We start from the raw sequence: 144,179 nt of genomic DNA, 5'->3' as shown, positions 1-144,179 counted from the left end.
TTTATGCTCCTTTATATAAAATTCTAGAAGCATCACTGGCAACCATTTGACTTGTTTTCCTCAGTGCAACTCTAAACGGCCACTAAGAAAACCAATACTCTTCAGATAGGAGGATGAGAGTGGCTTCCAGCTAGCTGGCAGTCTTCACTACTCTTTTACGATGTTTTTTTTTTTAATTTTTTATTAACTTGAGTATTTCTTATATACATTTCGAGTGTTATTCCCTTTCCCAGTTTCCGGGCAAACATCCCCCTCTCCCCTCCCCTTCCTTATGGGTGTTCCCCTCCCAACCCTCCCCCCATTGCTACCCTTCCCCCACCAGTCTAGTTCACTTGGGGTTCAGTCTTAGCAGGACCCAGGGCTTCCCCTTCCACTGGTGCTCTTACTAGGATATTCATTGCTACCTATGGGGTCAGAGTCCAGGGTCAGTCCATGTATAGTATTTAGGTAGTGGCTTAGTCCCTGGAAGCTCTGGTTGCTTGGCATTGTTGTACTTTTGGGGTCTCGAGCCCCTTCAAGCTCTTCCAGTTCTTTCTCTGATTCCTTCAACAGGGGACCTATTCCCAGTTCAGTGGTTTGCTGCTGGCATTCGCCTCTGTGTTTGCTGTATTCTGGCTGTGTCTCTCAGGAGAGATCTACATCCGGCTCCTGTCGGTCTGTACTTCTTTGCTTCATCCATCTTGTCTAATTGGGTGGCTATATATGTATGGGCCACATGTGGGGCAGGCTCTGAATGGGTGTTCCTTCAGTCTCTGTTTTAATCTTTGCCTCTCTCTTCCCTGCCAAGGGTATTCTTTTTCCTCATTTAAAGAAGGAGTGAAGCATTCAAATTTTGATCATCCGTCTTGAGTTTCGTTTGTTCTAGGGATCTAGGGTAATTCAAGCATTTGGGCTAATAGCCACTTATCAATGAGTGCATACCATGTATGTCTTTCTGTGATTGGGTTAGCTCACTCAGGATGATATTTTCCAGTTCCAACCATTTGCCTACGAATTTCATAAACTCGTTGTTTTTGATAGCTGAGTAATATTCCATTGTGTAGATGTACCATATTTTCTGTATCCATTCCTCTGTTGAAGGGCATCTGGGTTCTTTCCAGCTTCTGGCTATTATAAATAAGGCTGCGATGAACATAGTGGAGCACGTGTCTCTTTTATATGTTGAGGCATCTTTTGGGTATATGCCCAAGAGAGGTATAGCTGGATCCTCAGGCAGTTCAATGTCCAATTTTCTGAGGAACCTCCAGACTGATTTCCAGAATGGTTTTACCAGTCTGCAATCCCACCAACAATGGAGGAGTGTTCCTCTTTCTCCACATCCTCGCCAGCATCTGCTGTCACCTGAGTTTTTGATCTTAGCCATTCTCACTGGTGTGAGGTGAAATCTCAGGGTTGTTTTGATTTGCATTTCCCTTATGACTAAAGATGTTGAACATTTCTTTAGTTGTTTCTCAGCCATTCGGCATTCCTCAGCTGTGAATTCTTTGTTTAGCTCTGAACCCCATTTTTTAATAGGGTTATTTGTTTCCCTGCGGTCTAACTTCTTGAGTTCTTTGTATATTTTGGATATAAGGCCTCTATCTGTTGTAGGATTGGTAAAGATCTTTTCCCAATCTGTTGGTTGCCGTTTTGTCCTAACCACCGTGTCCTTTGCCTTACAGAAGCTTTGCAGTTTTATGAGATCCCATTTGTCGATTCTTGATCTTAGAGCATAAGCCATTGGTGTTTTGTTCAGGAAATTTTTTCCAGTGCCCATGTGTTCCAGATGCTTCCCTAGTTTTTCTTCTATTAGTTTGAGTGTGTCTGGTTTGATGTGGAGGTCCTTGATCCACTTGGACTTAAGCTTTGTACAGGGTGATAAGCATGGATCGATCTGCATTCTTCTACATGTTGCCCTCCAGTTGAACCAGCACCATTTCCTGAAAATGCTATCTTTTTTCCATTGGATGGTTTTGGCTCCTTTGTCAAAAATCAAGTGACCATAGGTGTGTGGGTTCATTTCTGGGTCTTCAATTCTATTCCATTGGTCTATCTGTCTGTCTCTGTACCAATACCATGCAGTTTTTATCACTATTGCTCTGTAATACTGCTTGAGTTCAGGGATAGTGATTCCCACTGAAGTCCTTTTATTGTTGAGGATAGCTTTAGCTATCCTGGGTTGTTTGTTATTCCAGATGAATTTGCAAATTGTTCTGTCTAACTCTTTGAAGAATTGGATTGGTATTTTGATGGGGATTGCATTGAATCTGTAGATTGCTTTTGGTAAAATGGCCATTTTTACTATATTAATCCTGCCAATCCATGAGCATGGGAGATCTTTCCATATTCTGAGGTCTTCTTCAATTTCTTTCCTCAGTGTCTTGAAGTTCTTATTGTACAGATCTTTTACTTGCTTGGTTAAAGTCACACCGAGGTACTTTATATTATTTGGGTCTATTATGAAGGGTGTCGTTTCCCTAATTTCTTTCTCGGCTTGTTTCTCTTTTGTATAGAGGAAGGCAACTGATTTATTTCAGTTAATTTTATACCCAGCCACTTTGCTGAAGTTGTTTATCAGCTTTAGTAGTTCTCTGGTGGAACTTTTGGGATCACTTAAATATACTATCATGTCATCTGCAAATAGTGATATTTTGACCTCTTCTTTTCCGATCTGTATCCCCTTGATCTCCTTTTGTTGTCTGATTGCTCTGGCTAGAATTTCAAGAACTATATTGAATAAGTAGGGAGAGAGTGGGCAGCCTTGTCTAGTCCCTGATTTTAGTGGGATTGCTTCAAGTTTCTCTCCATTTAGTTTAATGTTAGCAACTGGTTTGCTGTATATGGCTTTTACTATGTTTAGGTATGGGCCTTGAATTCCTATTCTTTCCAGGACTTTTATCATGAAGGGGTGTTGAATTTTGTCAAATACTTTCTCAGCATCTAATGAAATGATCATGTGGTTTTGTTCTTTCAGTTTGTTTATATAATGGATCACGTTGATGGTTTTCCATATATTAAACCATCCCTGCATGCCTGGGATGAAGCCTACTTGATCATGGTGGATGATTGTTTTGATGTGCTCTTGAATTCGGTTTGCCAGAATTTTATTGAGTATTTTTGCGTCGATATTCATAAGGGAAATTGGTCTGAAGTTCCCTTTCTTTGTTGTGTCTTTGTGTGGTTTAGGTATAAGAGTAATTGTGGCTTCGTAGAAGGAATTCGGTAGTGCTCCATCTGTTTCAATTTTGTGGAATAGTTTGGATATTATTGGTATGAGGTCTTCTATGAAGGTTTGATAGAATTCTGCACTAAACCCGTCTGGACCTGGGCTCTTTTTGGTTGGGAGACCTTTAATGACTGCTTCTATTTCCTTAGGAGTTATGGGGTTGTTTAACTGGTTTATCTGTTCCTGATTTAACTTCGATACCTGGTATCTGTCTAGGAAATTGTCCATTTCCTGAAGATTTTCAAGTTTTGTTGAATATAGGTTTTTATAGTAAGATCTGATGATTTTTTGAATTTCCTCTGAATCTGTAGTTATGTCTCCCTTTTCATTTCTGATTTTGTTAATTTGGACGCACTCTCTGTGTCCTCTCGTTAGTCTGGCTAAGGGTTTATCTATCTTGTTGATTTTCTCAAAGAACCAACTTTTGGTTCTGTTGATTCTTTCTATGGTCCTTTTTGTTTCTACTTGGTTGATTTCAGCTCTGAGTTTGATTATTTCCTGACTTCTACTCCTCCTGGGTGTATTTGCTTCTTTTTGTTCTAGAGCTTTTAGGTGTGCTGTCAAGCTGCTGACATATGCTCTTTCCTGTTTCTTTCTGCAGGCACTCAGCGCTATGAGTTTTCCTCTTAGCACAGCTTTCATTGTGTCCCATAAGTTTGGGTATGTTGTATCTTCATTTTCATTAAATTCTAAAAAGTTTTTAATTTCTTTCTTTATTTCTTCCTTGACCAGGTTATCATTGAGTAGAGCATTGTTCAATTTCCACGTATATGTGGGCATTCTTCCCTTATTGTTATTGAAGACCAGTTTTAGGCCGTGGTGGTCCGATAGCACGCATGGGATTATTTCTATCTTTCTGTACCTGTTGAGACCCGTTTTTTGACCAATTATATGGTCAATTTTGGAGAAAGTACCATGAGGAGCTGAGAAGAAGGTATATCCTTTTGCTTTAGGATAGAATGTTCTATAAATATCCATTAAGTCCATTTGGCTCATGACTTCTCTTAGTCTGTCGACATCACTGTTTAATTTCTGTTTCCATGATCTGTCCATTGATGAGAGTGGTGTGTTGAAATCTCCCACTATTATTGTGTGAGGTGCAATGTGTGTTTTGAGCTTTAGTAAGGTTTCTTTTACGTATGTAGGTGCCCTTGTATTTGGGGCATAGATATTTAGGATTGAGAGTTCATCTTGGTGGATTTTTCCTTTGATGAATATGAAGTGTCCTTCCTTATCTTTTTTGATGACTTTTAGTTGGAAATTGATTTTATTTGATATTAGAATGGCTACTCCAGCTTGCTTCTTCTGACCATTTGCTTGGAAAGTTGTTTTCCAGCCTTTCACTCTGAGGTAGTGTCTGTCTTTGTCTCTGAGGTGTGTTTCCTGTAGGCAGCAGAATGCAGGGTCCTCGTTGCATATCCAGTTTGTTAATCTATGTCTTTTTATTGGGGAGTTGAGGCCATTGATGTTGAGAGATATTAAGGAATAGTGGTTATTGCTTCCCGTTATATTCATATTTGGATGTGAGGTTATGTTTGTGTGCTTTCATTCTCTTTGTTTTGTTGCCAAGACGATTAGTTTCTTGCTTCTTCTAGGGTATAGCTTGCCTCCTTATGTTGGGGTTTACCATTTATTATCCTTTTTAGTGCTGGATTTATAGAAAGATATTGTGTAAATTTGGTTTTGTCATGGAATATCTTGGTTTCTCCATCAATGTTAATTGAGAGTTTTGCTGGATACAGTAACCTGGGCTGGCATTTGTGTTCTCTTAGCGTCTGTATGACATCAGTCGAGGATCTTCTGGCCTTCATAGTTTCTGGCGAGAAGTCTGGTGTGATTCTGATAGGTCTCCCTTTATATGTTACTTGACCTTTTTCCCTTACTGCTTTTAATATTCTTTCTTTATTTTTTGCGTTTGGTGTTTTGACAATTATGTGACAGGAGGTGTTTCTTTTCTGGTCCAATCTATTTGGAGTTCTGTAGGCTTCTTGTATGTCTATGGGTATCTCTTTTTTTAGGTTAGGGAAGTTTTCTTCTATGATTTTGTTGAAGATATTTAGTGGTCCTTTGAGCTGGGAGTCTTCTCTCTCTTCTATACCTATTATCCTTAGGTTTGATCTTCTCATTGAGTCCTGGATTTCCTGTATGTTTTGGACCAGTAGCTTTTTCCGCTTTACATTATCTTTGACAGTTGAGTCAATGATTTCTATGGAATCTTCTGCTCCTGAGATTCTCTCTTCCATCTCTTGTATTCTGTTGGTGAAGCTTGTATCTACAGCTCCTTGTCTCTTCTTTTGGTTTTCTATATCCAGGGTTGTTTCCATGTGTTCTTTCTTGATTGCTTCTATTTCCATTTTTAATTCCTTCAACTGTTTGATTGTGTTTTCCTGGAATTCTTTCAGGGATTTTTGTGTCTCCTCTCTATGGGCTTCTACTTGTTTATTTATGTTTTCCTGGAATTCTTTCAGGGATTTTTGTGTCTCCTCTCTATGGGCTTCTACTTGTTTATTTATGTTTTCCTGGAATTCTTTCAGGGATTTTTGCGATTCTTTCAGGCATTTTTGCGATTCCTCTCTGTAGGCTTCTACTTGTTCTCTAAGGGAGTTCTTCATGTCTTTCTTGAAGTCCTCCAGCATCATGATCAAATATGATTTTGAAACTAGATCTTGCTTTTCTGGTGTGTTTGGATATTCCATGTTTGTTTTGATGGGAGAATTGGGCTCCGATGGTGCCATGTAGTCTTGGTTTCTGTTGCTTGGGTTCCTGCGCTTGCCTCTCGCCATCAGATTATCTCTAGTGTTACTTTGTTCTGCTATTTCTGACAGTGGCTAGACTGTCCTATAAGCCTGTGTGTCAGGAGTGCTGTAGACCTGTTTTCCTCTCTTTCAGTCAGTTATGGGGACAGAGTGTTCTGCTTTCGGGCATGTAGTTTTTCCTCTCTACAGGTCTTCAGCTGTTCCTGTGGGCCTGTGTCTTGAGTTCACCAGGCAGCTTTCTTGCAGCAGAAAAGTTGGTCTTACCTGTGGTCCTGAGGCTCAAGTTCGCTCGTGGGGTGCTGCCCAGGGGCTCTCTGCAGCGGCAGCAACCAGGAAGACCTGTGCCGCCCCTTCCGGGAGCTTCAGTGCACCAGGGTTCCAGATGGTCTTTGGCTTTTTCCTCTGGCGTCCGAGATGTGTGTGCAGGGAGCAGTCTCTTCTGGTTTCCCAGGCTTGTCTGCCTCTCTGAAGGTTTAGCTCTCCCTCCCACGGGATTTGGGTGCAGAGAAGTGTTTATCCGGTCTGTTTCTTTCAGGTTCCAGCGGTGTCTCAGGCAGGGGTCCTGCCGCTCCTGGGCCCTCCCCCACGGGAGCCCAGAGGCCTTATACAGTTTCCTCTTGGGCCAGGGATGTGGGCAGGGGTGAGCAGAGTTGGTGGTCTCTTCTGCTCTGCAGCCTCAGGAGTGCCCACCTGACCAGGCGGTTGGGTCTCTCTCTCACCGGGTCTGGGAGCAGAGAGCTGCTGCTACGATGTGTTTCCTTAGACTTCACTCTTCACTCACCAGCCTGTCATTTAATTCTGCCCCCTAGAGTTAAGCTCTGTTCCTAAGGGACAGATTATCTTCCTTTCTTGTAGAGGTCTCAAGGGATAGTTTTCATCTCCTATCTGAACCTTGTATTCTTTCTACTGGGCCATTGAGATATGCCCATACCCTTGATCATTCATGTTATCTTAAGATGTAATCTGAAATACTCACAAGATATGTCCTTCCATTTACACTGGACTCCCATCCTATTTATTACTGCAAGCCTCGGCCTCATGGGGGCTACTTGTATGCTCCACAAGACTAGCTAGCACGAGCCTTCAAGTTGACAGCTTCTATAGAAGAGTTTTTCTTCTCATTCACCACTTCTCATCATTAAGATTCTTTGGTGTTATCCCCCAGCAGAACAGAGCATAGGAGAAAAAAGACAGTAAAGCACCGATCAGAAAAGCCCTATGAACCGTACAAGATAAGGAAACTTTGAGAAGCCCTCTGGACTTTGTGCATCAAGAATATTTTGTGAGGAACTCAACAGAGTCTTGTAAAATGCACTTCATATAAAGAATAAGTTGAAAAGGGCAAAACAAGCTGTGTGTGTGACAAGAAGAAAAGAGGAAAAAGGTGTATAGTGAAATATTGAGACTAAAAATTCTACTGGACATTTGTGACCTTTGTGCCTCCCTAAACAGAAAGAAATGTCTCCTTCTTTTGTTTCAGTGTTTGTCCTGTGTGAATGATTATGTGCTAAGGATGCTGCTGAAATGCCTCACATATAACAATGGGGCTCACACAGCATTTCTCCACAGAAGACGCATGCTGTTGTAAAGGACAGTGTGGGGCCTGGTAATGAAGAAAAGTATAGAAGGAAATACAGAGACTGGCAGGCTAACCACTACCCATCTGGAGCTGGCCATCTTCTTCACTGTGATGATCACTGTCTTTAAACTTTCCCAGACACAATTCCAGGACACAAGGAATCCTGCTCTCATTGGTTTTGATCAGTCCTGATGTGTATCCCATCTTCGGAGCCTTCAGGCCCCTCATCCCCACTTTCTTTTCTTCCCCATTGCTTAAAATCTATTTTCAATTCTACCTCATGTCTAGTCCCTCTCTATCTATAAAGAAGCCCCTCTTTCTTCTAAATTCTATAACACAAAATCTATGTCTATGTCATATACCAATTCCATTGTAAGCAACTCAAAAGTCAAAAAGACCTGCCTTTTTATACAAAATGTAGTAGCTGACATCTAGCTCACACTAGTTTATACTTGAGTTGAATGTGGGACTCAACTGGACCCTTCATTACTTACTTCCTCTCCTATACATGATTCTATCCCCAATAGTTAGAAGTTTCTTGAAGCCAAGAATCCTGGCAAAGTCTACATGGTACAAACCAACAGCAGATGATATTCAATTGCTTGACAGATTTTAGTGACAGGAAGGAGCTCAAAGCTTTCACTGAAGTCATGATGCAGTAGCAGATGCTGTTTCCCTTAAATGGTAAACATCACCTCATGCCTGCAACACTGTTCAGGCTCGGAACAGACTAGAGCTGCTCAATTCAGCTATTTCTCTAAGCCCCAGGGAAGAGCCCCAAGTTTGCCTGAGGGACTGTCAAGTTCCACCTCAAAATGATTGACTGGCATGAGGGTGGGCAGCCACACTGCAGTTGACACCTCAGATCTCCCTGTACTTTATCCTCGAGCAGGGAAGGGTATATCACACTTCATCAGTTCATGTGTCAGAGACGGTTTGATTTTGTAAATGCCTTTGCTCTGGGTTCCGCCTGGGATTTGGGATTTGCAAATCCATATGAGACCTTGATGAGCACCCCATTGGTAGATAGAGGACTATAGCATGAGCCTGGCCTGTCAAAGGAAAATGAGGCAGGGTGTCAGCCTGCTCTTCTGCAATTCTTGCCCCACCCCTCAAATCTTCCTAGTAGATGGAGGAGAAAACGGTGACAATAAGCAGATATTTTTGTAGGTCTGGAGTAAGAATGCACATGGAGGAAGAAAAAATATCATTGGGATGTTTTCCTGTCTGCAATCATTGCTCTAAGGCCATAAACTTTAAATGGTAAGTTTTTGAAAACTACAAAAAGAAGATACAATTTTGTATAAGCAAATTATTTATATGTAAAAAATTTTATATTTCTTTATGTACAAACAGTATTTTCACATGAAAATCTGGAAATTGGGCAGCAGATGGATTTCAATGCATTTTGCAAATACACATAGGAAGGAAAACTGGTATAGAATCATGGAATTCTGGAGAGGGTAGATGGCAGGCAGCACCACACGTGACTACCGCTGGATGACTTGGTCACTCTGAGCTTCTGTAATTCTAGTAAGAGGCAGAGTGGATGAACGATGGAAGGAAAGGTCATTCTCAAGCCATTTACTGGCTATTTGACCAGTAGAACTGCCCTTCCCATCAACTAAGCTTATTTTAGCCTCAGACTTGCACTGCAAGCTGGCACATCAAGGCAGCACAGAAGAAACAGTCCAACATGGTGCTGGCTGAGTGCACGTTGAAAAGGGCAACTCAGTCACATTGGATGATTGAAGGAAATGCTATAAAGTGTCTTTACAAAGGAGTGCCAAGGGATTCAAAATGGCAAGGGACCGGTGATGAACTTGCCAGAACTGAATGGGTACTGAAGTGTATTTGCCTCCAGACCCTAGAGACCAGCCATACAAAGAGGGCCACAAGCCTTGAGTCAACATTTTGATGGACAGAGGGAGCAGACCCATCAGAATCTCCAGGAGAAAATTAAAATACTCCAAACTTAACTTGATTTTCTTTCCTTCTGTTGTCTGAGGAGAGTCTCACATTGATTGAATCCAATGGAAGACAGAGTCAAAGGCATCTTTAAAGTCTAGGTTGCTCAAACACCCTGGCACAGGAATTAGAATATATCAGGATAGATAAACCTGTCCAGGTGCCCTGAAGTTTACAGAAAGTTTAGTTTAATATACATTTCATTATTTCTGGGTCATGGTATTCCAAAGTTTGTGTTACATCATACCATATCTTGTATAGTGCTTACACCTAAGCCACATGGGAAACTTTCTTGACTAAGAGCAGTTGTTTTCAACATATAGAAATCATTAAGCCTCCAATAATATTAAATTATAGATCTAACCTGGATAAGGATACAGACACTGTCAAATAAGAACTAGTTGATTATTTTCAAACCATTATCCATGGAATATAAACAATACAAACATGGACCTCTTTAATTCTTTATGTTCTACATGCCATGTTTTCTAACTCCTTCTGCTTCTCAGTCATCATTTAAAATAACTACCGTTCTATATTTTACACTCAATTGTCCAGTAGTAATAGAATAGGAAGCTGCCTTTAGCTCATTGTTATATAAACATGTGGTGGGTGGAGTCTGAAGAAAGGCCCAGCCACTCACCTCACCAAGATCATTTTCACTCTGGCTTTCTTGAGTTCCACTTGCTTCCAAGCTCCCTGGAGTCTCTCCCACTTGCTATCACTTTTGGTCCCAGGAATAGTACACAAAACATGTGGACAGCTTAAGGCAAATGACTGGACCCCATCCCTAAGCAACAGGGACCTTCTGGATACCAGCCAAGCCCTGTACTGGAATCCTGAGAGTGATAGTTCATCTTGATTGCCGGTGTGACTAAACTGAAAGATGTGTACATTTCTGGGTATGTCTGTGAGAAAGTACCCAGGGATGACTGACATGTGGAATAGTAAATAAGGTAAGAGGATCTGCCAAAAGTAGGGGTAGAACATCCAATAGACTAGGGAACTAGGCAGAATAAAAGAGAAGAAAACACCAGCCAGCCCACCTGTGCTTCTCTGTCCCTTAGCTATTACACCCATTACTTCTGTCATTACCTGGCGACATCAGACTTCATTTCTTCAGCCTTTCAATGAAGATGCAACAGTCACATTCTGCAGGTGTTTCTAGACACCGGCATTGATATGGGACTAAACCAATGGTGCCCCCACAAAAAAAATGTAGTAATAAAAATGTAAATAGTGCTAGGTTGGTTAATTATCTAGTAACATGCAAGTTCGGATAGCCAGAATGCACAGAACAGCTTCTGGGGGCAGAGCACTTTGGCAAAAGAATGAGGTGTCTCCAGACATTAGATCCCATCAAGCACAGAGTCTGTTGATAGGGCTGTGATTACTTTTACAGATTTTGAAATGGAAGGAAGGGGGTGTGGAAGAGAAGAAGAATACTGATAGCAAAGCAACCTTCTTGTCAGTAAAGACGCTGCATTAAGCCTATGGACAGTTGTTGGACACAGAGTAAGCAGAGTTGCCAGGAGATGATTTGATCCATAACCATAAGCTGTATAGTGCTGCCAAAATGTCAGGAAGATAATTGGCCTCTGGGTATTTAGAATGTGGTCTTTGTCCTTCCTTTTATAGATGATTCGGAACATCTTTATGAGTAATAAGCCAACTAGATCTAGGCGATGCCATCATTTAGAGATGTGTCCTAGGAGTTATAAAGACACATCAAAAATACCTATAAACACATGCCAGAGAGTGAGTGATAAAAAATACTTCCTGACCAATTAATCAAAGCCTCAAAATGCAACTTCAGTGCACTCTTCCCCTTGGGAAGTACAGTGGAGGAATACAGCTGATCTGAAACTAATCAAACTCCCATTTGCATCCTGGAATTTGGGGGAAAATTATTTTCTTGAATAACATTTGTACACCTTTATTGAGAAAGAGTCTCCTCTCTCAATTCCATTTTGACCTGATGAACTCATTCTTTGACTTAAATAGTAGTTCCTTTACTACTTACGAGACTTGGCCATACAGTCAATAGACTTTTGAGCAAACTGCATTTAAAGACAGATTTTGAGGAAAGTGACAGGTATTGGTATGTTGCTTATTTGGTTAGCATTGTTTAAGATAGTGAGAACTGTCTGTAACTGTGTTCATTTAGACATATGCAATAAATTATTCATCTTACATAATGCAACTTGACAGGATTTAGAATCACCTAGAAGATAAGCCTTTGGGTAATTCCATAAGGAATTATCTAGTTTAGATAATGTAGGAAGCACCACTTCCTGGGCTGGGGTCTCAGAATGAGTGAACAGGAAACGGCAGCTGGGTACTAACATTGATTTCCCCTCTACTCCCTGACTACAGATGCAATGTGACCAGCTGATACATGCTCCTTCTGCCGTGTCTTCTCCATGTGCTGGCCTGTCTTTCCTACTGTAACACAATGATTATCTCAAAGTGTGAGCCAAAATAAATCCTTCCTTCCTTAGGTGGTTTTTGTTACTCACTTTGTAATAGGAGCACATAAGGTAACTATTACATATTGCACCTGAAAGACATTGTCCTTCCACATAGAAACACAGACAGATTTAGGGCTGTAGTCTCTGTCTCCACTCCTTCCACACACCCAAAGAGTACCTACAATACTAACTTATTGAGATAAGCCCAAGAAATGGCCCTTCCATGTCTGTCCATGGAATACTCTAAATACTCTTGATAATTCCATTAGCCCAAATGCTTGAATTACCCTAGATCCCTAGAACAAACGAAACTCAAGACGGATGATCAAAATGTGAATGCTTCACTCCTTCTTTAAATGAGGAAAAAGAATACCCTTGGCAGGGAAGGGAGAGGCAAAGATTAAAACAGAGACTGAAGGAACACCCATTCAGAGCCTGCCCCACATGTGGCCCATACATATACAGCCACCCAATTAGACAAGATGGATGAAGCAAAGAAGTGCAGACCGACAGGAGCCGGATGTAGATCGCTCCTGAGAGACACAGCCAGAATACAGCAAATATAGAGGCGAATGCCAGCAGCAAACCACTGAACTGAGAATAGGTCCCCTATTGAAGGAATCAGAGAAAGAACTGGAAGAGCTTGAAGGGGCTCGAGACCCCAAAAGTACAACAATGCCAAGCAACCAGAGCTTCCAGGGACTAAGCCACTACCTAAAGACTATACATGGACTGACCCTGGACTCTGACCCCATAGGTAGCAATGAATATCCTAGTAAGAGCACCAGTGGAAGGGGAAGCCCTGGGTCCTGCTAAGACTGAACCCACAGTGAACTAGTCTATGGGGGGAGGGCGGCAATGGGGGGAGGGTTGGGAGGGGAACACCCATAAGGAAGGGGAGGGGGGAGGGGGATGTTTGCCCGGAAACCGGGAAAGGGAATAACACTCGAAATGTATATAAGAAATACTCAAGTTAATAAAAAAAAAAAAAAAAAAAAAAAAAAAAAAAAAAAAAACCAGTCTTGGTTCTTCCCTTGCCCTTGTGGTTCCTGACACAGATATATGCTATGGCTGTCCCTCTCACCATAGGGATACTGGTGAGGCTAGGTTGATAATTTAGAGATGCCCCCTGACTTGTTAATCTCTGTCCATGTATGACCCAATGACAACATTAGTTCCTTCCTATTATTCCTTCTGTCAACCTGGCATTTACCTGTCTGTTGGTCAGTCCATCCATTCTATTAGTTCTGTCTTTCTGGAAAACTCTGATGAATACAGACAGTATGACTATTAGTGCTATTTCTCTTGTCTACTGTCAGGAACTATATATAAAAACAGTTAGTAATATAAGGTAAGATTCAGTGAAGATGCTCTGTCAATATGATGGTCCCAAGCCTGCGTGGTATTGAATTCAAAATTTAATTTAAGATTCAATAAAATCTGAAACTAAGTACTTCAGTTGCCCTGGCCATGAAAAAAAAAGCAAACTAAAAACAGCTGGTAGAATATCTAAATACAATTAAATACCAAGCATATGGCCAGTGTTTATCATATTGGTCAGCACGGATATAGCATGATCCTGTCCTCCGAGAATATTTTGTGACAATACCACAAACTACCACCCCTCATGGCTCAGATTGTGTCCTCACTCATACAAATGGCAGTATATACTTTGCTTGCTATCTTTTCCCTTGACTGTGTCTCAAAAGATTCTCGTGCTTATGAGCAGCTGATGCTTTTGCATGCTGTGCTGTATAAAGTATGTTCTTAAATATTACCTTGGACACTAATTAGTGGGATTTGAGAGTGAACAGACGTTGGTGTTGTTAAGGTTAATGGCTTAATCCTTTAGCACAGGAGAATCCAACCTTGTAGGGCTTACTGAGAAGACGTTTATGGATGCTCAGAGAATGCACTGTTGCATTCTCCACAAGTACTGTCTGCTAGGGTGGGCCATCTGTATGTCCTTTGAGTGTCTGGTCTTTAGAAAATGCTTTCAGATGCTAGAATTTCTTACCAGGAAAGTAAACTGCTAATAAAACAGAAGATAATTTCTCAGATATTACCTAGACTTGATTTACATTCTCTTTATTTAAGATTAACAAGACATAAATAGTTAATTGTATGTTACAGAGATAGGATAGGTAAAAGAAATAGAAACACAATGAATTTTGGAGAAATTCTAGTTATTGTACCTACATTATTTAAGCATTTAAACACCTGATTCTGAAGAATAGAGATATAATGAAGAAGGTTGAAATAATTTTAGAACCAAAGAGTCATTTGGAGTTGCATTGCAATGGGTTCTCCAATTCCTTCCCTGTCAGAATCATACCTGCATCAAGAATATATATCGTGGGCTAGTTGATAAAAATTGCAGAAACATTTGAAGCCTAGTGGTATAGATGAACAAAACTATGTAAATTGCAGAAAGTAAAGACAGGTGAGAACAGTGGAGGAGTAGAAGGGAGATGTCTTCACCTAAGGGACATATATACAGCACAAGATACATTCACGAGCTGCCACCATGTGATGTCTAAAACTGTGCACTCACCAAGTAACAGCTGCCCATACTACTTGAGAGCAGATATTACCCCTTCTGTTTCTCCTCTCCTCCTCCTCCACCTCTCTCTCTCTCTTTCTCTCTCTCTCTCTCTCTCTCTCTCTCTCTCTCTCTCTCTCTCTCCCCATTGGATACATGTGTCTTGTATCGTCACATTTATGTGGGTGTATGCACTTTCAGGCGCACATGTATAAATACATATGTAGAGTTCAGAGATTGATATCAAGGGTGCTTACATCCGTCAGTGTCCAGCACATACCAAATGTTCAGAAAAGAGCACAACTAATCATTGTCTAACGTGTATGCAATACAGTGTCCCTATCTCTGAAGATATCCACTTTCTGAATCCCAGACCTATGATGTTATATTATGAGGCAAAGAGAAATTAAAAATAATATCTGAAGGGTGGCGAGAGGGTTCCTTGTGTAAAATGCTTCATCTGAAAGTATGTGAGAGCTAGAATTTGGATCCATAGCTCCCACATGAAAACTAGGGAAATAAAAAAGAAATAGGTCTATGGGAGAGGAGAATTTTGGAAGGAGGAAGGGAAAACGGAGATGAAATTTAAAAAATAAGAAAAAGAAAAAGGGAAAGATGGCTATGCATCTTTCCATTGTCCCAGATTTGAAGAAAGGAAGGAAGTAGAGGTAAGTTACAACCCGGCAGCAGAGCTCAATGACACAAGGTGGGAACTTCTTCATTTCATCCATCCATTGCTGACTTTAAAGACAGAACAAATGAGTTTTAGTCCGAGAATATAATGACCCCCAGAAAGTGTGAGGCAAAGAATTGATGCTACCCTCTTGAGTCTCTAAAAAGGCTCGGCCAATGCCCAATTTTTTTGTCTAATAACATCCCTGTTAGGCTTCTAATGTATTGCTCTGTGAGCTGATAAATTTGTTGTTTGCGACCACTAAATCTGTGATAATTTGTTGTAGCCAACATAGAAGATGAATGCAATTGAGATCTTTCTCTTTGATTCTTGAGAAAAGACACTATCAATTTATTATTCTAACTGCCCCTGACAACCATCAAATATTCAGTTGTCAACCCACAGCGCAAAGCTGATGCAAGTATGTGGCTAAAAAAAAAAAAGTGGAACATTGTTCAAAGGAAAAGCTGCTTCTGCAGATTCATTAACCCATACACACACACACACACAAACAGACACACACACACATACACATACACTACACATACAAACACACACACACTACACACATACACACACACTACACACACACTACACACACACACACTACACACATACACACACTACACACATACACACACACTACACACATACACACACACTACACACATACACACACACTACACACACACTACACACATACACACACACTACACACATACACACACACTACACACATACACACACACTACACACATACACACACACTACACACACACACACACACACACACACACACACACACACACCTAGACCTAACCCCTAAACTCTCTGCAGATGCCAAAAGATGACCTTCCATTTTGTAACAACCTCTCCCAGACAGCTTGAATCTGGTCCCTCTGCCTCAGGATTGGGATGGGTTAGCTCCATTATATTCTTAGCTTCTTTAGAGAACAGGAAACTAGAGAATTTAAAGAATACTGGCTAAGTGAAACAACAATTTTATAGACTCCAGGATTTGCAAAGATGGCTCAATGATTAAGAACACATCCTGTTCTCAAAGACCTGAATTTATTTCGCAGCAACTATGCTGGGTGGCTCACAACTGCCTGCCACTCCAACTCCAAGGGAACCAGACCATCCTCATGCAATTTCTCTCCTTGCAATAGCCACTAAAGATACCACACAGAGATACACGTAACTAAATATAAAATAAATATTTTAAAAGAATCTGATCATAAAATAGTACAAGGAAACTCAATTTTGAGGCATACATAGTCCTTCATAGTGGACTACATGTGTCTGATGATATCTAAAATCTCTTATAACAAGGAACATGTTAAGGAAACTACCAAATGGTCATCCCTGAAAACATACATGAACATACATATATGAACAGGTTATTTTTAGGAATGTATATGTATACATAGTGAACAAAAAAGCTATGAATTTGAAGGAGAACAAGGAAGGTTAGGAGTGAAGAGAAGTGTTGTAATTACATTATAATCACAAAAACAAAATAAATGTTTATTTGTGGCTTTGTTCCAATTTCTCTGCCTCTTATCAACCTGACATCCTCTTCTTTCCCATTCCTCTGCCCTTATACTACCATTTATCTGGTCCACATTTCTAAATACTGCCTCTACTTTGGATAAAAAGTACCAGGCACCTACCTAAGAGCTGCAAGCCTCCACCTATGTCCATGGGGTTCCACAGTGGCCGCCCAGACCTAACCAGCTCTGAAGGGGAGAGAGGCAAATGACTTGCTCCATAAAATCAGCTTCCAGTTGTAAAGCACAGGGCCAGAGAATAGCTAAGAGATTCAAGAAGATGGATGCTAAACACAGAGCAACCGGCACCAGTCTCCTATCAGGGCAACCAAAAATCACACATTTCTGCTCTTTTTTTTCTATTGAAACACTAACTCATCTTGATTACATCACCTCTGTACCTGCGGTATAATTTTCTTCAAAAATCACAAGGAGATAATCATGCTGCAGCTGTTCCCTCCTTTCCTTCTCTGTTTTCCTTCAAGTTATTATTAACTGCTTGTTTTCTCCAGGATTTCATTTACTTATTTATACATACATACATACATACATGCACACACGCACACACACGCATATACATACACAGTTTGTTCATTCATTTATATATTGAGCATGCATGCTACCTTTGTGCATGTGCCCCCACAGATCAGAAGAGAGCATCATCCTGGCACTGAACTTGCAAACAGCCGAAAGCTTCCCAACCTGGTACTCAGATCTGAACTCAGGTTCAGAGTGAATGAGTAACAAGCACTGTTACCCCCTGAGTCGGCACTCTAGTCCCCATCCTATAGTACCCAATGTTCTCATTTTTACTATGTAAATGAGGCTGACCTCTTTTTTCTTCTCTTTAGCACTTTCTCTTTTGTATATTTACCATCTCTCCAACATGGCTTCCAAGTGTACTTGGAAAATGTTCATTAGATGTTTTTATTTTCATTTCTCTTCCGAGCAATCCAAGACTAATTAAAGAAGGAGAGACTCTTGAGATAACAAGGGAAGTTATAGATTAAAAACAGATTCATTAATTTAATTAAGATTTTAAAGTTAATTTCCACTTTATTAAAAGAAACAAAAAAAGTCAGACAGAAGCAAGCTATACCCACATTTCCAAAAAAGCAATCAGACAAATTAGAGTATGAAGTGTTCTACAGGAAAACGCCTCACTTCTTAAAGCCAGTGTAGGGTTAAGGGGAGTAAAGGGATTCTGTTTTTAATATGACTTCAATGGATGTTTTCTAGAAGGAAAAATGGGAACTACTTTTGTCCCCTGACCTGTGCAGACCTTGTCTGCTGGGTCCAGAATCTGAGAACCTGAAAGAATGGGGCAAACTGCAGCCTGATGCTACAGACAGTCTTACTTCAGTTTGAGTATACTTTTAGACAGGAATGTAACGAAGAAAACAATCATCCCAGGAAGGCTGCTTGAGGTCAGAAAACCATGGCCAGAAAAACCATGAGCAGAGAAACATGTTCATAAACAAGCACATACTAAATACTGATGGCTCAGCCCTTTCCCGGAACTTTCTCTGGACTAACCAACTCAATCACAATTGTCTGGCACATTCTATAGATTATACCTGGGAATGCATGAAAGCAAGGTAGAAGCCCATATCCAGACTCATGGTACGCTGGCCAGATTGGGTTCTATGGCCATGATCGGACATCCAACAAGAATGAACATCTCTTATAAATTGAATGTAAATGTTTGATACAGGAGGCATGAAATCTGGTCCAAGAATGATTCAGGAAACAAAATGCACCTGTGGTAAAAGGCCTTCTGCCTTTTGTTCTGGAGCCTGTCTCATGTTTCCCCAAAGCATACTTCACCATGTGTCATTCTTTTGACCATGTTTGGACAACATTTTTAGTTCGAAGTCCAATACATCACTCCTGAAACTACACATCTCCAAATTCCACAGATGACATTTCAGCAAGTAGAATTGTTATATTCAATAAACCATTGTTTAAAAACAAGCTGCAGGAAGGGGAGGGGGGAGGGGGATGTTTGCCCGGAAACCGGGAAAGGGAATAACACTCGAAATGTATATAAGAAATACTCAAGTTAATAAAAAAAAAATAAAAAATAAAAACAAGCTGCAGACCAGTTGTGGGCAGTTGTTGATCCCTGCTGGAGAGTTAGGGATTAAGAGATATACAATGGGTACAAAATACAAAATAGACATTTTGAACTTAGAAGTTTTAAAGACAACAGAGAACTGGGGATGAGGTAGGAAGGGCAGCATGCTGTTTCAGGAGCAGGAAGTGGCCAACAGGAAGTAAGGTCATAACAGCACCATGTCAGAGGAGGAACTAACAAGGCACTTCCTCTTAGTTATATATTTTATTTCTGTGTCTTGAGGCCCTGGGTTTATACTGATTCTTCTAATACCTTACATTCTGGACTTCAAAACATTACTTACAACATAAAATTTTGGAACATTCATTGTGAATGTAGTGATTTGTCCAAAATGTTTCAAGGATTTTAACCACTCAACATGCCATGTCTCCAACTGCCCTCTCCCTGGGATGATGGGCGTGTCCTGAGATTAATGTCCTTAAAGTTCTCTCAATGCTACACTAATGAATTCTTAATGTCATTGAAAAAGCAATAAGACTCCCAAATTAACTCTTTGTAGAAGATTATGGGGCTCATAGTTTGACTGATAAGAATATGTACAGCTACTTCAAATGGCGGGATCTTCTTCATTTGTTCCTACATAGGATAGGGTATAACTTTTAATATGTCTCAACTTCGAGATATTTCAGTAACTATAAAGCAAGTGTGAGCCACATGTATTAAATACTTTTGGTAACTATAAAAATGAATATAATGTATTTAGATCACATCACCACCCACTCGCTCCTCCAACTTAGATGTTTCCCATTATTCTTACATTGTCTAAAATCTTTAACTTCTTAAAATTAATAAGAACTCATTTTAATAGTACTAGCTTGAAATTGTACTGTTAATATTAAGATTTCGTGAAATATTTCTGTGTGATAACTAAGGATACAAATTATCTAAATTACATAGAGAAAAATATGGCAGAAGGTATTAAATAAAATTCTGAGATCTATGAGTCATTACTTAGGAAAATTCACAATAAAAGATGAGATGAAAAGAGAAGTTGCTTCAAAACAGAAGGAAGATTGTTTGGTGACATCCAAGACAATAATTGAATACCATGAAGAACCAAGGAATGGAGAAAATGTCCTGAACAGAAACAGAAGCAGACTCAGGGGGAGAGAGAGAGAGAGAGAGAGAGAGAGAGAGAGAGAGAGAGAGAGAGAGAGAGAGAAAGAAACAGACAGAATATTCCAGCAAGGGAAATATGACTGAAACAAATGGAATAAAACACCACAACAATATGATTTCTGCTTAACACCTTATATATCAGGTCTGTCAGTTTTCATTCATCCCCATTTTATTATAATCAAACTTTATTTCATGTTTCTCCTGATTATGTTTTCAAGATATGTATTTTTATGATATCTCCACAGGTTCTAGACTGTTTGGAGGAAAGAGGCTATGCAAATCTAAGATATAAATGAATCTCATCAGTTACACCATCTGTGATTTTCAAAATTAGAAATATGCAATTCAGTATTGAATGAGTTTACCATTCTCACTAGGACACACAAGTATGATTCAGATACGCGAGGTCTATTCCTTCTTGCTTTCTGGGATGTGTTAGTTATATGCCCCTATGCACACACACTTCAACTAAATGAAAATGTATCACACTACTGGGTGCAGAGTAGGCTAGCACAGTTGATTTGCCTTTTGTTCTATCTCTGTTTCTTATCTATTTACTAAATCACAGCCTCTCTTATTTTCATTCCTATTTTCCCTGTTGCTTTGATTTCTCATTGTTCTGGGGGCTTCCAATGAGCTTAGCAGTAACTAGTCAGCTCTACTGTGTTAGAAGGTACCACGCAAAACCCTTTTCTTTCAAATCACCCAATTGTAATTGAATTCCCAGCATGAGAACATTTACTAAAGTCTCAGTGGAGAAGTTTCTGCCTTGTGCTAGTCAATGTGTTGTCGCTGTAACTAATCTGAGATGGGCAGAGGTTTATTCTGACTCATAGTTTAGCAAACCTCAACCCACTATCAGCTGGCTCCATCGCTTAGGGGCCTGTGGCAAGGCAGAAAGCTGAGACTGAAGACCACAGGACATGGTGAAGTCTATTCAGCTCACGAACAGGATGTAAAAACAAAGAATTGTTTAGAGCTCTACAATAGCCTTAGAGGGCAATCCCCAGTGGCCTAAAACTTCCCACAAAGCTCCTACTCTCTGAAGTTCCTACCAGAAGTTTCTGGTACATACCCTTAAGGGCCTATGGACCACTATCTTATAATTGAGGGCATTCATTTGCAGGTCACCTTTTAGAAAGGTCTTCTCTCTTTGCCCTTCAGGGGCAAGATAGTCCCAAAACTTCATCTATCTTCTCTCTTGGCCTGCTCTTACCTTATCAACAGCTTTGGTCTTTGGGAAATATAGATCCTACAATAAGTGAAGAGTTCAGAAGTAGTAAAGCAACTGATATCAAATATTCACAGCTGCAGAAGAAAGCTGTGAAGAGAAGGAAGGAGAATCTTCAAAGAGAGATGTTCATGGGAGGGGAAAGGAGAGGAGAGAATAGGAGGGTTACTATTAAAGCGCTTTTAATGCTTGTGTGAAAATGCCCCAGTGGAGCCCATTATTTTGTACAGTTACTCTATGTTGATACAAAATGAATGCAACAGGATGATAACGAAAGAAAAATAAATGACATCATAGCATATGAACAGTTACAGGCCTTTCTCAATTAGAAACATATTTGTCAGCCAGTTTTGCCTTGGTGAATAGTTAGCTGGTATTGCCTTTTGAAGACACAGGAAGAGACACAGAAACAGGTGGAGGAAGACGAGTAGAAAGAGAGGAAAGAAGAGGAGAAATAATCATATTCAACCACAACATAAATCAAAATGTCGAACGGGATGCCTAAAACCAAAGTCCTGCCGAAGAATCCTATAACATAGTAAAGGTGAGCCTGACTCAAAAACCCTTTCCTCGCTCACACTTACACATTAGCAGGGAGCGGCATGCACATGTACCACACACACACACACACACACACACACACACACACACACACAGAAGGGGAGGAAGGGGAAGGGAGGGAGAGGGAGAGACAGAGAGATAGAGAGATTGAGGGGAAAAGAAGGAAGGAAACTTGACATGGACAGATGTAGTGATATTACATAAAGGACATCAGCTAGGCCTGTTCTCATGCTGCACACAGCAAAATATTTGAATGGCTTATGTTCACCTTTACTCCTGTTTCCTTTGGGATGCACTACCATGCACTACAACCATACACACTAACTTTTATTGGCAAAGGCCGATGAAGAGCATATCCATAAGTAAGTGAGGTGATGTTTCAGGGATAACCGAAAGACCTGCTTGCCACTCATTTAAAAGCTTCTATTCTTCTGCTTACTGTAGGAGACCAAATCGACCCAAAGTGAAGACAAACCTTTTTTCTAGATGAACAGTGTTAACATATAACCTGAGTATTAAGGGCATTTGCATTCTCTAGCTGACTACATAATGAATGAAGAAATAGTAAATATGGAGGAGAGATCATAGGAAAAAATAGCCACTAGTAAAGTAGGCTCATATTTTTTATTATCACAAAACATAGTTTCTAACCTTGGGACAATGACAATTTTCTGTGGGGCTTATCAGGGTTCAGCATTGAGTTAACGAAGTTCCTGGCACTGTACTGACTGGAGGTAGAAGACAGTACCTGCCCTTTAGAAGTTCAAGGATGGTGGAGCTTTGAATCAAATACCATCCTAGATATAACCATCTTTAAAATGTTGTCTCACAGATGTGCTGGTTTGAATAGGTTTGGCCCCCAGACACTTGTGTGTTTGAATTCTCAGCCTATGGGGAGTAGTAGCACTATTAGGATGTGTGACCTTGTTGGAAGAAATATGTCATTGTAGGAATGGACTTTGAGGTCTCTATACTCAAACTCTACCCAGTGTGGAAAGAGAGTCCCCTCCTGACTGCTTACAGATGACAGTCTCCTTCTGGCCACCTTCGGATCCAGAAGCAGAACTCTCAACTCTTTCTTCAGCACCATGTCTGCCTACAGCCTGCCATGATAATGTACTGAACCTCTGAAGTTGTAAACCATACCCAGTTAAATGTTTACCTTTATATGAGTTACCTTGGTCATGCTGTCTCTTCACAGCAATGAATCCCTAAGAAAACAGATTTCTTCTTTTAAAAAAAAATGAAGAATTGTAACCAATAAGAACTAAAGTTGAATGGTTTCTTTGGCAGCACATAAACTAAAAAAGAATGAATGTTTCACATCATATAAAATTATTCATAGGCCAGAAAATTTCATAAGCCTGGTATAAGTGAGATGTGTTTGTTATCAAGTCAAGGAGCTCCAGAAACCAGACAAAAATCTTTAAGGAATAATTACATCATATGTGATTTCCTAAAGCTATAAAATAGTCATCAAGATTTTTAGAGTCAGATTTATATGGCTAAGGATTGAGGGCTTTACCTAACAAACAGTGAAACTGATTTCCAACAAGGTTGGTTCTAACATCTCCCCTCTCACTTCCTCCTCTTATAGGCAACAGCACCTTGAAATGAACTTTTCATTTTTCTCGCCTGTCAAACAAGTAGAATTAGAGTACTAAGAGATATTTTGAGAATTCAGTGAGATAGAGCCTGTGAAATACTTATTGTGATGTCCACCAAAGCATTCAATGAATGTTTTATCATTAATAAAAAAACTGAGGAATATTTGCCTAAAGACACAGATATTTATTTAGTTTGATAATGTTTTGAATGGAGTTCTTCAAGAAATAGATTCATAGACTGTGTATATGTACCAGTTTTATCAAGGATTATCCTCTGGATGGATGGATTGATGCTTGATTGATTAATTGATTAATTGAGAAAAGTAGAGGAGATATAAATTAGCAGAAATGAAAAGAGCATGAACAACAAAAACTGGCTCCAAAAGTGGAATTATTCTTCATGGGTGCATATTAACAATGAGTGGGTACAGACTATCCCCACATACAGGGTATGACTGTATAAGTTGTTGGGCTCCTTGGCTGAGACTTACCAGCTACTAATGCCACCAGCATCTTGGAAAACCAGTATCATAGGGCTTTAGAAAAGATCTGAAGAAACTAACACATTAACCATTACAGTATCCCACTGTACTGAATAGATTTGTGTCAGTGAATAAGATGTTCTTGAAACCGAGCTTCCCAGATAGTGGTTGATCTGTTCCTCAAAGGAATTTTATTAGAGAATGGTTTATGAAACTAAAACCAGTCATCACCTCCACATATAGTTTCACAATCTCCATTGATAGTCATCGATCTCTTGCCACTCATTCAAGAATGCCATTGCTCTAAGCTAGCACATTTTTATACTTAGGAGGCATACATGTTTCATTATCAGAGTACATCTCATAGGCTTTAGCTAAGGCAAGTATCTGTTTCCTACTGAGAATAAGACAAAGAGTGTAGAAACACATACACAACAATCTGATTGTCTATGTCTCTTTGTATAATGTACCTCCTGATAATGAGGGGCTTAGTGTGAAACTATTCATAGGGAGACATGAACAAACATCAAGTCACCTAGATAGGATAGAGATTCAATGAGAGGCCAAATTAATGATTTCACCATAATTCAACTCCAAGAAACAATGAATGTTACTGGGGTCACTTATAGGAATATGGATGAAGGGTTACTTACAGAAACAGAATATATACAAATACAACTAATTCACCAAAGTCCAGTCCAGAATTGCTGGATAGCCTGTGAAAACTGGAAACCCAGAATCCACTGCATAATCTGCAGTATTCTTTGAAAGCAGGTAGACTGGTCTGAGTTTCTTCAAGATAGCTCAGCTGGTCGCTGCTTCCAGGAAACTCAGCTCCTCTGAGCCTATTCTAAGCAGATCAGAAGAAATCTAAAGGCATCTCTCTGTTGTCATTTCTTCTTATATGTGCTTGGGGAGGAGGAAACTTGTAAATCTGGTCAGGTTCAGGGACTTCCTGATGCTACTGAATTACTTTGTAAGTTTAATGAATTCCCTGTAGGGTTGCATGTTTCACCTCTCTTGGGTCCTGATGAGCTTCGCCTATAGGTTATTCTGTGGTTTCTCTCTCTCTCTCTCTCTCTCTCTCTCTCTCTCTCTCTCTCTCTCTCTCTCTCTCACACACACACACACACACACACACACACACACACACACATACAGAGAGAGACAGAGACAGAGAGAGACTTTTAGCATTCTATGCCTTAACAATTTTTCATCCAAGACAGAAGGAAATGACTCAACAGCACAAGGCAGTTACTCTTCCCTTATTGCTGGTCTCCACTTGGGAAGATCTTAAAGTGGCCAAAGATCAATTGCAGCTTAGCTCTTTCAGGGATCCCTGCAGTATGCAACTCCCCCACCCCATGAAATGTTCCTTTTCTTGGAAAGAGGAACTTTAAAGTCATAGAGGAAAGAGTTCCAAGAACTAAAAATATAAATGAGTCACTAAGAATGATAAACAGAGCCATGTTTCTCCCCATTGTTGTCTGGGGTGACACAATTTATACATTGATGACACAGAATGATATAAGGCCATGGTTTAGAAGTCCCTGGTCATTCTTCACACCAGAGACTATATATGTTCTTGGACAGCCAAAGGAAACAGTGGCTAGATAAAGTTCAGTAAGTGGGAACTATGATCACGGCATGGTCACTAGTATTGTGACTAGGTCTGATAACAGATATGCTCTCTATGTCAGAGTGATACTAGATCCATGCAATATGGTTGAATCTGACAGAACTGAGGGCACAAGAGCAACTCTGGCTACCTAGGATCCTTGGTATCTTTCAATGAGGCATTCTGCTTCTTCCAGAAACCTATAATATGTCAACACTTGTTTAGGGGAGACATTAATTCTCCACTGCCGAAGTCATGGCATTGCTCTAAAACCCTAGAAGACTGGGTTATAATTCTCCCTTTTAAGATTGTCATCAACTTTACCCATACCTTTTTGCCCCAGAGAGAACATAGGACAATATATGACTCACTTGACTCTCATGGGCCATATAGTGTCATAGTCCAAAGAACAGTGCTATGAAGCTGGAGTTCAGAGCCCTTTCCCACTGTGAACCCCAGTCAAACTAAAAGTCTTTCCTAACACTCAGAATGGTGTATGGAATGAGTTTACTCCAAACTCTTAAGAGGTCTGTCTGCTATTGTTCTAATTTCTGAATTGTGGGAAAGAATTTTGTAATTTGTCCTTCATTTTTGATGGCTACAGAGAGTTGGCCCCCTGCAGCAATGCAACATTGCTTTCTTGGTGACCAAAGAGGTTTTGTTTTTCAGTCTCCAGGGCTCATGTGTCTAACCAAGTTATTTACATTTTCATACTGATATGGATGTATTAATATGAGTACAATGTGCCAACGCAATGTTCCAGATATTATCCACAGGGACTGGTCCTTGTAAAGACAGTATTACAGAGAGTGAAATAGAGCGTGTTCACACTATCTTCTATCCACACTAGATGGAAACTGGGTTGGGAATTTGTGTCTTAACAGGAATAGAAGGAATGCATTTTCTAATGGCTGTACCCTATGATATGTCTGAGACCCATTCATTTGCTTTCATAAACATACTACATCTGTCAGAGCTACAGTAGACCACTGTCATTCGCTAAGATATGTTTTGTTTCCCTAGGGGATAAAAGGGAAAATTAAATGGCCATCTAGCATGGCTCCCTCCCTTGTATCCTTTATGATGTTAAAATGTCATCAATTTTTTGGCATTTTATTTGTTTTTATTTTTTTTATCATGTACACTGAGACACTGCTTATTTAAAATTAAATATATTGAATCGTGGTTTATTTCTCACTACTTAGACCTATAAACCATGGACATGATATAAGACTTCTGCCAACTCTAAAATGTTCCTGTCTAATCATACATACAGACCTATAGAATTGACCACTAGAGGCTCCCTGGGAACCACTCTGATCTAGCATCCAGGTATCACATGGCCTCTGTCTTAGGGTTTTCTTGCTGTGAAGAGGCATTAACTCTTATAAAGAAAAGTATTTCATTGGGGCTGGCTTAGAGTTCCGAGGTTTAGTCCATTATCATCATGGCAGGAACCGTGGAGGCATGCATGCAGATTTGATGCTAAGATTTCCACATCTCAATCCTCAGGCAGCAGGCCAGGCTTAAGCATCTGAGACCTCAAAGCCCACCCCTTAGTGACATACTTCCTCTAACAAAGCCACACCTACTCCAACAAGGCCACATCTCTTAATAGTACCAATCCCTGTGAGCTTATGGAGGCCATTTTTATTCAAACCACGCAGTCTCCATGTCATGTCATATGAGATCCATGGTGACACTTTATGTCAGCAGATATTTGTGTAGATTTCGAGGACTGACCTATTTGCATATTTTTTCTCTAAGACTGTGCAAGTAAATGGCCTCAGACCCACTTACAAAGTCATGGAAGAACCATTAGTATATATAACTGCTATGAAACTGCAGGTTCCTTCCCTCTGAACACTAGCCTCTCTTGCAGTCACTGGACTTGTCTCCTTGGAACACTGGTTTTAAACCTAATTTACTGACTGCCTTTCGTGTAAACTGAACAATTTCTTGTTGGCTAGTCTTTATCTGGTCTCGAGGAAAATGATACGTTTTGAACTATTTCCATAGTTGACTGTAAGAAAAGACTACAGCTATTACTCCAGCTTTGTCACATATCATGATTGCTCCCATTTTGCTTCTGATAGCTAAGCACTGCCACCTGGCTTTATTATTTTAAAAATCTGATCATCTCCCTTCTTCTCGAAGAGCCAAATTTTGCAATTACATCTATTACCTCTGACTTACAGTGGTTGGAAACCACTGACCTTATCTATGCCTCAGGCCTCACTGCTGAGGTCTTTGCCACTGTTATAACCACAGTTTCTCCTGAAATCATCCTGGAAGACAGTATTGTTCTCTAAGCGTGCCAAATTTTCTGTGTGTCTTACTAATTTTTGCTTCACATTTCCTCAATGACTCCATCATTTCTAGTTCATTCAGGATGCCCAAACCCCTCTCCAAATGCCCAGCATCACAGTAACCTAGCGACACATTCATACTCTCTCGAAAGCTTCCTGCCAGGTTCCTTAATTATCAATATTACAAGCTTCTTCCCCACTGAATACTCTTCCCTTAACTAACCTCAAATTTCATTTCATTCCATAAATCAGGACCTCAGACCTTAGAGATTAGCTAGAGGGAATGGATCACTTCTGTGGGCCGAAATTATTCAAAGGGATGTATAGATTTGTATTCAAAGGGATCCTATAGATTAAAGAATTTCAAGTGTCAATTCAAATGTCTTCATCCCATGACTGGTGAAGGTCCCAATCTTACAAAACATACACGCTGAGAATGAAACCTCTGCCCCTTCTGGGTCTCAGCTACATTGATCATTCAACGCAGAGAAGGATCCTCAATGTTTTCTATTCCCTGAGTGGAGGTACTCCTCAAAAGCAGTATCAGAGGATTTTTCTCTGTTCAAACCAAGCCTTTAACTAGTGAGAAAACACCCCCAAACTGCCCTACCCACTATTGTGTGCTTCTGTAAATTGCCCCCCAGAATTTGGAAAAACTTTATAATTACTGTCCTTTCCAAGTCTGAAAATATCTTGATTATTGCTTTTACCAAGCCTTTCTACCGGTATAAGATTGTGGTTTACCACCAGTGACAAGTATGCATATATATACACTATGTATCTATATCTAGATATTCAAATGCCTTCAAATCTGTTTATGATCAAATCTATAGATATAGATAAATATAGATATATATGGGTGTATGCCTGAGTATGCATGCGCCACCCCGATGACAGAAGAACCCAAAAGAGAGTATTGGATCCTCTGGAGTTGGAGTTACAGAAATTGTAAGCCACTTGATGTGGATGCTGCGAGGCAGGACCAGGTCCTCTGCAAGAGCAGTAAGTGGTCTTAATTGCTGTGCCATCTCTCAAGCCCCAACCAGTGACAGTCTAAACAGGATTGGACTCTGAAGTGAACCTGGCTGGAGAAAGGTTACTGGAAGGTTTCTTCAGGGCCTCCAGTAGTAGATTGTCCTGTGAGCAGTTCCAGATATACAGCTCCTTATCAAAGTTGCCCAATCTTCAGACAGGGAACCGATACTGTTATATACCTGAATTGACCAGCAATTCTGTTTAGATAAAGCCAAGGCTTGAAAAGCAACTCAGCTGAGACTTGTCAGGTATCAAACTCTCTGCATCTGAGGAAAATTAAGTGCTTCCGTTCCAAAAGGGTAGCAAAACGGTACCATAGCATTTAGGCCATTTAGCTTACCTTGGTGGTAGGTGGATCTGTGGCCCTTGTAAGATATCCACTTGCTGAACAGCACAACCTATTCACATGTTATCCAACATGGCAGAGGACGTTGGGAAGGGAGTTTGTTCCAGATTAATTGTGTGAGTCAAACTTCTTCATGTGCATCCTTAAATGGTTTTTCTTTCTTGTTTTCTGGTTTTTAGAAACAGGGTTTCTCTGTATAGCCATGACTGTCCTAGAACTCAGTCTCTAGACCAAGCTGACCTCAAACTCAGACATGTGCCTGCTTCTGCCTCCTGAGTGTTAGGATTAAAAGTGTGCACCACCACTGCCTGACTCTTTTTTTTAATGTTTTCTTTTCTTGATGTGCACTAGGGTCAAGAAAAGATAGGACTATGGAAGTCTAATCACAGATATGAAAGGCTAACCTAGAAAACAGAAGAAACTATACAAGCCGAAAGATGTAGTCACCCTCTAGAAGCGGAAATTTTCATCAACAGAGACTCCAGAAGGAAATGTAACCTCCCAACTGTTTGGGGTTCTAATACACAGGATTCCAAGAAATATTTTCATGCCACTAAGTTACTGATAACATATTTCAGCACCAAGAGAACACCTACTTTCTAGTACAGGATAACTAATTATCTGGTTTTCACAGAAACAGTTTGGGTATCAGCTTACAGTAGGTTGGAGAGAGCATGACTTTATTTACCCTTATCCCCGTTATCTGCTGCTGGGATTGGCAAACAACCCCAACTGTAGGAAATGATTGAACTGTCCTTATGCAATCAACTCTGAGCTCTGTCATAGCCTCTTCCTGGGCTTCAACAATGTGTTCATCCTCCAGATGTCCCGCCATCTGTCTTTGTGTATTACTCAGGGTTCTCTAGGGGAACAGAACTTACAGAATGAATCTCTCTATGTATAGAAAGGAGATTTATTAGAATAATTTACAGGCTGCAGTCCAGCTAATCTGATACTGACTGGCTATGAACAGAAAGCCCAGGGACCCAGCTCAGTCTCTGGAAGGACTTAAGTCTCAGCTAGTCTTTAGTATATAATGGAATCCTGAAGAAGTAGGATCGAATGCCCATGAAGAAATAGACTTTCTAGTAGGTGAGGGCAAGTAGGCAAAGAGCAAAAGCTTTCTGCTTCCTTGCCTCTATATGGGCTTCCAGCAGAAGATGTGGCCCCAGTTAAAGGTGTATGTCTTCCTACCTCAAGCTCTTGAATAAAAGCTTGTCTTTTCCCAGATCAAAGGATCTAGATTAAAGGAGTGTTTCCCTACTTCAAAGGTCCAGATTAGAAGTGGATCTTTTTACTTCAAATTAAGCAAGAAATCTCTCCCAGGTGTACCCTCCGCTTTGGAGTTTTCGTTCCAGATGTAGCCGAGCTGACAACTGAGAACGGCCATCTCATTTTGCATCTAGTTTTAGACTCTAGATATCAGAATATGTGGTGCTGGGTCATAGCCACAACATCGAATCATTTTTAATTTTCCAAGGACAAATTAGAATGGTAGAGAATAAAGGGCTATGAATTAACTATTTACACAGGGATAGCAGACTATTTCATCCTCAGCCCCACTGACCCTTTAGGACAGACTTCTCTGTTGTGACAGCCTATTCTGCACATTGCCAGAAAAATCTGCTTTCTGCTACCTTCCCGAGACGTGCCCATAGCATCTCTTCAGTTCTCCCTAGCCCCTGTCAAATGACGTCAACTTGACTGAACTGAAAGATGTCTATGCTCAGTAAAGCATAGGAGTGATGTGGCAGAGTGAAAGACCCATGATGAATGTGGGTGGCACTATCCAGTGAGCTGGGACCCTGGATGGAATTCAAGTGGAAGATGAGGAGTCCAGTCAGAACATCAGAGCTGCACACTTCCCGGTCAGCCACTCAACAGTGACTGCTGTCTTTGCTGCCTGTGGAAAGGACATTCCAATTGCTTCAGCTTCTCCATGTAACTCGCATCACCCACTCTTCAAGGAGCTTCAAGGGCTTCTGTGTGGGGCTGGAACTGCCTTATTGCTACCTCCTTGTTCTGAGACTCCCAACTTCGGGAAACAAGGAGCTACCAGGTTCTTCTCTCTGGTATAGAGATGTCATTGCTGCCCATCCAACCTAAGCCAACCTAAAAGATCCACATATGTGATTGATCAGATATTTTATTGATTCTATTGTGTACATAAACATATGTTCTATGTTTTTTATCCTATTTTTTCTTATTTATTTATTTATTTATTTATTTGTATTTGTTCTGTACCTTGTTGGTATATCAGTGTGACAGTGTTGTGTCCCCTGGAACTGAAGTTACAGACAGTTCTGAGATGCCATGTGGGTGCTGGGAATTGAACCCAGGTCCTCTGAAAAAGCAGCCAATGATCTTAACTGCTGAGCTATATCTCTCCACTCCATGCCCTGTGATTTATAAGGATAAACACTCTATTCTATTCTGTTCTGTTCTATTCTATTCTATTCTATTCTATTCTATTCTATTCTATTCTTCTAGAAAACCCCAATTAACAAATATCACAAAGAAAAATGTCTCCAGGTATTGTGAAAGGCTCCCCAGGAAGACAGTTGGAACCATCTGGATATGTCTACCATTGGAACAAAGACAGAATTACAGACCATAGGGTCCATAAGAGCTGTGCACGTTATTCAGTGCTGCAGCCTAACTTTAAAATACAGGCTGCACACCTCGCGGAAATAATGTCCCTTGTCCATGTCCTACTACAGGGTGGTCTGTTCCATGGCTATGTACCAATCTGCCATGTCTCTGACTTCTGGAATAGAAACTATTTCTAATTAGCTTGCTGGGCTCCATTCACACATGCAGACACATCAAATAAAGGATAGCAAGTTGACCCAGTTTTCTTAGCCTTTCAAGTATTTAAAGTTTCTTTCTTCAGAACTTTTGTGGATAAATTGCTGCTAATGGTGGTTGTCAGGGAAGCATTTCTGCTAATTAGCATTCGTGACATGACGGAGATATAGAGCAGCAAATAGGTGGTTCCCTCCTTATCTTGAAGCGAAAAGCCCTTTACTCTTTGTACTCCCAGGCCTGGGGGGCTCAGCGGTTCCTCCCTTTCCAGACAAGAGGTCATTCCTAAACCTGCCTCTGAGAGTCCTTCATCAATAAGCCATCAGTTGCCCAGGGTCGGTTTGTTTTGTTAATTTGCAGTTCTATTTTTTACGGAACAGAAAAGTAAGATCAATGGCAACCATGGGGATTTCTAGATAGCTCCACTCTCGGTTCTCACTTGAATTTGAGAGCATAACAATGTCAGCAGAATTAATTAAATTGCCATCGCTCTGTCTCTCATCTGTCACTCACTCACACACTCCCCGTGTTAACACACATTGAAATCAGCAGAATACACATTTACATATGCACCCACCTACGCTCGAAGGGAAATATGCTAATTTTTTTTCATTCGTATCTGAGAGTTTCGATCACTTGAAAGCATATTTAAGGCATACAGGGGCTGCGAAACAACTCAGCTTTCTCAAAATGCCCAACGTGGAGCATCTTGAGGAATCTTTATCAGCCCCCTGAAAACATGAATCTGTTAAATGATTAATCAATGGGCCTAATCAAACCTTGATCGATAAAGTCGAAAGGAGTAGGATGCTCTATCCTAATTCATTTGTGAGATATGGCCAAGCTGAAACCAGAGGAGGGGTTTGAATTCTGAAGAAGGAGCATCGTTAAGATAAGTATTACTATTGATCTTTTTTTTTTAAAAAAGATGAGAAACTTGGGCCACACTCACTCAAGAGCAAGGCAAGTGTTTCCAGTCCTTCATTTTTGTTTAACATATCCGCCCTAGGAGTACTGGAAACAAAGTTGTACTGACCCACATGCAGGAAGCCACAAAGAAGTTAAGCAGTCAGCTTGATCACAACTGTCATTTTAACACAGTGTTAAGGAACAAGACCCACACAGCTGCAAAGTTTCTTGAATGGCCAGAGAGCTGGAAAGCTGTGTGCAAACCTGCTCTCTGGTTATGATCTCCTCTGACTCCTGCTTCTTCTACCTGACCCCACCAATCTGCAGTGGGCACTGATCCATCAATCCCTATTCATCCTTAAGTCCCTAGACCTCCCTCTTCCCACTCAGCATCAATGCAATCACTGGCTTCAGTGATGGAGAAGAAGTTTGGAGTCTCCTGATGGGTGGGATAGAGGAGTTAAAAGTCTGAATTTAGGATCTGAAAACTGCCCTCCATAAGCAAGACAGGAATTTTTTAAGGAGTTTTGAATAATACACTACTATCTTTACAAAAGCGATGTTCTTTTCCATCCCCAGGACTTTCAGGTGTCCGACAGAGATTTCTAGGGCACAAAGCCGGACAACTCAAATTGGGTACCTTCTCAAATAGGCTTGACAGGTCCCCAGATTCTCCTTCAATGTGTGGGCCCAGGATTAGTACTAAGAAAGCCCTCCCTGCTCTGCCCTTTTCTGTCTTTTGTGGTTGGGCAACCGGGCTTTCATCTTTAGCAAATTGAGGAGAGACCCAAACGTTTCCCTAGGCGGGAACAAAAGCAGCTGAGAACAAATGTCGAGGCTGCCTGCCACCACGACAGGCTTCACATTTCACTTTTCCTCCCTCGTCTTTTTCCACGCTTTGCTTCGTTTTGGAAGAAAAGCTATTTTTAAAGGCACCAAACCCCCTTGCTGCCAGGGAGCTTGGCAGGATTGATAAATATGGGGAGTCATCTTAATAGGGGTACTGTCAGCAAACGCATTCTTTTAAACAAATAAATGTGAGAAGCAAGAACATTCAAGAGGTCCCCGAAGTTTTGGTGGGGGATTGGGGAGGAGAACAAATGAGCCATTTCTTCAGCAATGTGGGAGTGGACTTGGTCTACACGAAGCTCCCTTGTTATTGGAACGTCTCACTCATTAGCATAGCATCTTCTGGCCCCTTCCCTCATCTTGTTCAGGGAATGCTTTTTACAGCTCCCTCTGGGCTGCTTTTGCCTTTCCTAGCCATTCTTAGCCAGGCACAATTTCCTGTCCCCCCTTTTTTTTTCTGGTGGGCTCCAGGTGTTGCTGTCTGTTTGAACACATGTCTGGTAACCGCAGATTCTCGAGGCTTAAATAAGAATCAAGACTGCTCTCGTTTATCTCCACGCAGACAGTGCAATTTGTCAAACTCAAAAAAAAAAAATGCCCATCGGTGTAAAGGATTTAGGGAAAGCAGAGAATTGAGCGAGTAACAAGAGACTGGGGTGTCAGCTGAGCCTTTGAAGCAAACTGCTTAGATCAATCAACTGAGAGACATTACCTGTGCCCTCCTCCACCTTTATCTGAACAGCGCGCAGGCGCCTCAGCCCTTCCCCTAAAGGAGGCAGACCATTGCCTCTTAGACGGAGAAAAGCAGACACAGTGCCCTGCAACTGGAAGAAGAAACGTTTCCATTTATGACCAAACTGAAGGTTCTATGACTCAAAAAGAAAACGAACCAAACCAAACCAAACCAAACAAAAACAAAAATCCCGACTCTGCTCTGAGACTCCAACCTGGAGAAATTTGGATCTTGACCCAAAAGGTTTAGTGTCAATCAATTTCGTGTTACTATAACAAAATATCATCAGCTCAATAAGAGAGAGGGTGTTTCAGGGCTTTATGGCCAGAGCAGCTGACTCTGCTGCTCAGAGCCTTGGGTGGCACAGGACATAAGCATGGGGCAGAGATCTGTGTACCCCGTGGTATCAGAGAGCAGAGACACGTGTGAGCATTGGTCTCAACATCACTTTCAGGACCTAGTTCAGTGCTCCATTTCCCTCTCACTAACTCCCCCCACCCCCCGTCTTAAAAGTTGATGTCACCTCCCTATTGCTCAACAGACTGTGGATCAAGCATTTAATAAACGGGCCTTGGAGGGACACTAATCCAGCCTGTTACAATGAGTTTGTCAGCAGGGTACCGACAAACACATTACTGCTGAACACAACTTGCTTGACTCCCGGCCATCAGAAGCTCCCTGATGCCTTAATGACTTGGCCAACGTCTTCTCCGAAGTCCACACTCCTCAAAACACTGGCACCTGTGGAGGACAGTTTGGCTATACGGCCTTCAAACTTGTACTCTTTGTTGTGGGTTCACAATCCCTGTAACACTGCCTGGAATTAAAATGCCTGTAAATCCCAGGATGGGAGAGGCTTTGGCAGAAGGATTGTAAATTCAAGGCCAGACTGAATAGCAGACCTACATAGCAAGACTCTGACTCAAAGAAAAAGATAAATGCAAAATAAATAAATAAATTAATTAATTAATTAATTAATTTAATTAAATAAATGCTAACAATGACAAATGGAGCCTGAAAAACAACTGAAAGCTTTCAAAAGAAGCCACAGGACCTTTGCCAATATTTTGGGGAAGCAGCTCTGTTGATATTTCTAAACAAACAGATTTGAGGGTCAGGAGATTGAGGTTAGATATCAGCTCAGTAACCACTGCAATAAGCAATGGTGAAGGGAGCCTCTGTGATAGACTACATGGGAAAGAAACTTAGGTACCAAGAAATTGTCATAACATGCAAATTAGGTAAGGCCTATTTATAGCCGAAGACATTTCTATATTGATTCATAACTATATACTTCAATGTATCATAGAAGATTTTTAAAGTGTGACCTTTGTACATTGTAATGCACACACACACACACACATACACACACATAAACACACACACTTTCTTCTTTTTTTTAATTTCCTTTTCAAAAATTTTAATATAAACCTCTCTTTTGTTTTTATTTTTCTTTTTTTCGGAGCTGAGGACCGAACCCAGGGCCTTGTGCTTGCTAGGCAAGCGCTCTACCACTGAGCTAAATCCCCAACCCCACATACACTTTCCTCTTATAAATACCATTGCCCATCGGTAACAGCCAACAATGAGCAGTGGGAAAGCCCACAGAGGCAGGTTACCAAACCCAGCATCAGCAAAGTCAAGAACTGAACAAACCAATGGAAGAATTCATCTCATTAGGGTGATCTAATCATTTAGGACACCTCCCAGTTTCCAACCTATCCAGAACTTCCTGTTGTCAAGAGTAAAACTCCCAGGTGGCAAAATTTTGGGCTTCTCTGCACAGGAATCATCTGAAACAGCAGGTAACTAAGTCCACTGACACTCACATCTTGGGTATGAGCTAATAGTTGACTGTAGAGGTAAAATAGAAACGTGCATTTTTACCACTCCCAACCTTCTATATGATCTCCAGAGGTTCTAAAGCTTCAGAACCACTAACCTGAAATAACTTGGAAGTTTGTCAGCCAAATGCTTATAAACTCCCTCACAAGCTTTCCTCAACTCTTCTCCTTCGATCCTTGTCCTTTGCCCCTCTTCCTATAGACTAACCCAGAAAACCAGATCTCTTCATCCTCACAACTCAATGCTCATTGGTCCTTTTGTCCAGGCTGCCCCCATAACAGTTTCACAATCTCTTATTCATCTCAGCAACCGACAGATACCTTTATGACTTTGAAAAGACATTTGGAAATCAGAGCTCTCACCAGAGCTTGGCTGTGAACTTACAGGTTCCACAGCTGAAGTATTGAAAGAAATGTGACAGAATTAGCCATGGAGCCAGGCTTGGGTATTCCATGGTCTTGCAGAGTCAGCTGGGGTAGCCCTCCTGCTTCTGAAACTCCCTGCCCCTGGAAAAGTAGACAGTTTTAGAGACACATGGGAGACTTTCATTAAATGTTGGAATGAATGATTAAGCCAAAAGAACTGTCTTGATCTCCGATTCATTTTGGCACATTCAAACAGTTCTCATGCCCATCCAAATTATGACTGATTCAGTCAAATGATCAAACTGCTTAAATGTTTTTGAACACTACACAATGGGTTTATTGAATAAAACTCCGCTCTAATCTGGGTTTTACTTCAGAGAGTAGGGCTGATACAGAATACGAGGCCAGACTTCTGTTGTCCACCAAACAGCTACCATGGGTACAGGGCAGACCTTGTAGATAATTCTAAATAGGCGTAGATTTATTTACACAAGTGGAACATTGCCTATCGTGTCCACAGCACAGGCAAGGAAATGAAACTACAAGGGGGAAAGATATGTGCATCTGTCTCCATGGTTACTCCACAGAAGCTAACCACAAAATGTGAAGAGGCCAAGAGCTAAGGAATCCTGTCCTTTTGTGATAGATGCTATTAGGGGCAGATTTCCCACAGAATGCAGGGTCTGGCTGGCATCACAATATTGTCAAAATTACTGAGAGACTGAGAAACACATCATTGCTACACTTACCCTCTTCCTCCACTGAGCCACGATTGTCCCAATAATAATCTGTCTCAATTACTTTTGTCTTCAAGCTAACAGTGAAAATACACATTCCTTGCATGAAAACCCTTCTCCAGAGCCAATCAAATTAGTGTGTTGATGTTTTAGTGCTTTCCCACCAGTGGCCTTTGTCTCGGCTGCTCTTTTCCTTTAACTTACCTGGATCACTCTCTCCCTCTTATAGCAGCGCATATTTCAATGTCTCCTTGGCCATATATACCCTCACCACCCATTCATCTGACCTATGGTAATTCCTAGCACTCTCCATCATCTACCTCTTGCTTTGTTTCTTGTCCATTTCAGAATATAGTCAGCCCAGTGAAAAGAGGATGTGTCTCAGATTTACTGCTCTGTTCACAGTGGCTAATCCATGTGTTTGATGCATAGAAGATACTCTGTTTATTTCATAAACAGCCAACCAGAACAGAAAGGTTTATAGAAGAGTGTTGTCTTAGCCATCCACAATAAACAATTTCCACTGGGTAAAACAAAAGATTCCCTGATTCCCTTTATCTTGAACACTGCATTTGTTAAATATCTCTGAATTATAGTTTATTGCTATGAACATACACGAACACGACAGCATGCCCAGTGATTCTCAGAGATGAATATGTTGTTACATTCTAAAGCAAAGTACATAAAGTAGACAGGTGGTGTCTGCCAAGGGACAACTCTTTTGTAGATCTTTGTTTTCTTTTTTTTTTCTTTTTTTTTTTTTTTTGGAGCTGGGGACTGAACCCAGGGCCTTGCGGTTGCTAGGCAAGCGCTCTACCACTGAGCTAAATCCCCAACCCCAGATCTTTGTTTTCTTTGCCATTTTTCCTGCTCCAGGTTAGACTAGGCTCCAGTGGCTTCGAACATCAGTGGCTTCCAGATCCATCACACGAGTAGACATACATGCAAACAAGGAATGAAAAACAAAACCAAAAACCAAAAACCAACTATGTCTGCCTTAAGTCCCCAGTACTTTTCCAATTAGTGTTTCCTATCATCCAAGCTCGATAATACAAAGTAAAATATTAATGCACCCACTTAAAACTAATGTCTATAATGATAATGGATGCTTTCACAGCCAACTTAGTGCCTGGAGAACAGAATGTTATAAACATAATGTTATAAACATAATCTTAAGCTCTGTTTTATGATTATTAGTGGTAGATGGCATTAAATCTTAACTACAAAGCTTTCAAGAGAGCATGGGAAAGGAAAGCCCCAATCCACAGCAAAGTTGCCTTGAAGATAACTACATACTGCAAGATCATGATAGACACATTACTAAAAGGAGATAGATCTGCTTCCTTTTGTCATTCCCTACGCGCGCGCGCGCGCGCACACACACACACACACACACACACACACACACACACACACACACACACACAGGATGATGAGTCAGAAGAGGGCTCTAGGCAGCCTCTCAAAAGCGAATACACATAACGTTGCTCTAAAGCAATTCCACAGTCACCTAGGGTGCTCCTGGGATCAGCGGGGCCTTCACTGTTCACTTGTACTCTGAAGCAAGGATTCTGGAAGCATGGTCTCTAGAATACCAACAGGAGTTTCTAAAAAACATGTTTTTTTAGTCCTGCATTAGAAATTTCTCCTTTTTTTTTCCCCAATAGACCTGAAAGTCAGGAACTGATCCTTCATCTTCTACCCTAGACTGTTGGTGATTCTGTCAATATTGGGATGGGGGACACAATCTGTGGTGGGGTAGGTCAGAAGGTTTATGCCCTCTGAAATGCAACTCCTAGTATAGCATTACTCCTTCAACATTTCTATGAAAGAAGGGTGATAAATATCCACCAAGCCTTAGGGAGATGACATGTAACATCACCTTTGTCCCGAACGCACACTTTACTGATCAGCTTAGCAGACACAAAAGAACCTTGCACGGTTTCATGTGTGCACTATTACAGACTCAATTGTATCCCCCAAATTTGGATGACCTCCCAGCCTCGGAGACCTCAGCATGTTGCAGTATTTAGAAATGGGGCTGTAAACAGGTGATTAACTGAAAGTAAGCCATTAGGTTAGCATGGGCTTTCAATCTAACATGGTTAATGTCCTTAAAAGATTAGAACCCAAGAGACAAACCAGGGATGTGTACACTCACAGAATAGACCAACTGAGGACACATTGAGAAAGTGGCCATCAGCAAGCCAAAAAGAGAAGTCTCCAAAAACTGAACTCCTTAGGCTCACTGATCTGAGGTGTTAAAGCATCCAGGAAAAGCTTTTCTGTCGTTATGTCACCCCAGCTGTGATATTCTTTTGTCCATCTTGTCCCCCATCACCTGCCAGCTCAATTATCCTCTCAAGATACTTTTATAAGTTCCTCTGGATGGTCCACTGTGAGTATCTGATGTAGCAATAGCTTCTAGTCAGCACTCTCTTCTCTCTAAGACTATTGCCTGTCCATCTTTGATTCTCCAACTCACCAGACCCTCCCTCAGCACAATCAGATCATTTACACAGCAAAGAAGAATCATTATTTGAATAGTTGAGTTGTTGAGTAGACTGCATTATCTACTCGTGAATCTTAATTCATACAACAAGGTTATCTATGCTGGTTGAACTTCAAGAGTATAAAAGCCTTCAATGAAATCTTTGTCTATGTTTAATCATGTTTTAAAAGACCAGAAGGAGATACAGTTGACCTTTAAGTCTGTCCTTTGTCCTTCCCATGTTACATTGAACATGCTTCTGACTCCTATTTGACTGCATTCTCACAATCAAAGTGAGGACTGCAGAGTGCCTTCTCCTAGGTAGTTGTAGTGAGGATTCATCAAGGTAATTTTGCAAACTACCTAGTATTTTTGTTTACTACAGCTATTTACTACACTTACCAGGTATTATTATTAATGAACAAGTACCTCTCAGAAGAAAATAATTCATCTGAAAACCAGTGTCCTGCTTGGATTTGGGTAGTTTGTTGTTGTGAGCTTGGCACAAGCCAGAGTTATCTGGGGAAAGACACTCTCACTTGAGAAAATGAATCCAACATATCACCTGTAGAAAAATCTATAATATACTTTGTTGATTAATAATTAATAGTAAAGGGCCCAGTGCATAGCCCAGGGTACCACCTTTGAGCAGATAGTCCTGTATTGAAAAATAAAACCACATTGAACAGCTATGAAGAGCAAGCTAGTAAAAAGCTTTCTTCCCTGGTCCCTCTTTCAGTTCCTGCCTTGAGTTCATCCTGACCTGATATTCTTCGGTGATGACCAGGAAGATGCTCTTTCAGTTGCTTTTGGTCATGTATTCTATCATAGCAACAGAAAAGTCACTAAGAAGAAAGTTGCTATCAGCCCAATAGAAATAATTAAAGAAACATAGTAGGAAAAACATCTAGCTCAGGGTGTGTCATATACACCTGAATTTTTCATTATTTAATTACATAATTAAACAATTCATCTGAGTTCTTGGGTTTCAGTTTTCTTATGTGTCAGTGGCTTACTGAATTTTTAATGTAAAGAAAGCATTTCCCAATATATTTTTCTCATATTTGAAGATCAAGCGAGATCCACAGGAACTAATTGTTAGGAACAAAAGTAAGCCAAGAGTACTGCATTATTTATAGGAACTAGAGAAAAGGTAAGAGATGCAAATCAATCAGAAGGTGATACAAGTTTTTACTGGACTAGTTGAAGCTTAGTGATTTTCTTACATCACCTAGCCTACAGCTACTGCCTACCTAAGGAGGTCAAAAATCACAAAACCGAGAAGACCATCCATCTAAAGAGACAAGTCACTGTAATTTTTTTTTCAGTCAAATAGATCTGGTTTACTGAATGCCACACCCCAAAATTGATAGATCAGGGTCACAGGTCGGTCAGACTTGGGAGCTGACTGTGATGTTAAGTCAAGATCCTATAGGACTTTTTTTTTTCTTTTTTTTTTTTTTATTAACTTGAGTATTTCTTATATACATTTCGAGTGTTATTCCCTTTCCCGGTTTCCGGGCAAACATCCCCATCCCCCCTCCCATTCCTTATGGGTGTTCCCCTCCAAACCCTCCCACCATTGCCGCCCTCCCCCCATAGACTAGTTCACTGGGGGATCAGTCTTAGCAGGACCCAGGGCTTCCCCTTCCACTGGTGCTCTTACTAGGATATTCATTGCTACCTATGGGGTCAGAGTCCAGGGTCAGTCCATGTATAGTCTTTAGGTAGTGGCTTAGTCCCTGGAAGCTCTGGTTGCTTGGCATTGTTGTACTTTTGGGGTCTCGAGCCCCTTCAAGCTCTTCCAGTTCTTTCTCTGATTCCTTCAACGGGGGACCTATTCTCAGTTCAGTGGTTTGCTGCTGGCATTCGCCTCTGTATTTGCTGTATTCTGGCTGTATCTCTCAGGAGCGATCTACATCCGGCTCCTGTCGGTCTGCACTTCTTTGCTTCATCCATCTTGTCTAATTGGGTGGCTGTATATGTATGGGCCACATGTGGGGCAGGCTCTGAATGGGTGTTCCTTCAGTCTCTGTTTTAATCTTTGCCTCTCCCTTCCCTGCCAAGGGTATTCTTTTTCCTCATTTAAAGAAGGAGTGAAGCATTCACATTTTGATCATCCGTCTTGAGTTTCGTTTGTTCTAGGGATCTAGGGTAATTCAAGCATTTGGGCTAATAGCCACTTATCAATGAGTGCATACCATGTATGTCTTTCTGTGATTGGGTTAGCTCACTCAGGATGATATTTTCCAGTTCCAACCATTTGCCTACGAATTTCATAAACTTGTTGTTTTTGATAGCTGAGTAATATTCCATTGTGTAGATGTACCACATTTTCTATATCCATTCCTCTGTTGAAGGGCATCTGGGTTCTTTCCAGTTTCTGGCTATTATAAATAAGGCTGCGATGAACATAGTGGAGCACGTGTCTCTTTTATATGTTGAGGCATCTTTTGGGTATATGCCCAAGAGAGGTATAGCTGGATCCTCAGGCAGTTCAATGTCCAATTTTCTGAGGAACCTCCAGACTGATTTCCAGAATGGTTTTACCAGTCTGCAATCCTACCAACAATGGAGGAGTGTTCCTCTTTCTCCACATCCTCGCCAGCATCTGCTGTCACCTGAGTTTTTGATCTTAGCCAATCGCACTGGTGTGAGGTGAAATCTCAGGGTTGTTTTGATTTGCATTTCCCTTATGACTAAAGATGTTGAACATTTCTTTAGGTGTTTCTCAGCCATTCGGCATTCCTCAGCTGTGAATTCTTTGTTTAGCTCTGAACCCCATTTTTAATGGGGTTATTTGTTTCCCTGCGGTCTAACTTCTTGAGTTCTTTGTATATTTTGGATATAAGGCCTCTATCTGTTGTAGGATTGGTAAAGATCTTTTCCCAATCTGTTGGTTGCCGTTTTGTCCTAACCACAGTGTCCTTTGCCTTACAGAAGCTTTGCAGTTTTATGAGATCCCATTTGTCGATTCTTGATCTTAGAGCATAAGCCATTGGTGTTTTGTTCAGGAAATTTTTTCCAGTGCCCATGTGTTCCAGATGCTTCCCTAGTTTTTCTTCTATTAGTTTGAGTGTGTCTGGTTTGATGTGGAGGTCCTTGATCCACTTGGACTTAAGCTTTGTACAGGGTGATAAGCATGGATCGATCTGCATTCTTCTACATGTTGCCCTCCAGTTGAACCAGCACCATTTGCTGAAAATGCTATCTTTTTTCCATTGGATGGTTTTGGCTCCTTTGTCAAAAATCAAGTGACCATAGGTGTGTGGGTTCATTTCTGGGTCTTCAATTCTATTCCATTGGTCTGTCTGTCTGTCTCTGTACCAATACCATGCAGTTTTTATCACTATTGCTCTGTAATACTGCTTGAGTTCAGGGATAGTGATTCCCCCTGAAGTCCTTTTATTGTTGAGGATAGCTTTAGCTATCCTGGGTTTTTTGTTATTCCAGATGAATTTGCAAATTGTTCTGTCTAACTCTTTGAAGAATTGGATTGCTATTTTGATGGGGATTGCATTGAATCTGTAGATTGCTTTTGGTAAAATGGCCATTTTTACTATATTAATCCTGCCAATCCATGAGCATGGGAGATCTTTCCATCTTCTGAGGTCTTCTTCAATTTCTTTCCTCAGTGTCTTGAAGTTCTTATTGTACAGATCTTTTACTTGCTTGGTTAAAGTCACACCGAGGTACTTTATATTATTTGGGTCTATTATGAAGGGTGTCGTTTCCCTAATTTCTTTCTCGGCTTGTTTCTCTTTTGTATAGAGGAAGGCAACTGATTTATTTGAGTTAATTTTATACCCAGCCACTTTGCTGAAGTTGTTTATCAGCTTTAGTAGTTCTCTGGTGGAACTTTTGGGATCACTTAAATATACTATCATGTCATCTGCAAATAGTGATATTTTGACCTCTTCTTTTCCGATCTGTATCCCCTTGATCTCCTTTTGTTGTCTGATTGCTCTGGCTAGAACTTCAAGAACTATATTGAATAAGTAGGGAGAGAGTGGGCAGCCTTGTCTAGTCCCTGATTTTAGTGGGATTGCTTCAAGTTTCTCTCCATTTAGTATAATGTTAGCAACTGGTTTGCTGTATATGGCTTTTACTATGTTTAGGTATGGGCCTTGAATTCCTATTCTTTCCAGGACTTTTATCATGAAGGGGTGTTGAATTTTGTCAAATGCTTTCTCAGCATCTAATGAAATGATCATGTGGTTCTGTTCTTTCAGTTTGTTTATATAATGGATCACGTTGATGGTTTTCCGTATATTAAACCATCCCTGCATGCCTGGGATGAAGCCTACTTGATCATGGTGGATGATTGTTTTGATGTGCTCTCGAATTCGGTTTGCCAGAATTTTATTGAGTATTTTTGCGTCGATATTCATAAGGGAAATTGGTCTGAAGTTCTCTTTCTTTGTTGTGTCTTTGTGTGGTTTAGGTATAAGAGTAATTGTGGCTTCGTAGAAGGAATTCGGTAGGGCTCCATCTGTTTCAATTTTGTGGAATAGTTTGGATAGTATTGGTATGAGGTCTTCTATGAAGGTTTGATAGAATTCTGCACTAAACCCGTCTGGACCTGGGCTCTTTTTGGTTGGGAGACCTTTAATGACTGCTTCTATTTCCTTAGGAGTTATGGGGTTGTTTAACTGGTTTATCTGTTCCTGATTTAACTTCGATACCTGGTATCTGTCTAGGAAATTGTCCATTTCCTGAAGATTTTCAAGTTTTGTTGAATATAGGTTTTTATAGTAAGATCTGATGATTTTTTGAATTTCCTCCGAATCTGTAGTTATGTCTCCCTTTTCATTTCTGATTTTGTTAATTTGGACACACTCTCTGTGTCCTCTCGTTAGTCTGGCTAAGGGTTTATCTATCTTGTTGATTTTCTCAAAGAACCAACCTTTGGTTCTGTTGATTCTTTCTATGGTCCTTTTTGTTTCTACTTGGTTGATTTCAGCTCTGAGTTTGATTATTTCCTGCCTTCTACTCCTCCTGGGTGTATTTGCTTCTTTTTGTTCTAGAGCTTTTAGGTGTGCTGTCAAGCTGCTGACATATGCTCTTTCCTGTTTCTTTCTGCAGGCACTCAGCGCTATGAGTTTTCCTCTTAGCACAGCTTTCATTGTGTCCCATAAGTTTGGGTATGTTGTATCTTCATTTTCATTAAATTCTAAAAAGTTTTTAATTTCTTTCTTTATTTCTTCCTTGACCTGGTTATCATTGAGTAGAGCACTGTTCAATTTCCACGTATATGTGGGCATTCTTCCCTTATTGTTATTGAAGACCAGTTTTAGGCCGTGGTGGTCCGATAGCACGCATGGGATTATTTCTATCTTTCTGTACCTGTTGAGGCCCATTTTTTGACCAATTATATGGTCAATTTTGGAGAAAGTACCATGAGGAGCTGAGAAGAAGGTATATCCTCTTGCTTTAGGATAGAATGTTCTATAAATATCCGTTAAGTCCATTTGGCTCATGACTTCTCTTAGTCTGTCTACATCACTGTTTAATTTCTGTTTCCATGATCTGTCCATTGATGAGAGTGGGGTGTTGAAATCTCCCGCTATTATTGTGTGAGGTGCAATGTGTGTTTTGAGCTTTCGTAAGGTTTCTTTTACGTATGTAGGTGCCCTTGTATTTGGGGCATAGATATTTAGGATTGAGAGTTCATCTTGGTTGATTTTTCCTTTGATGAATATGAAGTGTCCTTCCTTATCTTTTTTGATGAAATTTAGTTGGAAATTGATTTTATTTGATATTAGAATGGCTACTCCAGCTTGCTTCTTCTGACCATTTGCTTGGAAAGTTGTTTTCCAGCCTTTCACTCTGAGGTAGTGTCTGTCTTTGTCTCTGAGGTGTGTTTCCTGTAGGCAGCAGAATGCAGGGTCCTCGTTGCGTATCCAGTTTGTTAATCTATGTCTTTTTATTGGGGAGTTGAGGCCATTGATATTGAGAGATATTAAGGAATAGTGATTATTGCTTCCCATTATATTCATATTTGATGTGAGGTTATGTTTGTGTGCTTTCATTCTCTTTGTTTTGTTGCCAAGACGATTAGTTTCTTGCTTCTTCTAGGGTATAGCTTGCCTCCTTATGTTGGGCTTTACCATTTATTATCCTTTGTAGTGCTGGATTTGTAGAAAGATATTGTGTAAATTTGGTTTTGTCATGGAATATCTTGGTTTCTCCATCAATGTTAATTGAGAGTTTTGCTGGATACAGTAACCTGGGCTGGCATTTGTGTTCTCTTAGGGTCTGTATAACATCAGTCCAGGATCTTCTGGCCTTCATAGTTTCTGGCGAGAAGTCTGGTGTGATTCTGATAGGTCTGCCTTTATATGTTACTTGACCTTTTTCCCTTACTGCTTTTAATATTCTTTCTTTATTTTGTGCGTTTGGTGTTTTGACAATTATGTGACGGGAGGTGTTTCTTTTCTGGTCCAATCTATTTGGAGTTCTGTAGGCTTCTTGTATGTCTATGGGTATCTCCTTTTTTAGGTTAGGGAAGTTTTCTTCTATGATTTTGTTGAAGATATTTACTGGTCCTTTGAGCTGGGAGTTTTCACTCTCTTCTATACCTATTATCCTTAGGTTTGATCTTCTCATTGAGTCCTGGATTTCCTGTATGTTTTGGACCAGTAGCTTTTTCCGCTTTACATTATCTTTGACAGTTGAGTCAATGATTTCTATGGAATCTTCTGCTCCTGAGATTCTCTCTTCCATCTCTTGTATTCTGTTGGTGAAGCTTGTATCTACAGCTCCTTGTCTCTTCTTTTGGTTTTCTATATCCAGGGTTGTTTCCATGTGTTCTTTCTTGATTGCTTCTATTTCCATTTTTAATTCCTTCAACTGTTTGATTGTGTTTTCCTGGAATTCTTTCAGGGATTTTTGCGATTCCTCTCTGTAGGCTTTTACTTGTTTATTAATGTTTTCCTGTGCTTCCCTAAGTGTGTTCAGGTCTTTCTTGAAGTCCTCCAGCATCATGATCATATATGATTTTGAAACTAGATCTTGCTTTTCTGGTGTGTTTGGATATTCCATGTTTGTTTTGGTGGGAGAATTGGGCTCCGATGATGGCATGTAGTCTTGGTTTCTGTTGCTTGGGTTCCTGTGCTTGCCTCTCGCCATCAGATTATCTCTAGTGTTACTTTGTTCTGCTATTTCTGACAGTGGCTAGACTGTCCTATAAGCCTGTGTGTCAGGAGTGCTGTAGACCTGTTTTCCTCTCTTTCAGTCAGTTATGGGGACAGAGTGTTCTGCTTTCGGGTGTGTAGTTTTTCCTCTCTACAGGTCTTCAGCTGTTCCTGTGGGCCTGTGTCTTGAGTTCACCAGGCAGCTTTCTTGCAGCAGAAAATTTGGTCTTACCTGTGGTCCCGAGGCTCAGGTTTGCTCGTGGGGTGCTGCCCAGGGGCTCTCTGCAGCGGCAGCAACCAGGAAGACTTGTGCCGCCCCTTCCGGGAGCTTCAGTGCACCAGGGTTCCAGATGGTCTTTGGCTTTTTCCTCTGGCGTCCGAGATGTTTGTGCAGGGAGCAGTCTCTTCTGGTTTCCCAGGCTTGTCTGCCTCTCTGAAGGTTTAGCTCTCCCTCCCACGGGATTTGGGTGCAGAGAACTGTTTATCCGGTCTGTTTCCTTCAGGGTCCGGCGGTGTCTCTGGCAGGGGTCCTGCCGCTCCTGGGCCCTCCCCCACGGGAGCCCAGAGGCCTTATACAGTTTCCTCTTGGGCCAGGGATGTGGGCAGGGGTGAGCAGTGTTGGTGGTCTCTTCTGCTCTGCAGCCTCAGGAGTGCCCACCTGACCAGGCGGTTGGGTCTCTCTCTCACCGGGTCTGGGAGCAGAGAGCTGCTGCGGGCCGGGATCCGCGGGTGTGGGACTTCCGGTAAACACAGAACGTGCCCGGTCCTAGAGAAATTCTGCTTCCGTGTGTCCCAAGCTCACCAGGCAGCTTTCTTGCAGCAGAAAATTTGGTCTTACCTGTGGTCCCAAGGCTCAGGTTTGCTCGTGGGGTGCTGCCCAGGGGCTCTCTGCAGCGGCAGCAACCAGGAAGACCTGTGCCGCCCCTTCCGGGAGCTTCAGTGCACCAGGGTTCCAGATGGTCTTTGGCTTTTTCCTCTGGCGTCCGAGATGTGTGTGCAGGGAGCAGTCTCTTCTGGTTTCCCAGGCTTGTCTGCCTCTCTGAAGGTTTAGCTCTCCCTCCCACGGGATTTGGGTGCAGAGAAGTGTTTATCCGGTCTGTTTCCTTCAGGGTCCGGCGATGTCTCTGGCAGGGGTCCTGCCGCTCCTGGGCCCTCCCCCACGGGAGCCCAGAGGCCTTATACAGTTGCCTCTTGGGCCAGGGATGTGGGCAGGGGTGAGCAGTGTTGGTGGTCTCTTCCGCTCTGCAGCCTCAGGAGTGCCCACCTGACCAGGCGGTTGGGTCTCTCTCTCACCGGGTCTGGGAGCAGAGAGCTGCTGCCCTATAGGACTTTTAATGCCTGAAATCTATTTAATAGACTTCAGAAAGGAGAAGCTGTTAGGCATATTCCTCTCCCTCAATACCATCGGATGCTTTCATTCTGCATATATGTAGACATGCTCCTTTCTCTCCGTACCATGAGGTGCACTCATTCTGCATATATCCCTATAGTCATAACCTTCACACTTTCAGGCTCATGCAGTCCTCAAGAATTACTTATAATGCCTGCCATTATTGCACTCTTTTCTAGTAAGTAAGATTAGCATTCTCTGATGACCTGTAAATTCTAACTCAATTGCTAATAACTTCCCTGGAGTTTTCACTGAATGGTGAGTCCATTCAATTATTTCATCAGAGTTTAGAGTATTAAAAGTATCATAATGTTACTCTTTTAAGAATAATAATTCCCCTAAGGATTGATCAAAAAAGTAGTTATATTTTTAATTAACTCAGGAAAAAGCATAGGTAAGCAATAATCAAGTGACTAATCCTAAAGAAACTTCCTTCTCCATTTCTACCTCCTCTTCTTCCTCCATTTTCCCCTCCCCTTCCTGCCTTTTCTCCTCCCCCTTCCTCCTTTTCCTCCTTTACCACCTACACTTCTTCCTCCTCCTGTTTGATCTCTCACAAATAGAAATGAACAATGCTTAAAGAATTCAAACTTTTACATAAAAAACTAAATAATGGAAATCATAGACAAAACATGTAATTTGCATAAGGTATTTTAAAGGCCATATATGTGTTAATTACCATCATCGAGGACATTCATAAAGCATGAAATTTCACACTGTCAGACAAGTTCCAGGTACTAAACACCATGGAACCTAATTTAATCCACTAGAAAAGAAAACAACTTGCAATAAACCAATGCAGATAACTTCTACTTTCCTCTACAATGTCACAGACCCCAGAGAACTAAGACACACTAAAGAAGCTGGCAACAAAGATGCTTATTTTCCAATGTCTCAAAAAACACAACTCGGCCATATTTGAAATTCCTAGGAGATAAATTTACTTACTCTACACCCTACTTTAGGAAAAAAAGAGACAACTCCAGAAAATCAAGAGTAAGCATTACCAAAACAATTAAAATACCACTAAGATTCCAAGAGGGACTGAGTATAAATACCATCTTTTCAGTATTTGTAACTGAGTGAAGAACGTGTTCATGCAGAGCGGCTGTTTCCTCTGGGCTCACAGTGATCATTATTGCCATCTTGAGTCAGCAAAGTTGTAATAACCCATGGGAGACCATCAGAAGATTGAAACATTAACATTCTCTTGTGGAGGGAAGATTTTGGGAACACAGAGGTTCTTTTGCTCGTATATAAGCATTAGGGAAACCAGGGATATTAAACATTCAGGGGTTGACTCTTCAACAGAAGAAATATGTAACATGTTTTCTCCCCCCAGAAAGCTGGGAATGTGCCAGGATCAAGTCCCACTTTTTCCTTGTATTATGGAACTATTGCACTCTAGCCCAACACCCAAGAGACTGTGTCAGAGGGAAGATAATTTATTAGGAGGGGCAGAAGATGCTTATACTCCAGAGAGAATGGTCAGTTGGGCCCATATGGTGATATATTATTGGCGGGGAAAGAACATTAACGGTGCTTCACTTGCATACTTGGGAGCACTAGGGTCTGGGGAAAGAAACTTATAAGATCATGCAGACAAGAAAAGTCCAGCCCACAATGTTTCAGATCCAATGGTCAGATAACCAGATACCAACTTCATAGCTCTGGAGATGTCTGAATTTATCAGTTGCTACATGCACCAGGGCAATCTGCACCTAGGAAAGCCTATCTGATGGGGTCTGTTGGGACCAGAGCAATGCAGAGGAGAAGCCAAACTCCTGCCACTCAGAATGAGAAGATTCGGGATTTTAGGCATGTTTCAAAACTTTTTCAGCTCTAGGCCAGCCCTACAAGAGTGGAGGTGGCTAAGAGCTTGGTGAACTTTGTGCCATCTATATAACAGAGACCATACCAGAAACCCCCACATACAGACCCTTAAGATAACACATATAGCCTACCCTAACCCATTTTCATGGAAGAAGTGATGTGTTCTTTGAAAAATGTTTCAATGTAATCATGCCTTATTGTACACACAGGATTGGTTCTGTTACATCCAGAAACTTTTTTCCAAATTGTTCTCTTATATAAGATGTCTGAAATCAGACTCTAAAAGCTTGTACCAACACAAACTACTGGATTGTTCTGAACTGGACTTCCTTCTTATCTCACACATGTGGTTGTTCTACCAGTTGTGGTATTTGAAGAGACCCCACAGGAAAAGAGAACACTAAGGTCATATTGCTGACTCTAAGTCACTCATGCCTCTACAAGTAATTCTTCACCTGTGCTCCTATAAGTGACCCCAAATTACTTCATTGGTTTGTTAAACTAGACTGTGGGTAAAACCATTGGTTTGGTCCCTTGTTCTCTATCTATCTGCAATGGATAGAAACAGATTCCCTTTTTTGAAAAACATACATGTTATTAATGGAAGGACAAGCAAAGGGAGGGAAAGCTACCAAGAAACAGGCTATCCGCAGCCATGAAGAACTAGAGGCCAATCTTACTGAGAAGGAAGAAGCTGGATGTGGAAGAATCAACTGCAAATTCTCGACTTAGTGTCATGAAAGAGTATACCTATCATACTCTGAAAGGGCCCCTGGGTTGCCATGGTCTGAATTTCAGTATCTTCCTGAACTCATTGTTGAAACGTAATTCTCACCCGGTAGTAGTATAGCAAATAGGAAACTTGAACATGTGTAGGTCATCAAAACATGGTCAATACAAGTATCTATTTTTAAATAGTTCCTTTCTCCCTGTGAGGATGCAACTAGAAACTGTCTCCCATGCACCGGGAAGCAGACCTTCACCATCCTCCATGTTGGTCAACACTTTAAATCATTGACTTTCCAACCTGTAAAAATGTGAGAGTCATACCTTTTAAAATATCTTTTCAACTAAAATATAATGCACTACTCTCCTCTCCATTCCTCCCTCCCACATCTCGTTACCCCTTTCTAACTCCATCAATTGCAAATTGATAGTCTCTTCTTCCCCAAATAGTATTGTAATATATATATATATATAAAATCTGCAATCTGTTGAGTCCATTTTTGTTGTTTGTGTATATGTGGTATCAGGGCTGACTGCTTTATATTGGACTATACCAAATACTATCCTTGGTATAGTTCCTTTTCTTAGGACATGATCTCATGAGATTTCCACCCTCACCCTAGTGCATTATCATGTCTATTGATGTTGCCATTGTTATGATCTTGTTTGCACAGCTATTTCTACAAGGTAGTGTTTCACAGCACACTTCCTGGTATTCTGGCTCTTATAGTCTTTTCACCCCATCTTTCTTGATCTTTTCCAGTTGTACATGCGACAGCAGATTAGTATCCAAAACATACAAAGAAGAGATTTAAGAAACAAATGACCTGATTTTTAAAATGGGGTAGGACAGCTACACACTCTGGCACAGCCGTATCCAGTGGACACAGAGAGAGTCATGAAGCTGGCACAGCTGCCTAACACAGTTCAAGCTGAGCTGAGTCAAATGCTGCAATCGCTGTCCTTCTATCTCTCACTTTTAGGTTTTGGTCTCTGTGTGTTTTGCATTCTTAGGGACTTTTTGCATTATGATTTGTTTTGTCTTTTCCTGAGAAAATTATATCTGTGCCTTCTTTAAGGAAAATCCTAAAATTTACTTTTCCTGGCCACTATTTGGAAGTCTTCCTCATGGCCTAGAAATTATTAAGGACAGATAACCAAGGAGCTAGATGAGGCAGAAATGATATAGTCAGAGCCACAAAAGCAGCCTGATTGCTAGTGAGTCAGAGCTGTGAGATTCCTATGACACTTGTCTGACTTGCTCTTTTCACTGATGCCTTATCTCCTCTCTAAGCTGCCCTGTCAGCTCTAACTCTACTCTCCATGCTGGTGAACTCACCCCCCTCTCAAGAACCCCCACCCCAAGGAAATGCTTTGATCTACAATGATGATCATCCTGTAAGATGTGCTAGAGCAATGGTGGCATGAAGCTTGTGGGAGTAAACAGTAACTATCTGATTAGATTTAAGGCCATCTCCTTAAATCTACTCCATGAGATGGAACCCATTCCCAACACTGTTCAGTTGGCTAAGACCTGAGACCAGATGGGTCAAGGACCTAGAATAAGACCAAATACTACTACTATTCGGCCAGAGGAATGTAGCTGTGGAATGACTCCAAATGACATAGTGCTGTACTCATAGGTCAGCTTTTGCCCTGTTATTATCAGAGAAGTAGAAGATGGAGAGATTCTCAACAGGACAGTATGCAGAGACACCTTGGAACACTCAGCCCTAAATGGGATGTCTTCACCAAATCCCACCTCTCAGTGCTCACAGAACCTTGCTGAAGAGGAGGTGAAAAAGAGTGTAAGATTGGGAGGGAGACAGAGCTCCATCACCAAGGAAACAAGGCCCTCTAAACCAACAGGACCAACACACATATGAACTCACACAGACTGTGGCAGTGTGTGTGAACAGGGCCTACACAGATCTGGTCCTGATGGAGACCTAGTACTAAAGGAAGAAGTAGACACAAAATCTCAATCCTAACCCAGAGCTGTCTCCAATCGATAGCCACTCACGAATGAAAAATTAGCTCTTTCAGAAAGAGTCTCATGGTATATACAAACCAGTCATAACGCCAGGGTCCAGGCCTACCACACATTGCCAATAAAAGATGGCATCTTTGGAGGCTTTTGGTCTCATAATGTTTTGTCAAGTCATTTGCTTTCCCATTTCATGTCTTTTGCCTATATATTGTGGTATCTGTTCTTATGCTTTATGGGACTCCTGTTTGTACAAATGTGTGTACCTCTGTGTCTATACGTTTTTCTTATTTGGCTTCTTTTTCTTTTTTCTTGTATTTTCTTATTTAGATGTCTGTTTGTTTTCCAGTGAAAGACAGAGGGGGGTGTGGATTAGGTTGAGAAGGGAGGTGTGGAGAAAAGGAAAACATAGTCAGAATATATTAATAACCAAAAGAAATCTCGGAGGTGTTGGAGGAAAGGAAAACAGTCAGAATATATTGATAACCAAAAGAAAAATAGATGAGAAAATAGGCTAGAGATCTAAACACAAAGTATTCAATAGAAGAAATAAAAGCAGCTAAGAATTACCTCAAAAAGGGTTCAGCATCCTCAGCAATTAAGAAAACAAATTAGAATAACTTTGAGATTTTTATTGCAAGCCAGTTAGAATGGTAAGTATCTACAAGACAAGTGACAACAGATGCTGGGATGTGGGAAAGACCTCACATTCACTGCTGGTTTGGTTGCAAACTGGTGAAACCATTCCGTAAAACAGTGTAGTGAATCCAATAAAAACTCAAACTAAATTTACCCCAAGACCCACTCTTTGGCATATGCCCAGAGGACTCGACATATTCCACAGAGACCTGCTCGGCCACATTTATTGCTTCTCTACTCAACTCACAATAGCCAGAAAATAGAAACAACCCAAATGTCCTTCAGCCAATGAACAGATAATGAAAGTGTGGTGTATATTTACATTATGGAATACTGTTCAGATGGGAAGAAAATTCTAGTTATGAAATTTGCAGATAAATGGAAAGACCGTCTTGAGCAACGCTACTCAGGCCCAGAAAGACGAAAACCACGTGTTCTCTCTTGCTTGCGATGCACACGTTTTGTTGAAGTAGACGAAAATAACTACAATAGCTCAAAACCAGGAGCGATCCCCATAGTGACTCATTCATCTCCTCTGCCTAGACGGACTCAGTTTACAGTCACCACATGAGCAAACTTACAGAGTGTCTGATGTCACGCCCCATTCCTGCCTTGCTTCAAAGAAACCATTCCTGCCTTGCTAAAGCTACCAGCTTTAGCTATGTAATGCGGAACATAGTTAACTTTTGACATTATGTATTCAGAATATGTGCCATGTTCTGGAGCACCCACAGGGAGATAGGAGGAAGTAAAGAACACATTTAATTCCACTTACTAAAAATCTACATGATAGATAGACTTATGGTCTCAATTGTGTAGAAATCTATAATATAAACCAAGATAACAAGTACAAAACATTGTGATGCAATTTTAATTTGAATGCCAAACTGCTGTGTGGATAAAAACATTATAATTACAGCTTTCATTATTATGACTTAAGAAAAAGAAAGGTAAATAGTCCATAGATGATGTTTTCTAACATTTTGGTCTTCAAAGTAATAAACAGCAATTATACACTAAAGCATACCAATGCGAGTTTGAGCCACCATTCAATTTTCAATAAACAACAGGTACAGAATATGATTACAGTGAGGAGTCTTTTCAAAACTTCATAACAAGGTGGGAAGAAAGTCAAATGGGATAGCAGGACACGAGTAATCTGCCAACAGAAATGGGAAAGCTGGGGATTCCTAGGGATTTGTAGGGAGGTCATTTTAATCCAGAAAGAAGCGAGAGATCAGAAAAGAAGAATAGCAGGATGCAATTGATCTGATAAGAGAAAATGAAAGGATGGGTTCCTTTTGGGAAAAGGAAGGAGGTAAATACGGAAGAAGGAGTGAAGTAAATAAAATAACAAATATGGATGGCAGAAAAAGCCAAAAGGAATCATACTATTAACCATTGACATCTCCAAAAACAACAGCAGACCCTATGATGCATTTAATTTAGCTAATAAATATACAGAGAGTTTTAACAAACTTTTCTCAGTTGGGCTGATGGAACACCTTCCAAGAGCCAAAGACCACCTAACAAACCCGTAATGCCCGACATGAGCAGGCCTCTTTTGAGTTATTGGCCAGAGCTGTCCATGAGAGCCCTTGAAACATACAGCTTATTGCTGGTGTCCTTAGTCAATGCTCCCCAGAGCTGAAAGATGAGTTCATATTGCTGAAGACACTATGCGCTTTAGAAAAGGGACCCAGACACCACTGAGTTGGGACTGGCCTGTCTGTCCCTTTCTTGAGGACTAGCTTCCCTAGATGCCATACAAGGCAAGCTTTCAGAAGACAGAGGCAGCCAACAGTCCTACCCAGCTACTGGGCTATTGTGTGCCAACGTGTTTCCTGATGAATTCAATGCCCACATCTACTCACATCAGACTGGAAACCCATGGTAGATTGAAGTACAGATACCATCAAAGGCCAATTTGGTGAACCAAAGCATTTTATTGAGGATAGGAATATGGGTGAGGATTCACTTACTGGAATGAAAGTGACTCAAAGCCAGCTATGCTCTCAAGCACACTGCAGCTTGGGTGGCAGCTCCCATAACCTTGAGAACCTAGAACACACTAAACATCTGGCAGACAGCTCTACACATTGGAGAGCATCCTTTCCAGGTAACTCAGTTGGCCTAAATCTCTTGCAGACAGCTTGGCCAGTGCAGCCTCTTCTAAGCAGCTATTCTGGTCTCCAAGCTACTTCGGCGTTTCTCCTCTAAGAGTTTTCTTTGGAGCTCGGCTTCCCTCTCAATTTTTATTGCAAGCGCTGGCAGGAAGAGGCCTAGTAACCTGGCCAGTTTCATGGACCTCCCGAAGCTATTTTAGGTTGCTTACTTCCCTGCTTAAGGAGATTTCCTGCTGGATGAATGTCTCAAATCTCCAAGAAAACAACAGACACCTATGATCCTCATCAGCAGCCAGCATGGCACAATAGCCCTAGCAGTACAGGATTGCATGCCTTGATGGCAACAAACAGAACTCTATGGGATTTAAGACCTGTTCAACAAGAGGGAGAACCATGCGTGGTACTGGAGCATGGGCAAAGAGGGACCGAAAGGATTGTCAAGAGTCAGAGGATCAGAGAGTTTGCTTTGAGATTGCATCTCTTAGTAACATCAGAAGCTACATCCATAAAGCCTCACCTACATGACTGTCCAGATGTGATCTGAACAAGAATGACATCAACGAACCAGCCAGACTGGATGAGGGAAAGCCCAGGAGATTTCAACCTCTCATAAAAAACTACAGGCAGCTGAGTACAGTTGCGAGCTAAACAGGCAATCTTCGCCAAGGAAGAACACATCAGTAGTTTATATAGTGCCAACTAGCTAGCCCTGAAAATATGTATACAAGCAAAATTACATGAACTAAATAAGCTATACTTAGGAATATAAATGTATATACATATATGCATTTAGTAATAACTGATGAATAAAAAGCTCATAGACTTTAAAAGAGAACAGAAGGGGTATATGGGAGGATCTGGAAGGAGGATAGGGAAGGGAAACATGGTGTAATTAAGACACATTCTCCAACATGAACAAGAATCTCCATAAGTATCTAAATGAGCATTTTTCCCTCTGAAGCAATTTATCAATGTATATTTGGTAACTGTTGTCACTGTTTGAAATATTTTTGATACTTGCTTTAAAATTGGTTGTAGAGCAGAATCATTCTTTCAGAATCCCTCAATGGTTGAAAGCTCCACAGAGTAGGGATTGTTTTCTCTGGGAGCAATAATAGTTCACGATGATGAATAACTTGTCTAAGTGAGTAATCAAACTAAAAAAAAGCAACTCTAATAGGAAAAGATTAATTTTTTGTACTCCCTTAGATGATGACAAATTACAGGAATAAAGGTAGTTCCTTAATATGCTGAGATACATTAGACATGAAACATTTCAGAGGGGAAAATAAGCTGCCACCTTCCTTGAAACTTACTATTAGGAAGCTACAAGAGTGTCTCACATCAGGAAACAGAAGTAGCTAAATATTGGCACACGGTAGTCACACGAAATAGGTTTTTTTTTCCTGGTCTGAGGTATTTGTTTTGAGACAGAGTCTCACCATAAAGCCCAGCTTAGCCTTGCACTTAGGATCCCCTTCTGTTTTCTCTAATATGCTAGCTTCATAGATACCCAATACAATACCTGGCCTTCAGTAAGCTACCAAAGGATGAGAATATAACAGTATATTAAACTCCTATCATGTTTACAGAAGGCAATAATTATGTCTTGAAAGGCAAGAAAGTAAGTGTCTTAGTTGGGGTTTTACTGCTGTGAACAGACACCACAACCAAGGCAAGTCTTATAAAGGACTTAATGGGGGCTGGCTTATAGGTTCAGAGGTTCAGTCCATTATCATCAAGGCCAAACAGGACAACATGCAGGTAGTCATGGTGCAGGAGAAACTGAGAGTTCTACCTCTGCATCTGAAGGCTGCTAGCAGAAGACTGACTTCCAGGCAGCTAGGATGAGGGTGTTAAAGTCCACACCTACCTACTGCCATGCCTACTCCAACAAGGCCACACCTACTCCAACAGGACCACACCTTCTAATGCTATCACTTGGGTCAGCCATATAGAAATGATCATAGTAAGCAACTATCATCTCAAATGTCCCTATCCAAGATGACATTTGTTTGTTATGCCAGTAATCCCTTACATGTATTCAAATCCTCAATTGTGTTCTCTAATGTAGTCATATTAATGTAGTTAATAATATTAAAAATTTCAAAAAATACCATAACCCTCATCAATGTAGATACCATTCAAATTTAACATATTATCCCATAAGCCATTTAATAAGCTACACACACACCCTATACCAATAAGTATTAATATTCCTCGTGTCATAGTAGATGAAGCATGAAAATAATATCAAAAGTATGCTTAGAAAAAGGTGTCCTTCAATAAATAACTTTTAACAAACATAAAAAGTTAAAGTAATTTCATATGTTCTTTATGAATAAAGAAAAGTTGGGAGTCAGCATCAAAAGAAACTACAGAAAATAATGAGCTCGTGGAGACAAATAATGTATTGAGTGAGTGATTGAAGAAATCAAGAAAGATATTAAAAATTTCTAGACGCTAAAGAAAATGAAAACATAGTATATCAAAACTTATGAAATACAATAAAAGTAGTTTTGAGAAATGTATAGCTACAAGTGCCTAAAAATCAGAGATCTCAAATAATTTAATGGTGCCTTGGTAAAACAAGAAAAAAAACAAACTTCAAATAAAAGACAAAAAAATTAACATTAATTTTTAGGTAAAAACAAACAAACAAGCAAATAACAACAACAACAAAAAGTCAGTGAATCAATGAGGAAAACTGACTAAAGGGGACCTTTATTACCAAAGTTAGAAAAGGATGAGGAGACATTACAACAGGTACAAATGAAATCAGAAATCATTAAACTACTCTTAGATACAAGAGGCACTTTTAGCAAAGAGGCAAGATATTAAATTAACATGCAAAAATCATTAGTTTTTCTATTTACAAACATGCCGGGAGAGAAATCAGAAGGAAAATATCCAGTAAACAATACTGTTTAAAAGTAAAGCTAACCAAGGAAGGAAAGGTATCTAGGATACAAGCCTTAAAACAACAAAGGAAAAAACGGAGGCGGAACACAGAAGATTGAAACACCTGTGCTTGTGGATTAGAGAAATAATATTATGTGAGCAGACATTCTAGCAAACGTATCTTATTTTAACTTCAGTAGGTAATATATGCATAGAATTCATCCACTTGTTTTACCGTTTCCAATAGAACAGAAGTCTCTAAGATACAGTGGAAAGGTTTTCTGAATGTCATTGGTATCTGTTGTAATGACTACCTTTTCGTTTCGAATTTCATTAATTAATTTTAGGTCTTCTTTCTGTTTATGTTGAGTAATTTAGCTAAGATTTTGTCAGAACTATTTTTATTTACAAATAATCAACTCTGTTTTACTGATTCAATGCAATCCTTATCAAAACCCAAATGCCTTTCTTAAAGGAAATGGAAAAAAATCTTAAAAGTCGTATGAAAATATAAAAGATTGTAGATAGTCAAAGCAATCTTGAGCAAAAACAGTAATGTTGAGGATATTATAATACCTGATTTCAAGTTATAGTACAGAGTTAAAATAAATATATTTAAGTAGAATGTCTGTATCGTGTATATTAAAAAAATCTATTGTTCTAAGGAAATGCCATAAGCAAAAGAGTAAGTTAGGGAGGCAAGGGTTTATTTGGCTTACACTTACACATTGCTGTTCATCACTGAAGAAAGTCAGGACAGGAACAAAGGGCAAGAGCCTGAAAGCAGGAGCCTCTGAAGCAGAGGGCACAGAGAGGGGTTGCTTAATCACTTGCTCCCGGATGGCTTGTGCAGCCTGTTTTCTTAGCGAATCAGGACCATCAGCCCAGGGATGGCACCACCCACAATGGGCGGGGCCCTCCCCCATCAATCACTAATTAAGAAAATGCCTTACAACTGGTTCTTACTGAGGCATTTTTCTCAACTGAGGTTCCCCACTATCAGATAACTCTAGCCTGTGTCAAGTTGATATTAACGCTACCCAGCACAATTGACCCCTTGTCAATTTGACACACAAGCACATCACTATTAAACCACAACTTTTTCTTGATTTGTCCCCAGGACCTCACATTAAAATCATAAATAACTTTATTTTTAAAGTCCCACAGTCTATAAATTGGAACACATTAAAACTTTGGTCCCTTTAAAAATAGCCAATCTCTTTTAAAGTCCAAAGTCTTTTAAAATTCAAAGTCTCTCAACGGATGGCTCCAGTAAAATCAAAAATAAATCCTTTTTTACTTCATGAGGGAAGAACTGGGGCATAGTCACATTCAAATACAAGCAAAATCAAGTACAAAAGTGTAAATAATTCAGGTCCAATAGGTGAATTAACTCATGATGTTCTGGACTGCTCCAAAGGGTTTGCCTCACTTCTCCCTCTGCCTTCTGCATCACGCACAGTTTGTAGTCCAAGCCAGGCCAGCTCCACTCCATTAATTTTGCTTTCCTTAGTTGTCATGTCTTGCTATTGAGCATCTCCAAAACGCTGGTCTTCTGCTTACAACTGGGCTGCAATTTCACCAGTAGCCTCTCATAGGCTATCTCCATGGTGCCAAGCCTCAACTTCTTTGCCATGATCGCTTCAATCCCAGGCCTTCAGCTGCTAAAGCTGCACCATCAGCAATGGCATCTCACAGGGCCAAGCCTCAGCTGTTCTCCATGACGCTGTCACGCTTTCAAAACCAGTACCACCTGGGAGACTTAGATACTACCAAATTTGGCTGCCAGCAGAAGATACAACCTTAGCCAGTTCTGGAATAGAGCTTAAGTATAACTCTCGGGAAACATGGTCCAGAAGATTTCACCTCAGTGATCCTGGTATCTTCTTAATCAACACCAATTTCTCAGCTCCAGCTAAGTAGCAACAATTGTCCCACTAACACAATGATTTCACTTCAGTGGTGCGGTTGTCTTGTTAATCACGACTGACTCTTCAGCTCCAGCTGACCAGAAAAACAGAATCTTAATTCAAAATAGCAAACAGCCCCCTGATAGAGTCTTTAAATTTGTTTCTGTAACTTCACAACCCAGGCCTCCACCTTCTGCCCTTCTCCAAACATTCTTATCATCCTAAAGAACATCCTAAGCTGATGTTAGGAGTGAGCTCTCACCCCTCAATGGCCTTTCTAGCCTAGAGTTTCACAGTCCTTACACAATCCTCCCCAAAAATGTGGTCGTGTCTATCACAGCAATCCCACAGAAAACTGATGACAACTTGTCTTATTTGGGGTTTCTACTGCTTCAACAAAACACCATGACAAAAGACACGTTGTGGAGAAAAGGGTTTATTTGGCTCATATTTTCTTATTGATGTTCATCATCAAAGAAAGTCATGACAGAAACTCAAATATAGCCAGAACCTTGAGGGAGGGGATGATGCAGAGGCCATAGAGAAGTGCTGCTTGCTATTTTGCTCTCCATGGCTTGTTCAACCTGCTTTCTTCTAGAACCCAGCCCAAGGGTGGTACCTTCCACCATGCACGGGGCCCTTCTCTATCAATTCCTTACAGTTGGATCTTATGGAGACATTTTCTCAATGAAGGTTCCCTCCTTTCAGATAACTCTAGCTTGTATCAAATTATAATATATTCAAATATATATTATATGAATGAATGATTGTCTCTTGAAGACAGCCTCTTCAACAAATAGTGCTGGAAAAACTGTATATTTACATGGAAAAGAATAACACTGGATCCCCAACTCTTATACTATATGTGACTCAAGTCCAACTGGACCAAAAACCCTAACATTAAACCTGAAACTCTGAAACAGAGAAACAGATTAAGGAAAACACTTCAAGATATAAACATAGATAAGGGATTCCTAAATAGTTCTCAGGCACCAGGAAATAATGCCAACAATTGACAAATGGGACATCATTTCTGCACAGCAAAGGAAACAGTTAATCAAGTGAAGAGACAGCCTGTAAATGGGAGAGAATCTCTTTAAAATGTCTATCTGACAAAGAATTCATACCTAGAATATTCAAAGCACTCCAAAGGCTAAATTCGACAAATCAAACAACCCAGTTAACAAATGAATTAATGGAAGGAATAGAAAATACTCAAAACATGAACTGAAAATCAACAATAAACATGGAAAACTGCTCAACCTCACTGGTCATCAGAGAAATGCAAATCAAAAGTGCACTGCAATTCCACTCTACCCTAGTCAGAATGGCAGTCATTAATTTAGTAAATAACCAATCCTGACAAGGATGCAGACAAATGGAACCCCTCCCTCACATATGGTGTGGTTGGAAAGATTTCTATGGAAATCATCATAGAAGTTCCTCAAGGAACTAAATAATGACGATGCATGTGGTCCAGTCACATCACTCCTGGGTACTTACTCAAAGGACCCCCAAGTCAAAATACCAGAGGGATAGTTGTACGTCAGTGTTTACTGAAGCACTTTTCGCAATATGGACATTCTAGGAGCAACCTAGATGTTCAACAGAGAAAGGGTAAAGAAGGCTATGCTATATTTACACAGTGAAACTTTTCAGGCCTAGGAGAAATGAAGTTATACCATTTACAGGAAAATGGACATAACAGGAGACAATCATGTTAAGCACACCAAATCAATTTCAGAAAGATAAATATCACATTTTTCTTCATTTCTGGTGCCTGGATATTATACAGATACATAGAACCATGTATGAGTGTATGTGACATGAGAGCAGATGCAAATGCATCAAAAGGAATAATGGGGACTGTGGGGACGGGAACGGGCGAAAATGAGCAAAGTATCATGTGACAGAAAGATATTGAAGCTGTTATATACTTGTATGAAATGTCCCTGTGTACTCCTTATGCATACATGCACAATGAATACACAGTAATTATATATATAATTGTGTATGTATAATATCTCTATAGATAGGAAGATAGATACATATATACATCAATAGATACATAGATAACTGATATGTAGGTAGATAGATAGATAGATAGATAGATAGATAGATACATACATACATACATACATACATACATACATACATATGGAGATAGATATATGCATACATCAATAGATACATAGGTATATAGATACATAGATACATAGATAAGTGATAGGTAGGTAGATAGATAGATACATAGATAGATAGATACAAAGATAGATAGATACATAGATACATACATACATGCAAAGATAGATACATAGATAGATAGATAGATAGATACATACATACATAGATGCAAAGATAGATACATAGATAGATACATAGATAGATAGATAGATAGATAGATAGATAGATAGATAGATAGATACATACATACATACATACATACATACATAGATACATAGATAGATAGATACATAGATACATAGATAGATACATAGATACATAGATAGATACATAGATAGATAATAGATAGATGTCTCTCCTTATGTTGCTGTCTTTATAGCTCTCCTTCTATTTGGATGTTCCCTGTACTTCTTAAATTATACCTTTAAAACTTTGCTTTTACTCTGTGCCTCCAGCTGACTTCTGGGAGAGCCTCTTGTAATTTGATGTTAATGGCATAGTCGGGACTGTAATCTCCATTTCACTTATTTGAAGTACATTTTTTTCCTCCCAAATTTCTCTTCCTTTCCATTTGGTTCAAGCTGCAAATAATAATAATTTCCTCTAAACTCCTACCTTTGTTGCTTTGTATAAATTCTACATTACTCCCATCTCTGTCCCCCATCCAGACCCTTTAGAATAACAATAACAAAAGGCCTCTCATTTTAAAGAAAGTTGGGCCATTCATTATGTTACGTGTTTAGGCGCCGTGTTTATCATGTGCCAACATTCCACACATCTTGGCATCAAAGAGAACAGCTTTATTGTGACATTTTCAAATGAAAACTACATGACAGTAGCAGTTTCCAAAGAAGTCTCATTTACCTTGGCAATGTTTATGAGTGGTGGTGGGGGAAAATACATAAAACCACTGCTTTGAGCAAAATGCTCCAATGATTATTTAGCAAACAAGCTCACATATTAGAAGGTAGAGGGAAAGATTGCTTCTACAGACTAAATTACACTTTACACACAGGCACTGCTGAATGGCTTCTATAGAGGTTACATTTAAATTATAGCTCGTGATAAGCAAACGTCTCAGAATTCGTGTGTGAGTTTGAATTAGGCAGCTAACAGGATGCATGTTTATGGAAAGGAGTCAGGTCTATAGATTGCTAAATTGCTACAACACTTGCAGGAGACAAAAGTAGCTGTAATGTCAGACAATGAAGAAGCTTGGAGATAGACCCCACTTACTCTCTAGTAAGAAAATGGCTTGGCCTCCATGAGCAATCACCCTTTGGCTTTATTTAGAGTCCTCCAAATACCATTTCAGTTCTGTCTCTTTAGAAATGTAATTTGATACCTTATGCTTAGAGAGTGGACCTAAAACGAGCATGGTGCATAAGACACCGTGGTGGGCAGTTGGATTAAGCATATTGGTGAATAACACCAGGAATAATGTTTCTATAGTAACAGTATTCAATCTTTGCAGATCATGTCTCTCAATGAGCCTGATCCTGCAGAGACTTGGTTTGATAGGGTGGGGGGATATCAAGAGGCAAAGAGGAGGGGGTTTTGGGGAGGGAGTTAGTAAAGGAGAGACTGCCATGTAGGAGCACCATTTGGGATGTAAATTGATTAATTAATTTTAAAAAAAGAAAAATAAAAAAAAATCAGATGATGCCTTCCTCCCAACTATAGTAACTGAAAGTCAGGTGAGTAGGTTACAAAATCACGTGTCTTCCGTATCCATGCATGTCTATGCTTCAAAAAGTTAAGGGAGGGGCAGAACATTTTTCCCATTTCCATATAATTCAAATACTGTGTCCTTCGGTGGCTGGTATATTATTGGTTTTTCTCCTGTCATAGTCGACAGAAGAGTTCCATAGATTGGAAATGTTATGATATTGCATTAAGAATTATGATCATTCACATTGTAAATAATAAATAAATAAAGGTACAGTGAAGGGTCAGAGTACAATCAGAATCTCTATTCTCTCATCCGACAACAAACATTTCCTGTGACCCCAAATCTTCCCTTGGTCAAGAAGATACGGAAGAGTAAAGTACGGACCAATATACAACACAAATCAAGAGAAGAAAATAACTGAGGGAGAAAAAATCACACTCTGAAACTCTTGACATTTCTTGGCATAGAAAATCCATAAGAACATCTCAATATATACCGTTTGTATGTGTGTCTGTGTGTATGTGTGTCTGTGTGTGTGTGTTTGTGTGTGTATCTCTGTGTGTGTATGTGTGTGTGTATGTGTGTGTATGTGTGTGTCTGTGTGTTTGTGTGTTTGTGTGTGTATGTGTGTATGTCTGTGTGTGTCTGTGTGGATCTGTGTGTGTGTCTGTGTGTGCCTGTGTGTGTTTGTGTGTGTGTATGTGTGTGTGTCTGTGTGTGTGTGTATGTGTGGATCTGTGTGTGGATGTGTGTGTGTATGTGTGTATGTCTGTGTGTGTCTGTGTGGATCTGTGTGTGTATGTGTGTGTGTCTGTGTATGTGTCTGTGTGTGTGTCTGTTTGTGTGTGTGTGTGTCTGTGTGTGTGTCTGTGTGTGTGTTTGTGTGTGTCTGTGTCTGTGTATCTGTCTGTGTGTGTGTCTGTGTGTGTGTCTGTATGGATCTGTGTGTGTGTCTGTATGGATCTGTGTGTGTGTGTTTGTGTGTGTCTGTGTGTGTATGTGTGTGTGTGTCTCTGTGTGTTTGTGTGTGTGTCTGTGTGTGTGTTTGTGTGTATGTCTGTGTGTGTGTGTTTGTGTGTGTGTCTGTGTGTGTGTTTGTGTGTGTGTGTGTCTGTATGGATCTCTGTGTGTGTCTGTGTGTGTGTTTGTGTGTGTTTGTGTGTGTGTCTGTGTATGTGTCTGTGTGTGTGTCTGTGTATATCTGTGTGTGTATCTGTGTGTGTCTGTGTGTGTATAACTGTGTGGATCTGTATGTGTGTGTGTATGTGTGTGTGTTTGTGTGTGTCTGTGTGTGTCTATGTGTGTGTTAGTACAATACTTTGGGCTATACAATGATCTGTATAATCTCATTTACATAATAGCTTTTAAATGACATAATTATAGAGACATGTTTAAATAAAATTTTCTGCATTGGAAAAGATCTATGAATTATATAGATAAACAGGTCTATAGATGAAACGATAGATAGATAGATAGATAGATACATACATACATACATACATACATACATACATACATACATAGACACAGATGCATAGATATCAATGAAAAATATAGAGGAGAGGAATGCTATTCTTACACTTCACAAGAATGAAGAAAAAATGTAAAAGATTATCCATAGCTATGAGATGATCTTTATTGAGATAGAACTAGTCTTTCTGTCCAGTGAAAAGATACCACACAAATCTGTGTGATAAAATTGCCTAATATTTCTCATTTCTTATGTGCTGAATTGGGTCCACAAATATATATACTCAGTTCCAAATCCCCAATATTTAGGAGCTAAGGACATTCAAGTTTTTCATAAGATGTCAGCTATGAAGTCTGAAAACAACTGAGTGTGTTGCAATAGTTATTCTCTCTACCCATGTGAGCACATTCTCAAGAGAGGGAAGAAAATGAAAAACGTGATTTTCAATTTCCAAGTAACTATAGCATATTCATACTTCTAGTCTCACTATCTTTATTCACCATAGCCAACTTATGGAACTAGCCTATATGTGTATTAACCAATGAACTGATAAAACATGGTATATGTAAACATCACCTATTTGAAGACTTTATCCCCAGTTGGTGATGCTGTTTGAAGAGGTTATAGAACCTTTGGGGTATGCTGCCTTGCAGGAGGAAGTTTCTTACTGGGGGTAGTCTTTGCTGGTTTAGAGCTTCTCCCCACTTCTTGCCCCCTCTCTGCCTCCTGTAAGTGAATGAAATGTGACCAGCCAGCTTCTTGATTCTTTCCCTTCCATGAAGAGTCTGTCCCTCTGGAACCGTGAGCTAAAATAAAATTTCCTTTTTTAAGTTTCTTTTGGTTGTGCTATTTTACTATTGCAACAGAAAAGGTAGCAATTATGAACTGTAGTAGTAACAAAAATACTGTGTAATTTCCAAAATAAAATGTGTAGAACCAAGAATCATCATTCACATATGTGTGTGTGTATGTGTGTGTGTGTGTACATATATATGATTCTGCATAGTACAGAGAATATGTAATAGTTCTATTAGTTCTGGCTAATTTTGCTAAATATGACGATTCCTGGTTCTATCCATTTTAATTACATATTATTTATACATATATACATACATATACATATGTATATTCTTCATATCTAACTACATGATGCCCCGTGCTGCCTCAGGGTGTGACTCCTCCATCATCATGAAGGCCAAGTCTGGTGGTGGCTCTCAAGCACTTTCTCTCTCAAGGCCCTTATCCTCCCTTAATCCCTCCTCTCAATTCTTCAATGATCGTAGGACCAGAACTAAGCTCAAATAACCTATTTCACTCATTACTTACTGGTTTTTGATACTGTGTTATTAGCAACAGGGAATAGGGTGGTACACCAAAAAATTAGTGACAGCTGGAAAAGACGTACACGACTCCTCCCCTGGAGACTTTGGAAGAAGCCCAACCCCAGAAACACCTTAATATTTGGAAGTCTAGTCCCCATCACAAAGAAAAGAAAATTTCGTATTATTGTAAGTAAGCTAGGTGGTTTATTGTTATAGCAGCCTGGGGAAATTAAAAGAGAACTAGATGTATACACATGTGCAAATAAATGCACATGAAACTGGTGGATCTGAACAATATCAGTGAGTAGATTACAGTGCCCCACCGTAATTGTACAACCAACACGATAGGAACCTGGGGGAAAATGTACAAGATTTAACTGTATTGTTTCTCCCAACTGCATGTGAACCTGTAATTATCTCAAAAGAAAAGACAGAGGAAAGTGGGCTGGCTTCAAGTATGTATTAGTTCCTCACATTGTCCTGGAGAAATAAACCAGGAAAAGACATCAACCCCAGTCTCAAAATGAGAAAATTGGGCTGGTGAGAGAGCTCAGTGGGTAGGGTGCTAAATCCCCAGAATCAAGATGATAAAAGAGAACGGACTCCTGAAAGTATTTCTCTAGTCTCTGATGTGTAGCTGTATACTGTGTCAGGCAGGCAGGTGGGCACGCACGAATGCACACACACACACACACACACACACACACACACACACACACACACACTTCTTACCAAGGCTTAACAGGAAAATGGGAAGAGATGCAGCCAATCAAATTAATTCGTACGCAGGATTAATTAAATGCACACATATGTAAGAAATGATGGACCAGAGATGGTAGCAGTGTTGCAAGGCGTTTAAAAGGATATAGAACTATTTCTACATGAGAGGGTTGACAGACAGAGAAAACCTTCTGTAGCCATCTCTGGGCAAATGGATTAGGAAGAGAGGGATGCTAAGATGTCACTCTTAAGGAGGCTGAGAAACAGCAGGCTTACAGGTGCTCACGCACAGTTTCAGGAAATCTTCCCCAGATCCTGGGTTTTTACAGTCACCATCGATTCACACTTTCTGAAGAAAGGGCTTTACTAGTTGACAATTCCCTCGTGGAGTCAGCCGTCTCCTTGACAAAAGTAGAAAGCTGTTCAAATGAAGTCCGGAAACCCTGAGCCAGAGGAAGCAGGGGCAGAATCCTCAGACACTTGGCTGCTCCCTCCGCTGAGCCACTTAGCGCTCCTGAAATTGATAAAAGGAGATACAGAAATAAACGTGCACAATCCCACCCGAGTCTTTGCTTGGAGTTGGCTTCCTTATTGACTCACAGGCTGCCTGCCCTGAAATAAATATCATTGTGGAGTTACTGTCTTACGTTCTTCTAGGGGTGAAAATGGTCCACGGATACATCCCGTACAGCCATTTAACTTACACAAACTGTGGACAGTCTTACAGTCGCAGCTGCACAGAAAGAAAGCATCTGGACACTTGCTCGCATTTGGCCGAAAATACACTTACCGTGACGTCTTCCACACCAGCATCTCAGAAAGCCTAGCAGGAAAGAGAATTGCCTCGGGATTGGGTTAGAGTCCTGGATCTGACTCAGATCCTATGGTATGAAGCTTGGCATTGCGTTTCTCAAAAGCCTCAAGGTACCCCTGAGCTGCCTACTCCCAGGCACGGATCCAGAGCACAGCACCAGGCACGCAGTTCAAGTGCATCAGGGCTGTTTGCATGCTGTCGGTGCGAATGTGCTTTGCTCCTCTGTCTGGTCTACCTCTTGCTTTGCGCGACTTGCCTATGAATGTGAAACAGGTTAAAATAGTTGAAAGATTAATGCAAGCTACCTGTATATCCATCAACTTCTTCTATCTGTGTGTCCTACTCCTACCTCTCCATTTCTCCCTCCTTCATTTCTCTCTGCTGTGCGCCTGTACACACACACACACACACACACACACACACACACACACACACTTTCCATTCCCCCTTTGCATTTTTAGCTTTCTCCTTTCCCCTGTCTTATTCCTTGTTCCCTCTGCATTTCTAGGTACCGGTCTTTCTTCTCCCGTCACATGAAGTTGAAGATACAGCGATTCTTCATTCACAAATACTTCATCCTGTATGCACCAGTTATAGTTAATAACAATAACAATGCAATAGTTATAGTTCAGAGAATATATACAGTAATACAGTAATCCCAATTCTGCACATTAGCTAAGTGCCAGTGCCTATCTGGGCACCCTGAATTGTTCCTTTACTGTCCTTTGTAACTACTTCAGAATGTTGGGTCATGGTTTAGGAATTGCTTTAGCGGCTAAACAAACCCTCACCTCACGCACATCTGTCTGTCTGTCTGCCTCTGTGTGTATGGTCTCTTTGCTTCTCTCTCTCTCTCTCTCTCTCTCTCTCTCTCTCTCTCTCTCTCTCTCCTCTCTCTGCTTCTCCTCTTCTTTATTCTTTATCCCCATATTTATTCTTCTATGACAATAATCATTTTTTAAATCAAACCAATTATCGTCAAGGACCTCTCATATCTATTATCAGGCTTTCCTTGTGTTATTATTGAACATTATCTTTGAATGAATACCTTGCCTAGGTACTTTTTTCTTTGGAGACAGAGTCTCACACCATAGCCTAGGTTCATCTGGAATTCATTGGGCAGTTCAAATAGCCTCATGGAAGTCCTCTTTCCTGGGACTCTGTGACCGTTTGCATATGCTTGGCCAGGGAATGGAATGGGATGGTTTGCATATGCTTGACCCAGGGATTGACACTATTAGAAGGTGTGGCCTTTTGGAGGAAGTGTGTCACTGTGGGGTGGGCTTGGAGACCCTCCTCCTAGTTCCTCCTAGGATGCTGAGTCTGTTCCTGGCTTCTTTCAGGTGAAGATGTAGAACTCTGCTCCTCCTGCACCATGCCTGCCTGGATGCCGCCATGCTCCCCCCTTGATGATAATGGACTGAACCTCTGAACCTGTAAGCCAGCCCCAATTAAATGTTGCCCTTTATAAAACTTACATTTGTCATGGTTGTCTGTTCACAGCAATAAGACCCTAACTAAGACAGACTCCAAATTGCTGGATATTACAGCTATGCCTTACCTTGCAGAACATCCCTTGATCCTGGAATGGATTCAAATTACATTCCTTTGGCTAAATTGAGCTCACAGGTGTGGTTCTTTGCTTGGCATTGGCTCACCGTTGGCTCGTCCCACTGTGGACAACACTGCATCTACTGGGATACCATATCACCTAGCAGATCTCTCTTAGACAATGCATTTCCCCTTTGAATAACTCATCCGCAAGGTGATCCATTTGCCTTCTGTGAGCATTCTCCTTCCAAACAGTTCGTGTAACAGCATTAGCCCTGACTGCTGATGTTCACCTGAATTAAAGAAGTGTCTGCTCTGTGTGCCTTGAAAGGGGGATTTTTTTTAATTCTATCATTCTTCTACATGTATTAACTAATATTACTCTGTATTAAAGCCAGGTCCAACCTGACGTTTTATTCATTCCACGTGCTGTAGTGGATTATAGTCATTACTTTTTGATCTTCAGACTGTGCCAAATGCACTCAATGACACCTCTTCAAACTGACTTTTCTGTCCCTCAGATAGAATCTCATTAGTCTCTGAGCACTTTCTTATTTTATGCTGCAAGCAATCCACAGACACTACCTTGTGCTGTTCCAGCTCACTTGGCATCAGCCATTTCTTGGAGCTGCTTTGGCTGTCTTTCCTAGGGAAAGATAGTTCTAGTGAGATGAGGTCTCTCCGTGTACCCATTGTCATTAGAGTGCCCATGTTTCAAAGGCAGCCTTCACACTGGTTTTGCTAACTTGAATTCTGATCACAGGACTTTTTAATTTTTTACTCTCTTCATAGGGAAAAAATTCTAACTATATTGTAGTGTACCATTTTTTACTGCTGCCGGTAAATGGCCTGATGAAATTTAAGATTTCATTGCAGACATTTTGCCCATACAATACATTTTACTAAGTATATACAAAGAAAGATTTTGAAATCATTGTTGGGGCTGGGGATTTAGCTCAGTGGTAGAGTGCTTACCTAGGAAGCGCAAGGCCCTGGGTTAGGTCCCCAGCTCCGAAAACAAGAACAAAAAAAAAAAAAAAAAAAAAAAGAAATCATTGTTACCCCTATGTCAGTTTGATAGAGATTTTCTTTTTCTACTTATGCTTAATTTCAAGTAAGTTTTGGAATGTGTCAAATATACATGGTTAACCTCAAAACTGGATTCTCAGAAGGATTGCAACACACACACACACACACACATTCACTCACACACACATTCACTCACACACACACATTCACTCACACACACACATTCACACACACATACACACACATTCACTCTCTCTCTCTCTCTCTCTCTTTCTCTCACACACACACACACACACACACACACACACATTCACTCACACAACTGTTGGCAGCCATTTCCATCAGTTGCCAGTTTACCTCCTCTGTATTTCTGTTTTGCAAAAGATGAGTTTAAATGTTGGGCATAAATTCACTTTTCTCACATTCAGCACATTCTGCTCTGTGACCTGCTTTCCCCTTCATTATGCTGCCTGTTAACAACTAGCCTTGGTCCACGAGCACTACACTACCACACAGCTGTCTCAGAGCCGCCTGGAGCTTCATTTTGGTGATGTGCTAGAGTTCACTCAGGCAACTGCTATTGAAGAGCACTGGTTGCTTCCACACCTTTGGTATTGCAAGTAAAGCCACACTGAGTAACTGGGAAGATATACATTATGTATCTTAAGGACTTTCCTCAAGGTAGAATGAAAGACTCTGATCAAAGACTAAATGCAATTGTGTTAGATCCTGGTAAAATCCTCACACAAAACCCGTTCCTGCAAACAACCAGCTCCCACGTAGGAAAGCCTGTTTCTTCCACGTAGGAAAGTCTTAGTAACACACTGGATTGCAAATATTTCAATTACTTAGATATCATAGGTGAGAAATAATATATCGGGGGAATTTCAGCGAGCATCACTTTCCTGAGTGAGGTTAAGATCTGTTCATAGGTTCTAAGGCTCTTCGCCTTGTCTTTCCTGTAAAATGCATTTATCTCTTTTCTTCTTTATATTCATCATGGCTTGAGTCTTTTGCCTAGTTAATATTTCTATATAAATGTCAGGTCGTATATACTTCACAACAAAAGTATTATCAGAAGTATAAAACAGCTGTTTCTTAATGGTAAGAGGTCCATTGGCGACCCTGCAAGCTCTGAACAGACAGAGATTGGCCAGTTTCTGCCCATCTCCACAGCGTTGAAAGTAAAGGATGTATATCCATCTTTATTACAATGAGCTTAAAAATATATAAAGCAAGAAAAAGAACTTAGTGGAGTAGGAGTAGACATGGCCGTATTCTGAGAGACAGACTTTCTATCGCTCTTACTCTCTGGAGGTTCAGAGCAAACCAGAGAAAGTGGTTAAAGGTAAAAAGGGTTTAAACGGTAGTCTACATTTAATGTATGGGACACATGAAAAACACAATACCTAGACAATTGCAGAATAAATTCCTGCATGAACCAGGTAAATAAGAGTTTACAAAATAATATATAAAACACAGTGCTCCTTTCATGAAATATGTAAACACCACCATAAAGACACAACTTCAGGGGTTGGGGATTTAGCTCAGTGGTAGAGCACTTGCCTAGCAAGCACAAGGCCCTGGGTTCGGTCCCCAGCTCCGGAAAAAAAGAAAAAAAAGACACAGCTTCAGGTATCGATATACCAGGACCATGGAAACAAATACCTAATTCTTTTATGATTTTCATCTCAGAGTAAGAGAGGCAGATGGAGCAATGAGGTCATGTGGTGATTTTAATGAAAATGCCCCCATAGGCCCATAGGGAGTGGCACTATTAGGAGGTGTGGCCTTGTTGGAGTAGGTGTGGCTTTACTGGAGGAACTGTGTCACTGGGGGGTGGGTTCTGAGGTCTCAGATGCTCAAGCCAGGCCCAGTGCCTCATTATTTCTTCCTGCTGCCTATGAAGGCAGATGAAGAAATTTCACCTCCTTCTCCAGCACTATGTCTGTTTATATACTGCCAGGCTTCCTGCCATGATGATAATGGACTAAACCTCTGAACTGTTAGCCAGTCCCAACTAAATGCCTTCCTGTATAAGAGTTGCAGGGGCCATGCTGAATCTTTGCAGCAATAAAACTCTAAGCCAAGCCACTTGGCTAGATGAAGACACTGCAAAGTCCAGCCTTTGGCTTGGGATGGTATCTTTGTGAGCTTTTGAATAAAATAAGTAATCAGACAAACTGTATGAAAGGAGCCAGAGGTTGTTATTGATGCATTTCTGTGTATCTTAGGTGTAGAGCAGACAAACCAAAACAAAATTTCAACACAGGAAAGCTAATAAAAGGACAATAGCCAAATGTTATTGATGCATTTCTGTGTATCTTAGGTGTAGAGCAGACAAACCAAAACAAAATTTCAACACAGGAAAGCTAATAAAAGGACAAACGAGAGGAGGAAAGATTAACAAAGATAAAAATAGACATTAATGAAATAAAGTAATAACATAATGAAAACAGTTGAAATGATCAATGGAAAAGAAAAGCTTGTTCTTTGAAAAGATCAATAACGGAGACAATTCTTTGGAGGCTACGATCAAGAAAATACAGAGAAAGTCAATACGGTGCCAGAATGTGAGTTAAATACACAATGAATCAGATTTTGACTTATGGAAATACTGTCCAGTTTAGTCTGGAACATACTACGCTACCGTAGAAAGCAAAAATAAATTCGTCTGAGGTCAATAAACATATTTAGCTCTGATAACCTAAATCTACTCCTAAGTGCTTTCAAAACTTTGCATGTACTAAGTCACTTATGTTCTCTAGGTCTCAGGGGTTAAATTAGGCTCTCATCCACTAGGGTAATGGGACAGAAACTGCTGTAATTTCTGTTTGCCTAAACATTTGGTCTACATCAGAAGGAATGATGAGAAGTTTGGGGCCATATCTTAGGAATTCTGAGTGCTTTACCTGACTACATTTCCTTTCTCTTGTTTAATGGTGTAAACAAGAAGTTAGAATCATAATTGTTTTACCTCTTCCCATTAAGCTATGCAATTAAAAATCATCTTAATGAATAGACATTAATATCTGGCAATGACTGCTCTGACCTCCTGTCTAACCAGCCCCATTTATGTCTTGTTTGATGAAAGTTCTCCGCATCCGCAAAGCAAAAGGGCAAACTGATTTATGAACAAGACTTATTGTCACAGCAGCAGATTTGTATAATGAGAAATATATTAAATCTAATGAAGGGAGAGCGTGCCTACCAAGGCAGTAAGTCTGTGTTGTGATTAAGTGATTCGATATCCCTCAATGGATTAATTTAGAGAATGCATCAGGGTATAGAGCTGCTGCTGGACCCTTTTGCTCTCATGACAAATGCTAAGTAATGCTTCACGATGTGCATATGTATTTGGTTTGTAAGGTGTGATGATAAAGTACAGTGTCATCCGAGGGACCTGTACATTAGCAAGATGGATCCCAGAGACGCCTATATCCTACTGTTAGAGAACTGGGTAGATCTATCAACAATGTCATCTTTTAATATCTGCTTACAGGAAAGCATTTACTCTAAAAGAGCCACACACTTTTACCTTTTAAACCAAGCCCAGCTCACTGCAGCTGACAAACACTAAATGCAGCCCCATTAATTCCCTCTCCAGTCCTCAGCAGGGCTGAAGTCAGACACAGGACAATCAATCATGAGCTCTGATTTCTTAAATAGGAAAACATTACCTATTATTTCATTGTCTTCATTTGTAAGCTTGTACAATCAGCCATGCCATTTACTGGATTTGGAAGCAACAGCAAATCTGTCAGGACTCAGCAGTTACCTTCCTTCAGCTTGGAACAAGTCCAGTTTCTAGTTGTTTCTTCCACCTTTGTGCCTACATAAAGCAGAGCTCTACCCACACTCAGCGAGCACAGCACATTAAAAATAGCCCAATTCCAACACAAGTGTGCACAACCCACAAGTTAGAGAAGAAAACAGCTGTCATTTTTAAGCCCTTGGAGTCACGTGGAATAAATATACAGCAATCTGAGCGCCTACAGGTAATAGATTGAAAAATTCGATCATTTCCCCTCCCCCCTCCATCCCTTTATTCTTCCCTACAGGGCAACTAAGAGAGAAGCATCTGGAGCTGAAGAGGTAGAAGGAAAGAGCTTGGTATCCAACAGCCTTATTCAGGAGAAGTGGGGTCCTGTGTCCTCACAAATCCTGTCTGATGACTCAAGAGAAAGAAAATATAACTACAGACTCCTATTGACAGCAACCAGGAGAAAGAAAAATGAGAGCTCTGTCTGAGACCCAGAACGAGAACCTCTCTCTTGCAGACATGGCTCTGCTATAACTCCTTCATTTGTCCCAAAGGCCGCTGTGTTGAAGGCTTATTCCCTGGAGTTTTGGTATTGGGAAGTATCAAAATCTTTAGGGTCTGGGGCCTAGCTGCAGCTTTAGTCATTAGGAGTGTTCCCTTGAAGTCTTCGATCATAGAACCCTGGTCTCTTGCTCTTTGTTTTCTTTGTTCCTGTTCTGGCTATGGTTTCAACCTGACCCCTGTTTCTGCAATGATGCACTCCCTTTGGACAAGCCTGAAGCTCCAGAGGCAATGGACTGAAAGCTGTGAAACTGTGAGCCAAAAGCAACCTTATCTCTGTGGAAGTTGGTTCCTGTCCACTGTTCTATTGCTAGGAAGAGACACCATGACCAAAGCAACTCTTACAAAAGAAAGTATTTAAATTGGTCTGGCTTACCGTTTCAGAGGTCAGTCCATGATCATGGCGGGGATCATGGTGGCATGCAGGCAGACACAGTGCTGGAGAAGAAGCTAACATCCTGATGCTCACATAGGCAAAGAGAGAGACACTGAGCTTTAGAAATATCAAAGCCCATCCCCAGTGAAATGCTTCCTTCAATAAAGCCACAGCTCCTAATCCCTCTAACCCTATCAGAATTCCACTCTCTGGTGAGAGCATATTCAACTGCATGAGTCTATAGGGGCCTTTCGTAGTCAAACTACAAGTTACTTGTCTCGGGTTTGTATGACAGCAACAGAAAGTTAACTCTTTCACACATTTACTCAAATCAGAAGTCAAATGAGATGAAATTCAGAACCTCTATATAATCTTCTTTTCTGTGTTCCTTAACGAATAAATATACCTACTAATTTTTATCATTTCTGAGATACTGAAACTGGTGTAACAAAACAAAAGTAAAACTCTATGTATTAATAATTCCTCTCTGACCTTGAAAGCTGCTAGCTCTCTATACTAAAGCCTGGTGGTGGCGGTGGTTGTTTTCTTTTGGTTTGCTTTGGAAGGAAGTACAAATAAAGAAATAGAAGCAGGGAATAAAAGATACACTGTAATATGTTGAGAAGTCCTGGGGAAGATTCTGCCAAGTGTACAGAGACCAGAGGGGTCAAGAGTATAGGTTGTGTGTGGACAAAGAGAAAAAGGATGAGAGAAAGGGGAAACTGAGGCCTGAGTTTGAGTGGTTGTTAACAGAAGGCTTTCAGGATCCGCTAAGCCGAAAGCAGTAACTCCCAAGTGTTCTATGACCCCCTCTGGTAAGACTCTTCTCAGATGGCTACTTACCAAGAAAAACTCTGGAGGTGATATAACTTGATACAAATGGAAACCCTCAGTCATATGGACTTACCACCCCAGGGGTCTTAGTTACTCTCCTATTGTTGTCAAAGAGGCTTCATGACCTATGGGGCTCGCAGTTGCAGAGGATTATGACCTACAACCACCACCTCAGGGAGCATGGCAGAAGGCAGGTAGTCATGGAGCTAGAGCAGGAGCTGAGAATTTCCATCATCATCTGAAAGTGAGAGGCAGAGAGCACCAACAGAGAGTGGTGGGACGTTTTCAAAGACTCTAAGGCCACCCCCTATTGACACATGCCTCCTCCAACAGGGGCATAACTTATAACCCTTCCCAAACAGTTCTACCGACTAGGAACCAAGCATTCAAATATATAAGCCTTGAGGAACCATTGTCATTCAAACCACCAAACCAGGAAACAGCAAATTAACTTCCAAATGTTGCTAAAAGCAAGGTGGCCATTGGAGGCTCGAAAAGACAGGAAGAAACAAAGCACTGCTAATAACATAGCCCCAAGTATTCTTTAAGCTCTTCTCCAACCTGATATGGCAAGCAGGACAATCTACACAGCAGTTGAACACCACCCACGCTCTTTGCTTCACACATTGTGACTTGCTTCTTCCCCATATAAACTTATAACTTCTTCCCCATATAAACAGGTAGCCGCTGTTCTCATTGTACGTGAAGAAAGATAAGTGCAATTTCCACAAACAGACACAATACATGATTGGCGAACAAGTCACAGATCCTGAGGTCCTAAGTCTATGCTTTTAAATATTCTGTATTTAATATCTGCATCGTTACCTACATTGATATAGATGTGATGGTCCCAGGGAAAGTAGGTTGAAAAAAAACAGATACGCACAGATTCTTACACAAATAGGAATGAAATTTACATGTGGAAATAGAGATAAAATAAGATACAGATGTTGATACAGAAACATAGACATAAATCTTGATAAGCTACTGGGGGAAATGTATATGTAAAAGTCAGGGTGGAAGAGGACTCAGATGCAAAGATATGGACAAAGTCACCTCTGCTTCCTTCTCCAAAAAGTTATTTCATATTTGAGATGTTACAGGGGTAGTTTGGTTATTTTTTCCTTTTCATTTTATGGAAATGAATAAGTAAATGGTGTTTTTCTGGTTCTAACATCCAATAATGCAGGGTGAAGTGTGAGGGCGGTGGGATACAGCAATAAACATATTTGATCAGGAATGCTAGCCAGGAAGGAATAACGGTGACTGTCGCTCTCTTGCTACAGTCTGGAAAACAGAATGGTTCAAAAGACAATGCGTTTCTGATCCCGGACGCAGAGGGCACCAGCTGTTGATCCCTTAGAGAAGAAGAGAAATAGGTTTTGAAAACCTGTCTCCCAAAAGCCACCTTTCAGCCTCAGGGACCCAGAGTAACATGGCAACTCTGTGAACTGAAGAGACAGGCGTTCAGCCAGACTGAGGCTGATGAAATCTGAGGGTCGTGACAGTGTCAAGCAAGAAGTGACACTATGTCAGAGGCTCAGAAAACTGCCTGGGTCTCCGCACAGCGCTGCTGCTGATACTACCATAGTAGGGAGTGTGTGCACAGGACCCCACAAGGTGTCCTTGAACACTCAGTAAAGTCCTCATTCTGGCCACTGTGTGCCTGGTAGGGTCAATCCATCTTCAGAGTGTCCACTGCAGCCCTTAACAAAACTTCAAGGAAAGACAAGCACCTTACAAGAGGACAAATGGAATGAGGCAGTATGAAAATCTCTCCTGCCAACGAGAACAAGCACAGGGCAGTTAAAGAAAAGCAAAAATCCAGATTCTCAAGGTCATAAAAATACCAACACCCAATAAAATTCACTCAAAGTGCAAAAACAGAAAAGGGAATTTTGATCCGTAACTGTAATAAAGATTAATAATAATAAAACAGACCTAGAAATAACAGGGGTAATAAAATTAATAGGTAAGAACATTAAGACAGTACAACTGTGCAAAATTCATTGAATTCCTACTTAAAGTGCTTCAAGCATTTTAGCGTGTGAGATGTCTTGTTTTGGCTTGAATTTTATCAAGAATGGTTCTGACTGGGAACTGTAAGCTTTCTGTACAGGGAAGATGCTGCTGTGCTTCTGGTACCCAGGTGTACAGGGTGACACAGGGAAATGATCCTGAAGGATTATCTGCATTAAATCAACCTAATCTCTTCCCCGTTCTTTATTAATCTCACTATCTTTTTGTTGAGAATGTCATACTTAAGCATTGTGTTGACACTGTCCATTCATACCTCTTCTACCAACTACTCCCATATCACCCGTACTTCCTTTGAGACTTATAATCTCTTCTCAATTATTTACACACACACACACACACACACACAGAGAGAGAGAGAGAGAGAGAGAGAGAGAGAGAGAGTGAGAGAGAGAGAGAGAGAGAGAAGAGAGAAGAGAGAAGAGAGAAGAGAGAAAGAGAACCTAAGTGTGTTTCACACTATCACGGTGGGGGGGAAGCACAGGGGAGTTTAGCATCTCTGGAGGAAGCCACTTTTTGTTTTTCCCTCTTGGAAGCCATTAATTGCATATCACTCTTCATCCAGGGGTAGGGTATTTCGAGAGTTCCCCATCCATGTTGATTGTCACATTCTTACACCAAAAATGAATGTTTGTTGCCGTCTCAACAAAGGCAAGGCAGGCAAGGCTTTTGCAACATTTTATTTGTTTGTTTCTTTTTGTGTATAAAGGCATTTTGTGGATAATCCGTCCATTTTATTCTTCTTTTCTCTATGCCTTCTTTTAAGAACTATCACGGTCTATGTTGTATTTTAAGCATTGCTCTCTGCTATATTTGAAGGGCATAATGACATTGATTGAGCATTTAACCCCTTTGGTCTTTAATTTCCCTGTGGAAGAATGGGGGTTTAAGCATCTTCTGGGCCTTTCCAGGCACAGCAAGATGTTTCCAATTCACCTTAAAGTCATTCAATGTGGGTTCAAAAGATGGTTCAGCTGGGAGAGTGCTTGCTGCAATGTGGGACCAGGGTTCTGATATCCTGCAACTATGTGAGTGCTTAGCAAATATGGCCGCCCAGCCGTAACCCCAGTGCTCAGGAGAAAGAGACAGGATCCCAGAAATAATCTAACTTATTAGACACCAAACCGGTGATCTCTGTGTTTAGTGGACAGACCTTGCCTCAATATATGAAATGGACAGCGACTCCAATGCCAAAGTCTGACCGACACAGATGCACATAGGTATACCATTAGAAATATAAACACACACAGACACCCATACATGTCCTCACAAATGTGTTCAGGAAAATTACAAATCACACATTCCGGATGTATACACATATTAGACAATGGAAGAAACAAATATGGGAAAACTAATAAGCTATAAATGTGAAAAGAATTAAATAAAATATTGGAAGTAGCCTGCAGTGTTAGAGGAAGACATTCTAAATGGGTGTGGGGTGTTGTTCATTGAGGATCTGTCCTTATCGAAAAAGAAGTAGGGAGTAAGATGGGAGAGATAAAGAGGAGGAGGAGAAAAACGGGAAGAAAGGAAGAGAGCGCTGTGTGCTCCACTGTGCTGAGAGTCTTCTCATGACTGCATTGTGCCCATAGCAGTTCTCTCTATAAATAGTAGCCACAGGGTCCACGTGATGAGACAAAGATCGTCTATTTTCCTGGAGGACACTTACCTGTCAAAACTCAAATTACCAGATTATTTGTGCTTTTACATTAGCACTTCCCCTAAATAAACATACGCCCACCTCTCTGACTTAGACCGCACACCCCCAGGAAGACAGCTTTGGCTATGCCCTCAGTGTAGCTGAGATATCTAGCCTCAGCAGCAGTGTTAGCCAACCTCTCTCAGAGTGAGGCTAGATGCCCATGAGCCACCACAAATCACATCCATAACCTCCTCCCATCCTTCTTCTAATCCCCAGGGTTCTTCTAGGGTCTCAGCCTAGACCCCTTCCCAGGAATCAAACTCAAGAAGACCCCCCTTCAACAATACTGCTGTCCATGGTGAGTCTGCAAAAGGAAGGCTGGAGAAGTCAAACATTGATAAACTTAATTAAATTTCTAATAAAACAGAGGCAGCCCGAAGTGATTACTCTCTGTAACCGAGACTAATATTGCAATTAGGCTAATTCATCCCCTGATGCTCCAAACATAGTTATAGGATTAATCCATACTTCTTCCTTCTTGTCAACAATGGGTTTCCATCATTTTGGAAGCTGGTTTTGGCACTGAGCACAGGATCACTGAGGTTGTTCTATGTGATTTTTGTATGTGGCTTGTGTCTGCCTAGGGCTTTCTACACAGCAGCCTGAGTTTTCTCCCCTTTTCCTTTGCTGAAAGAAATTGCATCTCACAGAAGCCCCATTTCAGAGGCCCTTAACTTTGTCTTATTGCCCACTGACAAACTAATTTCCTAAGAACTTAAAAACAACAGAAAAAAAAACTGGTTTCTCTTTTTTTCTATTGCCCTATGTCTTAGTTAGGGTTTTACTGTTGTGAACAGACACCATGACCAAGGCAACTCTTTTAATTTATTGGGGCTGGCCTGCAGGTTCAGGGGTTTAGTCCATTATCATCAAGGTGAGAACATGGCAGCCTCTAGGCAGGCATGGTGGACGTGGAGCTAAGAGTTCCACATCTTCATCTGAAGGCTCTTATCAAAATGCTCACTTCAAGGCAGCTAGGACTAGGGTATTAAAGCCAACAGCCACAGTGACACACCCACTCCAACAAGGCTACACCTCCTAATAGTGCCACTCCCTGGCCCAAGCATATACAAACCATCACACCCTTTAAAATAACAGGTATAACAACATCTCTGATTTTCGCCACCTACGGGCCAAGTTCAATCAGCTGAAACTACTGTTCTCTCTTGACGTACATTAGCCTGTTGGCTGGCACCAAACAAAACAGAATAAGGCAGAGGATAGGCAGAGCCAGGCGAAGCTGTTTATGGAAGGTTTTCCCACTTCCTCCCTGCAGAAGTTACTCCCATTTCTGAGCCTATGTTTTCTCAAGCGTGAAATGAGAATAACAACAATTTTCTCGGGTTCTCCTTACGTGTCAGCCAAACCAAAATAGCTCCTTTGGGTTGAGTATTGTTATATGCAGGACAGTAAAGTGTACCTCACCCATTTTATTTCACTCCATCCTCTCAAGACCTCTTTAGGAAACGGAAATCACAGCTCATAAGAAGGAAAAAGCTTTGCCCAAGTTCTCAGGCACAGCCAGAGCTCTAGGCTGACTGCCACATCTCTCCCTCCTTCCCCCAAGACCTCAGGATGTGTTCACTTCTGGGAAAGGCCGAAACTGCAGACTGCCGTCTACTTCTGAAAGCTGTTTCGTTATCTCGCATTAAATACACTTACTTGAAGTGATCAGTCAGGAGGAAAAGGTGCCCCACATAAGTCTTCCTCGCTCCGCTTTAATGAACATATAAAAGTCATTTGTAATGAGCGTGTTGTTTATATGTCAACGGGATTATGAACTGCTTGAAAATAGTTTGTTTTCTTAATTAGATTAAACAGGCTTCCTACAATCTCCCTGACTTTATTGATTTACTTAATGAACCTTTTTTTTTTCATAGACAGTACAGACGTAAATTTTAGCTGGGACTGGGGAACAAATTATCTTAAATTCTGAATTAGTGGGACCTTAATTAATGAGGCTTTACTCTATATCACTGGTGTGACACACACATTTATTTTGTGCAGGCGGTCGTAATGAGGACAGCCTCCACGTGTGGCTGAAGAAAGACGGCCTCTCGTGGGTCACTAGAAAAGGGGCCACTTTCCTTCTACTTCAGCTCAGGTCACATAAGGTGGCAACTGCTTTGTCAAGCAAGAGCCCAGCTAGGCAGCGCCTAAGCATACTAGAAGTGAGACACAGTGCAGGGAACAAGGCCCTACAGAAGAGATAGGCTCGAAGGGAGAAATCACTGACAGTCCTATCTTAGAAGCTGCTTTCTGTAAGCAGGAGGCACCATTGCTGGTCCTAGCTCCAATGCAGTTCTAGGAAGTATTTGCTTCTTATAGTAAAGGTAAGAAGATATCAGGGTGCAGCAACAAGTGAGTTCAAGGCCAGCAATGATCGAAAAGGCAGATTTAGATGAGAGGGAAGGATCAGGAAGAAGTTGCGGGAAGAGAAACTGTCATCAGAATGTATTTGCCTTGGCTAGGGTTTTACTGCTGTGAAGAGACACTGTGACCAAGGCAACTCTTATAAGGACAACATTTAATTGGGACTGGCTTATGGGTTCAAAAGTTCAGTCCATCATCATCAAGGCAGGAGCATAGCAGCACCCAGGCAGGCATGGTACAGGAGGAGCTGAGAGTTCAACATCTTCTTCCAAAGGGAGAAGACTGGCTTCCAGGAAGCTAGGACAAAGGCATTAAAGCTTATATCCACAGTGACGCACCTACTCTATCAAGGCCACACCTCCTAATAGTGCCACTCTGTGGGTCAAGCATATACAAACTACCACAATATTGTATGACACTCAATTTTCAATAAAAATATTATAGGGGATAAAAGGTGATTCCAACTTGGAATTATAAAAGATGACAACATCTGGTGCAAGACAGCATATCTATACATAGACATGAGCTGCCATCACTATTAGGGTAAGGCAATAAAATGCTTGATAAAACCAATAGGAGGTACACACAGGCGCTGGCAAATAGCCCTACTACTCAGACTTACGTCATTGCTTGGCTAGCAATCACTAAAGTGAGCCTCGAAAAGGCTTGCTTAAAGCCATCTCCCCCGGGTGTAAAATGCTGAGAGTAAAAGTAGTATTGTACTTCATAAAATTGTCATAAGAATTAAGTTATGTTTAAAAACTGCTTAAGCCAACTGCCTGGTCCACGATGCTCATAAATGCCAGCTATAGTCACTATTTATGCTTTTTAAAACTTCCACATTCCCAGTTTCATCTGAATTAAGCAAGCCTGGTGCCAGACTTAGCACACAAATACAAGAGTGTGTAGAACACGTCAACCTTCTCTTTGGTGTGGTTTCCCCGGGTTCCAATCTTCCATTAAGAGGCAGTCCAGTTAAGGCTGGTGGGCCAGCATGCTATACTAGTGGCCATATTATGTCTTCTCTATTCAGGTGAAAAGGGACAACAGAGATGACTTCATCACTAGTTTAACAGTAAAAGATTTCAATAAGTGAACATTGTAACTTGTGTTATCTCCGCACACAGCGTTAACTCCCCTGTGCAACCACGGGGAGCAAGCCTGGGTTGGTCTTCATGAATTCTATGTCCTTGCCTTCTCTGTGTTTACAAGTTAGCAGAACTTAGAACAGGTCTCTTGGGCATATCTATAAACACGAAATAACTGACTCATGTTTACCTATGTTAAAGTAAGCTTAGACTGTCTCACTGAATACTGTATACCCCTTGAGGTCTAAAACATTGGCTCTGCTCTGTGCACTATCCCTAGAGCTTCTAGAATGATATGTGCATTAAACACTATCCAATAAGCACACGTTGGTTCATTAAAAGAAACACTCAATATGCAGAAAACAAATGCCATCTTGTGTGGTTAAAGGCACCCCGTGAACCTTCATTTATCAGTCTTTAGCTTCGAGTAATTTGCATATGTGATTAGGAATTTTATGGAAGTCTTCATCTGAGAAGTTTCTATTTTCAGTAGATGGTGATTAACACAGAGACCCGAAATTGACAAACTTATAGAGAATAAAAGACTGCAGAATGCTCAGCCCTAAATGTAACATGTATGTCACACTCTCTCCTGCCAAGGCTCAGGACTATTACAGAGGATGGAACCAAGAGTATATCAGAACCAGAGGTGGTGAGTGACTACAAGAGAGTTCTGAACACTGCAGGGAAGCTAAAAAGACAAACTCACAGCAGTTGTGACATCATGCACAAAATCTATTCAAGTTCTAGTCAAACAAAATTATATATATACACATATACATGTATACATATACATACATATATATTGCATATATATGCAATAACAGTAAAAAAATGAGGCCATCAATTTGAAGGAGATCAGGGAAGGGTACACTGGAGGTTTGGACAGGGGGAATGGAAGTGCTATAATTTTGTAATTAAATTATAATTTAAAAATTAAAAAGAAATAAAGATGATGAGGGTTTTAAAAATTACACTGTCAAATTTTTGAACCTTAAATAATAGTGTTAAAATAAAAATTATCATTTTTATGGGGGCAAGCAGGAAAATTCCAAGCACATTTCCAATGTCTTACCTTTCTCTACTGATGAATAACTTACTGGGAAAAGGATGTCTATCAGCTGGGGACACAGTGAATTTATTATTTTTCTCATTTGCTGGATACTGTATTAGACTGTCCGGCATGATAAAAACTATCAGATAAAATGGCGCATGGCGGTTGAAATTTTTAAAAGAGTCATTTGGCAACTTCTCCTCCCTGCTTGTTGTCAGTGTAAACTTGGTTTGGCAAGTAGAAAAGTTATAGCAAACAAATCCTATCCCTTGGAATTAGATACCTTTAAATAAGCTAATATAATCAATTATGTCTTTTAATTTTCCAGACAGCACTTACAGGGCTTAATTTTCTGCTCCTACACCTTCCAAATTATCTTCAGGTGATGTTTGGAATCTAATAGGACAATCTAGCCCAGGATTAGCCATGCTGAATCCTTCATGCCCACTCTTCTTATATGAAACGCTGCAGACTCCAGACATCGAAAGGAAATGCCATTAGAGAGAAGAAGCGAAGTCATGAGGCATTTGCTTCATTTTCCTATGTTACATCATGCATATCATCCCCTGCTAGATTTTCTTCAAGATTGTACAAAACTGCTTTCAATATTGATAAATTGGAAGTACATAAAAATATCCCACATAGAAAATACATAATGCTGCTCTCATTGATAAGTGGCTATTAGCCCAAATGCTTGTATTGCCCTCGATTCACAAAACACATGAAACTCAAGGGGGATGATCAAAATGCAAATGCTTCACTCCTTCTTTAAAAGGGGAACAAGAATACCCTTGGCAGGGAAAAGGGAGGCAAAGTTTAAAACAGAGGCAGAAGGAACACCCATTCAGAGCCTGCCCCACATGTGGCCCATACATATACAGCCACCCAATTAGATAAGATGGATGAAGCAAAGAAGTGCAGGCCGACAGGAACCGGATGTAGATCTCTCCTGAGAGACACAGCCAGAATACAGCAAATACAGAGGCGAATGCCAGCAGCAAACCACTGAATTGAGAACAGGACCCCCGTTGAAGGAATCAGAGAAAGGACTGGAAGAGCTTGAAGGGGCTCGATACCCCTTATGAACAACAATGCCAAGCAACCAGAGCTTCCAGGGACTAAGCCACTACCCAAAGACTATACATGGACTGACCCTGGACTCTGACCCCATAGGTAGCAATGAATATCCTAGTAAGAGCACCAGTGGAAGGGGAAGCCCTGGGTCCTGCCAAGACTGAACCCCCAGTGAATGTGATTGTTGGGGGGAGGGCGGTAATTGGGGGGAGGATGGGGAGGGGAACACCCATATAGATGGGGAGGGGGAGGGTTTAGGGGGATGTTGACCCAGAAACCGGGAAAGGGAGTAACAATCGAAATGTAAATAAGAAATACTCAAGTTAATAAAAAAAAGAAAAAAAGAAAGAAAGAAAATATATAATGCAAAAATAACTGCTCAAAAAATAAGTAGATGTGGGCTGAGGCATTCAGAGAGATAATGCCCTAGTTGAGAGAGAGAGAGAGAGAGAGAGAGAGAGAGAGAGAGAGAGAGAGAGAGAGAGGGGCACTATACCATCCTGTATGGTGGACTAGAGTAAAGCTTTCCCCAAAATGCTAATAACAAGAATTATAGTATTTGAACTGCTGCAGTTATCTAGCCGATAACATGGGAAACAGGTAAAAAATCACCTGTCTGCACTCAAAAGAAGAACCATTCAGAGAAGGGACAAGGTCCACAAGTAATCCCCACATATCTGGGAAATATGAACATGGCAGTTAGTTCTCACTGTCAATTTAGCAGAACCTGGAATCCCCTGGAGGAAACATTTTAATTAAAGAATCATGTAGATCAGTTTGGCCCGTGACCATGTCTATGAAGGATTATCTTGACTTTTAATTCATGCAGGAGGGCTCAGAACAGTACAGACCAACTCCATTCCCTGGCAAGAGGATCCTCAATTCTATGGACAGGAGAGAGCTAGGGGAGAGCAGAAGCAGCAAGCTGGCAACGGAGGTGCATTTGTTTCTCTCTCTACTCTTGACTGTGAATATGTTCTGACAGACTGCTTGAGTTCCTGCCTTGAAGGTCTTGAAGGCTAATTTTGATTCTCAACCTTGGTTCCAGAGATGGTATCTCAACTGAAGAATTGTTTCCATCAGATTGGCCTTTGAACATGTCTGTGGGGCATTTTCTTGATTACCAACTAATGTAGGGGGACTCAGCCCACTGTGAGTGGTATGGTCCCTAGGGTCACCATTGTGAGTGGTAGGGCTGGGCAATAGAAGAAAGGTAGCTGACCATGCTCTGAGAGCAAGCCAGTAAGTAAGTAGTGTTTCTTTGGGTTTCTGCTTCAAGCTGGTGCTTTGAGTTCTTACCTTGTTGTTCAGCACTGATAGGTTTCACCTGTAAGAGAAAATAAGACCTTTCCTCCCCAAGGTGATTTTGGTTATGTGTTTATCCCAACAACAGAAACTGAACTAGAATAGCAGCCACACACTTAGTAAATGGCCAACAAAGCCTGTTACAATAACAGTCTTTGATGAGATTAAAATATTTTCAGTAAAGGTTAAGTAAAGGAGGGAGAGTAAACATTCATCAGTAGTGTTCTAGGACCCACATCCTTGATGTTATATTTAGCTTGTATCCCCCTTACTGTTTGTTAAGAAAGGTATCTCTCTTAACAAAGTGCCCTTGACAACCAACCTAGACCATCTCCAGAAGATCTCTCAAGTGCTTGTGCTCAAAATGACTTAAGTATCAAAGGTGCCTTGCTAAACCTCTAAGCTTCTTGTTCACAGCAAGAGGATGTCTTTCGATCGAAGGTAAAAGTACCTTAGAAAACAACGGGGAGTCAGGAAGTCCGATCTTAGCTCTAGTATCATTTCGCCACTATTAGTCTAGTCTTGACCATATGACTTGACCAAATGGCACTAGCCATTTTGAAGTCGTCATCACTAAGGGTCCTTCTAGCTCCCATTTCCAATTTATCAACCGGATTAGAATTATTGGATGGCCATAGTCCATTTCCCAAAACACTTAATGGTTTTCTATTCATTCATATCAGGCTGTTAAGAGTTAGATTAGGGAGAACCCACTCCATGACTTAGGGTACCTTCTGAATACACAAGAGGAATGAAGTTTCTTAACTTGTGGGATACTGACAATCACCAGCAGACAAGCCTAGGGCAAGTTATCAGAACTAGGAAGGAATTGTGGATGGTGCTTAATAGGAACTATGTTGCCTGCAAAGAGGAACAAACAGCCATTTCTGAAGATGCTAGTTGTGTGTAAAGCATAAATAATGGTACTTAAAAATTAAGTTGTGCACGATAGCACATACCTGTAATTCTAGCACTCAGAAAGAGGCTGAAGAAGGAGGCCATTCTGAGCTACACTTTGAGTTCTGGACCTGTCCTCGGCTGCATATTGATACCTTGTCTCTTAAAACTAAAAGTTAAAAGAAAAAATTTTTTCCTACCAAACAGAATCATTGTTATGGTATATATCAATCATCTTGTTTCTAAAGTAAATTGGGACCTTGTCTTAGGGTCTTATACCCTGTCTTATAAAGGAAACCATTTAATTGGGAATGGCTTATAGATCAGAGGATTAGTCCATTATCATCATGGCGGGAAGCATGGTGGCATGCAGGCAGGCACGGTGCTGGAGACAGAGCCGAGAGTTCTATATCCGGATTCCTAGGCAGCAGGAAGAGATGCTTGGATGCTGAGTATCCAAGACCTCAAAGGCCACCCTCAGTGATACACTTCCTCCAAAAAGACCCCACCTGCTCCTCCAAGGCCACAGTTCCTCATAATGTTGCTCCCTTTGGGCCTATGAGGACCATTTCTATTCAAACCACCACAGACCCACTCTATGGTGCTCCTTTCTCACTTAATTACGAACGATCCCACAGCCTTAGAAAACTTCACTGAGAACATTATTTCTAATGACCACACAGAATTCTGAATATAGATATATCATAATTTATTTAACCAACTCCCTGTGATCTGACATTTAGGATGTTTTCATTGTTGATTTTTATAAGAATGCTATGATAACAATCATCAAAAATAAATCTTTAACCTCTGATTACTGCCTGAAGATAAATTTCCAGTCATGGGATTACTGGGTAAAAAATATGAATGTATTTAAGGTTTTTCTAATATATTTGTCAATTTACCCTCCAAGAGAGTTCTGCAGTTTATAGGCCCATGATCCATAAAGGAGGGTGACCAAGAATACTAAATGCTTACTATAACTATAAAACCTCCTAGGCCCTTCCTGAAACAGAAATGCATTATTTTAAATAGCAGGCCACCCCAAAAGCCTATTGTTTTCTCATGTAAGATTAATTGTACATAGTAGTGTAGAAGATAATATAGGATACTTGGATTCAGGCAAATTCTATTATTGTGTGTCGTATTTTCAAACATTGATAATAGGAAGTAATCAAAACTATTGTTTTACGCATGAAATTCTAAAAAGTTTATTCACTTAAGATTTAGGATCCTGAGATTCTGCCACTGGAAATAGATCTTGCTAGAATAAAAATATAAAAAATATTTATTATTTTAATTTGCTGAAAATATTCCATAGCTCAATTTATAGAACCAAATCTTGTTCAAGGAATGAGACACATCTGTCTTCATGTAAGCAAACAAAGCCAACTTCAAGGCTACACCATGAGATTCATTTCTTTTCTCAATTGCTGTAGATGACAGAGCAAATCCAGGACCAATAATCACATTCTTCAAGTAGAGAAACTAAATCCAGAGATGTAAACTGACTTCAGTAAAATCAGTGACTAGTATAACACTACAAAACTATTGTTTGTTTAGTGTATAAATATAAATATAAACTTTTAAATATGTTTAGTATATAAATGTATAAATATATGTCATATATACATATATATGCAGGTAGACACATGCATACATACATGGATAATAGAAGGTTAGCTGATGGATGGATATAGATGATAGACAGAAAGATAGACATATAGATAGATAGATACACACACATTACATGCCCTCAGTTGGCACCAATATTCTTAAGAAATGAAAATTTAATCTACTAGTGTGACAAACATCTTCACATGTTTTCCAATGTAATAGACAGCTGGCAGGAGCAGGTGGCTGGGCAAATGTTCAGCTAGGGGCACAGAAGAACAGATGGGTCCCATGGTCTAAGTCACTTTTCAGTGATCCACCAGCCTTGAGTCTTAAGAAGGTCGTTTCTTTTGTCTAGCACAGGATTGGAACTGTAGAACCATGCAGACTCCAAAGACAGAGATCAGCATTGTTCCTGGCCAGCATGGAATGTCTAATTGGAAATGGAGTTGACTTTCAAGTCGGGTCCTAAGGAAGATAATTGGGTGCCAATGCTGTTTTGATGCACATCTCTGTGCATTAAAATCATGGTTATTTTTCAAATTTACTTCAAACATTGTTTTTCATGGTTCTTGGCTCTGGGATCTCAACTTTCTCTCTCTCTTCTTCCCCTTCCCATCCCTCCATTCTCTGTCCCTCCCCACCCATTACTAAACTGTACCTCTCTGGTCTAGTATTCAGCTCATTTATGTATATATCATCCTATTGCCTGGATGACATACCTGGCAATCGCTGCCTCTTGTTTTCCTGAATGCCCATAGTATGTTGACCTGGACGTTTGAAACAAACTCTGCTCAATAAGTGTAACAGAATCACAAAAAATGAAGAGTAGTTACACGGATATTTGTTGCTGATCCTATTAAGTAACTCAGATTATAGTCAACACCTCTCTTGATCGTTTAAAAATTGCTTCCATGAGTCTGAGACGAATGATTATCTCAGTGCAGATTTCCCTAAAACACAAAGCTTAATTAATCCAGCTTTAAATATTTTGTTGCTATAAATTTAGAAAGGGGCACCAAAGGAAAAGATAAGAAATGATTGACAGTGTATCATGCTAACAAATCCACCTTCCTGGGAAATCTTCTCATCTGGTTTTAACACTGACAGACTTTTAGTATTAAAATGTTAATTATTTTTAATATTAATTACCACATCCTTGTACAGGATGCTACAAGCACTAACCCTAGGGTACAGTCTTGATCCAAATGAAGATGCTTTTTTGTGATGGCTAGCTGTCAATGTGGTATGATTTCAAATAACCTTGAAACAAACAAGGTTTGTTTGTTTCCCTGTGAGGGATCATCTAGAGGAAATTAAGAAAGAATCGTCCTAAGTGGTAATAGCAACACCCAGTCTCATCTTCAGGAGCAGCTCAGGAAGATAGAAAGTCAGTGTGTTTAACACTCAGTAAATATAGGAATGGGTGCCGCAAGGCTGACCTGTGAGAGCCTCTGGCTGAAGGCTCGTGTAAGTCCAGGGCCATTCTTGCACACCACATGCTCTCAAGTGAATGTGGAGGAATTGTCCTGGTCTATGGGTAAGGCTGCATGCAATAGTGTGCCTTCCACTCCACACTTCTGCTGTGTGCCTCATTCTAGTTGCAAGAGGCAAGCCAGGTCATATGCCTAATAACAAGCAAAGACAAGCCAGGAGCATTTTTCCTAGTGATAACACAATGGATGGACTCAAAAGTTAAAGGCCACTTCTTCACTATGACATCTGGGAAAGTTTGCTTGAACCTTCCTGAATTGAGATCATCTCAGGAGACTCTTGGAGGAAACTCTGACAAGACCTTCATTTGAGGATGACAGTCTTATATCACAGTCTTATAGCAACCTCTTCTTCATTTGGTGACCTTCTTATATTTCTACTAAGATGACTTTCTACAAAGTGCAGTTTGTTATGCTCTCACCATTAAAGTGTGAACTATAAATACATTTCATAATTTAGCCTCCTTCCAAAATCCTGGGTATCAGGTACCGCCTGCAGTGTCACAGAAATAGAGTTAACACCCAGGGAAAGTCAGCAGAGAGGGGATAGGTGGTTCAGCATGACTGAATGGAGGCTCTCTGAAGGGAAAAGCTATCCCTGCGTGTGGCCTTGCTATGTATCAGTCACCCGCCAAAACGTGGGCTAATCAAACTCACTTTTCAGAGTCAATACTCAAGGATGAGTAGAAAAGATTTTGGAAAGATAGGGTGATGGTCAGAAAACCAACTAAATATATTACCTCTTTTACAATAAATCGAAGAAAAAGCTGCCCTCCCTCCACACACAGTTCCATGTATGAAGAGAAAAGTGATATCACTCAAGGAAAGCAAAGAGTAAAATTCAGGAGATATGGCTCAACTCTCCATCAGTAACTTACAGAAAGGTGTCCTTATCTACTAATGTGAGTCTAGATAACAGGTGCATCATAGGAAAAACACCCAGTATCCTGCTTAAGTGTATACCATCTGGTCCTCATACCCTATTATTTAATTACTTAATATTATTTAATTATTAATTGTATATGTAATTAATGCATATTGGATATATACATATATATATTGGAGAGATGAATCCAGGTTTTCCTTAGTTTCTTTACCAGAAAGTGGTAGAACTGGTTATACCTAACAGCTTCTCAGACACCTATACTCAGAACACTTTCCTTCCAAATATTGATGAGAAGACGAGTTTAATAGCAAACGGGCCCCCTTTCATGCTGCCTCCCTAATAACGGAACTCTCATTCCTTAATTTAGAGGTCTTCGATCTCTGGCTCCTGCAGCTTCATGGTTTGGGGGAAACATGCCAAAACTACAGACAGAAGCTTCTATCAGTTGCTGGGGGGCTTTCAATAAAACAGAGTAAGGTCAACTTTTAAATCATTTCATGGAGTTGAAGGGGGTAATATTCATGGGAGATGGCATGTGATTGCCCTTGTGATTTATTTTGTGAAGGATCAACATGAATTGGATAATTTTTATTTATGTCACTTGTCACGGGACATAAAGGGTGCATGAGTGAAACCACCTGCCATACTTGTCAATTTCTCATTTATTTACTATCATTTGAGCCACAAATGCTGTGATGCTGTAATAGGTGGTAGTAACACGGTAATGGTAATGTATCACTTTCAGTGTGGTATATGCCACTTGAGTAGTAAGCTTTTGTTTCCAGTGATGCTATTTTGTAACTCATCATATTATAATATTTATAGTTAAGTCCCACAATCTATAGCATTGTCTTCTGTCATCAGCTATTCATCCACAGGTGTTAATAGGCATGGAAAATCTGTGCCTATTGATTTACATTAAATTTTTGGAGTAATTTTTATTCAAGTGTAACCCTGTATGCACTTTTACTTTTGTGAAGGGAATTTGCTCTGTGTAGACCCGTACCCAGCTGTGAGACCCACACCAATGACCAGCATTGAAGTACAACCATAATGGTGCAATACCTACAGCTGTCTGAGTCCCACAGACGAATGCCAATGTCAGTCCCACCCAAAGTGACAGAAAGCATTCCTGTACTAGAAACCTAGCTATTGACAGGAACCAGATGTAGATCTCTTCTGAGAGACACGGCCAGAATATGGCAAATACATAGGCGAATGCCAGCAGCAAACCACTGAACTGAGAACGGGACCCCCGTTGAAGGAATCAGAGAAAGGACTGAAGTTTGAAGGGGCTTAAGATCCCATATGAACAACAATGCCAACCAACCAGAGCTTCCAGGGACTAAGCCACTACCCAAAGACTATATGTGGACTGACCCTGGGCTCCAACTCTATAGGTAGCAATGAATAGCCTAGTAAGAGCACCAGTGGAAGGGGAAGCCCTTGGTCCTGCCAAGGCTAGAACCCCAGTGAACGGGATTCTTGTGGGGAGGGTGGTAATGGGGGAAGGATTGGGAGGGGGAACACCCATATAGAAGGGGAGGGGTTATGGTGATGTTGGCCTGGAAACCAGGAAAGGGAATAAATTTGAAAGATAAATAAGAAATACCCAAGTCAATAAAGATGAAAAAAAAAAGAAACCTAGTTATTACCAACTAGTAGGGTCATGGATCTTGGAAGAGGATCAACTACTACCACTTAGGTAGACCAACATACTTCCAACATAATATATTCTCAATTTTATCCTTATATCCACAGATAAATCTAGTCATCCTCCCTCACTGACGAGGCTTCTCTTTTTTTTTTTTTTATTAACTTGGGTATTTCTTATATACATTTCGAGTGTTATTCCCTTTCCCGGTTTCCTAAGGGAAATGGAGAGCATCTCAGAAAATCACCACCACAACGAGGCACAAAGGGGAGATCCGTGGATTGTAGGGAGTCCAGCCCCAGCAGCTATGTCCTCAGCACAGCTCCTGCACCTATGGCTTAAGGGAAAGCAAGGAAGAAAGGAAAGGAAATTTGTAAGAGCCAAAATGCCAGGAAAACTTCTATGAAACTCCCTTTCTTAGAAATTGCTGCATAAGCAAGACTTAAACAATGACAGCATCAATAGACATGGAATGAGGAAGGCAGGAAGTCTTTTAGGATCCCTCCCCTTAACACAGAACGACAGGCAACAAATGACTGTGGAGAGAGGAAGAATTAGCCCCTCCCAGAGATGAGACCCCTGATTGGGTCTTCAATACAAAGTCACACCCGAAACCTTATACTCAAAAGCATAAACGGGATCAGTAGGTTGGTTATATTTATATACATATGCCTATGTGCCTGTGCGTCTAACAATAATAATCAAAGAGTTTGTCGATTTGAAACCACGAGTAGATAAATTAAATGGTTGAGGAACAGAGACATGGGAAGGGCTGAAGAGAACAAAGAGAAAGGGGAAATGGCATAATTATGTTTTAATTAACAGGTATTTAAAATTAAATTTAAAAAGTGGATTATATTGTTTTATCTCATTTTACATTACTGCTTCTGTTCTGATATCTGATAACAAAATCGTTAGCTACCTTTTATTCTTTGAGGTTTACATTTTCTTGATATTGACTTTATTTTGTGGTCTGACCACTTAAAGGAGTTACTGTGGTCCTCAGTATTCTGTAAACGTTAAATTTCTATGCTTCTACCTCTGTGTATCGACTTTAACTTTGGGCGGTATCTCTCAACTTCCAGCCAATGAAAGACAGGGGAGTTACTGATCTCTCCTACGTGTCTGACCCATCCTTGACATGTTTCTGCAGTCACCAGTGTTAAACTTATCATTTTACAGTGCCAAGCTTATGTCACGTTTATTTTCCCTGCAACTAACCACACCCCCCCATAGATCCCTTTACTTCTGTATTTAAACAGTCATTGCTTAATTCAGAACTTTCCTATGGCTGCTTCCCATCCCTGAAGTCTCTACTTCATTCCATTCAGCTGGTTGATAGATTTCATCACCAAGAAATTGCTTCAGAAGAATGTATCATTACTTCACCCATCGAAGATGTGGAAGTTAAATCATGCCTTTCGTGAGTTGGGGAGATGACTCAGTGGGCAAAGTGCTTGATGCACAGCCATAAGGACCAGAGTTAGTTAGGATCCTTACTAACCATGGGAAAGCCAGGCAGGTGTGGTGGCCTGCCTATAACCACAGCCTCAACAGACAGAGACATCTATTCATAACTGAGCCTCCTTCCAAACCACCTGGGTGTCTGGCAACACCTGTGATGTCCCAGAAACAGAGTTACACCTGGAGCAAGCTACCTGGCTTTTTTCCCCGGTGATCCCTGGAATCAGTGAAAAACTCTGTCTCCATACGTAAGTTGGAAAACCATCAAGGATGACAGCCAATGCTCCATGCATGTGCACATACATTTCTGTGCACACTCACACACATACATGTGCCCAAGCATATGAAAATGTCCATACAATTGTGCAGGTAACACACACACACACACACACACACACACACACACACACACACACACACAGAGTTAGCACATCTATGGGGGGATTGTCTTTATAATTAACTGGTACAGGAGGGTTCAACTCACATGGGAAGCACCACCCTTAGGAATGTGGGTCTTGGATGTGTAAGATAGCCGAGCTGAGGGTGAAACTGAGACTAATTCAGTATGAAACATTTCTCCATAGTTTCTGGACCCAAGTCCTGTGTTCTTACCTGGACTTTCCTCAGTGAGGGACTTGACCTGGAAGTGTCGGCCACATAAATTTTTCCTTCCCTTCCCTGCTTTTGGTCAGGGCATTTTATCACAGCCACAGAAAGCAAACTACAACACCTACCTTTCTTTTCCTATGAAAGACAAGAACACTTATGGGATAAAAGATATGTCATTTCTTACTCCTGTGGAAATCTATAGACATTTTTCCACTTTATTTTAAAATCAAATGGTACAGTGAAATAAACCGAATTCAGCCTCTTGCAACTTCTTCTCCGTAGCATTGATTTCTCTTCCACTTGATATTTACTAAATTAATTAGACTTAATCTCAGGATTGATTATTCTATATCACTTTTCTTTAATTAAAAGTTTGAGTCTTAACACGAGAGAGATGGCCCAGGAGTTAAGAGTACTATTGTTGTAGAGGACTGGAGTTTGGGTCTCAGCATCCATGTCAGACAGCACACAACCACTTATAGCTCCATCTCCAGGGGACACACCCTTTGTCCCTTAGATATTTCCTGTACTCATGTGTATACATCAACCCAGAGACACATAAACATATGCAGAATTAAGATAAAATATTTTTAAAAACGAGGTTTTACAACACTAGATTTCATAAGTATTTACTAGAGCATTTTCCCCCTTAACATTGTAATGAACACATTTATCTCAAATGTATATGTCTGTTTTCCTCTTTGAATTCTTACTGCTGCTTCCTTCCCTCTTAGTTTGATGTGATTTTTCCCATGCATCAGCTCCACTTTAGAAACATCTGTTTGCCAGTATCACAGCTTTTTATCTGGACAAAGACTCCATGGTTATCTGCGGTGTCACCCTGCCCTTCGAGCCCATGCATTATGCTTGCTTGGGTCTACTTCACCTTTGAGCTTTTATTTCTCTTTACTGGAAGATTTTTCATTTAGAGCCCTTTTTTTTATGTTTGCTCTAGAATAGAGACATGCTGAACTGTGGTCTTAGGAAGCAACTGAGCTAAGAAAACCACATTTTCTCGACTTCGTCACAGGAAGGAAGAACCATAACATCTGTGTATTTCTCCATCTAATTCACAAGGGTGTGACAGATACCAACTATTTAAAGCATTTTACCTAACTCCTTTATAATTACAGGGTATTGTCCACAAACAGAACATTCTATATGTATTCAGAACCATAACTCAGAGTGTCAGCACCAACCACCACTGTAAAGGCCACCAGTACAGCTACAATCACTACAGGCTATCATTTTCTGGCAACTCCTAATGTCCCATGCTTCATTTTAATTGGATATGTTAGGTCATGTGACCTTGCCAACGATATGAAATTATTATGAAGGAATACAGGATATAGGTCACGAATGCAGTTACTGAGAAATGGAAAATTCAAGTCATGTTCACAGGTCATGGCATTTGCAAATAACAGAGCTGGGTTATCGAACAGCAAGTGGTCAGCTCTAAGCACATGAACATACAAACGACACTAAATGGGCTCAGCATATCATGTGTGCATGTGTGTGTGTGTGTGTGTGTGTGTGTGTGTGTGTGAGTGTATTGTTTCCTCTTAAATCTATGACCTCATATTCTTTAATTATATATATTATAATATCATAGTATAGTATAATATGATATTGCATATTGTATTATATGTTATTTATAACATATATTATATTTATATGTACATAATAATATGTTGTACCGTGTGATATATTATAAACAATGTTTAAGATGATAATTAAAGATAAAATTATTAAAAATAACATTTCAAGAGTATGAGGTCATAGATTGAAGAGGAAGTGGGAAGGCACAGAAGGAGTAGGAAAGGAGAGAGCGTGGAGTAGAAATGATACAGATATGGTATTCATACATGACATTTTTCTAAAAGTTAAGTTAAAAACAAAGAAAAATCAATAAATACTTAAAATGATACTTTTTTTCCTTTCTTAAAGTATGCTGGCACAATGGTTGTGGGGTAAAGGCATCTGCCACCAATCCTAATAACCAGAATTCAATACCTGGGAAGCATGGTGGAAGGGAAGAACCAAGTCTGTCCTCTGACCACCCACACACTTACCTTGGCATGGGCAGCCACCCCCTACCCACCATCCCATACACACACACAAAATAAATAAAATAAATAAATGTATTGTTTGTCCCTTCCTTCTCTTGCCTTTATTTAGCTTTAATGAACCAATTTCTTGTTTTTTAGGAGACTAATGTTTTTGCTATACCATAAACGTTATTGACAAACACAAGATCATCCCCATTTCCTCTCATGTTTCCTTCTAGGAACTCTCATTTATTTTTATTTTCTGTGGATAATTCCAATTATCTAACACGGATGGCTGGCCATCACCTGGTATCAGCCTTACATTTCATTAAACTTTTCCTTTTAAAACCAAAGATATACACGCACAGTCAGTATAGGTGCATGTTTATAGAGAGACATATACAAGGCATATGTTGTCAGCGTTCCAAGATTTCAAAATGTTTTGAAATTCTCCTGTAAATAATTGCATAAAATAGAAGCACTTCGGGAATGATCATGTGCTTGGATGCCATAGCAACAGCGAATTACATAAAAAGTTCCATATACCGCAATGTTTCCATAAGCATTCTCACTTTCCAATAGTTGCCACTTTGCGGATCAGCAGTAAACATTCCACAGACCTTTCCCCGTCTGTAAACAGTGTGTTGAGCAACCCTGCAAAGTGGGTCAGCAAAATCGAAGAAAAGAACCCAGTTTCCTGGAAAGATCACAGAAAAGGAAAGGGGACGCAACGTAGATCATTGGGAGGAGTCTGTCCCGTGAATTCTATAGGCATGAAATGATAATAAATAGCATTTGACCAATTGGCTTTAAATGGATACCGTCCTAGGAAAACGTAGCTCATCAAAAACTGATGACAAATACGGAATGTGATTGCACATTTTATTGTCCAGAAATTGACTCCACAATTTCAAAGCACCTCTTTCTTTATCCAGAAAGAAAAGGGGAGAGGCTTTTTGCAGTGAGTGGTAGGCTGCAGAGACTAGTAAGTAGTCTAAGTGTGGATAATGTGCTAATGGGCACAGGATTGGAGAAAACCGGGTGGAAAGAATAGAAGAGTTGGAGACTCGGGGAATTGCATAGAAGGGCGGCTCCCTTGTGGACATGGCATGGCTGCTGCATGAATTCAGTGCAGCACAAGCTCTGCCTAAGACAGTCATGTTAATAATCCATCCTGGATGGAAGAGGGGCTCATGTAGCCCTAGACCTCTCTAAGGAGCATTAGGTGGTTAGTGGTTACTTGAGTTAGCAGTTCTATTTCTGAGTGGGGAAGACATTAATAAATTGTTTTGCTCAAGAAAATAATCTCTGACCACGCATGATTACATGATTAAACAAACAAACCTACTTAAATCCAATGACTGACTCTCTCTCTCTCTCTCTCTCTCATATGCATGCACACGCTCATGCACACACGCACACACAAATAACATCCAAGTAGGATAGGAAATCTGGGGTAAGAGAAAGGATTCCGCTGGAAGGCTAAGGGAAATTATGGAGTATAATAGAGCAGAGACTGAAGGAAGACGAGAGACCTGCCCAAGTTGGAACCCAACCCATGTGCAGGCACCAAGCTCCCACACTATTACTGATGCCATGTTGTGCTTGCAGACAGAAGCCTAACATGGCTGTCCTCTGAGAGGCTCTACCAGCAGCTGACTAAGACAGATGCAGAGACTTAAAGCCAACCATTGGACTGAGGTTGGGGTCTAGGGAAAGGACTGAAGGAGCTGAAGAGGATGGCAATCCCATAGGAAGAACAATAGTATCAACTAATTCAAGTAAGCCACCAACCAAAGAACAAACATGGGCTGGCCCATGACCCCTGGCACATATGTAGCAGAGGACTGCCTTAGTGGGAAAATATATACTTAATCCTGTAGAAACTAGATGCCCCATGGAAGGGAGATGCTGGCTGGGGTATGATAAGGTTGGAGTCGGTGGGTAGGGGAGCACCCTCTCAGAAGCAAAGGGGATGAGAGATATGGTGAAGAATTCATGGAAGGGGGAAAAAAGGGGGACAAAATTTGGAATGTAAATAAATAAAATAATAAAATATAGAGGGATATGACCAAAGCACATTATACATATGTATGAAATTATGAAGGAATGCATTTTAAAACCTCCAAGTCAGACTTATAGAAATTCGTTCAAAAAATTCTTAAATTCAATGTTTGCTGATTGTGTATGACTAGCATAACAAACTTTAAGAGGAAAATTATAAGCCAAATATAAAATATTATCAAGCCATTATGCAATGTATAAATATTCATTAGTGCCAAGTGAGTTTAATTCCCAAATGTTTATTAGTAAAAATGGTGATATTCAATTAATATAAATTAATACATTAGCACAATAATTGTTTTAAATCTCTGTAGTTGTCCCAGTGGATTGGAGAAGAACATTTAATAAAATTTTATATAAATTTATGATATTTAAAAGCCCTGAACAAACTAGAAAATGGAAACAACTTTCTTCTCAACCTGACAAAGACATCTGTGAAACTCTATAGAAAATTTAAATTTGGTCATAAGTGCTGAAACCTTTCACATTTAGATGTTGGCTAACACACAGATGTTTATCAAAATCCTTTACCTTCATTACTGTGCTGGATGTTTAAGCCAAGACAACAAGGCAAGAAAAGGATTAACATGGAAAGTGTTAAAGAAATAAACTGATTATTGGTAGACATGAGATTATACCACAGAAACATACCCAAACAGTTAGAATTCTTAAGTAAGTTGAACAATCTTACTAGTCACATGCCAACCATTATCACAAACCAACTGTTTGCCCTGATAGAAAACAAGAGCGTTTAAGCATTTATAATTTCATCCAAATTACTAAATGCCTTGAAATTTACTTTTAATAAAATATGCATAAATTGTCTACACTGAGGACTAGAAAACAACATTGCACCAATTAAAAAAAAAACTGACAAAATTTTATACCCTAAAATGTACAGGTACTATGGAGGTCGAAATTTTCAAATCATTTATTGAAAGCAATCTCTAAGCCTTAGGAAGAAATGAACTCCCACTCTGTGTGTGTGTGTGTGTGTGTGTGTGTGTGTGTGTGTGTGTGTGTGTTACCCTTCTGCTGTTTAAGTTAAATAGACCAGCAGAGGACTACAAACAGCCAAGGTGATTTCAAAGGAGAAAGAAATGAACCAGAGATCTTTCGAACTAGCGTATTGTTAGTATATGAGTGAGACTTGGATGAATGGAGCAGGAGAGAGTTCAGACTCACACAAAGATAGATCCATAGCTCATTCATAAAAGAGCACTGATGAATAGAGGAAAGGAGCATCTCTTAAATCAATATGATGAATATCCACATAAACAACAAGAAATTGATTTCTGCACCTCACACAAAATGCACAGAAGCATGTCTAATGGGTTGTAACTGCATTGTGAGTCCCACAATACAGGGATTGCATGAGAGACGATCCACACAAGCCATGATAATAAAGAACAGAAAATTGCGTGCATAAAGGGAAACAGAGAGCTGGACTTCATTAACATTGAAAACTTCCAAGTGCTGTGAAAGGCTTTCCTCTGGACATGGCACGGATAGTCCTCTCAAGAACTCAGATCAACTCTTGGCTACAAGCACAAGACTGGGCACATCAGTACTTCCTCCTGTTTAGAGGAAGAAGCTCATAAGACGCCACCCTTCTGTAGGGACTTATTGACAGTTAATGGTTGTCAGAGGGTAGGAGAATCATAATCCATGACAGTATATCCCCTGGTAAGTTTTTCTATTTCCAAGGGAGGAGGGGAACACTCACACTAATGCAAGCAGTTTTAATGAAATTCAGGAGAACACATACACAAAGACACAAAAGTAGGAAGGGGACTTGTGGGGAAGGAGTTAAGTGAAAGGAGAAGTAGGCAGTTATTCCATGTGAATATGACCAAAGTACATTGTGTGTGTATGGGTGGGGGTGCATGAAACTGTGAAATCAATAAGTTGTAATTTTACTAAGTCTTTAAGAATTTCAAACACCGTGTTTTAATAATACTCACCCACTTAGTCCAACTCATCCCATTGTCCCATTGCTGCCCAAGCAAATGGACTCTCAATTTTTAAGTCCAAATCCAACTTGTGCTGCCCATGTATACTTAGATGTGCAGCCCTCCACTATAACATAGTGGAACTCTCTAGACCACACCTTAAAGACCACATCTCCCTTTCATGACAGCTAAGAATTGGCAGTAACTACTCATCTAGGGATAAGATATTGTACTCATCTTCCTGTCTCATGCTGGGATTTCCCCTGGCTTGAACCCACACAGGTCCTTAGGTATACTGTCATAATCACTTTGAGTTCATATGTACAACTGTCATGCTGTCTTCAGACAACACCATTTTTTTATACTCATCTACTGCTTCTGGGGTATTACAAGTTGTCTGTCCCTACTTCCACAAAGATCTCCAACCTTTGGAAGGAAATGGTGTATGGGAATCAGGAGAGAGTGGGAGAGAGTGGCAGAGTCACCAACCTGGGAAACAGACTCTAGATAATAGCATTGAGGTGCAGATCTACTGCATTGCACAATACAGCAGCATGAGTTTTTACACAGCCTTTGGACCAGTGGGAAATTGGCAGAAGCTCTGGAGTAGCCAATTATCCCACTATCAGTATGGGGAGGTGCCAGGCTGCCAACACCAGAGGGGACTTCTTGTAAAGATGGAGGAAGCAAACTCTGTCCTGTTCCAGGCCTAATCTGAGTCTCCCTAGTTTGCTAGGATCCTCTATTTTGTGTCATGTAGTATGCCGGCAGTCATGGACACCCATACTGTTAGCACAGTGTAGAAGTCTCTGTCACCTGGCCCCACCCAGGGGCCAAAGCACCCACATCAGATGTGATGTAAATATCTCACTTATGTCTGAGCACTCCCTAATCCCTTTTTCTCTACACTCTGAATAGTTCTGGGTCTCTGTGTTAATCACCATCTGCTGTAAAGACCTCTAAAGAGGTTTGAGAGATGCACTGTTCTATGGGTAGAAGGACAAATCATTAGGAGTTGGTTTAATACTATGTCCCTTTTGCAGAGTAATTATTGTAATTTCTCTGCTGGTATTTCTGACCTAGGTCCGTGGCCTTGATAACAGTGCCAAGTACAAGTTCCATCCTGTGGAGTGGGCATTAAATTCAATCAGATGGCTACTCACACAACACTCTGGCCACCATTAAACTAATGAGGTGAGCATATCTTGCCAGCCTGCTCATTATTGTCCCTTAGATCAAGCACTACTTTTCTCCTCCAGTAGTGTGCACTCCATCTTCCAACATCAAACAAAACTTGCAAGTTAGGATGAAACTTCCAGATTAGTGCTAGCACGCTTTCTCCATGTGTTATGACTCCAATATGTGCTGTTGTCTTCCATATGCTCTTGCCATCAAGTTATATTTATTATATCTTAGGGAGCTTCTAGAGAAGCAGGTTTCCGAACGACTTTCTCAGAAAGCCTTTAGTGTTAGTTATTTTTCCTCTATTTCTTCCTCTACCCTGCCCTTCCTGATCCATTCATTATCCCACTTCTACCCTTACCTGGTTGTGTTCTCTCTCCATTCCCGCAACCATGTAACTATTCCCTCTTATTCATTTCCCTACCTCTGAAACAAACACATTGGTTTTATTTTATTTTTCATTGATTTACAATAATCACAATCCATTCCTGTGATCCACTTAGTATGACCAAGGCATGAAATGCTCTTGGAATTCCTTGCTTGGCCCCAGACTAACTTTTTCCCTTTCTTCCCAGTAACCATTATCTTGACATTTAATCCTTTAGACTAATTTTGTTTTTAAATTTTTTACAAATGTATAAATATAACTTTTAAAAATTGAAGAAAATATCATCCTGAGTGAGCTAACCCAATCACAGAAAGACATACATGGTATGCACTCATTGATAAGTGGCTATTAGCCCAAATGCTTGAATTACCCTAGATCCCTAGAACAAACGAAACTCAAGACGGATGATCAAAATGTGAATGCTTCACTCCTTCTTTAAATGAGGAAAAAGAATACCCTTGGCAGGGAAGGGAGAGGCAAAGATTAAAACAGAGACTGAAGGAACACCCATTCAGAGCCTGCCCCACATGTGGCCCATACATATACAGCCACCCAATTAGACAAGATGGATGAAGCAAAGAAGTGCAGACAGACAGGAGCCGGATGTAGATTGCTCCTGAGAGACACAGCCAGATTACAGCAAATACAGAGGCGAATGCCAGCAGCAAACCACTGAACTGAGAATAGGTCCCCTATTGAAGGAATCAGAGAAAGAACTGAAAGAGCTTGAAGGGGCTCGAGACCCCAAAAGTACAACAATGCCAAGCAACCAGAGCTTCCAGGGACTAAGTCACTACCTAAAGACTATACATGGACTGACCCTGGACTCTGACTCCATAGGTAGCAATGAATATCCTAGTAAGAGCACCAGTGGAAGGGGAAGCCCTGGGTCCTGCTAAGACTGAACCCCCAGTGAACTAGTCTATGGGGGGAGGGCAGCAATGGGGGGAGGGTTGGGAGGGGAACACCCATAAGGAAGGGGAGGGGGGGGGATGTTTCCCCGGAAACCGGGAAAGGGAATAACACTCGAAATGTATATAAGAAATACTCAAGTTAATAAAAAAAAAAAAAAAAAAAGAAAGAAAAAAAAATTGAAGGCTTCTCTCTGCACCCAAATCCCATGGGAGGGAGAGCTAAACCTTCAGAGAGGCAGACAAGCCTGGGAAACCAGAAGAGACTGCTCTCTGTACATACATCTCTGACGCCAGAGGAAAACACCAAAGGCCATCTGGAACCCTGGTGCACTGAAGCTCCCGGAAGGGGCGGAACAGGTCTTCCTGGTTGCTGCCGCCGCAGAGAGCCCGTGGGCAGCACCCCTCGAGCAAACTTGAGCCTCGGGACCACAGGTAAGACCAACTTGTCTGCTGCAAGAAAGCTGCCTGGTGAAATCGGGACACACAAAGGCAGAATTCCTCTAGGACCGGGCACGTCCTGTGTTTACCGGAAGTCCCACACCCGCGGATCCCGGGACGCAGCAGCTCTCTGCTCCCAGACCCCATGGGAAAGAGACCTCACCGCCTGGTCAGGTGGGCACTCCTGAGGCTGCAGAGCGGAAGAGACCACCAACACTGCCCACCCCTGCCCACATTCCTGGCCCAAGAGGAAACTGTTTAAGGCCTCTGGGCTCCCGTGGGGGAGGGCCCAGGAGCGGCAGGACCCCTGCCTGAGACACCGCCGGACCCTGAAGGAAACAGACCGGATAAACAGTTCTCTGCACCCAAATCCCGTGGGAGGGAGAGCTAAACCTTCAGAGAGGCAGACAAGCCTGGGAAACCAGAAGAGACTGCTCTCTGCACACACATCTCGGACGCCAGAGGAAAACACCAAAGGCCATCTGGAACCCTGGTGCACTGAAGCTCCCAGAAGGGGCGGCACAGGTCTTCCTGGTTGCTGCCGCCGCAAGGAGCCTGTGGGCAGCACCCCTCTAGCAAACTTGAGCCTCGGGACCACAGGTAAGACCAACTTGTATGCTGCAAGTGACCTGCCTGGTGAACTCAAGACACAGGCCCACAGGAACAGCTGAAGACCTGTACAGAGGAAAAACTACACGCACGAAAGCAGAACACTCTGTCCCCATAACTGGCTGAAAGAAAACAGCAAAACAGGTCTACAGCACTCCTGACACACAGGCTTATAGGGACAGTCTAGCCACTGTCAGAAATAGCAGAACAAAGTAACACTAGAGATAATCTGATGGCGAGAGGCAAGCGCAGGAACCCAAGCAACAGAAACCAAGACTACATGGCATCATCGGAGCCCAATTCTCCCACCAAAACAAACATGGAATGTCCAAACACACCAGAAAAGCAAGATCTAGTTTCAAAATCATATTTGATCATGATGCTGGAGGACTTCAAGAAAGACGTGAAGAACTCCCTTATTGAATCACAGGAGGTTCCTGGTTGCTGCCGCTGCAGAGAGCCCCTGGGCAGCACCCCACGAGTGAACCTGAGCCTCGGGACCACAGGTAAGACCAAATTTTCTGCTGCAAGAAAGCTGCCTGGTGAGCTTGGGACACACGGAAGCAGAATTTCTCTACGACCGGCCACATTCTGTGTTTACCGGAAGTCCCACACCCGCGGACCCCGGCCCGCAGATGCTCTCTGCCCCCAGACCCGGTGAGAGAGAGACCCAACCGCCTGGTCAGGTGGGCACTCCTGAGGCCGCAGAGCGGAAGAGACCACCAACACTGCTCACCCCTGCCCACATCCCTGGCCCAAGAGGAAACTGTATAAGGCCTCTGGGCTCCCGTGGGGGAGGGCCCAGGAGCGGCAGGACCCCTGCCTGAGACACCGCCGGAACCTGAAAGAAACAGACCGGATAAACAGTTCTCTGCACCCAAATCCCGTGGGAGGGAGAGCTAAACCTTCAGAGAGGCAGACAAGCCTGGGAAACCAGAAGAGACTGCTCCCTGCACACACATCTTGGACGCCAGAGGAAAAAGCCAAAGACCATCTGGAACCCTGGTGCACTGAAGCTCCGGGAAGGGGCCGCACAGGTCTTCCTGGTTGCTGCCGCTGCAGAGAGCCCCTGGGCAGCACCCCACGAGCGAACCTGAGCCTCGGGACCACAGGTAAGACCAAATTTTCTGCTGCAAGAAAGCTGCCTGGTGAACTCAAGACACAGGCCCACAGGAACAACTGAAGACCTGTAGAGAGGAAAAACTACACGCCCGAAAGCAGAACACTGTCCCCATAACTGACTGAAAGAGAGGAAAACAGGTCTACAGCACTCCTGACACACAGGCTTATAGGACAGTCTAGCCACTGTCAGAAATAGCAGAACAAAGTAACACTAGAGATAATCTGATGGCGAGAGGCAAGCGCAGGAACCCAAGCAACAGAAACCAAGACTACATGGCACCATCGGAGCCCAATTCTCCCATCAAAACAAACATGGAATATCCAAACACACCAGAAAAGCAAGATCTAGTTTCAAAATCATTTTTGATCATGATGCTGGAGGACTTCAAGAAAGACATGAAGAACTCCCTTAGAGAACAAGTAGAAGCCTACAGAGAGGAATTGCAGAAATGCCTGAATGAATCGCAAAAATCCCTGAAAGAATTCCAGGAAAACATAAATAAACAAGTAGAAGCCCATAGAGAGGAGACACAAAAATCCCTGAAAGAATTCCAGGAAAACACAATCAAACAGTTGAAGGAATTAAAAATGGAAATAGAAGCAATCAAGAAAGAACACATGGAAACAACCCTGGATATAGAAAACCAAAAGAAGAGACAAGGAGCTGTAGATACAAGCTTCACCAAAAGAATACAAGAGATGGAAGAGAGAATCTCAGGAGCAGAAGATTCCATAGAAATCATTGACTAAACTGTCAAAGATAATGTAAAGCGGAAAAAGATACTGGTCCAAAACATACAGGAAATCCAGGACTCAATGAGAAGATCAAACCTAAGGATAATAGGTATAGAAGAGAGTGAAGACTCCCAGCTCAAAGGACCAGTAAATATCTTCAACAAAATCATAGAAGAAAACTTCCCTAACCTAAAAAAAGAGATACCCATAGGCATACAAGAAGCCTACAGAACTCCAAATAGATTGGACCAGAAAAGAAACACCTCCCGTCACATAATAGTCAAAACACCAAACGCACAAAATAAAGAAAGAATATTAAAAGCAGTAAGGGAAAAAGATCAAGTAACATATAAAGGCAGACCTATCAGAATCACACCAGACTTCTCGCCAGAAACTATGAAGGCCAGAAGATCCTGGACTGATGTCATACAAACCCTAAGAGAACACAAATGCCAGCCCAGGTTACTGTATCCTGCAAAACTCTCAATTAACATAGATGGAGAAAACAAGATATTCCATGACAAAACCAAATTTACACAATATCTTTCTACAAATCCAGCACTACAAAGGATAATAAATGGTAAAGCCCAACATAAGGAGGCAAGCTATACCCTAGAAGAAGCAAGAAACTAATCGTCTTGGCAACAAAACAATGAGAATGAAAGCACACAATCCAAATATGAATATAACGGGAGCAATAATCACTATTCCTTAATATCTCTCAACATCAATGGCCTCAACTCCCCAATAAAAAGACATAGATTAACAAACTGGATATGCAACGAGGACCCTGCATTCTGCTGCCTACAGGAAACACACCTCAGAGACAAAGACAGACACTACCTCAGCGTGAAAGGCTGGAAAACAACTTTCCAAGCAAATGGTCAGAAAAAGCAAGCTGGAGTAGCCATTCTAATATCAAATAAAATCAATTTTCAACTAAAAGTCATCAAAAAAGATAAGGAAGGACACTTCATATTCATCAAAGGAAAAATCCACCAAGATGAACTCTCAATCCTAAATATCTATGCCCCAAATACAAGGGCACCTACATATGTAAAAGAAACCTTACTAAAGCTCAAAACACACATTGCACCTCACACAATAATAGTGGGAGATTTCAACACCCCACTCTCATCAATGGACAGATCATGGAAACAGAAATTAAACAGAGATGTAGACAGACTAAGAGAAGTCATGAGCCAAATGGACTTAACGGATATTTATAGAACATTCTATCCTAAAGCAAAAGGATATACCTTCTTCTCAGCTCTTCATGGTACTTTCTCCAAAATTGACCATATAATTGGTCAAAAAACGGGCCTCAACAGGTACAGAAAGATAGAAATAATCCCATGCGTGCTATCGGACCACCACAGCCTAAAACTGGTCTTCAATAACAATCAAGGAAGAATGCCCACATATACTTGGAAATTGAATAATGCTCTACTCAATGATAACCTGGTCAAGGAAGAAATAAAGAAAGAAATTAAAAACTTTTTAGAATTTAATGAAAATGAAGGTACAACATACCCAAACTTATGGGACACAATTAAAGCTGTGCTAAGAGGAAAACTCATAGCGCTGGGTGCCTGCAGAAAGAAACAGGAAAGAGCATATGTCAGCAGCTTGACAGCACACCTAAAAGCTCTAGAACAAAAAGAAGCAAATACACCCAGGAGGAGTAGAAGGCAGGAAATAATCAAACTCAGAGTGGAAATCAACCAAGTAGAAACAAAAAGGACCATAGAAAGAATCAACAGAACCAAAAGTTGGTTCTTTGACAAAATCAACAAGATAGATAAACCCTTAGCCAGACTAACGAGAGGACACAGAGAGTGTGTCCAAATTAACAAAATCAGAAATGAAAAGGGAGACATAACAACAGATTCAGAGGAAATTCAAAAAATCATCAGATCTTACTATAAAAACCATTATTCAACAAAACTTGAAAATCTTCAGGAAATGGACAATTTCCTAGACAGATACCAGGAACCGAAGTTAAATCAGGAACAGATAAACCAGTTAAACAAACCCATAACTCCTAAGGAAATAGAAGCAGTCATTAAAGGTCTCCCAACCAAAAAGAGCCCAGGTCCAGACGGCTTTAGTGCAGAATTCTATCAAACCTTCATAGAAGACCTCATACCAATATTATCCAAACTATTCCACAAAATTGAAACAGATGGATCACTACCGAATACCTTCTACGAAGCCACAATTACTCTTATACCTAAACCACACAAAGACACAACAAAGAAGAGAACTTCAGACCAATTTCCCTTATGAATATCGACGCAAAAATACTCAACAAAATTCTGGCAAACCGAATCCAAGAGCACATCAAAACAGTCATCCACCATGACCAAGTAGGCTTCATCCCAGGCATGCAGGAATGGTTTAATATACGGAAAACCATCAACGTGATCCATTATATAAACAAACTGAAAGAACAGAACCACATGATCATTTCATTAGATGCTGAGAAAGCATTTGACAAAATTCAACACCCCTTCATGATAAAAGTCCTGGAATGAATAGGAATTCAAGGCCCATACCTGAACATAGTAAAAGCCATATACAGCAAACCAGTTGCTAACATTAAACTAAATGGAGAGAAACATGAAGCAATCCCACTAAAATCAGGGACTAGACAAGGCTGCCCACTCTCTCCCTACTTATTCAATATAGTTCTTGAAGTTCTAGCCAGAGCAATCAGACAACAAAAGGAGGTCAAGGGGATACAGATCAGAAAAGAAGAAGTCAAAATATCACTATTTGCAGATGATATGATAGTGTATTTAAGTGATCCCAAAAGTTCCACCAGAGAACTACTAAAGCTGATAAACAACTTCAGCAAAGTGGCTGGGAATAAAATTAACTCAAATAAATCAGTTGCCTTCCTCTATACAAAAGAGAAACAAGCCGAGAAAGAAATTAGGGAAACGACACCCTTCATAATAGACCCAAATAATATAAAGTACCTCGGTATGACTTTAACAAAGCAAGTAAAAGATCTGTACAATAAGAACTTCAAGACACTGAAGAAGGAAATTGAAGAAGACCTCAGAATATGGAAAGATCTCCCATGCTCATGGATTGGCAGGATTAATATAGTAAAAATGGCCATTTTACCAAAAGCAATCTACAGATTCAATACAATCCCCATCAAAATACCAATCCAATTCTTCAAAGAGTTAGACAGAACAATTTGCAAATTCATCTGGAATAACAAAAAACCCAGGATAGCTAAAGCTATCCTCAACAATAAAAGGACTTCAGGGGGAATCACTATCCCTGAACTCAAGCAGTATTACAGAGCAATAGTGATAAAAACTGCATGGTATTGCTACAGAGACAGACAGATAAACCAATGGAATAGAATTGAAGACCCAGAAATGAACCCACACACCTATGGTCACTTGATTTTTGACAAAGGAGCCAAAACCATCAAATGGAAAAAAGATAGCATTTTCAGCAAATGGTGCTGGTTCAACTGGAGGTCAACATGTAGAAGAATGCAGATCGATCCATGCTTATCACCCTGTACAAAGCTTAAGTCCAAGTGGATCAAGGACCTCCACATCAAACCAGACACACTCAAACTAATAGAAGAAAAACTAGGGAAGCATCTGGAACACATGGGCACTGGAAAAAAATTTCCTAAACAAAACACCAATGGCTTACGCTCTAAGATCAAGAATCGACAAATGGGATCTCATAAAACTGCAAAGCTTCTGTAAGGCAAAGGACACTGTGGTTAGGACAAAACGGCAACCAACAGATTGGGAAAAGATCTTTACCAATCCTACAACAGATAGAGGCCTTATATCCAAAATATACAAAGAACACAAGAAGTTAGACCGCAGGGAGACAAATAACCCTATTAAAAAATGGGGTTCAGAGCTAAACAAAGAATTCACAGCTGAGGAATGCCAAATGGCTGAGAAACACCTAAAGAAATGTTCAACATCTTTAGTCATAAGGGAAATGCAAATCAAAACAACCCTGAGATTTCACCTCACACCAGTGAGAATGGCTAAGATCAAAAACTCAGGGGACAACAGATACTGGCAAGGATGTGGAGAAAGAGGAACACTCCTCCATTGTTGGTGGGATTGCATACTGGTACAACCATTCTGGAAATCAGTCTGGAGGATCCTCAGAAAATTGGACATTGAACTGCCTGAGGATCCAGCTATACCTCTCTTGGGCATATACCCAAAAGATGCCCCAACATATAAAAAAGACACGTGCTGCACTATGTTCATTGCAGCCTTATTTATAATAGCCAGAAGCTGGAAAGAACCCAGATGCCCTTCAACAGAGGAATGGATACAGAAAATGTGGTACATCTACACAATGGAATATTACTCAGCTATCAAAAACAACGAGTTTATGAAATTCGTAGGCAAATGGTTGGAACTGGAAAATATCATCCTGAGTGAGCTAACCCAATCACAGAAAGACATACATGGTATGCACTCATTGATAAGTGGCTATTAGCCCAAATGCTTGAATTACCCTAGATGCCTAGAACAAATGAAACTCAAGACGGATGATCAAAATGTGAATGCTTCACTCCTTCTCTAAAAGGGGAACAAGAATACCCTTGGCAGGGAAGAGAGAGGCAAAGATTAAAACAGAGACTGAAGGAACACCCATTCAGAGCCTGCCCCACATGTGGCCCATACATATACAGCCACCCAATTAGACAAGATGGATGAAGCAAAGAAGTGCAGACAGATAGGAGCCAGATGTAGATCGCTCCTGAGAGACACAGCCAGAATACAGCAAATACAGAGGCGAATGCCGGCAGCAAACCACTGAACTGAGAATAGGACCCCCGTTGAAGGAATCAGAGAAAGAAATGGAAGAGCTTGAAGGGGCTCGAGACCCCATATGTACAAAAATGCCATGCAACCAGAGCTTCCAGGGACTAAGCCACTACCTAAAGACTATACATGGACTGACCCTGCACTCTGACCTCATAGGTAGCAATGAATATCCTAGTAAGAGCACCAGTGGAAGGGGAAGCCCTGGGTCCTGCTAAGACTGAACCCCCAGTGAACTAGACTGTTGGGGGGAGGGCGGCAATGAGGGGAGGGTTGGGAGGGGAACACCCAGAAGGAAGGGGAGGGGGGAGGGGGATGTTTGCCCGGATACCGGGAAAGGGAATAACACTCGAAATGTATATAAGAAATACTCAAGTTAATAAAAAAAAAATAAAATGTAAAAAAAAAAATTGAAGGCTTCCAGTCAAAATACAATATTTGAAAAAATGTAAGAGAATACTGGTAACACAAACCAGTGAGCAAGTCTGGGTTCAGAAGAGAAAAGCAATAGCTGAAAATCAATTGGAGAACAATGGCCAGCCCTATTTTTTATGTAGAACAAAAGTGTAGACAGCGGTTTGCAAAAGATCTGAAGATAATCACATGAATTGATATTTAATCTCATTAGTCACTGAAGATATTTAATTAAAACAGAAATGAGATAACATTATACTCTCACCTAAATGGTAACAATTTTAAAACACAATATCAAATGTTAACAAGAACGTGTAACACAGAGACTCTCAAACAAGACTTGTGGGAAAGTAAAGAGACACAAATACCACCACTTCAGAAAGGTTTTAAAGGACTAAGCCAATACTATATAAATATAGTACTGTAAATATTTTTTTAAAAAAACTCTGTGATCCAGTGTTTCCACTTGTAGATATTTCTTCAAAAGAGATGTGTGAATAAATTACACTGTGATAACAATAGCCAAGATATTATATTTCATGCTATGCTGGTTAGTTTTTAGCAACTTGACACAAAACAGAATAATTTGGGAAATTCATCAACTCCTCAGTTGACAAATTGCCTTCATCAGTCTGGTCTGTGGGCATGTCTGTGGGATATTTTCTTGATTGATTTAGAAGGACCCAGCTCACTGTAGGTGGTACCATTCTAAAGTAAGTGGTCTTGGGTTATATAAGAAAGCAGGCTCAGCAAACCATGGGGGACAAACTAGTAAGCTACATCCCTCCAAGACCTCTGCTTCAGCTCTTGCCTGCAGGTTTCTGCCTTGAATTCCATTTCCCTTGTTGAAGGACCATAACCAGGAAGCCAGATAAACCCTTCCATACACAAACGACTTTTGTCTTTGTTTGCCACAGCAACAGAAAGTGAACCAGGACAGATGGTTATGAACTCAAATCAGGATGGACATGCATTAAAAGTATGATAGCTAAATTATGTTTTGGATTGAATTTTATATATGTGTGTGTGTGTGTTTGTGTGTGCGTATGTGTATATGTATGTGTATTGTGTATTGTGCATGTGTATTGTGTATGTGTGTTGTGTAAGTGTATTTATATGTGTGTATGTGTGTATGTATATGTATATGTATATGTATATGTATATGTATATGTATATGTATATGTATATGTATATGTATATGTATATGTATATGTATATGTATATGTATATGTATATGTATATGTATATACTAGCACCATGCAGAACAATATGGATGTTTCTTGCCAAAATGATGTTGATATTAAGTGAAAACCAAAAAATAAATTCATAGTACATAATTCATTTGTAAGAAGGTTTAAAAGTGGAGAAAATAATCTAAGGGATTAAGTATCAACGTGGTTATTTAGTTATCTGTGGTTAATGGTTATTTGAGGCAGGGGGTGGGGGGAAATCAGTTTGGAGCCAAACAAGGAAGAGATTGGTGGTTGTAAGAATTCTTCCTAACTTGGTCTGGTTAAGTAGATCATGCCCATGTATTCAGTTTTCCTCATCTAACTGACTGGTACAGACGGGGCTCATGCCATTTGCCACACTTCTCAGCCTTGTCAATTAGTGGTGCAGGAGTCTTTGCCTCACGGGCCTGCCAGGCACATTTCTTCCTGCTCTGTTTGCTCTATTTGTACTGTTCCTATTTCACTTTTTCATAGTCCAATATATCAGCAGACATCCCTTAGAACATCTGCATTTAAGAACACAGAAGCTAGGCCTCATGGCACAGGCCTTAAATATCAGCTACTCAAGAGACTGAAGCAAGAACACATGCTCAAGATCACCATGGGCAATGTTGTGAAACCTTGTCCCTGGTGAAATAAAAAGGGGGAGTGGTTTATAGCAGGTTGGAGGAACACTAGTATGTACCAGGCCCTGGGTTCGATCCCCAATACCTAGCAGTGAAAGAAAAAGAAAAGTTTTAATCTTTTCAAATGATGCATACATAGCGGTAACTGCCCCAATTATTAGTAAGCACACACCAGATAACATGGCTGTTTTTTCTAGGCACTAATGATACAAGAATACAACTATAAGACACATAGGATCACTGCTCTCTCAAAACTTATATTTTAGGAGACCCGGGCAATAAGTAACAAGTAATATCCAAGCGCCACACACATACCAGCTTGCCTAGAATCATATAGAAATGAGCAGAGTATAGAGATAGTGGAATAACAAGGAAAAGTCAAGAAGATGGGAGAGAAGTCTTTAGGCCAGACAGAATGCATTTACTGACCAGGAGAGGTTAGCCATGCTCAGATCTGAGGAGACTGTGCAGGCAAATTAAACACAAAGCCTTTGAAGGCTTTTCAGTCTAGCATAATACACGATCTGGTTTTCATCTGTAAAGAGAGCTTGCTAGTGTCTGTGGAAAGAGTAAATTGTAAGAGGAAGATGAGAAGAAGCACTTCCACTGCATGGATGGAAGAGGAGACAAGGTTACTGCCCGTGATGCTTGCTTGGAGTAAGATGTTTGCCTTTTGGTGTGCCTCAGAGAAAACCAGCTGGGTGGCTGTCTTCGTTAGGGTTCTCTAGAGTCACAGAACTTATGGGATGTCCATATGTGTGTGTGTGTGTGTGTGTGTGTGTGTGTGTGTGTGTGTGTGTGTATGTGTGTGTGTATGTGTGTGTGTATATATATATATACATATATATATATGGAATTTATTGTAATGACTTATGGTCTGTAATCCAACTAACCCAACAATAGTCCAAGAATAGGAAATCCAAGAATCTAGTAGTTGCTCAGTCCCACAAAACCAGTTATTTAAGCTGGTCTTCTGTGGAGGTAGATTCCAACTGATATCCTGGCAAGTAATTGCAAGCAGTCAAAGAAGAGCGAATCTTCTTCCACTGTCCATACAAAGGCCTCCCATAGAAGGTGTGACTCAAATTAAAGCTGTGTACTACCTCACCTGGATCTAAACCTTGCTTTGTTCCAGACTAACCTTGAACTCAGAGATCTGCTTGCCTCAATCTCCTGGAATTAAAGGTGTGTACTACATTTCATGGCCACTATGCCTCAAGATTTCCATGTCAAGATGGCAGGTCGGAAACCTGTCTTCCAGCCTCAAGATCTAGATCCCATGTGTGCCCTTCATTTCTGGATTAGAGTTCATTCCAGATGTAATCAAGTTGACAATCAGAAATGGCCATCACAGTGGCCATGTAGATTTGTACGTATGCGTGAAAAGCACACCAACTAAAGGAGAATGAAGAATTCAAGGATGAGTCCTGGTCTCCTAGCATGACAACCAAGTAGGACTGTCATATAAACTGGCACCAATATGAAAAGAAACCTATTCAGTAGAACATTCTCTCAAACTGTTTTGTGCTCCTTATAGTTAGAATATGTAACACCCCAGGGTGACTATGTATGACCAAACACAAGGTATGGACCCTTCCGGGTAAGGTTTATAAGAGAAATAGCACTCAAAAGTGTGAGCATGTGTGTAAATATTTTTAAATCCCTGGGGTTTAAATCACTCAACTTCACAAGAAGTATAGATGACAAAGGGAAGTTTAGTAGTGACAGATTCCAACATTCAGAAGCAATGGGAGGGAAAAAAAATCAACAAGGAACACTAACACAGAATCTGTCACAGTGGACAAGTCAGACAATGGGCAGACAGCTCTGCAAAGAGGATGCACCACCCATTGCAAGGTCTGTTGAGACAACAAAGACAGACTTAGAGCCTTCACCAAACTCTGCCACAGCAGGGTTCTCAATGATCTGTATATCATGAGGTTAAATATCTCAAATAAGGTATCCTTGTATGGAAATGTTAACTAAAAGCCTGGTTGCCATTACTTTAAAAGACAGAAGACATAGTGTGCTGTAGAGGGATTCAGAACAGCCAAACAAAGTTTCTCAAAGTTAACTACCAAACAGAAAAGTGTGTGTGTGTGTGTGTGTGTGTGTGTGTGTGTGTGTGTGTGTGTGTGTAAAATGAATTATCAGAGTTACATGTAGCAATGGTTTAGATCTTAAATGTACTTGGTCACCAGATCCTAACACTATAGGGAACGAGTCTTAGGGAAAGGCATCTATGTCATTGGAGGTGTTTGAAGGAGATGATGACACCACACTCCTTTCTCTCTAGTTAGTTTCTAGGTTCCACGTGTTAAGTAGATGTCCTTTGCCAAACACCCCTGATGTGATGAGTGTACCAGAAGCAGTCCAAGAAACAGGCACAACAACTGTGAATAGAATCTTCTAAGACTGGAGGAAAAGAAACTTTTCCTTCATGTAAGTTGATCGTTTTCAATGTGTTCTCACAAGGATGAAACTCTGACTAACGCAAATGTATGTTTGAAACATCTTTATTTCTAAAATTAATAGATCTGTTAACAAATGGATGCTTTCTGTGTAGTCTCTTGGCTTCTCTCAACATGCTTGAAGCATCTCACTGCCGACACTCAGTATGCTTTCCAAACATCCACAGGGGATATTTAGTCTGCCAACTGTATTGAAAATTCAACTGGAGTCTTTCTCTAAACTTTCTGTTGACACTATCAGAGTTAAGTTGGGGGCATATAAACACAAGTACTGTGTTTATAAACAGCACCCTCCAGTATAAGATTTTATGAAAAATGTCATGTCCTGTATAGGCATTTAGAATAGGAATATTCAGGCAATGTTAGCCAGAAAGGTATTCTGACAGATAAGCCTCCCAGAATGTTCTAGAAGAGGGGACAAAATTACCAGAAAAAGACATCTATTAATCTGGGGCTTGGTAGTCAGTGATTTAAAGTAAAGCCAGCATTCTGCTTTGTAATTCTTATACAAAAAAAAAATTAAACTTCACTAACACAGACACACACACACACACACACACACACACACACACACAGCAGAATACACAAATTTGGGTTTAAATAGTTCTTGGGGACAGAAGGCAAGAGATAGGTTGGCCAAATGGAATCCATAAAACAGGGGACACCTGATGAGAATCTCACTAGCACTGGCCTGCAAATGTTCATAAGAAGATTTCTAGCATTTCTGGAACTCATGACACCTGGGTCACAGCCGTTCCATGTGTAGTGAAAATAGACCAGGGTCATTAAGGAATCCATGTCTGTCCCTGCCACCTACTTCTTGGCCCCTGTATCACTATTCTTCCTAGCTACCGTCTCCTGTTCCTGATACCTTCTTCCTGTCTCCTGACATCTTTTTTCTGTCTCCTGACTTCATCCTGTCTCCTGCCACCTTCTTCCTGTCTCCTGCCACCTTCTTCCTGTCTCCTGCCACCTTCTTCCTGTCTCCTGCCACCTTCTTCCTGTCTCCTGCCACCTTCTTCCTGTCTCCTGCCACCTTCTTCCTGTCTCCTGCCACCTTCTTCCTGTCTCCTGCCACCTTCTTCCTGTCTCCTGCCACCTTCTTCCTGTCTCCTGCCACCTTCTTCCTGTCTCCTGCCACCTTCTTCCTGTCTCCTGCCACCTTCTTCCTGACTCCTGCCACCTTCTTCCTGTCTCCTGCCACCTTCTTCCTGTCTCCTGCCACCTTCTTCCTGTCTCCTGCCACCTTCTTCCTGTCTCCTGCCACCTTCTTCCTGTCTCCTGCCACCTTCTTCCTGTCTCCTGCCACCTTCTTCCTGTCTCCTGCCACCTTCTTCCTGTCTCCTGCCACCTTCTTCCTGTCTCCCGCCACCTTCTTCCTGTCTCCTACCACCTTCTTCCTGTCTCCTGCCACCTTCTTCCTGTCTCCTGCCACCTTCTTCCTGTCTCCTGCCACCTTCTTCCTGTCTCCTGCCACCTTCTTCCTGTCTCCCGCCACCTTCTTCCTGTCTCCTACCACCTTCTTCCTGTCTCCCGCCACCTTCTTCCTGTCTCCTGCCACCTTCTTCCTGTCTCCTAATACCTTCTTCCTGTCTCATGACATCTTCTTCCTGACATCTTGTTCCTATCTCTTGCCCCTGACATCTTTTCCTGTCTCTTGACATAGTCTTCCTGGCGCCTGTCTGCCCCTCTTTCTTCTCAGATGTTCTTTTCCTGGTTTTCCGTCCTCTTTCCTCCCCTAACCTGTAGCCCTCTTCCCTGCTTTCTGTTCTCCCCTACTTCTGTAACCAAATTTACTCTCTCAAATACCTTTCCTTCCCCAGTCCTTCTATGTTCCCATCCTTCTGAACTGGGGCTTTGGAAGATAATAAGAACAATACCCCCATGTCAGACTATTTTATGTCTTACAGCAGTTTATAGCTCCTTGTTTATTTCCAGGTGATTTCTTGCCCATCTATCATGTGTTGGCCCTTTACAACGGCCTACAATACTGAACTATCATGAGCACATCATCAAGTTCAAAGGGCACCACTTTCTTCATGACTCCTATTCTTTTGGGAAGAACATCCACGTTAAATACCACCCTCTGTCTATCATCAATTCCTGTCCCTACAAAGAATTAGCTGTCTGCCCCCAGCCTTAATTAAGCATTTCTAAACATGAGCCGTGCAATTTTCAAAGTGAGGTTTGTATTACAGGCGTAATCCCTACGTCCTAGATTCACTGCTGAGCTTCAGAGAGGCAAGCTCGGACTGTACAGAACAATCGTTAACTCCCATGCCAGCAGGAGGCTGCCAGTTAGCAAAAACACATCCACTGAGTGTCACTTCAGCCTCTAGGAGGGCATGAGAGCCATTCACTCTTGTGGCTACTCCGCCGCCATCTTGCCTTGCAGTCTTACCAGTATTTGCTTAAACCCAGACTGGAGCCTCTGGCGTGGACCATCCTTTCAGCATTGCTAATGATGCAATGGATCTCCCGCATTAGCTGACACATCACTCCTTAAAGTCAAAATTTCCAAGCGGAAAAAAAACCTTAAAATAGTTGAAAGGCAAAAGCAGAGTAGCAACTGAAAGAGACTTCTACACGGAGTTTTAATTCATTCCCAGCTTCCGCCTGTTCTATTGACAAATACGCCACTTTAATCTCTCCCTACCAGGCCTCTTACACTGTGGTCAAGAGGCCACTTTATTAGACTTTCTTTTTCTCATCCATTGGTTATAAGAAAGGTTATGGGTACAAATACCTCACAGCCCGTATTAAAAGGACATACTGCCAGGAAAAAAAATTATATAGTCAGTCTTGCTAAATTAGTTTACCTAAAATTGTATGTGTGAGTGATTTTAATCAAAATCTAATTTCCCCTCTTTTTAGAGTAACTGAAATGAGATTTTTCTAATTTACTTTTCGCGGTTCAAGTCTCTCATAATTCTTCTATGGTCGTGACAGCGCCGTGAACGCGTCGGCTGCTACAAAGCATTAAAAAAAAATTAGATTTTCAAATTGATGTGCTAAATTAAAAATGTTTAATGTTTCTCATCAAAAGGCACAGGGTATGCAGGGGCCTCCGGTACAGTTAAAGGCGTCGTATTTTTTTTTTTTCATCTGTTTCTTTAATTCACAACCCAGGGCAGCTGTACTGTGGAAATTAACAAGCTCTAAGTAAAGGAATCCTTGTAAGCGGCATCCTCTGAGAAGCTTCCTTTTAATTTCCTTCCATCCCTTGACACGGTGACCTTAAGGATGTCATAATAAAAATGGATGCTGGCGCCTCAGGGTTTGCGTTTTGTTTATCTGCTTGCCGTTGTGCATGGGTGTACAGTTTTCTTTCTCCCCTGCCCCAGTTGGAGTTCACCAGATGTTATTAGGGCTTGTGAGCCTCTGAGTAATTGTAACACTCAAGCTTGACTAGCTAATTCCAATGATTTAGAAAATCATATTACTTCTGTAAATTGGCTCCAGTTGTTATATTAAAAATCCAAGCTTCTCCTTTTACCAGGGGATTGCTGCCTAGCTCAGGGCAGGGCTGGGCGCGTCCTAGGAGCCTCATACACAGACTTTACTCAGAAGATGACTCAGCGGGTAAAGAAAGGGCTTTGAATAACAGCCATGTATCGACTTCCCTGACTGTGCGGTTCTTTCTAAGCAGTGTGTAAGAGTTCAGGATTGTCCCTTGTTGTGAAAGTCAACCTTATTTCTGAGATAATCATGCATGGAGAATCCAGTTCTCCGGCACGACCTTTCTTTTCCTATTATAAAATTTGAGCACAAAGCCCAATTAGGGATAAGGCAGGAAATCGCCTATGCCACGCCCACGTACACTACATCCGGTTAGAAATTTAAAGTGAAAGCAAGTTCATGGAAAAGAACTAGGACAATAATACCCGTCCTATAAGCTTATTCTGGAGAGCGAGCATGACGTGAGTAGCCATGACCAGGATTTGAAGTGGAGGAACTCTAAGATATAGAGTATCACACCAGAGGCAGCATACTGGGGTCTCGAAGGGTGAGAGTGAACACTAGGAGAGTTGGAACACTGCATTCTAGACAGGGACCCCTAAAGGGAGAGACAGACCTTTCAGTTCCAGAAAACAGAGAGGGTTTCTGCTTCTCACAGGTTCACAGCAGTTGATAGGGAAACTCCATCCCACGTGATCTAGGCTGGCCCAGCTTACCGGCTAAAAATAAAGCCCCGATGAAAACCAGCTATAATTCATGGTTGTCCTTTGACTAGGGATCGGGGCACTGGGTTTCCTTACAGCTACTAGTGGGACAGAGAGAGCTGTGCTGCATCCTATCAACAGACAGAGAGGGGAGCTGCAGGGGACCAGCTTGACATCTGAGAGACCAAAAGGGTCTGTAATCTAACAGCTCTCATGTTTGTGATTCTGATGGAGACAAACCAAGCAGCACATACCCAGGCGTCTACCCAAGAGCATGCCCCACCCCATAAAAATCTATCTCTGTTCCACGGTATCATCTCTCAGAAGCTGGTTTAATTCATAGAAAACTACCAGTGCCCCCAGCACAGGTGTCGGTCCACAACTGAGTAACCGCGGCTGTCCTTCTTGATCCAGAGAAACAACAAAAGCCGTGGTTGCTTCAGCCTTCAACTTATTTTTTTTCTCCTTAAAGCTATAGATATTTTTAAACAGCTCATTGGTTTTCTTCCCTTTTTTCTCCCACTCCTACTTCTTTCATTAAATGTTATCAACGTGTTATTTTTTTTTTCTTGGCTTGCTTCTTTATTCAATAAGGAGTTACTGACTTAATGAAGAATTCGGAGGCTTTGATGGAAACCCTGGTTGTAGGCACTATCAATTATTTCCTAAGCTGCAACTCTTTCCCCTGCAGGAACTGGCATTTCCTGAGAACCACAGAGAAGCTTTGAAGGTGGAATAAGACTCGAATGGCCTAAGGTCCTTCTAGACAACAAGAGAAGTACAACCTGAAGGGGGATGGGCAGGGACAGGAGGGCTCCCCTATGACCCACTGTGTCCAAGGGGTTCAACACCAAAGAGTCTCTTTACCTTTTAACATGAGCTTGTACCTCAAGCCGCAGTGGGATAAAGAACTAAAACTTGTCTAAATGTGAAGAGAAAGCCTGCGGGGACTTTGGGATCTGGCTTAGTAATTGATGTTTATTGCAGGGACCTCAGGATTGGGCTCAGTAAATGCTTCTTAAGGAGGAAACAAGAACATTCAGAGAAATCTTACACTGCCAGTTCATCGGTGCTTTAGAAAGCAAAAATATCATTTACCTTGGACTTTAAATCACCAATGGGTGAAACTTTACCTGGCCTTGACAAACTTCACAGAGCAATTAGAGTTTCCCAAAGAAACACAATAAGTCTTTGTAGGGAAAAGATATCGCATAGGAATTGACTCACAGGAAGACCATGAACAAGATGAGAGCTATGAAAATGGGTGTTATAGTTCAATCTGGGCACAAAGGGTTAAAAACCAAGATCATTGTATCAGAGGGCATTTGAAGCCACACGGCCCTTTCCAACTTGCTGAATGTGTCTTACCAACACCTCTCTGACCTAGAGAGGTCCTCCGTGAATTAAATGATGTCAGCCCACATTGCTGAGGGCAGATCGGTCTTATTTTAGCAACTTACTCAAATACCCGTTCCTTTTACAAACATCTTCTCCCGCTAGACACTATGTTTTACTAGATATCTGGACATTCCTTGTCCCAGTCAAGTTGACATGCAAAATTAACCATCACGTAGAGCCTCATGGTAACAGAGGTATTCATGAAGCTATCTGGAGGAATAAATTATATTTAAGCGCCTTAGAAACACACATTGATGTATGAACAATAAAAGTTAATTACATATCATTCTGATACATTCACACAAAGATCTATATTTGGCAAAACATCCTGGTAACATTTTGTTAGCCTAGCATATTTACTATGCCCATTTGAAAGTAATAAAAAATGGCATTTCTGAAAAAGTATACCATAATTCAATCTATTCACTACCCCATTCTCTGAGCACAAACCAGGGAGATCTCACATAAATCCCGAGGAAATGTTCTGCCTCATAAAGTGCTACTGACTGATAGGTCACATGGGTGGGCAAAGAATGTGTTCTACCCGGTGATGCAATGGAAGCCACAGAGATCCAGGAGCCAGCGTCACTAGACTCCAGTAAGGTAGAGAGTGGAAACTTGGGCCTGCGTGCTTTCTGCCTCCCAAACTCATTAGAGTCAGATCATTACACTCTGTGCTACCTTTTAAATACGTTTTTAAATTTTCTGTTTACATCCCTATGTGTTTATGATGCACCGTAGTATATTTTAGTACATGTATTTATTAGGTAGATATCAAATCAGGGTAATTAACATTCATCATCTTAACCTTTATTAGTTCTCTATAGTGAGTACATTGAAAACACTCTTTTTAAGTTTTTAAGTATCTTCATCCAGCTTTCAGATAGGCCCACTAAAATCATCTATCCATTGACCGATATTCCCTTATATCCTTCCCTGCCTTCCTGACTCTTCCTAGACTATGAATGCCATTATTCCATTCTCAACTACCATGAGATTCATCTTTTTAGATGAAGGGAAATTAGACAGTGTTTGCATTTCTGTCTCTAGCTTCTTTTGCTTGGCATAGCATCTTGGGGGGTCTTTCCATGTTGTCAATGACAGGATTCGGTGCTTTTTTTTCTTGTTAAATAGTGTTCTATTGTACACACGCACCCATTTTCTTTATCCGTCCACCTGTTGATGGATATCTAGTTTACTTCCATATCCTGTTGTGACTCACACAGCCATAAACATGAGTGTTCTGATGTCTCTTCAACATGTGAACTTTATTTCGTTGGGGTGATATTACTAGTATACGTTTTAGTATACAATTGATCACTATGCTGTTTTCCATAATGGTTGTAATAATCTGCGTTCCCACCCCCAAGCTATCAGAGCCGCCCTTTCTTGACATCTCCCATGCTACTGTACTTCAATCTGTAACAAATCATTCTAGAATAACAGAGGAAGCTGCTGTGTAGAGCAGAGCCTCCCATGGTCGTCAGTATTCTTGCCACACAATGGCGTTGTCTACTCCCATTGGCTCTCCATATAACAACTACACATGCTGTAATTTTCCTTCTCCAAAGTCTACCGTGTGCATCTATGCCCACTGTGGACCTGTTTTGTACATAGGCCTAATCATCCAGAACAAACTTCCCTCCTTGCTTGATAGGAACACACAGAGAGAGTGTATTTTCTTTCCCCATCTTAGCTCCAAAGCAATCAGTTGACAAGTCCAGTGCAGACCCCTGTGGTAAAGTGAAATACAAAGACTCTCTAGGTAGCAGGTGTTTCCCTGTTAATGACAGCTTAACTGGTGAAGTATTGAGCACAGAGCTCTGTCCTTTCTTCCCTGCTGTTTGCATTTGGGCTGGAAGCCAGCCACAAATCTGCCTTGGTGACATTTCGGGTCAGACTATTATATCAAGAATTTCCTATACAACAAATTGGATAGTGTAAAGACTCCTGCCTGCACCTAGGTGACTGGATTCAAAAGGAAAGGGGAAGGACCATCCAGAGGAATGAGGCCTCTCAGGGCTGTGTAGTCTATGATGAAGCTTCAAGGCAGTCAAAGGGAATGAACGGCATCTGAACTTGATGAGGATATTGATCCGTGTGTAGGTATGAAGTCAAAGGAAGAAAATTACAGAGTAAGGCCACAGCATGAATGAGAACACGTGGAATTGTGGAATCATGTTTAAGACTGCTAGAACTTCTCTGTCACTTCTGCATTCAATAGATCGGAGCCCTTCAGCCATTTAAGTGGCAAAGAAGCGGGTCAGCTGTGACAGTACCTGAATGTTAACATCCCTAGGTCCCATCTACAATAAGTCTAATTGAGTAGGAATGAGACAAAAAAAAAAAACTATGCACAATAAAGAGATTGTTTTTCTAATTATGCTGCAGGGAAGACTTTCCTGATGTGGTTAGGGAGTGAGAAACACCCTCCACCCATCACACCCCGGACCCCCCACCTCACCCCACCCCCACTTAACACTGATTTTCCCCACGAGCGAACTTGAGCCCCGGGACCACAGGTAAGACCAACTTTTCTGTTGCAAGAAAGCTGCCTGGTGAGCTTGGGACACACGGAAGCAGAATTCCTCTAGGACCGGGCACGTTCTGTGTTTACCAGAAGTCCAACACCCGCGGATCCCGGCCTGCAGCAGCTCTCTGCCCCCAGACCCTGTGAGAGAGAGACCCAACCGCCTGGTCAGGTGGGCACTCCTGAGGCTGCAGAGCGGAAGAGACCACCAACACTGCTCACCCCTGCCCACATCCCTGGCCCAAGAGGAAACTGTATAAGGCCTCTGGGCTCCCGTGGGGGAGGGCCCAGGAGCGGCAGGACCCCTGTGCCTGAGACACCACAAGAACCTGAAGGAAACAGACCGGATAAACAGTTCTCTGCACCCAAATCCCGTGGGAGGGAGAGCTGAACCTACAGAGAGGCAGACAAGCCTGGGAAACCAGAAGAGACTGCTCTCTGCACACACATCTCGGACGCCAGAGGAAAAAGCCAAAGACCATCTGGAACCCTGGTGCACTGAAGCTCCCGGAAACGGCAGCACAAGTCTTCCTGGTTGCTGCCGCTGCAGAGAGCCCGTGGGCAGCACCCCACGAGCGAAATTGAGCCTCGGGACCACAGGTAAGACCAAATGTTCTGCTGCAAGAAAGCTGCCTGGTGAACTCAAGACACAGGCCCACAGGAACAGCTGAAGACCTGTAGAGAGGAAAAACTACACGCCGGAAGGAGAACACTCTGTCCCCATAACTGACTGAAAGAGAGGAAAACAGGTCTACAGCACTCCTGACACACAGGCTTATAGGACAGTCTAGCCACTGTCAGAAATAGCAGAACAAAGTAACACTAGAGATAATCTGATGGCGAGAGGCAAGCGCAGGAACCCAAGCAACAGAAACCAAGACTACATGGCACCATCGGAGCCCAATTCGCCCATCAAAACAAACATGGAATATCCAAACACACCAGAAAAGCAAGATCTAGTTTCAAAATCATTTTTGATCATGATGCTGGAGGACTTCAAGAAAGACGTGAAGAACTCCCTTAGAGAACAAGTAGAAGCCTACAGAGAGTAATCGCAAAAATGCCTGAAAGAATCGCAAAAATCCCTGAAAGAATTCCAGGAAAACATAAATAAACAAGTAGAAGCCCATAGAGAGGAGACACAAAAATCCCTGAAAGAATTCCAGGAAAACATAAATAAACAAGTAGAAGCCCATAGAGAGGAGACACAAAAATCCCTGAAAGAATTCCAGGAAAACACAATCAAACAGTTGAAGGAATTAAAAATGGAAATAGAAGCAATCAAGAAAGAACACATGGAAAAAACCCTGGATATAGAAAACCAAAAGAAGAGACAAGGAGCTGTAGATACAAGCTTCACCAACAGAATACAAGAGATGGAAGAGAGAATCTCAGGAGCAGAAGATTCCATAGAAATCATTGACTCAACTGTCAAAGATAATGTAAAGCTGAAAAAGATACTGGTCCAAAACATACAGGAAATCCAGGACTCAATGAGAAGATCAAACCTAAGGATAATAGGTATAGAAGAGAGTGAAGACTCCCAGCTCAAAGGACCAGCAAATATCTTCAACAAAATCATAGAAGAAAACTTCCCTAACCTAAAAAAAGAGATACCCATAGACATACAAGAAGCCTACAGAACTCCAAATAGATTGGACCAGAAAAGAAACACCTCCCGTCACATAATTGTCAAAACACCAAGCGCACAAAATAAAGAAAGAATATTAAAAGCAGTAAGGGAAAAAGGTCAAGTAACATATAAAGGGAGACCTATCAGAATCACACCAGACTTCTCGCCAGAAACTATGAAGGCCAGAAGATCCTGGACTGAGGTCATACAGACCCTAAGAGAACACAACTGCCAGCCCAGGTTACTCTATCCAGCAAAACTCTCAATTAACATTGATGGAGAAACCAAGATATTCCATGACAAAACCAAATTTACACAATATCTTTCTACAAATCCAGCACTACAAAGGATAATAAATGGTAAAGCCCAACATAAGGAGGCAAGCTATACCCTAGAAGAAGCAAGAAACTAATGGTCTTGGCAACAAAACAATGAGAATGAAAGCACACAATCCAAATATGAATATAACGGGAAGCAATAATCACTATTCCTTAATATCTCTCAACATCAATGGCCTCAACTCCCCAATAAAAAGACATAGATTAACAAACTGGATACGCAACGAGGACCCTGCATTCTGCTGCCTACAGGAAACACACCTCAGAGACAAAGACAGACACTACCTCAGAGTGAAAGGCTGGAAAACAACTTTCCAAGCAAATGGTCAGAAGAAGCAAGCTGGAGTAGCCATTCTAATATCAAATAAAATCAATTTTCAACTAAAAGTCATCAAAAAAGATAAGGAAGGACACTTCATATTCATCAAAGGAAAAATCCACCAAGATGAACTCTCAATCCTAAATATCTATGCCCCAAATACAAGGGCACCTACATATGTAAAAGAAACCTTACTAAAGCTCAAAACACACATTGCACCTCACACAATAATAGTGGGAGATTTCAACACCCCACTCTCATCAATGGACAGATCATGGAAACAGAAATTAAACAGAGATGTAGACAGACTAAGAGAAGTCATGAGCCAAATGGACTTAACGGATATTTATAGAACATTCTATCCTAAAGCAAAAGGATATACCTTCTTCTCAGCTCTTCATGGTACTTTCTCCAAAATTGACCATATAATTGGTCAAAAAACGGGCCTCAACAGGTACAGAAAGATAGAAATAATCCCATGCGTGCTATCGGACCACCACAGCCTAAAACTGGTCTTCAATAACAATCAAGGAAGAATGCCCACATATACTTGGAAATTGAACAATGCTCTACTCAATGATAACCTGGTCAAGGAAGAAATAAAGAAAGAAATTAAAAACTTTTTAGAATTTTATGAAAATGAAGATACAACATACCCAAACTTATGGGACACAATGAAAGCTGTGCTAAGAGGAAAACTCATAGCGCTGAGTGCCTGCAGAAAGAAACAGGAAAGAGCATATGTCAGCAGCTTGACAGCACACCTAAAAGCTCTAGAACAAAAAGAAGCAAATACACCCAGGAGGAGTAGAAGGCAGGAAATAATCAAACTCAGAGCTGAAATCAACCAAGTAGAAACAAAAAGGACCATAGAAAGAATCAACAGAACCAAAAGTTGGTTCTTTGAGAAAATCAACAAGATAGATAAACCCTTAGCCAGACTAATGAGAGGACACAGAGAGTGCGTCCAAATTAACAAAATCAGAAATGAAAAGGGAGACATAACTACAGATTCAGAGGAAATTCAAAAAATCATCAGATCTTACTATAAAAACCTATATTCATCAAAACTTGAAAATCTTCAGGAAATGGACAATTTCCTAGACAGATACCAGGTACCGAAGTTAAATCAGGAACAGATAAACCAGTTAAACAACCCCATAACTCCTAAGGAAATAGAAGCAGTCATTAAAGGTCTCCCAACCAAAAAGAGCCCAGGTCCAGACGGGTTTAGTGAAGAATTCTATCAAACCTTCATAGAAGACCTCATACCAATATTATCCAAACTATTCCACAAAATTGAAACAGATGGAGCCCTACCGAATTCCTTCTACGAAGCCACAATTACTCTTATACCTAAACCACACAAAGACACAACAAAGAAAGAGAACTTCAGACCAATTTCCCTTATGAATATCGACGCAAAAATACTCAATAAAATTCTGGCAAACCGAATTCAAGAGCACATCAAAACAATCACCCACCATGATCAAGTAGGCTTCATCCCAGGCATGCAGGGATGGTTTAATATACGGAAAACCATCAACGTGATCCATTATATAAACAAACTGAAAGAACAGAACCACATGATCATTTCATTAGATGCTGAGAAAGCATTTGACAAAATTCAACACCCCTTCATGATAAAAGTCCTGGAAAGAATAGGAATTCAAGGCCCATACCTAAACATAGTAAAAGCCATATACAGCAAACCAGTTGCTAACATTAAACTAAATGGAGAGAAACTTGAAGCAATCCCACTAAAATCAGGGACTAGACAAGGCTGCCCACTCTCTCCCTACTTATTCAATATAGTTCTTGAAGTTCTAGCCAGAGCAATCAGGCAACAAAATCAAGGGGATACAGATCGGAAAAGAAGAGGTCAAAATATCACTATTTGCAGATGACATGATAGTATATTTAAGTGATCCCAAAAGTTCCACCAGAGAACTACTAAAGCTGATAAACAACTTCAGCAAAGTGGCTGGGTATAAAATTAACTCAAATAAATCAGTTGCCTTCCTCTATACAAAAGAGAAACAAGCCGAGAAAGAAATTAGGGAAACGACACCCTTCATAATAGACCCAAATAATATAAAGTACCTCGGTGTGACTTTAACCAAGCAAGTAAAAGATCTGTACAATAAAAACTTCAAGACACTGAGGAAAGAAATTGAAGAAGACCTCAGAAGATGGAAAGATCTCCCATGCTCATGGATTGGCAGGATTAATATAGTAAAAATGGCCATTTTACCAAAAGCAATCTACAGATTCAATGCAATCCCCATCAAAATACCAATCCAATTCTTCAAAGAGTTAGACAGAACAATTTGCAAATTCATCTGGAATAACAAAAAACCCAGGATAGCTAAAGCTATCCTCAACAATAAAAGGACTTCAGGGGGAATCACTATCCCTGAACTCAAGCAGTATTACAGAGCAATAGTGATAAAAACTGCATGGTATTGGTACAGAGACAGACAGATAGACCAATGGAATAGAATTGAAGACCCAGAAATGAACCCACACACCTATGGTCACTTGATTTTTGACAAAGGAGCCAAAACCATCCAATGGAAAAAAGATAGCATTTTCAGCAAATGGTGCTGGTTCAACTGGAGGGCAACATGTAGAAGAATGCAGATCGATCCATGCTTATCACCCTGTACAAAGCTTAAGTCCAAGTGGATCAAGGACCTCCACATCAAACCAGACACACTCAAACTAATAGAAGAAAAACTAGGGAAGCATCTGGAACACATGGGCACTGGAAAAAATTTCCTGAACAAAACACCAATGGCTTATGCTCTAAGATCAAGAATCGACAAATGGGATCTCATAAAACTGCAAAGCTTCTGTAAGGCAAAGGACACTGTGGTTAGGACAAAACGGCAACCAACAGATTGGGAAAAGATCTTTACCAATCCTACAACAGATAGAGGCCTTATATCCAAAATATACAAAGAACTCAAGAAGTTAGACCGCAGGGAAACAAATAACCCTATTAAAAAATGGGGTTCAGAGCTAAACAAAGAATTCACAGCTGAGGAAGGCCGAATGGCTGAGAAACACCTAAAGAAATGTTCAACATCTTTAGTCATAAGGGAAATGCAAATCAAAACAACCCTGAGATTTCACCTCACACCAGTGAGAATGGCTAAGATCAAAAACTCAGGTGACAGCAGATGCTGGCGAGGATGTGGAGAAAGAGGAACACTCCTCCATTGTTGGTGGGTTTGCAGACTGGTAAAACCATTCTGGAAATCAGTCTGGAGGTTCCTCAGAAAATTGGACATTGAACTGCCTGAGGATCCAGCTATACCTCTCTTGGGCATATACCCAAAAGATGCCTCAACATATAAAAGAGACACGTGCTCCACTAAGTTCATCGCAGCCTTATTTATAATAGCCAGAAACTGGAAAGAACCCAGATGCCCTTCAACAGAGGAATGGATACAGAAAATGTGGTACATCTACACAATGGAATATTACTCAGCTATCAAAAACAACGAGTTTATGAAATTCGTAGGCAAATGGTTGGAACTGGAAAATATCATCCTGAGTGAGCTAACCCAATCACAGAAAGACATACATGGTATGCACTCATTGATAAGTGGCTATTAGCCCAAATGCTTGAATTACCCTAGATGCCTAGAACAAATGAAACTCAAGACGGATGATCAAAATGTGAATGCTTCACTCCTTCTTTAAATGAGGAAAAAGAATACCCTTGGCAGGGAAGGGAGAGGCAAAGATTAAAACAGAGACTGAAGGAACACCCATTCAGAGCCTGCCCCACATGTGGCCCATACATATACAGCCACCCAATTAGACAAGATGGATGAAGCAAAGAAGTGCAGACCGACAGGAGCCGGATGTAGATCGCTCCTGAGAGACACAGCCAGAATACAGCAAATACAGAGGCGAATGCCAGCAGCAAACCACTGAACTGAGAATAGGTCCCCCGTTGAAGGAATCAGAGAAAGAACTGGAAGAGCTTGAAGGGGCTCGAGACCCCAAAAGTACAACAATGCCAAGCAACCAGAGCTTCCAGGGACTAAGCCACTACCTAAATACTATACATGGACTGACCCTGGACTCTGACCCCATAGGTAGCAATGAATATCCTAGTAAGAGCACCAGTGGAAGGAGAAGCCCTGGGTCCTGCTAAGACTGAAACCCCAGTGAACTAGACTATGGGGGAGGGCGGCAATGGTGGGAGGGTTGGGAGGGGAACACCCATAAGGAAGGGGAGGGGGGAGGGGGATGTTTGCCCGGAAACCGGGAAAGGGAATAACACTTGAGATGTATATAAGAAATACTCAAGTTAATAAAAAAAAATGTAAAAAAAAAAAGTAAAAAATTAAAATAAAATAAAATAAAGGCAAAAACAAAAACTGATATTCCCTATGTTCAGCAGAGAGCATGATTTCACACCTATCCCCTTTCTCCTTGCCAGGGCTTTGTGGCACCAGTGGGTCAGCCACCCTCCAAGGGAGATCTCACACCAGAAAGGAGTTACATAACACAAACTGGACTCCACGGGTCTGAAGAAAAAGAGAGTGAGGACATAAAGTTGGATGATTCAGAGGAGGGGGATTGGGAGGAATGTGATCAGAATACACTGTGCAAAATTCTCAAAGGCTGACTTAAAAGAAATTTGTGATTTTTTTTTCAACGAAAATCAAGGCTAACACAATAATGTTTTCAGTATAGCAGCCAGCATGAACCACAGAGAAGGGGATAATCCATGTTAGGGAGCACCAGAAGAAAGAGAAGGCCCTGTTAGAACTGGAACAAGGTTCTTTGTAGAAAAATCCTGAAAACTGGGTCATAATGTCCAGCCTTGGCTAGTTAAGTGTATCATTCTAGATTTTGACAAGAGGTGTTTGCTTTTGCTGGGAGCTGAAAGTTAGGATCAGAAGTGTCATGGTAGTGTGCTCAAAGCAAGCAGAGAGATAGGAAGACAAGGATCAAATGGGAAGGAGAGAGCTGTGTGGGAAGGAATAGGCTTGTAATTCCTCATTGAAGACTTGGGCAAAGGAATAGTAAGTTCAAGGCCAGCCTGGCTGTACTATACTGTGAGAACCTTTCTCTTAGTGTGTGTGTGTGTGTGTGTGTGTGTGTGTGTGTGTGTGTGTGTGTGTGTGTATGAATATGTTTATGTTAATGTAAATGATATGTGAGATAGATAGATAGATAGATAGATAGATAGATGATAGATAGATAGATGATGTAAATGGATACATGATAGATAGATAGATAGATAGATAGATAGATAGATAGATAGATAGATAGATAGATAGATAGATGTGTATGTATAATTTTGTCAATAAAGGAGAGGATTTGAGGAATGAAAGGAGTGGAGATGATGTTGGGCTATTCTGGGGTACAGGAAAAAGACTCGGGATGACAATATCTCTAAAAGTACCAGGCTTAGCTGTACAGTTTTAAGTTAGGTGAGGTCCTCGCACTGAGAGGATGTAGTGGACAGGCTCTCCATCCTTAACTAAAACGTTATCTCTACTTACAACCACTTGCAAACAAAAAATTAGATTTCTGCAATGGAGTCGCACTGGATATAGAAATCACGCTTAAGGGCAGGACCCATGCTTAGCAGTGGATGGCCAACTCAGCAGTGTCCTCGTAGATTTTTTTTTTTTTGTCTTATATTGCTTTGTTTGGACATTTTTATAGGACTGGTCTTTTGTATATCCTAATTGATGATTTTGGGGGAGGAAGTTATGGATATTTTATTTATTTACATTTCAAATGTTATCTTCTTCCCCAGTTTCCCCTCAAACCCGCTATCCCTTCTGCCCTCCCCCTGTTTCTATGAGGGTGCTCCCCCACCTACCCACCCACTCCTACCTCCCTGCCTAGGCATTCCCCTAAAGTGGGGCCCTTCACAGGACCAAGGGCTTCTCCTCCCCTTGGTTCCCAACAAAACCATCTTCTGCTACATATGCGGCTAGAGACATGAGTCCCTCCATGTGTACTCTTTGGTTGGTGGTTTAGTCCCTGGGTGCTCTAGGAGGTCTGGTTGGTTGATATTGTTGTTCTTTCTATGGGGTTGAAAACCCTTCAACTACCTCAGTCCTTTCTCTAACTCTTCCACTGGGGTCCTCATGCTCAGTCCAGTGATTGAGTTCTGTACATGTATGTGTGTGTGTGCATGATTATTAAGGTGTGTGTGAATTTTAAGAAAAATTCAGTGTGTGCATGCATTCCTTGTGCTTTTTGCTTTTTCTTACTCTGATTTATTTGCTTTTTTTTCACTTGCCTGTTAGTTTTCTTAAGAAAGGGAGAAAAATGAAGACACAGAGCTGAATGGGTGGAGAGGTGGAGAAGATCAGGGAAGAGAAACCATAATCAAAATATATTGCATAAATTTTCAATTAAAAAAAGAAAATAATTTTGTTAAAAACAAAAAGTTAAGCAACAAAGAGCTAAGCCAAATAGATGTGTTCTTAGAAAACACAAAGTAATTTTGTGAAAATAATCAAAGGTAAGTATGAAATTATCTGTATACTGGGATGCTTAACATAATTTCTTATATTTAATTAGAAGTAGTAAAATAAACAAATATAAAAGAATTACTAAACTAACAATTAAGTTACAGAATATCTTAAATATCAACCCTACTATTTTATTTTTTTAAGAAAAATTCAGTTCGTGGTATTTTTTCACATCATTGGAGTCATATGATATCACCATCAAAACATTTCAGAAACGTCCAAAGGAGGAAATGCAAAGGCAGGTGCCAGCCCCAGAGAAAAGAGGCCATAGAACACCAACACTCCAGAGATACGTGTCAGTCTCTTCAGGCTGTGACAACAAAACACCGCAAAAGGGATGACTTCATAAAGACCAGAAACGCATTTCTCAACTTCAAAGACAATGGCTAGAATGAAGGACTCACATCCTGCCTCACAGGTACCCATCTTCCTGCAATGTAGCCACGCAGCAAATAGGTGGGAGACCTCTGAAGGGTCTTTTCAAAAGGGAACCAGCCACCCCCAAAGGCCCCACCGTTTAACATCCGTAGCCTTGGTAGCTAAAGACTTCAGCTTGTGAGTTTGGGAATTCATAGCCAACCAATCTATTCCAGCTGTCAATGCCGCAGGAGAGAGTTAAAATAGAAGAAGAAAGAAGAGGCAGGAGGGATAGGAAGACGTAAGAAAGGCTCCCTGCACAAGAGCTTGTTGCCTGACACAGTGGGATGGCCCTAATAGACAGAAAAGGAAGGGAGAAAGCACAGCAAATGTACTGAACTTTGTTGTTGATCTCCTTGGTGTCCAGAGGGAAGAAAGAAAAGCCCTTTCCAGACAAACACAGTGGTAACAGGAAATGAGCAGCTATGTGCAAGAGAGCAAGGCTTATAAGATACTCTCTTTCTAGATGCTGGTTTTACTGGGTTTAGTGTGCAATAGGGTCTTGCTACGTAACACTGGCTGCCCTAAGTTTAATTAGCCCAGGAAGTACTATGCAAATTACTGGGGGAAGAGAGAAAAATCAACAGTCTTCCCCAGCTGTGACTACCTGGGTAAGACATTCTCAATAGTGTAATAATGGTATGAATGTTATGAAGGTAACTAACAGCTTCTCGTGTTAGATTTATGGTCCATTCCACAGGAAAAACTCGTAGTATAAAACTGGCTAACAACCTATGACAGGCAAGGTCCTATGCCCTAGGAGATAACCTACTACTGTTATCTTGCTCAGTTAGCTTAATACGAAACTGCCTAGTAAGCTCTCACTCCTTCTCTGAGAAACTTCTTCCTGCAGCTTGTTTACAGGACTTCAGCCAACACACAGCCTCATACCAGGTTAAAGGGCAGAGAATATCTGTGGGATGCTTAACCATTCATTGGATATCTAGATCCTACTACAGCTTCCCAAGGCTCAAGCAACATGTAAGAGAGGAGGTGCAAAGACAGTAAGATCCAGTGGTCCAGGAGGGCTGGGGTGAAACAGTGGCTTCTGGATACTTCAGAGGTGAACACTCAGAAGGTGTAGCTGTCTGTAGAAAACCCTGAACAAAATCAAGCCAGTAAATTGTCCATCAAGGGCAAGGAAGGAGATCATGAGACCCCATCCCTAGCTGAGAGATATTGGTAGTTGACTGGGAAAGGAGTCAGTCTTCTTCAGGCCATGTCTTCTCTTCAGCTTTCCGTGTTCTGAGGGATGGCTATCTTAGTCAGGGTTTCTATTCCTACACAAAACATCACGACCAAGAAGCAACTTGGGGAGGAAAGGGTTTATTCAGCTTACACTTCCACATTGCTGTTCATCACCAAAGGAAGTCAGGACTGGAACTCAAGCAGGTCAGAAAGTGGGAGCTGATGCAGAGGCCATGGATGTCACTTACTGGTTTGTTTCCCCTGGCTTGCTCAGCTTGCTTTCTTATAGAACCCAAGACTGCCAGCCCAAGGATGGCACCACCCACAAGGGGCCCTCCCCCCTTGACCACTAATTGAGAAAATGCCTTACAGCTGGGTCTCATGGAGGCATTTCCTCAAGGGAGGCTCCTTTCTCTGTGATAACTCCAGCTTGTGTCAAGTTGACACACAAAACCAGCCAGTACAATGACCCTATTCCCCTTAGCACCTGGATGTCACTAGCTGGCCTGGCAGGATTATTAAGGTGGAAAAAAAGAAGCCATGAAGTTGGAGATGAGAGAAGCTGGAGGGAGCAGTGGAGTTAGTTTAATCAAAATGTATGCTGTGCGTGTATGAAATCTGAGACGACTGGATAAATAAGCAGAAGTGCTTAGCTAGTGATCCCGGTGAAGCAGAGTAGCTGCGGCTCTCACAAATGGCTGGCAGAACCGTCGACTGATACAACCACTTTGGAAAAACACGCTGGTAGCTTTTGAAAAGTTAAACACACACTAACCAGCAATCTCATCCCTACATAATTGGCCCGTGAGAAATGAAAACATATGTCCACATTTTAAAAAAAAATGCTACTTTAATCATTCTGGCCCCAAACTGGAGGCAAGTCAAATGACCTTCAGTTGGTGGATGGATAAACAAACTGTAGTAGACCCATATAACTGAAAACTGTTTGCTCAGCACTAAAAAGGAGCAAACTGTTGACATACTCAGCCACACAAATGAATCTCAAATGTATTGTGCTGAGGAAAAGCAGCCAGACGCTAACTGCTTTCTACCGCACAATTGCAGGGATGTGACTTCGGGGAAAGGTACAACGTGAGAAAAAACAATCAGTGTTGCCAGAGGCTAGGGCACAGCAGGTCCCTGTATGCTGGCGTGAGGAAACGTGGGCCCTAGGAGCACTGTTCTGTGCTCTGTGCTTGACTAGGGTGTGGGGGCACTGCTGTGTGCATCTTTAAAACCTCGTAAACCTATGTACCAAAAAAAAAAAAAAGAAAATACTACATTTACCACAATTTAAAAATATGTAAAGTGAGAGAGAAGAGGAGAAACTAGTAGAAAGAAGGATTGAAAGGTGAGAAGTAAAGAAAAACGACAGTAGGCAAAGAGGATGTGAGAAAACAATGTCTGGTAGGACACTGTACAAAAGCAGAAACTTAGTGTTTCTTATTTCAAAGTTCCACACGATCTCAAAACAATGTTTTGTAAAACTACCTGTAGCATTATTAATTTATAATCATAGATTTTACGTGGATTTCAGGTCTAATGGTTGCTGGCATTTAGTCTAGGCTCCGCCCCACAGTTACCTGGCAATAGCCAAGCATGCTTTTGCTTGATTCAATATAAAAGGAGCTGCTTGCCCCTCCTCACTCTCTTGCTCTTGCTCCTTATCCTCTCTCTCTCTCTCTCTTCCCCTCCCCCTTCTCTCTCCTGATACCAACACTCAGAGCCAACCTCTACTCCTCCCTCTCCCTCTCCCTCTCCCCCTCTCCCTCTCTCCCTCTCTCCCTCTCCCTCTCTCCCTCTCTCCCTCTCCCTCTCCCTCTCCCTCTCCCTCTCTCCCTCTCCCTCTCTCCCTCTCTCCCTCTCCCTCTCCCTCTCCCTCTCCCTCTCCCTCTCTCCCTCTCCCCTCCTTCCCCAATGCCCTGAATAAACTCTACTCTATACTAGACTGTCCTGTGGCTGGTCCCTCAGCCACAGGATGCCTCAGCATGGGCCCACAGAGGCATCCCCTTCCCCCACATCATACCCTACCTCCACCAAACATATAAAACACCACAATTGTTACTTATGTAATTCATGTTCTTCATAGATGGAAGAAAAGAAAAAAAGGAAGGTCCAGATAAAAGAAGGAAACACACCCTAGCGCTACTGTCTGAACACAACCACCAGTAAAAGCGAACTCAAAGCTTGCCAAGTGTTTTGCATGGGGGGATAAACCATTGGCCCGGAAAATGGTTTCATTCTTTACCTTTTGTCTTGAAACTGCTTCTCCCTTTGCAATCCGTTCTTTAAAACCATGACTAGGCATCATCACATTTGACAGGTGCTAATTTATGCCGCCAAGACTCTGTCGTTGAACACTCAATTTGGTTCCAATTTTTTGGTAGGATGAGCCAGGCTGTGTTGAATGTCCTTGGTACAGTTATCTTTGTGCATACAACATTATTTCTTTGTAGCAAATGCCTAGAATGAGAATTACCGTATTGACAAAAAAAATGTGCATTAAATGGTGTTTCATTCAGATTGCCAAATTGCTCTCTGGAAGATTACATAATTTACTTACAACAGCTGTGAAGAGAGTCGCGGCTGTGTTGGGCTGGCCCTTTTCTTTCCAAATCTAAGAAGCCTTTCTCCTTAATAACGTTGTATATTATAAATGTTGTTTTTTAATTAAAAGATTACTAAATCAACTTTAAACACTACCAAAAATGTGCTGAGTTTTTAATTGAAGGATTATAAACGGAATTTGGATGAGACGCCTTCTGAGTGTTTAAAGTTACGTTTTCATTAACTGCCCTTGAGTTTCACCTCAATTTTTGGCTGGCTACTTTTACCAGAGAGTTTGGGGAGAGGTAACTTCATTTTGTATGGAAGGATATTCCCTCGAAAAGCTCTACCGTTCAGAAAGAATGTCTCTAGAACACTCCATTGTGACACGTTGAAATCTTGGTTTGTTGCTCGGCATACTTATAAGCACAAGGCTGTCATTGCTAGTTTTTGTCAACTTGACATACACCTAAGACGTACTTGGGAGGAGAGACTCTCAACTGAGGAATTGCCTCTACCCGACTGGCCTATCAGCAAGTCTTTGGGGCATTGTCTCCTTTGCTAATTCACCAGTGACGGCCACTGTGGGCATTACCACCAGTGACCACTGTGGGCATTACCAACTCTGCTCAGGGAGGCCTAGGTGGTTCTAAAAGCTAAGTATCTAGGGGACCAAGGCTATAAGCAGGGTTCTTCTACAGTCCCTGCTCCAGTTCCCGCTTCCGGTTCCCACCTTGTCTCCCCTCTATGATGGACTGTGAAATGAAAAATGACATAAGTCCTTTCTTCCCCAAGTTGCTTTTGGTCACGGTGAACACAGCTCCAGTCAGACGATGGCTCTAAGGGGAAGGACCGTGATCCCCATAGCTTCAAAGTTGATTGCAAGTTTGGGATGATTCCTGAAGCCACAGAGAGGGAACCTGGCTTATCACTGCCTCACTAGGAGGTGGCTGAACATCATGTTGACAGAGTCTGTTGTTTAAACTGAGCTCCTACTGTAGGAAGCGGGGAACAAAGACACCTAAGTCAGGAAGCCTGAGTGTGATTTACCACAGCCCCAGAATGAGAAACAGCCCTGACTGGTAGCTGTGGAACACAGAAGGTCTGAGCCTGAAAGCTGAAAAGATCAGGGGGCAAGGGCTCCACTCAGGTAGAAAATGGACCTGAAAAGGTTGCTCCCTAGTAGATCTCAGCAAGGTAGCATAACCCTGAGGTTTGATAGCCCTAATCCTCAGGTCAGAGAGGAAATCAACCCCGAAGCCACAAAGCAGCATTAAACTACTGAGGAGTCTTGGAAGTTCTGAGGCTCTGGTGCTTCTGTAGATCTACGGATGCACGGCCGAATTGCTCTAGCAGGAAGATAAATACCTAGCCCGGCAGGTGTCAGAAGTGAGGGGATTGCAAAGAGAGACCCTTCTCCTACAGAGTTCCTTGACACGGTGCTTCCTCCCATGCGCAACACAGAGCAACTCTCAAGCTAGAACATTGGCCACCCCATAGGATGCAATCAGAGGGTGGGGATTTCAGAAGGGTGGGAGAACATGTCCAGTGCACAAGCTGCAAAGCAAAATGTGGCCAGCAGAGGACGATGGTACACAGAGAAGGGACCTCCTGACGTGAACTTTGGAAGAGCCTCTTCCTCCTCTGCGCCTGCCCCAACCCTGTGCTCTAACCAGCAGCTTCAAATGAAGAAGTTTGGAAGAAACTATTCAGCCCTTCAGCCTTGGTTCCTTTTCCTTTTTGTTTTTCTTGTTTTACCCGCCCTGCCCCGGCCCCGGTGCCTTCCTCTTGTGTCACTCTGTACTACATTTGTAAAAATATTTCCACTTTACTATGTTAAATGTATCTACTACAAAAATATACTATTAAAAATACTATTTTAGGTTTTCATTTTTAGTTCCCTTTAGACACCCATCTTATTTCACCTACATTTCCGAATTTCTGAGCAAACTTTCTATTTTGTCTGTTGTCTTTTCTGATCAATATTACACTTTGGTATAAATTGACGTTGACATTGTCGTGCTTCTCTTTTGGTGCCCTTGGGCCTTTTCTTTTCTTTTTTCTTTTTTTAATTTACCTAGTTTTGTTTTTGGATCTTTTGCACTGTGCAGAAATCTTTCTTTGTCCCACTCTGTCTTATCCTATTTAACAATCTGTCTCTTTTTTCCCGTGATATTCCACTGTTCTTTCCGTCTTGAGTTTAACCTCATTTCTCGCCTATCGTCCCCCTCATGTGCGTCCTTCTCCTGCTTGCTTGTTTACTAGTTCCCCGACCCCTGGACGATTTTGCTTCACAACGTACTCTGCGTCATGAGCTTGCCATTTTCCATTTGATGGTAATTAGGGACATATTAGTGAGTTTTAACTAATTGTACTTTATTTCTCTCTCTTGAGCGACTTGATGCATTTGCTGGCATGGAGGTTTGTTTTCTCCCTCATGAGTGATCCAAGGGATTAAGGCTGCAAGATGTGTCTGCTCCAAAAGATCCTAATATAAAACCAGAAGAGATATGCTGACTACCAAATACGTACACTTTAATACAGAGCATTAGAAACATGTATGCAAGGCAAAATGACTCCTCGGAACTATCATTATACCCCAATGGCCACAGTAAACAGTACTGAGATAGCAGAGGTGCTGACTGAAGATTAAACCAGTTCCTAGTCACTAGCCACGGTGGCTCACACAGCTAATGTCAACATTCGGAAGACAGAAGAAAGATGGCCGCTGTGAGTTCCACTCCACCTTGGGATGCAGGACCAAGCCCTGTCTCAGAACAAAAGCACATGAGTAAAAGGGATCTCAAAAGAGATTGAACACGCGATCAAAGAGAGCACAAACTGCTACAGACTCAGCCTGGGATCTGGAAAGAAAAGTCAGCAAAATGACTAAAAAAGTTAGATACATGGGATAAGAATTCAGTAAGGAAATTCAGATTTTCTATATATATATATCTTCTGTATCATGGGATCCTTCTACCCAAGAACAGTGGTCTATCTGTCCAACAACTTGGATGCTCTACCCTCCTATTCTTCAGACACCCTCAGTGAGGGGCTGGGATGGCGGAACCTGGGCACTCCCTTTCCATTGATGGCATTACCCACCTGTTCTATGGCCTATCCCAGTAATAGGATCCCTCATTCTCACTTGTCTATTTTTTTTTTTTTGTTTTTATTCCTTGCCTCAGGAATGGGTTTGAGACGTTTCCACTAAAAGTCAAGCAGGTGTTTCTTCACCCAAACCTCTAGAGTACTGAGTATGCACCCACCCATGACTCCCCCACCCCATGCTGTCCCTTTTCAGCAAGAAGTAGTCAGACAGGGGCCAGCCTTCATACCCAAAGAAGTCAGGATGTTCTGTGGGAGACTCGGCTTCTCCCACCTCCCTACATGGTCCATTCTTCGGTCTCTCTCCAACTGTGCCTACTCAGAAAGTGAACAAAGAAAAGGCACCAAAGGCCCAGTACTGATGGCTGTCGCAACTGCCTTCCCAGAAGCTGCCCATCTTCCAAACAGCTGTCCAGGTAGCTATACTTGGGCACAAGCCCAGGTTGTAGCAAACACATCATTTTCCTTAGCCTATAATCCATAAAATAAAACTTCCTTAACATAGCCTGGATGACTTTTTCTGTCTCATCCCCTGAGATTGTGTGCATATACGTGTGTGTGTGTGTGTGTGTGTGTGTGTGTGTGTGTGTGTGTATCAGAAATGAAGAGCAAGGTCAATGAAATATTCATTCAAGAATCAAAAAGAAAAAGAAATAAGTTGGAATAATATCCAAAAACTCTGAAATATGCTTACAAGACAAAAATTAAAAATAAAGAGAATTAAAAAGAGAGAATAAAAGGAGCTGAGACAAAAGTTAGTCACAGAGGATTGATTCAATGAAATTATAATTTATAGTTTTATATATTATATATTTATATTATATTTGTATATAATTATAACAGAGGAGAGAAGTGAACATGAAACACAAGAAGCTTTTGGACTCCTACACAGATGTGACAAGAGAAAAACTTCTCCATAACGTATTGTCATCAAGGTGACAAAGGGGCAAAACAATAGGAAAAGCTGTCAACCAAGACTGCTATGTCCAGCATAGCTATCTCTTAAAAGTGATGAAGACATAAAGACATTTCAAGACAAGCATAAAGTAGGGCAGTTCTTGACTACTAAGTGAGTGCTGTAGGAGATAATTAAAGAATGCAACGGACAGAAGAGGAATAAAGACAGTTTTGATCACAAGAGAACAAAAAAGAATAGATTTCATGAGGATGAGTGAACCACAAAGTGGTGGGAAGGAATCCATCATATTTATCAGAAAAAAGAACAAATCCATAACACTAAATATTGAAACAAATATGGGAAATATTGAAATAAATAAATAATCCAATAAACCAGTAAATAATTAACAAAATTACAGAAATTGGTAAGTAGCTCTCAACAATAACTTCAAAGGTGAAGGACCCAATTCATGGACAAAGAGGCACAAATGCTTAAGCTGGGTGGGTAGCATTTATTCTTCTCTCATATATTACATCCCTTCCCTCTGCCAGTCTCATCTCCCTCCATCACCACCCCTCTCCTAAATGTCCTCCATTTATATAGCTTCAGAAGAATCTTTCTTCACTAGCAAACACATCAGCAACAGTCAATGGATAATAGTTACTATGTAGCAAACGGAAGCCAAAAAGAGTTCTGTGTACCTAATTCTAATAGCTGTAAAACTAGACGTCAAACAAAAATTGGTTAGAAGAAAATGAAGAAGGCTACTACATTTAAGTATACGAAATAGTTCATTAAGAAGATGCAAGGGTTACAAAAGCCTGACAGGAATGTCCATCGTTAATATCCCATTGTCGTCTTCAGGGGAGTCAACCAAATTAGTAATCAGCAAAGAAATTGCAGCATTAAACTATTCAGTAGATCAAATGAGTTTAACAACTATATGCTGATTATCTCGCCCAGCAAATACAGAATACACATTCTTCTCAGCAACACATGAAATCTTCTCTAAAATAGGCCACACTCCTGTCCACAAAATAAGTCTTAACAAAACTAAAAGGTCAAAATAATGTTCAGGATCTTCCAAGATCATAATGAAATAAAACTAGGTATAAATACCAAGAATCACTAAGGAAACTACATGAAAATACAAGTAGTTTATCAGAATATTAGGAAACAGCTAAGACAATAATAAAGAATATATATACTAATGTTTTATAAATATTTATATATCTCAAAAATCATAGAGTTCAATAAATAACCTAATGATACAACTTAAGGTTTTACAAGAATGAAACAAACACAAAACAGGCAGTGGCAAGAAATAATGGAAATAGACAACAGTTTTTTGTCAACTTGACACAGACTACATTCATCTCTGAAAAGGGATTCTACATAGAGAAGATTGTAGCAACAATAGAAACAATTCTTAGCCTAAAGGAAAACAAGTCAGGCTTTACTCTGAAGCCAAAATTATGAGTAGCCATCTCCCAGAAACATACATTTAGGTCTCCCCAAGTATAATCTTCCAACAAGGAAGCAGTTTCATGAAGATTTTAGAGAAACGGAACAAAGATAGCTATAAATCAAGGCATTTAAAAAGCCACACTGGGGCCGGAAAGATGGCTGAGCGGTTAAGAGCACTGACTGTTCTTCTAGAGGTCCTGAGTTCAATTCCCAGCCACATGGTGGCTCTCAACCATCTGTAATGAGATCTGATGCCCTCTTCTGGTGCGTCTGAAGACAGCGACAGTGTACTCACATACATAAAATAAATAAATAAATCTTTTTTTAAAAAGAAAGCTAAATTGATGGAAACATCAGAGAAGTGAGTTACAGCAAGATGGAGGATCCCTTCCTACAGTCTCAGATACGAACAAGACAGGAAAAAGTAATGTATTCCTGTTTGACAGTAACTTGATCCAACAAATGAAAGACTCTAAAGAATCCACTACAGAAAAATTATCTGACTGA

General features: G+C 41.0%; 1 protein-coding gene across 1 annotated transcript; it reads right to left on the bottom strand.

Annotated features, from left to right (window-relative positions):
- Positions 1-63,114: 63,114 nt before the first annotated feature.
- LOC102556287 (uncharacterized) lies at positions 63,115-141,461 on the bottom strand. The gene is made up of 3 exons (XM_063275870.1): positions 138,216-141,461; positions 137,901-138,115; positions 63,115-68,454 (listed from the first exon to the last, which is right to left on the bottom strand). Exon 3 carries the CDS (start codon positions 65,775-65,777, stop codon positions 64,860-64,862), a length of 918 nt encoding a protein of 305 aa, XP_063131940.1. The 5' UTR covers positions 65,778-68,454; positions 137,901-138,115; positions 138,216-141,461; the 3' UTR covers positions 63,115-64,859.
- Positions 141,462-144,179: the final 2,718 nt, after the last annotated feature.

The sequence above is a fragment of the Rattus norvegicus genome, chromosome 16, assembly GCF_036323735.1.
Source record: "Rattus norvegicus strain BN/NHsdMcwi chromosome 16, GRCr8, whole genome shotgun sequence".
Taxonomy (NCBI): domain Eukaryota; kingdom Metazoa; phylum Chordata; class Mammalia; order Rodentia; family Muridae; genus Rattus; species Rattus norvegicus.
This window is presented reverse-complemented; position numbering and strand designations above follow the sequence as displayed.

What these genes read in the sequence shown, in the direction of transcription:
- LOC102556287 (XM_063275870.1), bottom strand. Translation starts at nt 65,777, where the DNA reads ATGAGATTATACAGATCATTGTATAGCCCAAAGTATTGTACTAACACA.